Raw genomic sequence first — 144,179 nt, forward strand, 5'->3', positions numbered from 1 at the left:
ACAAGCCATTTGTTTTATTATAAGCCATAACTGCATTACTAATAGAGGAGGAATGTCTACTACCTAGTGTTGCCAGGTCCCCTCGCCCCTGTGGTGGGGGGATTTAGAGGTCATTCCAAGGATGGACAGGGATGTAATGCGATGTTCCTGACATGATAACATCACCCAAAAATGACATCATCACATTAGGGATGTTGCATGAGGGTGCTCTGGTGTTTAGATGAAACTCTGTGTTTCTTTCACCCTCAAAATCATAGAGTTTGCCCAAATACCAGAGAGTCCCCACATGATGTCCCCAAAGTGATATCACTTCCAGGTGATGTCACGGTGCAAAACTTCCCTGTTTAGGGGAGGGATTTCCCCACTGGCCAGGTGGTCTGTGGCAGGGAGGAAATCACAAAACCTAGGGATCCCACACTAGAGCCTGAGGGCATCCCTATTACTTCCTATTATAAATACCACAGGAGGGACTGCATAATTTGTTACTGGGTTTTGTCTGACACTTGGAAAAGGGATCAAAAAATCTTTAAGGGTAGGATCAATCAAGTTATGCATTTGATTGGATTCAGCAAGGTAGAGGTGATAGACTGGAGGAAGAGACAATTGGCAAGTAGCAGAAGATCAGAGTGAGAGTAATACTTACCTTTAGTTCCCATCTTATTATGCATCCCGTTTGGGCAGAGGCACTAGAGGGGGAAAGGGTGAGATTACGCTGACAGACTGTAGGCACCAACCAAAACAAGCTCTCTACTGGGTCCACTCCACCTGTTTAGATGGAGTGTTTGTCTTGGCCTATCTTTGGTTGGACTCCATTTTGTTTAGCAGAAGTAGAAGAAGAAGAAGAAGAAGAAGATATTGGATTTATATCCCGCCCTCCACTCCGAAGAGTCTCAGAGCGGCTCACAATCTCCTTTACCTTCCTCCCCCACAACAAACACCCTGTGAGGTGGGTGGGGCTGGAGAGGGCTCTCCCAGCAGCTGCCTTTTCAAGGACAACCTCTGCCAGAGCTATGGCTGACCCAAGGCCATTCCAGCAGGTGCAAGTGGAGGAGTGGGGAATCAAACCCAGTTTTCCCAGATAAGAGTCCACACACTTAACCACTACACCAAACTGGCTCTCCACTCTCTCTTTATTTGCACTAGGGTACTACATTTTATCAGGCAGCGCCTCTCAGTAACAATTCCCCCCTTTGCAGTCATGCTTTTCCATGGATATGTTGACCACACATTCTTGATGCCGGGTGGCACTGCCATTGGGGAACTGCACATTCCATGGAAAAGTCACAGACAGCAGATAACGAGACAGCAAAAGTATCAGAGATATGAGGGTCATCTAGAAAAATGGGGTGCCAGTTCTTTGCGAGCTCGTCTCTTCCTTGGACCTAAATCCAAAAATACCAAATTAAAATGGAGGGCTGCGGGACACTTTCCTTTTCTGGATGTGCGCTAATAAGAGGGAATATTTGAATAAGGATGGTGACTCAAACTGACTTCTGCATAAGTACAATGGGACAGGGCATGACTGTATACAAGAAGTAAGGGGGGTGCTTATTAAATCAGTCTACCAGAAGGATCAAAATCATCATCATCATCATCATCATCATCATCATCATCATCATCATCATCATCATCATCATCATTATTATATAAATTATTATTATTATTATAAATTATTATTATTATTATTCGTGCAAAATGTGTACATATTATATATGAAGGCTAAATACATGATGAGTCTGGCAGGCAGTCTGCCTTTGACCCAAGTTACAAAAATAACACTTGACTATCTAATCTATTTTTCTATCTATACCCTCAGTTCTTCATTCTTTACACACTCCTTCATGTCTGCTGGCACAACGACATCTTTCTCTTTTCATAACACATTGTCTTTGCACTGGGGTGAGGGGCTCAGTCCCCGGGATTTGGAACGGTTGCCCTGGTGACTAATCGCTCTCTCCTTAAAGAATATTAGGGCCTCATGACCAGTATGGGGAGCGAGCATGAGTGGATTCCTGGGTTCCTGGGAGAACGATCGCGACCCTTCATAAAGGCACTTGGAAACATAAAGCAGCTCATCTTCAGAGAAAGCATAGCTTTCTAGGGGAAACCCAGTTTTTACAACTGCAGGGCTTGTCAGCAAAGCTGGGCTGCATTTCTTCCCAAACAGCATGGAGTCTTGCTCAGCAACAATACACAGACATGGGAGAAAACTCTGATATGGTGAAAGACCCCTAATATGCTAAAATGGACTAGAGCATGATGGATACATTGTTAGAAGAGCACAAGAAAATTATCCCTAGCTTATTCGTTGAAAGACACAACTCCTAAACCCAATTTTACAAGGTTCCCTCGGTCCCACAAACTTCTTCTGGTGCTGGTGCAACATACCCATATTTATTATAAACAAAAAGGGACTTCATGCTGTAAGGCTGAGTCTCAACGATGCAAACCTGAATGCTTTCACTCCCCCCCCCCTGTCGATTGGAGTCTGTGTGGGTCTCTTTTCGACAGGGTCTCCCCAAATCCATTCAGACTGAATCCTAACCAGTAACAGGTCAGGGAAGGTCTGCTCCTCCCCACTTTTGTCCCCAGGGGACCCTGAGATCGGGGTCTCCTCCTTTCAAATTTGTAAAAGAAAAATGTGCTTTGTGCAGTCCCTTTCACTTAATGTCGGGAGGGGGTGGAGGTTCCTTGTATAGCCGAGCCTCCTGACCTTACTCCCATAATCCCTCAGCATCTTCCCTTATCTCTTCGGAGCATGCTCCATCTTTTACAGGGGCTGTGCATATGTAAAACTGTTGTCTAAAAGCATTATGGGGAATACGTTCCAGGCATATTCTGGTGGTGATTCTTATTACCAGGTACTGTTACAATATACATATATCGAATATGCGAAGGTGTGCTGTTTCAGTATTGATTGGTAGCAACATTAGGCAGACTTACATTAGCATGTTATTATGAAAGTAGGTCCCTGCAAGGTAGGCTCTGAGTGTTAGCGATGTTTCAATATCTGGGGCCATGGCCTCTAGTGAGTGTATCCTGACCCAGGCTCGCTCGACAGGAAAGCAGGAGTGCCTGTCGAACCGGTGACCTTTTCTGTGTGTGGCCATGCAAATGAACAGTCTAAGTTTTCCACATAGATCGCTTGAAGGTCAGAGATGACAGCCTCTATAATGTGGAGTCACTACAATATGGAAACTGCACTGGGTCGATCTCAATGACCTTAATTTTTACCAAAGACTCAATCTTCAGGTTGGGATCCCAACCACCCAATATAGTAAATAAAAGATTTTGAACATAAAACAAAAAGGTGGGGGGAATGAAACTGGTGGGCTATCCCTCCCACAGTATCATTTCCTCGTTTGCAGCAGTTTCAGTGGTGGGGAGTATGAGAGGCTTTTAATGACTTTGATTTGCTTACGAACTCAGCATACCATGGCTATAAATGCTCCCACTACCACAATTTGAAAGATTAAGATTATAACAATAGGATGCAGCATAACATTAAGAATGCCCCCGGCCGTAGGGCTCCATCCAAGAAATACCTCGCACCAAGAAAGTTTTGCATCAGAAATGATGTAGGCAGAGATTTTAGCTATTCAGGCTCCATTACGCAAAACAGTGAGTGCGGCATCTTCCCCCGCTTTTTTGACCTTTTGTAATGCTTGACTCAAGAGGGGGTGAATGAGCAGGCTGCGAATGAGCTCTAAACCAAAACCAAGGGAGATGGGAGAAATAGACTGATATAATGCAGGGGACAAAGACATTTTCTGCTTTGTCCATATTGGGGTGGAAAAATTAAAGTCGCAACCATATAGTGGAAATATTGCAAAAACGATTGATCTTGGGAAGCATGGGTTGCCCATAAAGAGAATTTATAATAGCATAATTTCAACTCATCCTCAGGCACATGCATGTTTGTCCCACATACACCAAAGCTGACTGGGACTCATTCATGGAGTCATACTGGCACTGTCCTGAAACCCTTTTTTCCGTGTTTAAGCATGGGTGGTGTTCCTCGAATGCATCATCACATATAAATCCTAACTTTTCCTTATGTCTGCAACCTTGGACATTAACGGTTTTCCAACCAGAAGGGGTATCTCTAGCCCATCTGTTACTATCCCGGGCATAGAGTACTGTATCTGAGTTCATTTGAAGACCAAGAGGGACAACCGGATATGTGATAAAAACGTTGCTGTCATCCACAGTAGTAATTAACAGAGTTAACTGCTGCAGAGCCCTATCAAAAACAGTTTTCTCTAGGGACCACCAGTTTTCTAATTGCATTTCTTTTTTGGTCATGTGCACCTTGAGGAGGTGCCAAATTTCTTGAGGGATATGACTGTCCATGATTTGTCTAATTACACCTATGGCATTCGCTGAGTCAAGGGCTTGTGCTTGTGAAAGTCTCCTTCCATTATTTGCTCCCAAGTAATTAACATTGAAATGATAGCATGTTGTATGCCAGCCAAAGAATGCATAGACTGTGTGACAGGCTCTCCTAACTTGGATGTGTCTGCGGCAGATCATGACAATTTATTAGACAATACTTCCAGATTGGCTGCATCTAGGACTGCCATACTTGCTCCAATGGGTGCTACCCAGTCTGCAAACCTCCATTTTGATTTTTTGGGTTTTGTTTTGAACTGTAACATATCCATCCATTTTTCCATGCCTATCTCACCAGGCCCAATATAGAGAGTGCATTGCTCAAGACGGAGCAAGTTATCTAGTCCTTTTAGGTCAATTTTGACTTCTTTGGCTGACATTTGTGGTCTAATTAAGACCATCTCCTGCCAATTATGTTTCAAAACATGGGACCCTACCACTGGGTACTGGAGAGTTCTGAGGGATCCCACCTCATCTATTAATGGATTGAAGATTAAGGTGGCCAGGTCATTTAGTTCTAAGGAATAATTTCCTTCAACATGGATGGTATCAATAATGAGAGTGCCAAGCATAATAAACCTTAGATCTCTTGTCGCATTGCTGAATTCTGTGCTGCTTAAATTAATGATCCAATCAAGGGGTCCTTGTATTGACATCGCTTTACTTTCCACAACCCAATTTAGCGGGTTCCATTCTACAGAGGCAAATGGGTGCTTTTACCCATTTGGGTATGTCAGTGTAATAGGAAATTCAGTAGTATGGGGGAGGAAATGGTCTGTTCCAATTGACACAATGATTTTTAGCAGGTCGCTGATGTTCCAAACAGCGGCAGACACAATGGCTATCGAACAAGGTTTTTTCTCTCCCCACACCGCAGGCCGTTTATTCTTTTTAAGTTCAGGTATAGGGCATGTTCTGCTCCTACAATCATCAGGCCATAAGGAGAAGGCGGCTCCTTTGATTCCATTTGAAAGTTGACGCCTTTCCTTACCAAGCTATCATCCATTGTGCAATTCTGCTGTTAGTGACCTGCCCATTCTGAATTTTTCCAGACAGAATATACTTCAATGGGGTTTGGGTGGTCTGCACTATAACCTTTGCTCCTCCGATAATGAAAGCGGGGAGGTCTGGAAACAACTCTCAATCTTTACTCTACACCTTTCCGACTTGCACGTCAGCTCGGGTACTGGGAAGGGGGGGGGAAGAATCCGGGGGATCAGTCTAGCAACAATCTAGCCTTGTATCAAACTAAAATCACACCGTTCCGACTTGCGCACCAGCTCAGGTGTGTGCAATACTATTTATAAACAATAATCAGAGAGCTTGGAAGGTTTTTCGGCTGGGAGGGGTACCAGTCTCCACAGTCCAGAGAAAAATGTCTAACCCTAACAACACCAAAAAGAGGGTGAGCTGCTCACTCTGGTCTCTTGCCTCTGTGGAAGCGACCCTAGGAGGACTTAATGCTATACTTCTTGCAAGATTTCCCTTTTTCTCTTTTCCTTTTAAAACCGTGGGTAGGAGAAGGGGCTATAGTGCTTCTTTTACAGTCTTTTATATATGCCTGTGTTGGTGCATGTTTTCCTAGCCACAGAGCCTAGCCTGTTTTCACCCACAAAATTGCGGGGTTTAGAAGACCTCGGGGGTGGCCAGGGACTTGGGGATCTTTAGCCACTTGCCTTCGAACTATACTCACGAATTGGGGCAGACCACAATTCTTGTGGAATAATCAGGGCGTCTTGCTAAAGATCCTTGCAAGAGGTGAAAGGTGAAGCCAACCCACAAGACAGATTTGCTCAACTAGAGCCACTCACTCATACACATTCACACTGTTTTAATATCACTCCTTAATATCACTCCAAATTCTGGAGCTATTCTGCTGGAAACCTTTCCTCTACATTCTGAGCGCTGGAAGACATGTGTGCACTCATGTAATCCAGACATTCAGGAACTGCCTGCGTTTGACACCAATTTGTTACAGGCAATGATTTAAGTCTCTTACTTTGATGGGGAAATTAGCTAAGAGACTTGGCAGAGCGAATTAGGAGTGAAGATCTTTTCTTTCAATGATACGGAGTTCGGGTTTTCAGCCAAGAATAGTCCAAGCAATTGTATCTTTTATAGTGTTTACTTAGAATATGTAGCAAAAAGATTTTACACACACATATCTTTGTACAAGCAAAACAAGAGCCTAAGAAAATAGAGGTTATCAATAGAGGAGTTCAAGAATTGTTGAAGTGTGTAATATTCACCTGATCCAGAAGAGGAGACATCCGTCCAATGGAAAAATACACAGAGAGGAACGCAAACGACCAGCGTAGCGCGTCCTATAGACCCAATTACAGGAGTAATGGGTGCTACAGACTGCCAATGGTGCCCAACAGAATGCACACCAAAGTGGGTTTTTGACCCACTTTATATAGGGGTTCGATGGATGGGGGTCGGTAGTTATCAAAGGGGCTTTGATGTTCCATTGATGGCTATCTTGAATCGCTATGTTGGGAAACTTCTCACATTTTGCTAGGAAGATAAGCTTAGAGGGACTACATAATTTGTTACCGGGTTTTGTCTGACACTCAGAAAAGGGATCAAAAAATCTTTAAGGGTAGGATCAATCAAGTTATGCATTTGATTGGATTCAGCAAGGTAGAGGTGATAGACTGGAAGAAGAGACAATTGGCAAGTAGCAGAAGATCAGAGTGAGAGTAATACTTACCCTCAGTTCCCATGTTATTATGCATCCCGTTTGGGTGGAGGTGCTAGAGGGGGAAAGGGAGACAGACTGTAGGCACCAACCAAAACAAGCTCTCTACTGGGACCACTTCACCTGTTTAGATGGAGTGTTTGTCTTGGCCTGTCTTTGGTTGAACTCTATTTTGTTTAGCAGAAGTAGGAGACCCTCTCTCGTGGGCATTCGATGAAATTGCTGAGCAGACGGGTTAAAACGGATAAAAGGAAGCACTTCTTCACCCAAAGGGTGATTAACATGTGGAATTCACTGCCACAGGAGGTGGTGGCGGCCACAAGTATAGCCACCTTCAAGAGGGGTTTAGATAAAAATATGGAGCACAGGTCCATCAGTGGCTATTAGCCACAGTGTGTGTGTATATATAAAATTTTTTGCCACTGTGTGACACAGAGTGTTGGACTGGATGGGCCGCTGGCCTGATCCAACATGGCTTCTCTTATGTTCTTATGTTCTCCTTTATTTGCACTGGGGTACTCCATTTTATCAAGCAGCATCTCTCAGTAACACCAAGACGGACAAACAAATTATACATCATGTTTATTGATCTGAAGAATGCTTTTGATTCAATCAATAGGGCTCTGTTATGGACCAAATTAAGTAACTTGGGCATGGACCCTCATCTGTTGTTCCTTTTGAGTACACTTCACACTGACACATTTTGTCAGGTGAAATACTCTGCAAGTGGTGACCTAACCAACAACATTTCAGTGCTGAGGGGAGTAAAGCAAGGTAGCTTGCTAGCTCCACATGTTTTCAATTTGCTTTTAACAGATTTGGCCCAATATTTAAATTCCATAAAATGCAATCCTCCCAAACTTGGAAGCTGAGCTACCCCTTTACTCTTATATGCTGACGATACTGCCATTCTCTCGTGTTCAAAAGTGGGCCTGCAACGATATGCCTTTCACAATTACTGTAAAAGCAACTCTCTTCTATTAACTGCTCCAAATCAAAAGTAATTGTCTTCTCAAAAAGTTGGCGCCCTCAGAAATGGTTTATTGGCAACCAATCTATTGAATAAACTCAAAACTATAAATATCTATGGATTACCTTTAATTATAGACTCAGCTGGATACTGCATCGTAATAGGACTACTAACCTTGCCAAATGCTCCACTTCCCATATTAAGCATTTTTACTTTACGATGGATTATCAGTTTGTTTTGGCTGTACTCAAAGTCTTTCAAACATTAGCTCAAATTCTTTATGGCATCCCCATTTGGATTTTAGCATTCAACAGGATAGTAGAAAATGTTCAAGCCTACTTTTTAAGGCAGATCTTAGGTGTCCCAACATGTGTGTCTTATTTTGTTCTCTCTTCTGAATTAGGTCAGTCATTGATTGAATCAAAGGCTTGGATGGCAACATTCAAATTCTGGCTCAAGGTTCATTTTAGGGCAGAGCCTAACAGTATAATTTCCTACTTGCTAAGGGACTCTTATACTTCAGTCTGGTCAGTGGCCCTTTTGTCCAAACTTAACCAATTAGGGTTGGTGGTTGATGATCTGTCTACTTCTGTTGAATCATATATTTTCAGTTGTATTAAGAAAAAAATTACTTGATTCAGAGAAATTTAAATTATGCCCAGCTAATCCTAATGTCTGCTCTCCAGCTACCTTAAGTTTGGACATCTGTTGCGGTAAGATGCCCAGATATTTAACTGATTTAATGATCCCTACAAATTGTAGGACTTTTATGTTGGTCAGATTTAATGCATTCCCTTCCAAGGCTTTGCAGGGGAGATATCTCCAAACCATTTTTCATGAAAAACTCTGTTCCTGCAGTGCAAACTCCCGATGCAATTTTTAACTTATTGAATAATTGTCATCTATATGAGAAACTCCATCAGGAATTGTTCAGCAGATTCTCCCCGTCTACAATCAGAACTATTTGTCTTTCTGTCGAGATAAGGTTAGTCTGACATGACTTGTTCTTAAGAAACCCATGATGGTTCATAGTGATCACAACTGTCCTTTCTAAATATTCGAGGAATGACTGACTGATGATTTGTTGTAAGCTTTTCCAGGTATAGACATCAAGCTGACAGGTTGGTAGTTACTCAGATCCTCCTCTTTTTTTTTTCTTGACGATGGAGACAACATTTGCCTGCCTCCAACCATCTGGCACTTCACCTGTTCTCTAAGAATATTCAGAAATAATGGACGGAGGCCCAGAAATTATGTCTGCAAACTCTGTCAGTACTCTTGGAGGCAGTTCATCTGGCCCCAAGGACTTAGTTTCATTTTTAAAAAACTAGGTGTTTCTGTACTATCCTTATGCTGATTCTAGGCTGCAACTCCCTTCCCTCATTATATGTTCTGGTTTTGCCATGTTGAGCACCATTCCCCTCACAAGAGAAGACTGAGAAAGACCCTCCTTCCATTTCCTAAATGAGTATTTTTATTTCTCAAATTTTTAGAGATCTGTTTATGAAGCCACCTTGGCTTCTTTAGGGTCCTCCCATTTTTCCTTCTCATAGGAATCATTTGTGATTGTACCGATAATATTTTACTTTTAAGAAACTCCCACCCCTCTTGAACTCCCTTCTCCTTAAGTATTTCTGACCATGGGATTTTACTCAGCATAACTTAAGTTTGTCAAAATTTGCTTTCCTGAAGTCCAACCTATATGTTCTGTCAGCAATAGCAAGAACAAATTGGTACCACTACCATTTCCATTTATTATAATGAGGTAATGTAAGGGTTAATCTTGTATATATCAGGGTATGGGAGCAGGGTTAAAAACCAGCCTGTTCGCACCAGAAGGCTATGTTTAGTCTTTTCTCCAAATGCTTTTGTAACCTTGACCCAGGATAGAAATATAAAAAAGTATGTATCATGAGAACTTGTGTGGCTACACACATGCTAATGTTTACAATCTTGGGATTGTGAAGTTTACAGTTTTAACAATCTTGGAAGTAGCAGGAGGTGGCAGGTTTCAAGTCAGATTTTTGTGGCATTTGCTGCTACCGTGTTAGAATAGTGGTTCGATTTAGTTGTATTTCTACAACTATATTGTAGATTAACTATTCCTTGCTACTCTTAGATTACTCACTTAACTATTATTTTTTTGTTGATGCTTGCAATGATGATTCTTATTTTTAATAAATGTAAATGTAGGGTGTTCTTTTGATGAAGTTTTTGTTGTTGTTTCTGTCAGTAGTTATTTCAAACAGCTGTGAGGGCTGGCAATCGTTTTTCAAATAACTATGGTTAAACTCTCACTGCTGCCTGAATTCATCCTTTGATTCAGTTCTCCTGTCTGACATTCTGACAACATCATCATATTTTTCTCCATTATCCATCAGCCTTAGAAGAACAACAACATGACCACACAGTGCTATTCAGTTTGTTCATGGCTATGGCTGTTCTCAGTTTGAAGAGCATTTTGTCACACATTAGCAATGTCTGAAGGAGGATAATATCCTTATACTTTGAATTACTGAGAATGGAGAATTGTTCTATTTAGCCCTATTATTGGGAAGGGGACTGAATATTAATAAAATATGGTTGTGGGAATTGTATATGAGATTCAACTTTATAAATGTTATATACATCCCAAATTCCATGAAGAATTCATTAGCAAGTCCCTCTTCCCATCAAATAAAAAGCTCTCCTGCAGAAGCTTGGGAACTGCATAAGGAGAGCACCTGCAGAGAAACACAAATGTTATCCTGCTCCTAGTCATCTTGAAATGTTCACCCATTACCATCAGTCGTTAGAACAAACCAAACTAAACAAAATCTAACACTATACAATCAATCATGCCGAGCAATACAGTTAAAGATGACATCGCCACAGTATATACAGCTATGCACTTGTTAAGAAGACAACAACCTACTTTTAAGAAAGCAAACTAATTGTACTAAGTAAAGCTAGAGTCCTACTTGATGTAAACAGCCCATCAGAGTAGGTAATGTATTTTTCAGTTGTTCTAAGTAGAGTAATGCATTATGTAGCCCTCAGTTTTTTCATATACTGATAATGTAGTTCAAAATGCTGACATAATCAAGCACTAACATGGAATCAGCACTTGCAAAATAAAATAAAATAGGGCTAAGAAGAGAGGCTTTTTGTTTTTCTTTAAAGGTATTGTTTCTAGACAATCTGAAAACTCTGGCAGACATAGCAGGTTTGGTTGGAAGTAACATACCTAACATTTCACATGCTGTTATGCACTTGCAGTATCGAAATATCAGTCTTATAATGTCAGTATAATACCATGATTTGCAGGACTGTACTGGTGCAATGGCCACTCTACCACAACACAGCAATGCTCAGGACTGCTTCAAAAAGATTTCTTTCACAGAAGCAACATGATTGTTGAGGAAAATGTTGCTCTTCATGGACAATGATTATATGTTTCTGTATTTTGCTGCATGTTTTCCCTTCTAGAGTTTCATTATTGTCCTACATGACAATGTGTATAAGCTGCATGCATCTTTCTACAGGAAAATACTATCTGCTCAGGAAACTCATCACATTTGAAGCAATCAATTTGAAGCAGTCAACATGTACAAGCTAATTTGGGGCAAGTGGGAAGAGATACATCAGAGCATTTTTAAGTACTATAATAATAAAGGTGCTTGCACTGGTACACCAGAAACTTTTGTGTACATGCTTGGGATTCTTGGGATCCTGACTTTGGGATGCAAGGAACAAATGTATATGTAGTCTCCCTGATGCATGCCGCTTGAGCACTAAGGAAGAGTGCAGGACTTGTACCTAGAAGATCATGTCCATGGACATGAACTATGCAGTTCACTGTTTCTCACATCCTAGATGCTGTCTATACACTGGAATGAGCTATGCAAGTAAGAGTCAGAGGTTGTTTTGTAGAAAAATAGGTGGTGGAGCTTATTGGCATAACTCATTAGCACATGCTGCCTCCCCCCACCAGCCAAAAGCAAGCTGATGCAAGAAAGGAGAGCCCCGGGTTAGCGAGGCCTTCTTGGGCTGGCTAGGGCTCTCCTTGGCTGCCCCCCCCATCAAAAGGCCAGCAAGCCACCTGCTGCCAAAAATCACATAAGAAGAGCAGAAAGGGTGATGTGAGCTTCTCCAGGGGTTAATGGGATGCTGGGTGTGTGGCAAAGCTCCTAGTGGCTGGCTGGCTGGCTGCCTGTTCTCCTAATCCAGGGATTGTTATGCAGCTGCACCTACTATTCAGTTGACAAGGTAGGTGGGGAGGAAGAGGAGTACCATCAGAAAGGTTCAGGAGCTGGGCTCCTGTGAGCTCCTGGTGAATTCAAGGCCTGATAAGTGTAATCCAATAGGAGGACAAACTCACCAGTTAGGGAAACAATTACTTTAATCATGATGCTGAATAGTGGATGCACAGCTACAGCGGGCCATTTACAGCTTCCATTTTCCATGTGACCTTTCACTGGGTTTCACATATCATAGAATACAGGGAGAATCAGTGGCTTCCCTTCCTGTTCCTTGTGCTTCCCTATATCATGAGAAAGGATCAGAAGTTCTAATTATTCAGGGGTGGCCAACGGTAGCTCTCCAGATGTTTTTTGCCTACAATTCCCACCAGCCCCAGCCAGCATGGCCAATGGCTGGGGCTGATGGGAGTTGTAGGCAAAAAACATCTGGAGAGCTACCATTGGCCACCCCTGTTATATATGATAAAGAGAAATATAGGTACTTACATTTCTGTTCCCATTCCTGTTATAAGATTCAAAGCAACTCTGAATCACAGCATAGCCCTCAGCATCCATCTGAATCTTTCACAAGTGAGCACATTTGTTCACACCATTCACCATAAAATGTTGACAAGTTTTATCCCTGAGACCACTTCATGTCAGCTATTTAGTATCTGAAATTTCTTTCAATTTTTAAAATTCAGTTTCAGTTCATAAGGGATAAAATCCTGACTCCACTGAATCACAAAAATTTTGCCAGATAACATTCCTCATTCAACTATATTTTTTGAAGATATTAGTTTTGTCTTATTATTGGAATACAAAAAACAAACACACACCTAAATGAAGAATTTCAGGGTTGATGACACTGTGCTACATTAACTAGCAATGGTTGCTAACAGTTGAAATATAAGCAGGGCAGATTTATTTGTGGTTATTTAAAATACTTTTTGTCACTTTCTCCCTTAGCCTTGTTAACATTAAATATGTAATATCTCTTTAGGCTGCTTTGTGGCCATGGTGATTTTTTTTCTAAAAGAACTGTACTCACAAAACTGACTTTCCCTGACTTTTCAGTCAATGCACAGTATTGCCAACTTTATTAACAAATTCAAATTCCAAAACAATTTCAGTTCAAGAAAGCCGTCAAAAATTGTTCTTGAGTGTGACACAGAAATATATCTACAAAGACACACATTTTCAGTAATGAATTTGGACTGTGTGTGGGGGACACATTATTTATGTACATGTATCCATTTTATATAAAAACTTATTAGAAGATTAGTAAGAACATTAAGATAGAAGAGCTCTTTAAGAAGCTTTCTAGCCTTGGTTGAAAATTCCATAGTGGTAATATAATGATGAAGTCTTATTGGATTCTTTGTGTTGTATATATGAAACACTTTTCTTCTTCATCCTATCAGTAGCTGCCAGTGTTGTTTGGTCAGACTACAGTGACCAAATATGTTTTTAGAAAGTTTATTATGAGTTTTAGGATTGTGAGCACAAGCCATCAGGTACTCTACTAGGGAAAGCCACAGTGAAATTAATGGGAATTGTACTGGAGTAGCTGTATTGGAATGCATAAGACTTGCACAGACCCAATCAGTATTTTATGTGCAGATCTCATTTTCTTCAATGAGGATAGCTTGGTGTGCCTCTCCCTTTGCTTTTGAGGAAGTTTTGCAGCTGAAGAAGTCTATGTGTCCCGCGCTTTCAAAAGGACTGCTGAATCACTGCTTTGACATTATGGAAACAAATAAGATTAATAAACCCAAGTGAGACAATGGCAAAGGATATCCAAAACACTCTATGGAGCCATGAAAGTATGACAGTTCTTGAGGAGTTCCCATCCCTAAGTAATAAAAGGAATGCAGTTATTCCTGTTAATAAATAGGTGGCCCCTGGTCACCATGAGTTGGATCCAGCCAGCATTTCTGCTTGTTACAAAGGAAGGATGGGTCCTCTTTGACCACCCAAAGTAGGCTATACTGAGAATCATGTAGCCTATATGTATAAAAGTCAAGCAGGCTGAAAATGTAGTATGAAGGGAAAAGATTTGGTGAAAAAGCTGACTGGTACAATCCAGTATCTGCCTGAAATTTTAAATACACACAATAAAGGGATGAATTTTTGTTCTAATTCTCTCACCTCCCATTTCATTAAAAAGCTGAGTTGCATGTTCATACTACATTTCCACCTTACACTGCAGGGTGAGTCCATATATTTATTTTGGACAGAAACCTGTAATTAAAATCCAAATTATATTTTAACAACTAAAACATCAGGCTTTATTTACAGTTCCCAATGTGTTATACCCTAAAATAATTATAACTGACCTGTGTTGACCAGGATCATGAAATTACTTTAGACCTGCAGCTTAAGCTGTTGCTGCTGAAAACACAGCAGCTCCTCAATCTGGTTCATGATTCTGCTTGCTGAGGAAAGCCAGTCAGAGCACAGAGATATATTGTTGGAGGGAGTGTACCCAACTCAGTACAGTCTTGTGGATTCTGGCTATATTTACATGCCAATAAAGGTATTGACTGACTGACAATATTTACATGTCATTTCACATATTTATCCCTCAGAAGCTTATTTTTTTTTAAATATCTTAGCCTTCTAAATATGGTTCAGGAAAGCAAAAAAATTAAATGCTTTATTTTTTTTTTGCTTTGGAGGTGGGAAAAAAATCAAACAACTTAACAGTTGAAAAATCCAGTCTACTGGCTTTAAAAACATCCCTATTTTTTATTATGTTACAAGATTTTGACACATATATTTGTTGTAAGAAAGATGCAAAAGCAACATATTCACCAATGGTATTTGTTTTGAATGTGATGGAAATTGTTTTTTAAAAATATGCCGTAAATGCTGCCTTTACCAGCCTGCAGGGCTACATATTCTTTCTCCATTTTAGGAATATTTCTTTATAAACTTAGTAATTATTCCTATACTCTGCACTTTTTTTGAAAGAGATCTGAATGGCGTACATAAAGTAGATAGTTTCTCACATTGATCATTATTCAAATACAATCCTGGTTTAGATTCAGCAACAGAACTATGTCACACACCTTAGATTATTCTTTCTACTAGCATTAAAAAATGTATGATGAGCAGCTCTCTAGAAGTAGATTATGCAGGCTGGGATCAGGAGAACTCCAGGCTTGTACCTGGAGGCTCACAGTTATTTCATTGGCAAAAATATCACAACTCATCCTGCTTTCAATGCTATGCAGACACCCCCACGATTCATGGGAGAATGGCAGCGCAAGGATTTGGGAGTCTTGAAACAACCCTCACCACAGATTTCCAGTTCCATTTCATATCTACAGCAACAGTAGTACAGGCCTGTTAAGTCTATGAAGTTAAAATGTAAACATTGAAATCTAGTAGAAGCTTGTACTCACATTTTTCTGTAGAATTGCTAGCAAATACAAGGCAGGATGATTCCTGATGTATCCAACATTGTGAAGGAAGGCCTGATTCAAGGTTTTTTTGGGGTTTTTTTAAATAAAAAATTATTTAGTTATGATGTCAAGGAGCTGGTTTTCTCACATTGGTTTTGAGTAGTGAACTAATTGAGTTGAGCCGCCTTTTATTTACCATGTCAGGAAACAAATCTAATTTCAATGGGTTTTGATTGGATGGTAAATGTCATAAATTACCAAATGAGGACACATTCAAATGAAATATTCAGCAAGTGATATGGCATCATTAAGTCACATAGTAGTAACTTTACCACAAGTATATCTCATCCTATTAAGCAGGAGAATGAGAAAATATGGGTCTCCCTCAAGTCATGTAATTGTACACTATTTTCTTGGATAGGCCATTCACTATTCAAAGCCCAACTCAATCATTTCCCCTGCTTTGAATTAACTGTTATATTGTTCATATTAAGTGATGTGTGGATAAGGGAAGACTAAAGCATGAAATGAATGGATGTATACATATGCCTATTACATATAGTTATTATATGCAGAGAGATGGAAAAAATGCATTAGCAAAAACAGATAACATTGTAGCAATGTAACTATATTTCTTCCAAAAAGTTGCATGCAAAATGTGAGCAACATCTCAGTAAATCAAAACACTTTAATAGTCTATAAAAAAGAAAAGGTAATTTTTTTTTCTCCACAGGACTAGAAACAACCCTAATTTATAGCATGTACCCCAATTTAGAGAGGATATAAAAATAAAGCAAAAACAGTTCCAAGATGGGCATTCCAATTTTTGCCTTAAAAGCAGCAACAGGTTGACAGATTTCTTCAAATGAAATATTCTTCACATACTTCATTACTAAAATAGCCCATTTTTCAAAAAAAATGAACAAGGCATAGAGGTGACCAAAACTCTCATTACCTAAAGCTAAAGAAGATTTCACGGTGGTATTTTCTTAAATTTATGGACATTTTCTGTGCTTTTTCTGTGATTCATATATAATATACATTGTTAAAAGGATCCCAATAAATCCTTGTAGATATATGACGAGTTTAGAAATATGCATTAAAAGTATTTAGAAGGAATATTGTTAAGACTTTGGAAACTATGTAGCTACATAGTACAACATTTGAAACTTATCTATACACAGTTCCCATTCATATTAATGGGAATATAATGGAGAATGACTGATGGGATAAACTCCAGAGGGACTGTTGGTCTCATCTAGCAAAAAAAATTGCAGCCAAGGATCATTTGATACACATGAACCTACAAGTGCAAATGGAAGCATATACAGAGCTCTCCCATTCACTGAAGTAAATGGGGAAGCCTGCATGCACAAAAGCTCCATGTGTGCATCACTGTACATATGGGGCTCTGGATCAATGTAACAGTCTTTTTATTTCTTTTTTAAAAAGAGCCACTTTTTCCACCCTAACACTGAGTCTTTTTTTTCTTTTACCCTGTGAACAGTATGAGCCAGGATGCAAATTGATTGTCCTTGGATGTGATCCAAAACCTTTCTGAAAGATTATGTTTTTCCCTTGTTCAAAGGGCTGTTGTATCTAAGCACCTTCATCTGAAACAGTTGCTGTTATCACAAGCAGAATTTTATGGTTTCTTTTGAACACTTGACAAGTAGTCATCAGAAAAAAGACGCCAGAGCAAGAACAAACCCCCCCACACACACCTTATCACTTTTCCCCCAATGGTACTTATAGTCAGAGAACATGAAAGTAAAGTTCAACTTTACTTTGCCAGATTTTGAGTTTTAGAATAATTTATTATTTTCTAATAAAAATACCCTTTCTGAGATTTGTCAAGTCACGAAATTACTACAAAAATAACACAGGAGAGACCAAACTGATTACCAGTGAAGTTGGTACAGTCTAGTCCTAACTTCAAATTGCTTTTTTTTTTTTTTTTGTAAGAGACAAATTCAAATTAATGGCTTGGTGACATGTATGTCTTTGAGAATGGTCTATTTCAAAAACTACTGCAAGCCAGCATGAAGAAATATATTTGCACAAAATGTAAAAGGACGATGAATGTTAGCTATCAGTTATGGGTGAGGAGGGAAAATGTTGCCTTAAAATAGTTATCTCTGCTTACATTATATCTTACATTGCAAAATGTACAGACACCCAGTGTACTTTTCAACAACATATACATGTGAGTTTATAGCGCCTTTATAAAAAGTTTTTTGATTCCAAATTAAAAGCCATAGAAATAGAATTAAAATAATGGAGGTTGATATATATACTTTTGATAGTACATAGTCAGTGCTCATTTTCATAATTATTGACAGCTGTATCTTTGGCATTGAAAATTCAGTACAACTTTCAGGAAAAAAAAAAAACTGTTGCTGCTTACAGCTTTTTTTTTTTTTTTAACAAGGACAAACAGGATTGACCAAAGTACAAAAGTGGGGAAGTATTATTAAAGATTTATTTTATTGTTTAGGCAAGGATAATTTAAGGACCCTGAATTACCTTCTCACTTTAGTGTATGGTGAGGACTGTATGAATTCATTTAAAAATCAACTAAATGGTACCACGTTTCCCGGAAAATTATATGTAATATAATATATATATTTTATATTTATTTAGAAGCTTTGAAATAGTACAGTAAACACTTTGCAACACGGTGTATAAACTACATAATGTCTTTGATATTTTGTGGGTCTTTAGATTAACAACATTTTCATGACCCACAGGTGAAAAGAACATGGTTCACAATTTCTTTTGTAAAGTTGGAATAGTTTGGGGGACACTTGATCACACAAAAATAATATAAAACAGTCAAGTTTAAAACAGTGATATTGCATTTATAATGCATGTTTCCTTTTTTTAAAATCTGTACGATTGGCTTCTTGTGGCGAATATAAACATCTAAAGGGCTCAGTGACATTTTAGAGAGAGAAAGAGAGAGAAAGAGAGAGCTATATAGTGCTGTAAACAGGCACACACTGATCAGAGAGGCAAAAATCAGTTGCCTCTTGAAGTTTCTACAGTTCCATACATTTCAACTCATTTCTCAGGCCTGCTGAGAGCAGTTAGGTCCTATTGTTGGCCATGATGTTTCCAACAGCACAGTAATTCTTCAGTTAACACAGAATTGGATGGCCAAGATAATGAAGTTGAAAAGTTGATGCTTTTGTTGGTCGACTTTTGTGCAAATCATGCTGCTTCAGGTAAGTCCCGTAGAATTGACTAGCATATCCTTTTCCGTGCTGTTGGGGAAAAGAAAGAAACTTCAGGTATTATCTGAGACAATAGTAAAAAAACATTAAATATGGAATCTGATTCCATATAGCCTCAAAATTATTGCTATATATTAAGTGATTAAATAATTTTTACTCTAACAATTGTTAGCCTCAATACAGTTTTTTGTTATAAAAATTGTATTTTTTGTTATAAAATTGTAGTTTTCTGGAAAATTAATATATATATTTTAGAAAAAATATGGAATTTGATATACTGTCGGTACTCTATGTTAAATCAAAGAAACAGTAAAAATTGTGCTACAGTTCTTCATTTTTATATACCAATGGTAATGAAAGATTCTGCACAATTCATTCAAAGGAAGCCATTTAAAAATCTGATTTATTTCAGCTGGAGAGAATTAAGCACATGCTTAATACTCCCCAGTGAAATCAATTGGAGATGTATGTCCCTCTGATTTTAGTAGCAGTTATCCCTAAATAAATGTAAGGATTGCAGCTTGTAGTGACTGGAGTCTGTCCAATTGTTCCTACAGTTACCAGAGTCAAGTATTGCAATGACTTTAAAAACAACCACCACCTCCTCCATATATATTTTCTTTGTCCACTCTAGTGATCTAGAGTAGAACTGAACTACTATCTTTCAGCCTGGCTAAGCTTAGAAATCAAGGGTGATCGACATAGTAATATTTCCCTGCAACAACTCAGTTCTTCAAGTGATTCTCTTCACCCTGTCCAGCTATTCATTGCTGGAATTGACTATTCCATTGTTGATGATGAAATTTCCTATGTAATGTGAATATAGTCTATTCAGCAACCCTTACCATAGAATCAGCTTGTCTATAAGAATGGGCTAATAGAGAGACTTTGATTATAGGAAATACTTAAAGCCCCTACCCCATGTCATTTTCCCAACTAGATTATAAACCCAGTCCTCCACTGGCTGCTTTTATTTAAAAAGAAACATGATCCCAATAAGATGACTGAATACCTGCCATCTTATTTCATTTGACCAATATCCTAACATAAAACTAACAAAACACTCTATACCTTCAATAATGCATTAATTCCATTTAATACCTATTTTTTTATCTTATGCCATTACTCTCAAAATATGATAGAAAATTCCTTTTCATCTACCACAGAATCATCATCTACCAGAGAGGGAAATCATAATTCTTGTTCCATTTCGCTAATGAACATCATGTGAGAAACTGTTGGGAGCTGGGAATTCCTCTCACAGTAGAACAATGGCAAGCCTGTCTCCCAACCAGACCTAAAACTGCAATGTGTGCCTTCCAACCATTCCCTGAGACCACTGGGTGGCAATAAATGTAAATATTTTATACAAATAAACTGTTACCATTAGAATCTAATCTGAGCAGTATTTAAAAACAAACAAACAAACTAGGACAGAATTACATGACACAACAAAAAGTATATCAGAAGTTAGGATGATATTTAGTATAAGGGTTTTTTTTTTAAATAAAGTTAAAAGGGATATAATTCTTCCTTGCATACATCTTTCAAGAGAATTATTGTAAGATCATCTACCACTCCTGGCACTTAGCATATACTAATTCAGGGCAGAGTCACATTTTCACTTTCTATACTGTATACACATTATACTTTCACTTTCATAAGGACTAATGATTATTACTGTTTATTATTTTTATGATTTTAACATGTTTTACTTTGAGAAGTACACAAATTGTCTAAACAAACAATTTGATAGCTTGCAGCTGAATGTGAGATGCACCCTGCAGTCTTTTTAAAGTGAAGAGGCATTATACAAAAAAGGTGTACTGAGGCTGTGATCTGGGAAGCTTATTTAGTATGACCAAGTTCATAAGAAAAAAGCATTTGATCACCTTAGATAAATTATGAGGCTATGGAAGTTTTAAAAAAAAATCCTTAATTTTATTGCATTTTGAGCTAATGAATTATGATTAAAATTTGCTTCTAAGGAGATTGACATCATTATTGTATGTAAGCTGATGTTTTATTTGGGGTCCGGAACAGTGCTACTATTTTTACACTGATTTTTACACATATGCAGATTAGTTGTAAAATCTCAAGTTCCTAAATTGTAGAAAACTACATTGGCTATGATCCAAAGAACTGTAAAAATAGTTATATGAGTCCCAAAGTGATTTACAGTGCTCTCCTAGCAGACTTATACTCTTGAAAGTCCACTGAAGTCAACTACAATGCTCATCTGGATGACCTTTGGTCACTTTTCCTTAGCATAGCCTTCTTCACAGAAGGATAAAAATGGAGGAGGGGAGAAAGCTACAGATAACATCCTCAGTTGATCAGAAGAAGAGCAGGATAAAAAACTATAGAAAGACAAACACCCCACCCCACACAAGTCTGTTGTCCTCATAGTAAACTGCTTTTGAAATTGAGAAAGGTTGGTTCAGCTCTTCTAAGGGGGGAAAAAAACCCTCAAGAATTCCATGATGTTAGTATGGGCATCTTGCAGGAATCTAAGCAGCTCTTCTTCTTTCAGCATTATTCATCAAACTGCTAGAACAGAAAAAACAGTCCCTTTTTCAAAAAAAGTGCTGATACTCACATATAAGGTTGTGTTGCTTTCCAACCATTCCCCCTTCAGGACTTGGGAGCCCCCAATCCCAAGATGCAAGTATTCAGTAGTATTGGTGAGTACTGAGCACCCCGCCCCCCCAAGTCCTGAGAAAAATAATATATATGTTTTCCAAAAAGAAACATCTTTTCACTTTTTGTTTCAATATTATCTAAATTTAAATATAGTTTAGCTTTTGTTATGGTTTTACTTAATCATAATGCATTAAAAACTTCTTGAAGTACTTTTTTTTGCATTTTTTCTCTTAAAAGTTTTGATATCAAAGTAGCAAAAACCATATGGATAAACAGTGTTGAAGAGATTTTGTGAGAGGGAATTGCTGAGATCAAAGTAAAATTAGGTTTTCTCTCTGCTGAGTTTAGTCATGTAAATCACAGCAAAGATATAAAAAAACCCTTAAGATAATTTCCCACAAGAAATAACAGAATATGATTTTAAATATCTAAAAAGTGGTATTTTAAAAGTAACTTAATTTACTAAAATAAATAAATAATACAAACATGGTATTTTCTGTTTGGAAAACCACCTCTAAAGTATTGATAAAATCAAGCAAATCTGTTTCAGCAGTATCATCACAGAGTTCTACAAACCTCTGGAGGGACACCTTCAATTAAAAATCTATTAGAATATACATTAGATTTCTGATTTGATTGAATCAGTTTTCCAAGGAGAGCAATTCCTGAATTTGCTTTAGCCTATTTTAACCTGTTTAACGTATATAGAAGTTAATTTATAGAAAATAGTAATTCCCAACAAGTAATTCCACAGTTGTCAAATCTGGGTTGGGAAATTCATAAAGACTTGGGGGTGGAACTTGGGAAGGGTGGCTATGGTGAGGGAGGGACCTTTGCTTGTTATAATACTCTTGACTCCATCCTCCACAGCAGCCATTAGCTCAAGGAGAACTGATATTGGTGACTTGGTGATCAGCGGCAGTTCTGGCAGATCTCCACTAGGTATGGGCATGAACCTCATCAGGAACCTAAATCCATCATGAAAATTGCTTGGTTTGTGGTTGGTGAGCCAAGGGTCATGTGATTGCACCTGCAACAAACTTCCCATGAACTATGGTTTTTACAGAGGTTCATGCAGTTCGTGCCAGTGGCTCATGCAGCAGACATGCTGGCACCAATCAATTAATCATCAAAGTAACAGGGGGTGGACTTCTGCAGCCCTAATGGTCCTCCAAACACTATGGGACCTGGCAGCATGGAGGAAAGCATGAAAGAGCCTGGGTTGGGGGTGGAAGGAGATGAAGGAGAGGCTGAGGGGGGGGGTGCACTCTGGCAGTTTTAACATGCAGGAGAGGAGGTGGAGATCCGAAGCTTGGGGGGGGGGGGAGAAAGGGGAAAGTGATCTCCTTTTTGATCTCCTTGGTGGAAACTTTAGGAAACTGGCCTGTGGGACACTCAGAGGGAGGCTGACAGATGAAGCTTGGCCAAAAAGGGGGCTCCCAAGAGGCCCAGAAGTCAAGGGTTGCAGGGTCAAAAAGAAAAGAGGGCAATCTCCTTTTGATAGAAGTGGCAGGAATTCCAGGAAACCAGCCCATGGGACAATTAGAGGGAGGCCAGACCAAAAGGAGGACCCCAGAAGGCCTGGAAGCTGAGGATTGGGGGTTCAGAAGAAAAGGGGAGGTGATCTCCCTTGGATGCATTCAACAGGAATTCTGGGAAACTGGCCCACGGGACAGTCACATACAGGCTAGCAGATGAGGCCAGGTCAAAAAGGGAGACCCCAGGAAGGCTGGGAATTGAGGATTGCAGAGTCAGAAGGGAAAAAATGGGGTAATCTTCCTTTGGTTGGAGAATTGGGCAAGTTTGGCAGCTCTGGCCTGCAGGTGGAGCATTCTACTGCATCACAAATGTCATAAAACAAACTGGTTTGAGATCCCACAACCACAAACCGTGATAAGCCTCCATTTTCCCAGTTCATGTCCATCTCTAACCTGCAGACTCCACCTGGTGGTTGGCAAATGAAATTGCCAGAGAAACCTGTTTCCCTGGTGAAAATTGCTGTTTTGGAGGGTGGATTCTATGGATATACCCTGTTGAGGTCCCTCCCCTCCCCAGACTCCATCCCATATCTCCAGAAGTTTCACAACCAGAGATGGTAACTATACTGGCAACCTTAACAGTCTCGTGAAATGCTGCCACAAACATTTATGAAAGTGATAGTGTACAACAGTGTAATATCACTGGTATTGGAAAAATACATGGATATGAATCAACTAAGATATTTAGCAAGGAAGTATTGATGAAACATCTGCTATGCAGAATTCCTTGCTCATACTAACAGAGGCAATGGAAGCCTTTAGAAAGATCAACTGAAGGAGGGACAGACTGCAAGTTGGGATTGGAAGCACAGAGTTTGTTTGTACCCCACCTTTCATTCCAATGGGAACTCAAAGCAGCTTGCATTGTTCTCCCCTTCATCATTTTACCTCCTCAACAGCTCTGTGAAATAGGTTAGACTGAGAAAGTGTGACTGACCCAGGGTTAGGCTTCCCAATCCCCAGGTCCCAGCGGGGGATCCCCCGGTTTTACAGGCTTCCTCCCTCCCCCAGCCAGCTGGCCGGCGGGGGAAGCCCCACGCCCACAGCCATTATGCACCTCCATGAACGATTCCCATAGGGAATGATGGGGAATTGATCTGCGGGTTATTGGGGGCTCTGGGGGGGCTGTTTTTTGAGGTAGAGGTGCCAAATTTTCAATATAGCATCTAGTGCCTCTCCCCAAAATACCTCCCAAGTTTCAAAAGCCCCAAAAAGCCCCAAAAGAGCCCCAAAAGAAGGTGCCCCTATCCTTCATTATTTTCTATGGAAGGAAGGCATTTTAAAAGGTGTGCTGTCCCTTTAAATATGATGGCCAGAACTCCCTTGGAGTTCAATTATGCTTGTCACACCCTTGCTCCTGGCTCCACCCCCAAAGTCTCCTGGCTCCACCCCCAAAGTCCCCAGATATTTCTTGAATTGGACTTGGCAACCCTACCCAGGGTCATCCAGTGAGCTTCCAAGGCACAATCGGGATCCAAACCTGGTTCTCCCAGACATTATTCCAGCTCTTTTAACCACATCACCACATTTTTTAAACTGAACCCAGGGAAGCTTTCTTTCTCAAAGGTAACATTTAGGCTGCAATTCTAAGGTTGCAATTCTAAATAATGCACTTTCAATCCACTTTCCAACTGAATTTACTGTATGAACTGGCAAAATCCAGTTGGAAAGTAGATTGAAAGTGATTTATTTAGTCTGTGTGATTGCAGCCTCTGTGTGCTTTCCTGAGTGTAAGCTCCACTGAAAAAAATAGAACTTACTTCTGAATAGAACTGTTTAGAACTGCAGTCTTATAGCCCAATCTTAAACAGAATTTCACCATTCTAGAATCATTGAGGTCAATATGTTTAGAAGGGTGTAATTCTGTTAGTGTATTTATCATGTCCTCATGTTTATGGAAAGTAAAATAAATGGTCAAATGTCAAATGTATAAAAGTTGAACAGCAGTAAGTCCTCACTAAGAAAACACATACCTTTTTCATGCACTCATATATAACAATATGCAAGGCCTTATAATAGTGCATAATACTTTCCTGTGTATGAATTGGTTAACAGATCGCACCCAAAGGGTGCTTAACTGATTGGGCATTTTCGCACTCACCTTCAAGTGGTGCGACCACCCTCCTCACGCCGGCGGATCTGCAGGGATTTCGCACCAGAAGCGCCGGCGCACCCAAAAGAGCCGGCGACTTCCGTCGCGAAACCAGCTCAAACGTTTTCCTGCTTCTTGGCGGTTTCCGTTTGAGCTGGTTTCGCGACGGAAGTCGCCGGCTCTTTTGGGTGCGCCGGCGCTTCTGGTGCGAAATCCCTGCAGATCCGCCGGCGTGAGGAGGGTGGTCGCACCACTTGAAGGTGAGTGCGAAAACGCCCATTGTATAACTGGTTGACAGATCGCACCTAAAGGGTGCTTGTGAATGGTTCCACATCCTCTTGGAGAGGAGTGACAAGTGGAGTGCCTCAAGGATCTGTCCTGGGACCTGTTTTGTTCAACATCTTTATAAATGATTTGGATGAAGGAATAGTGAGAATGCTTAATAAATTTGCCAATGATACTAAATTGGGAGGGGATACAGGATGACCTTGACAGGCTGGAAAACTGGGATAAAACCAATAAAATGAATTTTAATAGGGATAAATATAAAGTTCTGCAATTTGATAGGAAAGATCCCATGCATAGTTATAGGATGGGAGAGACTTGTCTTAGCAGTAGTATGTGCAAAAAGGATCTAGGGGTCTTAGCGGATCATATGCTGAACATGAGTCAACAGCGTGATGCAGTGGCTAAAAAGGCAAATGCAATTTTGGGCTGTATCAACAGAAGTATAGTGTCCAGATCATGTGATGTGATGGCATCGCTTTACTCTGCTCTGGTAAGACCTCACCTGGAATATACTGTGTTCAGTTTTGGACACCACATTTGAAGAAGGATATAGACAAGCTGGAACGGGTCCAGAGGAGGGTGACGAAGATGGTGAGGGGTCTGGAGACCAAGTCCTATGAGGAAAGGGTGAAGGAGCTGGGGATGTTTAGCCTGGAGAAGAGGCGGCTGAGAGATGATATGATCACCATCTTCAAGTACTTGAAGGGCTGTCATATAGAGGATGGTGTGGAATTGTTTTCTGTGGCCCCGAAAGGTAAGACCAGAACCAGTGGGTTGAAATTAAATCAAAAGAGTTTCTGGCTCAACCTTAGGAAGAACTTTCTGACTGTTAGAGCGATTCCTCAATGGAACAGGTAGTGGGCTCTCCTTCCTTGGAGGTATTTAAACAGAGGCTAGATGGCCATCTGACAGTGATGAAGATCCTGTGAATTTGGGGTAGGTATTTGTGGGTTTCCTGCATTGTGCATGGGGTTGGACTAGATAACCCTGGAGGTCCCTTCCAATTCTATGATTCTATGAATTCTGAATAGTGGATGAGTATCTTTAATATAACATGTAATGCTGGATTCTAATACATCCTTGTTGAGTTCATTCTCATTAAGTTACTGCATGTATACTCAGACAATGATACTATACACAGACTGAGCCCGCTTGTGGGATAGGGTGGAGTATAAATAAAAATAAATAAATAGAGAACTATTTTGTCAGCAGGAGCAACAAACTAGTAAAACAGTTTGATTCCATGAAAGACAAACGACATTGAGCAGAAATATTCACATCAGTTAAACTGAAAGACTGGGATTTAAGTTGGGCTGCCAACTCCACATTGGGAAATTCCTGGAGATTTGGGGATGGGGCCTGCAGATGATGGAATTTTGGTAAAGGAAGGAGCTCAGGGGGGATATGATTCCATAGAGTCCATGACCCCAACTGCCATTTTCTTCAGGTGAACAGATCTAGGTGGTCTGGAGACCAGTTGTAATCCTGGGAGAATTCCAGGCCTCACCTGGAGGTTAGCAATCAAAACAATGGACTGCAGTATGGAGAATCCAAATCAAAAATACAGTACTTTCAAGCACAACAACACAAGAATAATTTAGTGATAGCCAGTCATACACAACAAAACACTAATTCCAAATAGACATTCTTAATTATGGATACACAGATTCCAGAAATGAATTCCAAATATATAAACAAATATATGGACAATGGTGGGTGAATCCAAAGTGTACTGTTTCAAATCTTTATCAAGTTCAAGATAAATGGATAAATATATAATCCTGTTTGTTAAAGAGAGAGAAGCTAAGGTTGGCAACACTAGATTTGTCAGTTTAGTTCCATGGGACTATAACTGTTCTAAATTCAAGAAATTCATCTTGACTGATCTTAATCATAGTAGTATCTATTCAGGTCTACCCTGCTCATCACAACAATCACAGTAAACACCTCATCTTTTGCAGATACTGGGGATTCATGGAGAAGAGTGTCTGAGAATTAAAGATGGTGGTTTCTCAAACAGTAGGTCAAGGCTCCAAATTAGGTTGTGACTCTGTCACAAATTGGTCATAGGGAAGAGGAGCAGGAAGATCTGGGACAGGATGTTCTTGGATGCTCAATGCCAAATTTGGGTTGCCCCTGCATAATATGTGTGATAAGTCCATAAGAAACACTACTAATGATAAACATAAAAACTAAAATATAAACTTGCCCAGGTTTAACTGAAGTGAAACTCTTTACATTTCTTTCTCCTTCTTGATGAGGAAGTGATGTCATTTGCAAGTTGCCCCAAAATTCAGTAAGTTTAAAAGTGGAAACTGTATACACTAAGTTTGTAAGTGAGAGTTCCACTTCAAAAATCAGATAATCATTGGTTTCAACTGCTGTGAATGAAGTTCTGATCCCTGCAACAGAATCCTTTCCCCAGACATGGTTTCCTGGTGGTTTTCATATAGGGGAAGATGTTACTCAGGCATCTTATTAAATTGCATAAATTAATCTATGATAAATGTTATGCCATAGTTCTGCAAATGTAACTATTAAATAAACTCTTTTTTACAAGTTTAGCCTGTAATGGAATTATGTTGTTGTTGTTCAGTCGCACAGTCCAGCTCAACTCTTTGTGACCCCATGGACAAAGTCACACTAGGCCCTCCTGTCTTCCACCATTCTCCAAAGTCTGCTCAAATTCATGCTTGTTACATATACTGAATGGGTAAAATAATCTGTTTTTGGAAGACTACTAACAGCTTCCTTATACAATGAGTATTTCTAAAATCACCTACCAAAAATTCAACTATGCCATTTTGAAACTTGTACAGTTTCCGTACCAAGAAAGGTAGCCAATCTCCTGCTGAATTAGTTCATTTCCACAAAGTGTAAGAGAAAACTTTTTAAAATCCTGAGAAAGAATATGACGGGGTTCTAAAGTGGGGTCAGCACTATTCTTCCCCTCACTTTTCTGCTGGAACACAAATGTGCCTACACAGAAATCTGTATTATTATCCTTGCTTTACAGTTGGGGAAATAGAGTCAGAGAGGTTATACTGAAAGAAGGATGATAATGTGCTTAAGATAGAAACTATAGAGACAATATGTCTGAGATATATTTCTGGTTTTGCCTTGACAGGGATGGCAGTGGTGGTGGTGGGGGGGGGAGGAAATAATCACTAAACCTCTCTGTCGATGATTCCCCTATCTGTAAAATGAGAATAATAATGCTTACCTATCTCACAGGGGATCTGCAGGTCTTAAATCACTATCCTTTTATAATCCATTCTGAGATCCACAAATGGCAAGGCCTAGAGAGGTGAAAAGCATCATTGTCATTGCAAGAGTTCATGTAATAACAAAAAACTATAGGGTTTATGCTCATATTCTTAGCCATCTACTATGTACTAAGGGTCTTTTCTAGCTTTCTCCTCAGGGTTAGCTGAAATCACACCAAGAGGATGAGTTTGGTGCATTTTTATTATTTTAAGATTAATCATTTGCAGAGCTAAGCAAAATTGCTACTCTATTTGCATAACATTTTTCCCTATAATAAAGGCATAGGGGAGGAAAGGATCATCAATCAGTGAAAAGGCAGAAACTCAAAAAGGTACTTTAAGATATGCTACGTTATCTCAATTTACCACATTCCTTCAAAGGGCAATACAGACAGATCTTAACATCATGAATTATGCAACTTTATCTAAAGCAATATTTAGTTAAAGTGTTACATGGGGGTTGCCAACCTTCAGGTGGATTCAACAAAATACAAAGGACATGGTGTTGGCATGAAACAATAATAAAGAATAACGAAACACCATGATAACCAAGTTGGGATATAGTATACACCTGCCAAGTTTTATTACATTGTTTGTTATACAAATCTCATAATAAATATAAATCTGTGACTACATTCTTTAAGAAGACTCTCATACAGTCTTTCGAGAAATATAAATCAAGGTCAATACAGCAGAACGATCCAATGGTGAGTTAATTCAGCTGCCATTTCCAAAATTATTCTTCAAGAACCTGGCACTAATATGGAGTTGGGTGATATAATCTACAAGGTTCTCAATAGAACTATATCTGATAAGCAAAAAGCTGGGAGTTCGCTACTGTTACATATAGCAACTCTGGAACTTCATCCCTTATCAGTGAAACGCAGCGATATTATTTCTATCTAGGACCATATGTGTCCTTAATCAATCTTGTAATGCATTTCCAACTCCTAGAATCTCAGTAGATTTTAGTCTACAAAGCACAGTGCTCTTCTAGAAGTATACAAGAGAGGTGGTCCCGAAGGTACATGGGTCCCACACCATTAAGGGCCTTAAAGGTTGGCACCAAAACCTTGAACTGGATCTGGTTCTCCACCAGAAGCCAATGAGTTCATATAGAAAAGGCTGAATATGTGCTGTGCACTGGATCCCTGTGAGAACCTGTGGCACTGCATTCTGCACAGTTAGAATTTCCAGGTCAGCTTCAAAGGTAGGTTCATGTGGAGCATGTTACAGTAATTCAGCCTGGAGGTGACCATTGCATGGATTACAGTGGCTACCTGACTGACTTGGCATATTTGGAAAAATACCAGCCTGGCAACATTCACAACCTGGGCTCACACTTTTGACAGTTGGAGCTGGTCTCAATAGTGCACTATCAAGAGTCGGGAGATGACATCCCGGACCTTAATCTTCTTGACCCAGCCACAGAACCTTCATCTTGGAATCATTCAGTCTCAGCCAACTCTGTTTTAACCAGGCCTCAGATTCAGTGGGAGCTCACAGGAGCACAGCTCCTGAACCTTTCTGAGAGTTCCACCTCCTCCTTCTGAGAGTTCCACCTCCTTGTCCATTGAATAGTATGTGCAGCTGCATAACAATCCCTGGATGAGCTCCACCACCTATTTTTCTACAAAATGACCACAGGTTTTAACCATTCCACCATGGCTTTTATTCCATGGTGAGAGCCAATTTGGTGTAATGATTAAGTGTGTGGACTCTTATCTGGGAGAACCGGGTTTGATTCCCACTCCTCCACTTGCAGATGCTGGAATGGTCTTGGGTTAGCCATAGCTCTCCTGGGAGTTGTCCTTGAAAGGGCAGTTGCTGTGAGAGCCCTCTCAGCCCCACCCACCTCACAGGGTGTCTGTTGTGGGGGGAGAAGACATAGGAGATTGTAAGCCGCTCTGAGTCTCTGATTCAGGGAGAAGGGCGGGGTATAAACCTGCAATTCTTCTTCTTCTTCTTCTTCTTCTTCTTCTTCTTCTTCTTCTTCTTCTTCTTCTTCTTCTTCTTCTTCTTCTTCTTCTTCTTCTTCCCTCAGCCAAATTAGCCAGGATGGTATCAGGACAGCCACCGATAAACAGATAGAGGTGGGTAGTATACATCTCATAGAATTTCAAACACACCCTATAAGATGCTTGTTTGTTTGTTTAATCAGATTTATATCCTGCCCTCCCCTGATGGGCTCAGGGCAGCTAACAACAAATAAAAGCAACATAAAATATTTAAAAACATAATATACAATAAAATAATTTCCATACATTTTATAGAGTAGCTTGGGGGTGCTACTGGAGCCTGCCTTGTCAATGGAAGCCCAGACAGCAGCCACTGTTAAATTCGCCTTTTTTCATCTTAGGCAGGTGAAGCAGTTGGTTCCCTTCCTGGATCGCGGCGACCTGGCAACAGAGATCCACGAGGTTGGACTACTGTAATGCCCTCTACATGGGGCTGCCCCTGTGCCAAACCCGGAAACTACAGCTAGTGCAGAACGCAATGGCCAGGCTGCTATTGGGGCTCCTTAGGCGGGAGCACATACAGCTGGGGCTGTGGGAACTGCACTGGCTGCCAATAGTGTACTGGATTCATTACAAGGTGCTGGTTATTACCGTTAAAGCCCTATATGACCGAGGACCTGATACCTTAGGGACCATCTCTCCCCATATATTCCCCAGAGAGTATTACGATCTGGCTCTCAAAACCTACTGGTAATCCCTGGGCCAAAGGAGGCCAAACTGAAAGTCACCAGAAAAAGGGCCTTCTCAATTGCAGCTCCCCACTGGTGGAACCAATTACCAGAAGAGGTGCAGGCCTTGCGGAACCGCAGGGCATGCAAGACGACCCTCTTCCAGATGGCTTTTACTTAATGTGGAATCTACTGTAGAAGAATACCGCCGCCATGGAGAAAACTGAAAGATGCGTAACATCAAGATTTTAGCAGCAAAATGAAGTTAGATGGTTTTAATGTTTATGGTTTTATATGTATGATTTATATTATGTATATATGATTTATGATGCTTGTTTTAATTCCTGATGTGTTTTATACTATGTTATGCTATGTGAGCCACCCTGAGCCTGCCTCGGCTGGAAGGGCGAGATACAAATTTAGGAGAGAGCTGCCACTCTACACCATTAAAGAGTACCATGATCACCATTTATATTTATGTTAAATTATATCATAGTGATACAGCACCAAAAATGCAATGGAATGTTTTAATGTTTAAGTGTTTTAAATAATTTTAAATTGTAGTTTTATTGGTTAAATTGTAAAAATGTATGTTGTTAGCCACCCTGAGTCCGCTTGCGGAGAGGGCGGGATAGAAATTTAAAGTAATAAATAAATAATAAATATTATTTATTATTATTATTGTCATTAAAAGTCCAAGATGCACGTTGATGTTCTGGTTGTTCTAATGTTTCTGGTTTCAATTAGGTTAGTTCAGTGAGATTGTCAGTGCTGTGGAATGATGTTCTTGCAGCTTTGTCATGAATTCATCACCAGACTTGCTCTAGCCATCTCAACTCGTTTCATATCTCTGAATTCTGATGTCTACCATTTAGGCCTATAATTTAGGCTGGGAATAGAGAGACTGACCGTTTTCGCACTCAGCTTACCATGCGGTCACGTTCCTGTTCTCTCTGCAGTGTCTGTCGGATTTCCCATTATCTGCGCCGAAGTTACAGGAAGTGCCATGGCTTTTGCGCAGCAAATGTAAACTGGGTTTTAGCGGTTTACGTTTGCTACGCAAAAGCCATGGCACTTCCTGTAACTTCGGCACAGATAATGGGAAATCCGACGGACGCTGTGGAGAGAACAGGAATGTGACTCTGTGGTAAGCTGTGTGCGAAAACGGTCGATGTCAGGAAGTAATTTCATCAGTGGCTGCAGAGAGCTGGGAATTTCAGTCCCCTATCAAGTAATCCAATGAACCACCAGGGGGCACTGGATCCTGCAGAGCATCCTGGAAACAAGTTGGATCCATTAGACTCCACAAGCGAGCATAAATCAGCTCATGACAGGAAGGTCAAAGTGATTTGACCACAGCACAACGTTTTTAGCAATCAGATCCATATACAATCCCCATGTCAAAGATCAAATTCAGTGTGTGGGACCTGAAAAAACTTGGGAGAGGTTTAGTGCTGCCACAGAATACACCTGGTTCCAAGCCTGTGAGGAGGTAGGAGCAGCAGCATGGATGGTAGGAGCAGCAAAACTATCAACCTCAGGAAATGCAGAACCCAGCCAGCTACCACCTCTAGCAGGCTCAGCAGGCTGTTCGCTGGTGTGATAAGCCAAATTCTCCTCAGTGACCTACACCAGGCCCAAACAGTCAATACTGGTGATCTTTGGAATGAGGAGTGTCCTGAAGAGCAACCTCTCTCAGATGAGTGTCCCCCTGCCCTTCAGTTTGTAACTGATGAAAGACTGAGAGCCCTGGAGTTCTTTCAAGACAATTCTCTCACCCTCCCTAGTCCAGGTCTTGGTCATGTAAGCCAGGTCTGTGTCCTGCACTGCAATGTAACTCTGCAATGTTGGTGGTCTTATCCACGTCAACGGAGGGGTTAACTTCCTAGCCTGCCTATTGATGTATTTTGGGATGGAATGAAGGTTGGAAGGAGACTGAGTATAACTATATCTCTGTCTCCTTCCATACCAAGACCTCCTCCCACTACATCTCTCTCTACTCCCAATTACTGAGATCCCCAGCCTGGAACTGGCACTCCTGATGTCAAACAAAGCCATCCAATTTATCTCTCTTTCACCCTTGAAACAGATGTACTTCCTGAACCTCTATGTAAAAACCCCATTTCATTACAATTAACTTCTCCCAGAGGGAAAAAAAATGAGCCCAAACTAATATCAATAAATATCTAATCTAACTTAAACTATTCAATTCCTCTATCCCCATCTCAACTACTAACAAATCCCGAATTCCAGCCAAAGTATCACCCTGAGGATTATAACATTAATATATATAACATCAATAATAATATTTTCAGGAGGAATAGATTTTAAAAATTACTCTTTTATTCATCACAGAGAACAGATGTTGGGTTCAGGGTCTCCACCCTATGTCAGACATGAATTGCTGAATATCCTCACTTTGCACATGTATGATGCCTGATTCAGATTGTAACAGGGGTGCAAACCAAACCTGAAACTGAGGAGAAACTCAAGTCATCTGTGACTATGTTACAAAGGATACACAATGGAGACCCTGGATCCAACCTATGTCCTCTGTAATGTGTAAAGAAGCCTCAGAATGTAACAGATTTCAATAAAAGTCATAAATGAAGCTCAGTACATATTTCTAATTTTTCCTCTCTCTCTGAATTCTTTTGTAGATATGTGTAACTCCTACAAATATCAGTAACATATATAATATGGTGTTTCCAAAACATAAAAGAAGAAAAATAATGAAAGCCATCATAAATAAAAGGAAACCCCCCACTTTCCTATTTCAATGATGGTATATAATGATATGCTGGATATTTTACCGAAACACATAAATACTGAAAGTAACAATCTACATACATTTATTATAAATTGATATATTTTTATGCTGATTCAGAGATGTTGTGACCTTAAAGCTGATGGGAACGCCTTCATGTACTGCAATGCCAAGGTCAGCCCAAAACTTATGCTGATATTGACAGCAACGCTTCAGTGGATAAATATACACTATGTATATTCCATGTATACCCTAGAACAGGGGTTGCCAATGGTAGCTCTCCAGATGTTTTTCCCTAGCCAGCCTGGCCAATGGCTGGGGCTGATGGGAGTTGTAGGCAAAAACATCTGGAGAACTACCATTGACCACCCCTGACCTAGAACACCTCTAGAGCTTTGGATCTGAGATTTTAAAATCTTAACCCTTATTACACTTTATACGAATATTATTATACAATATTTATATATGTTATAGACCTTCATTTTCCCCATGGGGAATTACTTGGGTTTTTTGTATGTGCACATTTCAGTGTTGCACAGACTATTATAAACCATTGCCATGTTGATCCCAGAAAAAAGAAAATACAAAGAGGTACCAGATACTTTCGTTAAATGGACTTTGTTGCATGAAGAGAAGCTTTCTTTCAGTCTCACACATCATGGGAAGGGAGTATGTGCATGTACCATGAACTTGTACTGCTGAATTCTACATGTCATAATGTTCGTTCTAAGGTGTGGAGTCTTGTGAGCAAACATTCTGCTTTATGAGCTACTAGCATTAAAGCTGTGCATGAACCATCTGGCTACAGCATAAATTAGTTTGCTCTGAGCCTTGCTGAGCTATGACAAAAATGTGTGAGCCAGAGGCTAAAAAAGTATAGGCTAGCTCACACTAACTCAGCTTAGAGGGAACACTGGTCATAGTACCAGAAGCATATGGGTGGGCAATTCCCTAGGCTCTCCCAGTTTCATTACTATCTGGTAAGAAAGGACCACAAAAATCCTTCTGACTGCGTAGTTTCAGTTGCATACAGCAGCTGTATGGGCTCACGCCAGAGATAAGTAGTTTCCATGTTGTGTGAAGATACATCTTATCCCAAGTACGGCTAACGTGAGAGTGATCTACTTAAGATAAAGAGATGAGAGATGTAGCAGTTACATTGCAATTGTATGCATTGCTATTCCCACTGAAATAAGTGAGCTTAGGGAAGAATAATTTTGCATAGGACTGAACCATTAGTCATTCCTGTATAAATCTGACAATTCTGTAAAGGGATATTTCTATGAACCCCCAAGGACCTCTGTACAATGCTAGCATACGGAAAGTCTGCAACCATCTCCTCAAGCAAAGGCCTGATATTTGTCTGGAGTCACCCTCCAAAATCTAGCAGAGAGAGAGAGAGAGCTCTAATAAGCAGGGAACCCCAAAAAACTTGTGGGATGTGTCTCATTTTCCCCTCCCATATTATTTCCCCTTCCCTTTCCCTGAAAGGTTTAATAACCTCCCACCTATTTCTGCTTTGCTCCCATCCAGCAGCCAACCTACCCATCCTCTGTGTCAGCTTTTCGTTTTTCTACAGCCTCTAACCTCTACCAAAAAAAACAAGGTGCATGCATTGCCAGATAGTGGGATCATACGCAGTTGGGAACATGCAAAGAGCTCCAGGGACACCTCACTTTCTCCTGCATCACCCTCCCCTCACTATTTCCTCTTTCCCTCTAACTGGCAAGCCTCATACCATCTCTCTCCTTTCCCCACTTTCTTCTCTCCATCCCACCGACAAACAACCAACCTAGGGTTACCAGGTCAAACTCAGGAAATACCTGGGGACTTTGGAGCCTGGAGACTTTCTCATTTCCTAAAATAAATAAATAAATAAAAATACAGCCATGCAGTTCCCTTGAAGACTGTCTTAATTTTCTAATTCTTTTCTTTGCCTACAAAGGGTTCCCAACAGCTGCACTTCTACTAAATGAAAGTATAATTTGTCATACTCCTACAGGTTCCTTGTCAGACTTTGGTAGCATTTCCAAACATGGGGACACACACACACAGAGCAGCAAAAATAAACATAGTTTGCAAACCCACACTTCTGTGATTTCACTGGGGCAACGGTATAAATTGCTTACTTACAGATGTTGCTAAATGTAACAATCTGCTTTAGACTAACATAACAAAATGAAAGTAAGAAAACAATCTAGGGGGTAGAATTTTCCTCCATCCCATAATCAGATTCTAGTTAATTCTTTACTATCTATTTTACTATACACACAACTTCTGAAAAAAATGCAAAACAAACAGAGGGACTGTGCTCTCTTCCTCACTCGCACACTTCACCCACTCACCACGGCTTGTGCCTGCTTATCTGGCCCCATGAAGCTTTCATCCTGCTGGGATTTAAAGGCACACACATATTCTCAAACAGAGTTTGCAAGCTTCTTCTAAAATGTCCTGCTGAGTTTTAAAGGCACATACTGGCTGTTGAAGTGGGGGGCTGGGGTTTCCCTCTATTGGCCAAGTGGCTGGTGGCAGAAAGGAGCCAGCATAATCAGAGAATCCCCCACCCAAACCTGGGGACTGGCAAGCCTAAACCTGTTATCCATTTCCCTCTTTTAGCTATATTTATTTATCTCATTTATAGCCTGCCTTTCTGCACAAAGGAGACCCTAAGCAGCATACATATTCTTCTCTTATCCATTTTATCCTCACAAAAACCCTGTGAGGCGGGTTAGACTGAGAATGTGTGACTGATCTGAGATCACCACAGATCCTAGTATGAAATTCTAACCACTGTACAAGATTGACTTTTGTGGAATGGCTGCTACTTGCTAGTAGCAAACAGCCAGTCCTGGATAAATCATGAAATCATGCAACATCAAGCCACCCACAGTTGCTATCTGGCCTGGCCCCAATAAATCTTCGTTCAAAGGCCAAAACAACTCTGGAAAAGGCTCTTCACATCACACACATATTCTACTGACAGAAACCAAGGCTTCTACGCTGACGATTGCCTAACTCAGCCACTGAGGGCATACATGTCTTAAAAGTGAAGGTGCAGCTTCTTATTGTTTTTGAGGATTTTAATCCCATGGTGTATTCTTCATTATTGTTGTTGTTGTTGATGTTATTATTATATTTTCAGATTTTGCTGCAAATCTGGAGCTTTTCTCAGGTTTGTAGAAAGATTTAACTGCTCATGACCCCAACTCAGATTTAAGTATCCACAGATTTGACCAAACTGAGAATTAACTATATTGATAAAAAAGAAAGCTGAATATATGCAAAAAGTTAGAGGAAAACTAAGCTTGTGAGGGTTCTTGTTCTCAGGTGCGAGAGAAGGATATTCAACTATGAATATAGGTTCAAGTGTTTCTAAAGTCCTGAGTACATTGAAATCATAGAGATTTTGTAGCTCTTATACAGAGGCAATAGGAAGGAGACCACTGCATGGCTCTAGCATGATTCATTATGCAGCATTAACTACTAGCTATATCAAGAAGCCAAAGCACTAAGCAAGCCTTCTGCTAATACCTTTTTCTTCCATACTAACCTATGTTGATTTACTAAAAGATATCCTTTAAATTACATTATAATTACACTGCAGTCCTATGTTTCATCCCAACTAAATCGGGAGATTCACTATAGGGAAAAAGTTGTTTTCTAATGCCATTCAATAATCTAAAGGAAAGCATCATTGGGAAAAGCTTTTGTAGGAGAAGAAAAGACATTCCTTGGATCTTGAGGATGAAAATAACATAGAAATTCAGAGAAAGGAAGACAATCATACATCACACAAAGTCCATCCCCAATCTCAGTTTATAGGACTTTAGAGTTATAAACCACAAACTAAAGTTATTTCTTCAAATTGAAAGTGCACATCACATAAAAACTTTCAAAAACTCAGAAGAATATAATTGCATACATAAAATAGTGCTTTCAAAACAGGAACAATGAAAAATAATGAAAGTCATCATAAATGGAACCACCCAGTTTTCTATTTAAATGCTATTATATAGTGATATGCTGGATATTTTAAAACAAATAGATAAAAACTGAAAACATCACATCTGTGTACATTTATTATAAACTTCTATACATTTACCCTGATTCTGATAACATTGTGACCTCAATTTTTACCACTATTTCTTCCCTGTTTTTAGAGAACTAATGATCATTATATTTCCTCTATTTTGATGCATATCTGTGGAGATTTCCTTGAGACTGAATAGGAAAAAAACCCCTGGTCTAGAGGATACACATATGAAAGTCTGGCTCTAGCATGATTCATTATGCAGCATTAACTTCTAGCTATATCAAGAAGCCAAAGCACTAAGCAAGCCTTCTGCTAATACCTTTTTCTTCCATACTAACCTATGTTGATTTACTAAAAGATATCCTTTAAATTACATTATAATTACAATTAATTGCAATCAAGTCTAAGTCCATTATTTTCCCCTTTGCCATTTCAGCATGATATCCAGATCTATATGCCCCTGATCTCCCCAAAACCTATTAGGAACTATTCTCAATACTAAAGAGCCCTTCAAATGCAGCTGGGACCAGCTAATCGCAGCATCAAGAGACAGACAGAAGCAGACTTTTATCAGCTGAGCTTATTAGGAACAGTGAATCAACTGAAAGGCTGGACCAAATTTTCATCCATGAGAATTGAGAAGAGGGGAAAGCAAGGTCCAGCAACTGACATGATTTCTCCCAATGGCTTACTTTTTCTATATGCACTGTGATGATGACATATAACTGACAAAATCACAAGGTAAAATCAGAGTGAAGATGGTAAATATTCTTGTCATTCAGAACAGGTCTGACAGTGCCAAGTAGTCAATCAAATTTGTCTGCATAATCACATCACACCTGATAAAGGCAAAGCTTTCCATATTCACACAGAAAGCCGCACTTACTGTGCCCACAACCACTGAGGTGGGGGAGCTGGCATCTGTAATCTATTCAACTTTACGAGGACATTTTACTGTACTGTATAGTACTATAGCCAAAATCCAACAATAGCTGAAAGATTCTGTTGCTTTATTTAATATGAATGAGGCAATGCGGGTGTACAAAGAAAGGCAAAAGAAGTGACAATCACAGTGTAACTTTTGGCATTAAAATCTTTAATCTATTCAGCTGTATAAAGGGACAAGGGAAAAGAAAAATATAATTTCTTTTCTTGTTCAGAGACACAACATTGTGACAAGCAGAACAAATATAGCAAAATGACACATAGTCTCATATGCTCTCTGGCCAAGATCCAAATATCTATTTCTGCATGGAAGGACCAGCTTCCTCACAGAGTAGCTCTCTTCCTTGAGAAAATCACTTGCACTCTTGTGAAGAAAACTGGGCCATACCAATCATCCCTTCCATATTTGGCTATACAAGCCCTTGCACAAGCTGATGTACAATTTAGCTAGTTGTACAAATAACTCATTTTAGTTCTTGCCCGTATTTGCATGCACAACTGCATGTTGTATTTATCCTTCAACTCACCATTTGCTTATTGTGTTTCTGCCTGATACACCATTCCTAAAGGCACAAGAGTCCTGCTGGGAAAAAAAATACAGATGGCAATGTTGTAGATTATGGAAGACGGTTGAGCATCCGAGAAATTATTTGTTCATATTAAGATGAATTCTTCAAAATATTTGTCCAGTTCCTTATGAAGGCTCCCCCCTCCCATGAAGATTTCTCTTTTTAAAAATTCTAATAGAAAACAATTTTCAGTGGGAAAGCTGAAAATTTTAGATAGCAGTGAAAAAATTCCATTATTTTTTTTCATTGGAATGGGCTAGATGGTTTTTAAAACATGGTTTTACTCTCTGAAAATGTGTAGTATGCATCTTTTATGTAATACAATCAACAACTTAATTAATAATGTGATGTGGAGTCACTACTGAGATCTCACATGGGGATCCCATCACTGGGTTTTCAAGGGAAGAGATGAGTGGAAGTGGTTTGTCATTGCCTTCCTCTACACAGCAATCCATCTTCCTTGGTAGTTCTCCATCCAAGTACTAACCATGGCCAATGTTGCTTAGCTTCCCTTGGCCTAAGCTGGTATTCAGGCTAACAATAACTTAGATAATGATAATTTCTATTACAAAAGACCACACAATAATTAGGAAAAGCAAAATTTTCTATTTTTAAAGACATTCTGCCCAACATTTCAGATGGAATTTGGAGGAACACTGGGGGTAACAGCCTCTTCTGGAACACACTTTTCAGTGTCATTAATGGGGGTGTATTATTATGGCAGTGCTTAGCCCCTGAAAAGGCTGGCTGGAGAATATTGGCGATTGTTATTATAGGACAATTATGTTTTTCTAATGGACCATTAAGCAGCAGAATATGCACAATCTTTGCTTTTATATCAGGAAGGCTTTTGCAAAGTAAATAAATGCAACAGGCAGCAGGCAAAGAGCCTTCAGCAATATGCAGTAGTGGGGGAAGCTCTCTGGCTGTGATCCTTGATGTAAGAATAGAGATGTCAAGTACACCATAGCATTCCTATTTTTATCTCTGAAAATGCTGGAGGTGATATAGTGGAAAAGAGAACCTGAGCTAGACCAGGATTGCTTTCTCACAGAAGCTTTGCTCCAGTTTGAAATTGAAGCTGAATTTTTATTTTTATTTTTTTAGTATCCAGATTGCATCATCCTCAATCATCTACTTTTCTGGTTTTTCTGTTTTGATCCATTCTTCCTCGAATTTGGTTTGAAATAATCATTGTCAAACATTGAAGGGTGTTTGCACACTGCATTGATAGGAAAGTGTGAGCCAGGCTCTGTCTAATCTTTTAAGGTTCCACCCCAGTCACCACTATTTGCCTTGCCTTAGCCCCTTATGGTCACACCATAGCCTCCTGAACTCAATGGGGCAGAGTGGATTCACTATAACAATTTGCCAGATCTACTAATCTCTCTGAATTCCAAGCTTTCATTAAAAAAAAAAAAAAGTAAAGCCCTAGCCCTTTTCAGTATGAAGATATCCAGCTGGAACAAAAATGACTAAAAAACCTGAATAAAGGCTTCCATAGATACTGCTGAAGGAAAAATCAGGGGAAAGTGGTGACTGAGGGAGGAACTCCTGTATGGATGCTTCATTCCCAGCATGAATGCATTCACATGGCAGTAACAAGGTAACACAAAATTCTCATAATGTGGGTGAAAGCCTGCATGGAACTAATTTATCTGCTTAAAATGACACTTAAAACCACACCCTGTTATTTTGTATTAAATCTGCACAAATCACACCACAATTCTGTGTCCTCAGTTATCGATACAGTTTGGAATGCTTCCTTCTCTTTCATCTGTTAGCATGCACTGAGTGTAGAAATATCCTCTGACTACTACAGAACTCAACTTTCCTTATTAATCACTGATGAACAACGTCTGAGTCCAGTGGTAACTTTAAAACCAACAGTTTTTTATTCAAGAAAAAAGCTTTCATGAATAAAACTTGGATAATGCTGGTCTTAAAGGTGCCACTGGACTCAAACTTTGTTTTACTGCTTCAGAGCAACATGAACATGAACTACCCACTTGAATTTAACCACTTCTGTTAAGTGAAAGTGCCTTAAAGAGACACCTTAGAGACAGAGTCCTGTAAGTGATCAGTCTTTACATATATTTCTGGGGCATGAGTTGAAAGGGAGGGCCTGTCTGAAGGATGTTACGCACATTCAACTGAGACTTGGCTATGTGGCAAGGGAAATTGCTCCCAAGTCGGATGAAGAGTCGGACACAAGGTATTGGTATAACTAAGGGCCACTTAATTAAGTATAATAATAAACGGTAAGGCCACAAGAACTGTGGCCTGGTCAGGGCTAGGGGTCTCAACAGACCACTCCCCTGCCATTAGCAGGTGAGAGACCCAGTCCCCCAGCCAGAGCTGTGTGGCACAGCTCTCACCAGCTGGCCCAGCAAGGAGGCAAGCCCCAGAGGGCCTGACCACCAGACGCACATCTCAATGGAAGGCACCCTCTAGTCAAGTCTCCAGGACAGTCTGCATTCTCACACCCCAGGTCATCAAACCCTAAGGTTGATCCTGTCAGACCGCTAACTCCCCAAAAGGGGGATGTTTTCTGGTCCTCCCCTAGCCACATAGAACCATAAACCCATTAACAACCTGCCAAACTAAAGTGACCAACCTATTTAACAACACCTCCCTATAGCCAAATCCACAATCCACTGACCTGCTATGTAGGGTAGGCGAAAAAACACCCCAGCAAACTGCCAATCAGCTGGGGAGCAAAAAATTCCCACCCGGCCCCCCAAACCATGAGGCGACCAACACTTGCCTACATAACAAACAGGGCGGGAGGGAGGGCCGATCTCAGCCTGGAGACTGAGGTAGGGGGCAGATGGTGCTGCTATCACAGAAAGCCCCACCCCTTCAAAAGCATGCCCAAATGGGCTGCAAAAGTCCTTCCCTTCCTCCCAGGGAGACAAAGACATTCCAGCAGCCTAGCAGCGTGTTGCTGGCTGCTAGAAATGAATAAGGCAGCAGTGTCCAGTGGTTGCATATGGGAAAAGGTCACACTCCATCCATATCGCAGTCTATGTACAAAAGGGTGATCTAGTAAACAGCGATCAATCTACATTTGCTTACATGTTGGAGGCACCAAGCATTAAAGAAGACCTCAGTTACTGCAGAAGAAAGGAGGAGGAAGAAGAAGGAAAAGGAAGAGGAGGAAGAAAAAGAAGAAAGAAGAAGGAGGAAAAGTAGTAGTTATCTTTCATGTGAAAGTCATGTTATGAAACATGTTATTTTACCTCTGGCCATCTAGGACTCAATGCATTTCCCCTCTAAATAGTTTTACATATTATTTCAATATACGGAGAAAGACTAGATTGTGTTATTGTGTCTGCTGTTGATTGCATCATGTTGATTTGCAGATGTGAATGCCTATAGCAGTCAGCACATGGGTAGTATCTCCTTCATTTGGTTGGGACTCTAACCTTTCCAGATAGCCAACATGTGAAGAGTCTCTCCCCACAACATCTGTATGGTTTACAAGCACAGATTCTATGCTGACTTTCATCTCAGCTCATATAGGTCAGAAGCATGATCCTGTTGGCTCTCCCCACCATACTGAAATAACATCTGAATGGGTGCAGTCACACGTCACATTAAAAGCGGGTGTGTAGTGCTCAAATTTGAACCGCTGAATATTGATTCGATGCAGGGTCGTTCAGACAAACATCCAAGAATGCTACTCATTCTGTTGTTGAGCGATCAGACATCCAATACTATCACGCTCTTTTCTTGGAGCATGCATGATCAGATGGTGATTTCTGGGATGGGGGGGGGGGGGTCCCATTGAACATGCACCCAACTGTTTGGAGGTGGGAAATCAAACATTGCTTCAGAGGCAGGGGGGAAGGGGGAAAGTTTCCAGAATTAATGTTGCTGATTCAAACCAAGGAACTGCCAGGAATTACTTTCCTAGAAATTGGCAGTGACAATGATATCTGGAAATCCTCCACATTGAAAAAAAAGATTTGTTTCCTATTCTGAATAGTGGGATAACGTCCCCCCCCCCCCCTCCGATCCTGTGTTAATTGGAGAAGCAGAAGCGTCACCTCAGATTCCCGGATGGTCTGGCAATGCGCATGCTGTAAGCCGCCCTGAGACACTTAGGTGAGAAGGGCGGGGTATAAATCCTAATATAAATAAATAAATAAATAAATGTCTGCTGAGGCTTTTTTTTTTTAAAAAAAGTAGGAGGGGCAGTAACATTCCAAGGGGCAGTATCGCGCGTGAGCTGTCCAAACAGGAAAAGCCAATCTTGTGCTGCTTTTTTGAAAAAGGGCCGGACTTTCTGCGCTGTCAAATTAATGCGGCACTGATCCACAGCAAGTCGGAATGACCCTGGATGACGCTCTATTGCCAGATGTGGATGTGTGGATGAACATATTTAATCCATCAGTGAGACAGAACTGTGTCGCCACTAATGGTACGTCTGAACGCACCCAATAATACCTTTAAAAGCCTCGTGTCTCTAAGCACTGAAAGGAATAAACTAGCCTTGCATTAAAAGGATGTACTTACTGTTCTATCTATAGAGGGTTTGCTCTCCTGGATAATCCATTTGTTAGCCAACATGGCACTTGTTCTGCTCTGTTTGCTACCCCACTTTAGAGACAGCACATCTTCCAAAGTAGCTGAGTACAAAAAGTATCTGCTTGCTCACGTCTAAGGGCAGCACCTCTCCTTAACTTTTGCAAAACTTGTTCTAAAGTAGAGAGGTACAGAAGGCTCTCTCCCACAAAGACTTCAAACCTAGTCTAAATTTGACCCTGTGTTTGAATTCTAATAGGGCTGTGTTTGTTCTTGCAGTATCCAAGTTTCACATGCAGTTTCTTTAAAAAGCTGACAATGCTCAGCCTGGCATGTACAATTTATTCAGAAGCTGTGTAAAATCAAAAGAGAGTGTGAGCATTAGGTCTCTTCAGGCTGTGAATAAAATAATGAATGCAATAATTGCTGTGTTCTCCCTTTGCAGACAAGCACCCTGCTTTTATCTAAATAAATGCAAAGGATCATTAAATCCATTTCACAATACTGAGAGTTTTGCCCATAGGTAGGGGTCAAAAAAGAAGAAGATGAACTGGAGCATCCAAGAGCTAACTTGCTCACAGCAGGAATAAAATAACCAAATGTGCCAGGGTTTTTTCCCCCCCTAGGGTGCTGCATATAAGTGCATGTGTAATATCACTATTCAAATCAAGTCAAATCCATTCTAGTGACACTGTCTCAGAGGCAACCAGGGATGAATATGGCTCTGATGGACATGGCACTAACCATTCACTGCTTTCAATTCACTCAGAATGACTTTGATGCTGATGCTGCTACCTCTACCATCAAAAGGGGACAGATGGCTCATCTAAATGCAAATAGGTCACTTTTTCTGTCAGAGCATACTTCTGAGTACTGGACCTACGATCAAGTGAATTTGCTTAAAAGGTTTATGAACCAAATTCTGCAAATACACACACATACACACACAGAGCTTTTTAACACTGAGTTTGATGACGTGTCAGGCAATATAATTATGCTTGTTTGAAAAAGGCCTGTGTAAGAAAAATGAAGGAGATTAGACTTTTAAAAAAATTTAGTCATTTTTAGTGGTTCTGAATATATCCAAGGTACACCATCTGCAAGAAAGAGAGATATACTCTGGTTTCTCCAGATTGCACAGAGATATCAGGTCAAAGTAGATAAGAATGAAATTATGGATGGTCATTTCAGGGGTTTGAAACCTCAACAGGAGGAGCTAACTCTTTACTCTTTTCAGTGGTGGTTTCAGTGCTATTAACATGGGCTGGGGATGAGCAACCTCATTATCAAACTCTGTCAAATTCTCTGACACTGTTCAACCACCAACCTCAGAGCAAAAAACAACTTACTTTTTTAAAAATGCTGAGAAGACCCAGTCATAGCTCCCCTAATATATTGTGTGGTCAGACTACTAGGCAAGAAAGCATTTTTAATATTCATCAGAACATTACACAATGTTCATCTTCTCAAAGTAACATAAAACGTTTGGATTAGTTCAAACATTTTCTATGGCCAGAAACAAGAAATGTTCCTAAATGCTAATGATCAGGAATCTTCAGAAACGTAAATAACAATCAAATGTAGACAAGTAAATATTCCGTATAATGCCCACATTTCATACTGCAATAAATGCACAATTTATAAGTAATTATTTGTACAATGGTAATACTGCATATAAGTAATGAAATGTTGCCTTTGATGCTTGGTTGTCCTGTAACAACTATTCTATAAGTTCAAATAATGTAATTGTTTATCCAAGTATTTATTTTCAATGCTTGGGAGTAATAAGTACTCAATTTTACACCTATTGGGACTGTGTTGTTTTAAAGCTATATTAACAGTTGTAACAGAAATACAACTCATAAGACTGAACTAGCTGATAAAAAATAAAATTATTAATGAATATTTCCCCCTAGAAATGTGATTGTGGTTAAGTAATGCATAATGCAGTGTTTATATAATGCGATAAAAGCATAGCCTTCTTCTTGCTAGATCTTCTGCACACTTTATCCCTGCCTGAAATCCCTAGGGTAAACCCACCTTACTCATGGCATATTATCTCCTTCAGTACATCTCTCCTGTCTACTCACCTCTTACAATCCCAGTTATGCAATTTCACCTCCTTGCACAGTTTCTAAATGCTTCCCTCGATTCCTCTATATCTGCTCTTTTCATTCCACTTCATCTCCAGTGGAAATAACTGGGCCTGACCTTAGTTAGGCACTTGCAAGCTCAGCCTTCCCTTCTGGAGATCCTAGTGGTGCAACCCATACTTTCAGTTAATACTCAGGCTCACAGTTTATAATTGCATGGACAAAACTGCTCATTCTACTGGCTACCCATGACCCCTTAACTTGAAAAATACTAGTACTGGGTTGAATCCATTCTATCACCCTGTTTCCATACATTAAGATGGGGAAAATAAGGGAAGGCCGACAAATTCAGAAATAAACAAAGATGGAAAGCATTCCTGGACCTATAACTCTTTAGCAAAGAGATATCTTCTATAAACATATGCTATGTTGAAACTTTCTGCCCATGCAAAGTTAGCCTGTCAAAAAGATAGATACCCTTTGGTCAGAAACACTAATTTTTTAGATGCTGGGAGCTTCATTTTATGCACTGAAACATACCTCTATCTCTATTTTATAAAGGTCACAATTTTTTTTCTGATATGAAGTCCAGCTATTAGCCAATTGCTCTAAAGTACAAAGGCTACATCATGCCAGACTGCATCCATATGTTTATTTAACATCACAGTATGGTTATCAGTCTATTCCGCTCATCTTTACTATAGTGAAGATGGTCAGATATTGAACCAATATGTATTCATCATACTGCTGCCTCAGCCATGCTTCCTTAACCATTCCCCCCGCCCCCAAATTTCTTTACGCTCTTAGGTCTTTTATTTTTATGTTCAGAAGCAAAGCAATTATATTTGTTTTGAAGTACTATCCTATCAAATTTCAGCCCGTCCTTCCAATTTATCAAGATTACAGAGTACTTAATTGCATTCTGCGAAAGATTTGCAATCCTCTCAAAGCCTGTATTGTTTAAATATGTGATTAGCATACTCTTCACTGCAATGGCAAGTCACTGATGAGTCATATTATGCCTGAAATAGGCCACTTTGTTATCCTCTTCATCACTGACACTAGGCCATCATAACAACAATTAGTGTGCTTTGTCTGTGAGCTGCATTTTTGAGACCTTGTTTTATTTAACAAGAAAGGGACTCTAGTACCATGACTTAGTTCAATAAGGCCAACTTGATGTTATTGGATATTTGCACATTCCACACAGGTCTAATCAGGCCTTAGATTCAGTGGGAGCTCACAGGAGCACAGCTCCTGAACCTTTCTGAGAGTTCCACCTCCTCCTTCTGAGAGTTCCACTTCCTTGTCCATTGAATAGTATGTGCAGCTGCATAACAATCCCTGGATGAGCTCCACCACCTATTTTTCTACAAAACAACCCCTGGGTCTAACTAAACTAAATATTTATCATCAGTTGAGTTGAAGGACAAAAAAAGGGAAGGGGAGGGCAGGCTATGCTAAGCAGGGCTGCCAATCTCCAGATGGGGCCTGGAGATCTGGAATCATAACTGATCTCCAGACCAGAGATCAGTTCCCCTGGAGAAAATAGCTGCTTTGGATAGTGGCCTGCTGAACTCTCTCCCCTCCCCAAGCACCACCTTTCACAGGGTCTTCCCTCAAAATCTTCAGGAGTTTCCTAATTCAGAGTTAACAATCCTATGCAAAATGGAACAATTAGACTCTTTTTATTATAGTGAAAAATGAAGGGGAAAAGGGTATGGAAGATAAACCTAAAATGTCTACAACAGACTTCCTTCAGATGTCTCTTGTAGTAGCACATTTTGTACTAAATCAAGAAATGATAATCAAAAATCCTTGATAAATCACATGCAAATGGAAGCCAGATATTTCCGTGTGCCTCATTTGCAGTTGCACAAAGATGAACTCTATAAAATTCAATGACTATATGAAATGGGTGATTCCAAGAAATACATGAGACAAAGAATGCATCATCTGAAAGGCTGGTTGCTTGAAGCAAGCTAAAAAATGATACCCTGGTTAATGACATGTCAAACCCTGATCTAGGAAACATGCCTGGCTGATTGTCATAAAGCTACGATAAAATGTTCTCAATTTTTTAAACAGAAGACCTCTTGTGGTTTTTGCAAAAGGTGGTATTGGTTCATTTATAAAAGATGGAAACACTACTAACAGAGATGTGTGATCTTAATAATGGTAAAGGTTTCCTTTTTTTCAGCTACCAAAAGTTTTCTCTCTTATGTAAAAAAATAATATCACCATATAAGACTGACATTGAACTATCCCCTTTTAAAGTTTGATTTTGGGAACTTTCATTTAGGGATGCCAGGACCCCTCATCACTTCAGCAGGGGGATTTAAGGGGTGTTGCGCAGCACATGATGTGCTGATGTTACCCAGAAGTGATATCATTGTGTCAGCAATGTTGAGGATGATGCTCGGGTTTTTGGATGAAACTATGGTAAATTCACCCTCAAACCATAGGGTTTTGTCCAAAAACTAGAGCATTTGCAACAAGATGATGTCATCACATCAGGGATGTCTGCCAGCCAGGTGGTCTGTGGTGAGGAGAAGCCCTCAAAATCAGGGGATCCCCCACTTGCACCTGGGGACTAGCAACCCTACTTTCATTAGAATTTTCACCTCTGTATTATCCAGGATTATTTTTAATTGTCATCACATGGACAACTGATTATCATTGTAAAGCAATGGTTACCAAAGGGAGTGATACCACCCCAAGGAGAGGTAGAATTACTTAGAAGGCACTAAGAGGGCAGCAGTGAGAGCTGGAGGTGGGCTCCTTCAGCTGAGTTCTTGACTTATTTACAATTGAGCAGGCCAGAGTGAAACATTTTACTTGCTTCAACTTTACTTGTTTCATTGCTTCATCTTTACTTGTTTCATTGCTCTCTTATCACTTACAAAGTTATTTCCTTTGATCACATTTGTTTGTATTTACAATACCAAGTTGTCCTAAGATTACTGGTAATAGCTATTGATTTTCTTTCCTAATTACCATGCATCTGTGGTAGGTGAAGGTTTGTGCATGTTTGGTAAGTATTCATATATAAATGTAGAGCATAATTTTTCTTTACTCTTCTGCTTTTCTTAGTAAGAATGTGTAAAAATATTATTTATACAATATGCTTTGCTGTATATTCATGCTCTAACTACAAGGCTAGCTCAGAGCATATATATATTTTTGTGTGCATAAATGTCACACACTCCTGCCTGTTAAGTTTTTCTCGGAATCCATAGCAATAAAAAGCAAATGTAACTTTTCCCCCTTTTTTGAACTGACTATGGAGATTAGTAATGTATGGCTGTGAGAGCTGGATAATAAGGAAGGCTGAGCACAAAAGAATAGACGCTTTTGAGCTGTGGTGCTGGAGAAGAATCTTGAGAGTCCCTTGGACTGCAAGAAGATCAAATCAGTCAGTCCTAAGGGAAATCAACCCTGACTGTTCCCTGGAAGGTCAGATGCTGAAGCTGAAGCTCAAATACCTTGGCCACCAAATGAGAAAGGAGCACTCATGGAGAATGCCCTGATTCTGGGAAAGACAGAAGGCAAAAGAAGAAGGAAATGGCAAAAGATGAGATGGCTGGACAGCATTACTGATGTAACAAACACAAATTTGAGCAGACCAAAGAATGGTAGAAGACAGGAGGGCCTGGTGTGACTTTGTCCATGGGGTCTCAGAGTCGGACTCGACTGTGCAACTGAACAACAAATGGAGATTTCAAATTTACTATACATTTACCATATACATATATTATCATGCATTCCTTAGTACCTGATTTTGTTTGTAGAAATGCATGTTTGTTTGTTTCAAAACAGCCTTTGTTGAATCTGAGATCTCCAACATTTTAATGAATATAACTAAAATTTACTGATAATTAATCTGCCTGAGAAGAGAAAGCAGGGAAGCAAGATTATGATCTGCAAGTATTTTGTGACCACTGGCTATGCTGCATGAAAATTTGACTGTGCAATCTGAGGATCTTCTTTCAATAGAAATTCCAGATTGGGTAGGAAATCCATTTTCAGATACTGAGGAAGCTGGGTAATAGAGGAAGAACTAAATGAGCTACAAAATGACAATAAACTGAAGCCAAAATTTAAGAAATTGTACCCAGAGTTTTGATTACAGAGGAACATTTCTGCATGCTACTCTGTGCAGTGGACAGTGGTTCAGGAACAACTCATTTCATTTTCAGCATTATGGAACGTGATTGTACTATGGTCATACAATTACTCCCCAAGCAAAGGAACTGACTCCAGATTACTAATGATGGTTTTTTAAGACTCCTGCTTAATTGACTTTAGGAACTGGTACCACTTCATCATGTCCACCCATCACATTAAGAATTCACTGAAAAGTGAAGTATTTAATCAATGTGGTATTTAAGATTCTTGCTAAATGACTATCAGACTTTGAAAAGTTGGTATTACTGGACTGAGTTCATCAATATTGTTGAATAAATTAAACTAAAATGTTTTAATTTGATTTTGAATAACTATGCAATTAATTGCTAGTGTTTTTAATTTTACTGTTATTATCTTCCTTAGTGGTTTGTGGTATTATGAACATAGGTTAGGGTGTGCTGGCAGCAGTAGATGGGAAAAGGTGGAAACCACCATTGTAAAGATATATATTTTCATTGTGTAGTATGAGTATTACTAAATTAAACTTTTTTTTTGGGGGGGGGGTATATTTTGGAAACACAGTGACAAACCTGATAAGGGTGTTAATCAAAAAGCCTCTGCCCTGGAGGTGAGATTCTGTAGATTCCAAGTGGTATATCTGAACAGCTGTCTTATGTTAGTGTGTCAGAAATGCAACTGTGCATGCCAAAAAAAAAGAATTTATATTTATGTTATTTTCCTCATTAAAATATACTCAAATATTCAAATTCTGCTACCAACGTATCTGAGAGGATATGTGCCTCAGCATCCCAAAAATATAACAGCAGCCTTTCCATAATGGGAAGTATAGGTGTCAGCTGAAAATATGATTTTTCAGCATTTATTTTCCCCTTGCCTTGACTCCTAGCAAAACAGGAGCCCTTATCCATCCTCAACAGCAGCACCACCAAACTGTTTCAGATAGCAGTGTTTAACTGCACCAGTTCCTTTTTTTTCTGGCAGGTGGCAGGTGCTCTGCCCTGAAGAAATGGGCAATTACCTTCCTTTCACTAGACAGAACACAGCCAGGACAACAAACTGCTCGATCTAAAACAGCTACATGTAGCTGCTGCTGCTATGACAGTAGAGGAGAGCAAATGTTGATAGGAAGAGCTTGACCCATCACCAAATACAACAGCAGGTAGAGTGGAGCTTTATTATGAGTTTTCTCATTAAGAAGTTACATGTGAATCACCTCCTTTCTTTTGTATAATTTACTAGCTGGAAAACTGTGCTTCGCTGTGGTATTTACCTTTAATCCATTTAAAATACTGAATTCTGAGTGATCTCCAGCCCTCACCTGGGGATTGGCAACAATGGTTCCCCAGGAGAAATCGGCTGGTTTGGAGGGTGGAGTCTATGACATTGTACCAGTCTGAGGTCCTATCCCTCCTCAAACCCCACCTTTTCCAGGTTCCATCCCTCAAATCTCCAAGAATTTCCCAACCTGGATTTGGCAACCCTATCTCTTTCCCAGTCAACCATCAACCTATTTGATCTGACTCTATGACTTCAGCTTTCCATCTCCTCCCCACGTCCTGCAGCCTGTACCAAGGAAAAAGACAGTCTTTCCCTGCAGTGAGGACCAAAGCAGATTACACCATTACTCCTCTACCCCTTTTAATCTGCACAAGAATCCTGTGAGATAGGTTAAACTGAAAGTTGTTACTGGTCTGAAATCACAGTGTGGAGCAAAGTAGGAGGGAAGTGCCCTCAGCAGTAATTTTCTCCAGGAGATTTGATCTATGCCATCTGGAGAGCAGTTCCCACCTGGAGAGTGACAACAATGGTTCCCCAGGAGGAAGTGGCTGGTTTGAAGTGTGTAGTCTACACCATTGTACTTGTCTGAGGTACCACCTCTCCTCAAACCCCACCCTGAAACTCCAGGATCTACCCCTGAAATCTCGAGGAATTTCCCAACCAGGAGTTGGCAACCCTATCTCCTTCCCAGCAGCAGTAGCAGGAGTATTATGACACAAGTCCAGGGGTTTCGGCTGGGCACTGAGACAGTGAGGACACCTGTTCAACTGATTGCAGTCTATGTTAACTGATTTTCTCTTCAGAACACAGAGCTCTGCAGCTGATCTATCCAAGAGAGGAGGGTGGAAGCAAGCAGCAGCCTACCAGGCACACAGCACAGCATTAACCCTTAGGGAAAACACATTTTACCCCTTTTGACCCCTTAGGGATTGAATTTTTAAAAATCCCTTCAAAGTGTGCACACTTATGTCATGGAAGGAATGCACTCCCTCAATTTTGGGCTTCTAGGTCTAGGGGTTTGGGCTCAGCATTGATAAGTCAGTACACTTGCTTTGCAAGGCTTGTTCAATTGCATAGGAACTACAGAGCAAAACCTCTGTTTTCTCCATTGGCTGAGTCTCCTCCCTTGAGGAGGAAGGAGGGAGGGAGAGCTTGCTTTATTTATTTATTTATTTTCATATTTATATCCCGCCCTCCCCGCCGAAGCAGGCTCAGGGTGGCTGCATAGCAGAGCTACTGAGGCAAGCCTCTCTTCCTTCTATTGGTTGAGGCTCCTCAACCCCTGGGGAAGGAAGGAAAAAGGCAGAGCTTTCTTTGCCCAGCTCTCTTTGCCCAGCTTTCTTTGCCCAGCTTTCTTTGCCCAGCTCTCTCCATGGCAGAAATACAAAGAAAGCACCATATGACCAACAAGTGCTAATGTTTCAAGCAGGGGTCATTTTGTAGAAAAATAGGTGGTGGAGCTCATCCAGGGATTGTTATGCAGCTGCACCTACTATTCAATGGACAAGGTGGGAAGGAGGAGGTGGAACTCTCAGAAAGGTTCAGGAGCTGGGCTCCTATGAGCTCCAGCTGAATCTGAGACCTGGTTTCAAGCATGTTTTAAGTTTTTTAAAAAATCTTTAATTTGTGTTTGTGTCCTTTTATAAAGTTTATATCTCTGCTACCTAATCTTAAATAGGTGCATACATTGCCTGGTCTAACATGGCCCAGCCTGACAAGGTCTCATTTATGTCAGACTTGGCCCTCATAACAAATGAGCTCAGCACTCATGTTCTATATTGTCTCATTACACTGGCTGGAAACAAGAGGGACACACTAGAATTGGGACCATGCAGTAATTAATCAAAATATATTTAGATACAAAAGGTTCTGTGCATTTCTATTCCAGCAGATGAAGAAGAAGAAGCTATAATCCCCAGTTTTATGCCCTTGCTCTGTATTTTTCAGTTTCAGCTTCTCATTGCTTCCCCTTTCTCAGTGCTACATACTGAAGTGTGTGTGGGTGTCTGGAATATAATATTTTAATGCAGGCATTATCATGTTGCTATTACTTTGTGAAGGGTTGGCAAATCTGGGTTGTGAAATTCTAGCTAGTAGAATATAATGCCACAGAGTCCTCCCTCGGAGAAGCCATTTTCTCCAGGAAAACTGATCTCTGATAGAGGTTGTAATTCCAGGAGATTTTCAGGCCCACCTAGAGGTTGGCAATCCTAAATATTTGACAGAAATGTGACTGCAGGGCTGCACATGAAATTCATCTCAAACTAGCTCTGATATCACCACATTTAAGGTAAACACTTATTTCAACAGTGTATAAGATGTCTCATCACTTTGTCAAAAACCCTTGATGGGTGCATCTAGTAGCCTTAGCCCAATTAGGCACATGTCTTCAAGCCAGGGTAGAAACTAGCAGCTCACTAGATGGAAAAGAAGCAGAAGTGGGGTTTTCTTCCTTTTATACTCAGGTTACCCTAGTGTGGAGACAGAATGGAATGGCGTGTATTTAAGGCACATGTGCCCTTAAAACACACAGAAACAGCCAACTTAAACACTGAACCATGATTAGGTGTCACAAGAATGTCCCTAGAAGATTTGTGTGGCTTATTCACAGAACCTTTCAGCTTCTTATCTTCTCATCTTACATACTATGAGCAAATTAATGACTCCTTAGTTTGCAAGAAATCAGTTAACTGTCACACATAAATTAGCAACTTACAGTTTGTGCTAAAATAAGGACTGCAGACTGGGAACAAATTGCGGTTTGCACAGCAAGAACAAACCACACTTACCATTTCTATATTGGGACAGCTATGTTGAAAACCTGGAAGAAATTAAGTAGCTCATCCACCTCAAGTGCGTGAGGAAGCAGAATGTATAAGAAATAATGTATTTATTTATTCGATTTATATCCCGCCCTCCCCACCGAGGCGAGCTCAGGGTGGCTAATGTAAGTTTTTAGCTTTCATTAGCGCCTACTATACATTGCATTGCATTTTCACTTACCTCCTGTTCAGATCATGGACTTAATTTTCCCAGTTTTCTTACATTTGTTTTTAAAAATTACACTTATAGTAAAATAAGTGGTCTGAAGCAGCAGAACAGAATTTGAGCCCAGTGGCACCTTTAAGACTAACTTTCATTCAAAGTATAAGCTTTTGTGCACAAGCACACTTCTTCAGATACAGTGAATCAGTGTGCTTTTACATGAAAGGTTATACCTTGAATAAAACTTTGTTGGTCTTAAAGATGACACTGGACTCAAGCTTTGTTCTTCTTATAGTACAACAGTAAGATGAAGGTTATGCTCACATGGGAATTGACATTTTTCATTTTGTATTCACTTTTTTTGTGTGTCTCAAAAGACTTTTTGTTAATACTGTTTTCCTTCTCAACAGCATGGAATAGCATGATTTAACCATACAATACAAAATTAGTATGACTTTTGGGGGACTAAGATACTGAGTTGCTCGACCATTTTCTTTGGTTCCAAGAAACTCAGTTGTAAAAAATCAAGTAGGAAAGTATGTATTTGAATATAGAACAACCGGGCTTTTTTTTTTTTTAGCAGAAACATAGTTCCAGCTAGCTTGGTGTCAGGGAGTGTGGCCTAATATTCAAATGAGTTCCTGCTGCACTTAAAAAAAACTCTGAGAACAACCAAATAATTGAATGTGAGAAACAGAAGTTGCCAGGAATTCCCGTGTCAGAATTCATGTGTAGTCATATTTGATCTTTTCCCTTCTCCCAGTAGTCTGTGTTACTTTGCATACACAGTAACTGATTCACTTAAAGTGGGGGATTAAGAGATCTCATTGAATTTTCTGCTGCTCATCTGGTTTCTTCTTATGTGTAAGAAGGCACTTAAAATGAAGTCTTCTTGAGTCAAAACTGATGTTTTGGAACCAGTGAACTTAGGATATTATTGATCAAGCAAAAGAAAAAAAAAATTAGTTAAAATAGAATACTAAGAAAAAATATTGTTGAAACATAAATGACAAAAGGATATTTACATTTCTCTTCAATGTGCAGATCCAGAAATGAAGCATTGGAAAGTGCAATTTGTAACTATATAAGTGTTCTAATGAGGAAGTAAATTCCATTCCCCAAAAAGATGTTCCTCGCAGACAACAAATATTTGGCATTCAGACAGAAAATTAATAACTTGAATACCTAAATGCATTGTTAAATGCACACTTTATTAACATATACCAAGTCCTTCCCAAATAGCTAACTGCTCTGTATCCTCTATTTGTTGAAGTACCTTGAGTAAATGCTATTTTTCTCCTAAGCTTGTTTTAGTAATATCCTGAAATATGTCAATGTTGCAGTGTTGTCTTTCCATAAATTATAAAACTAAAATCCTTACAACATAGTGGTATGGTAGGCTGACACTGAAGTAAAATCCAAACTGTTCTTACCCAAACTCTTTTATGCCATGCCGTTAGCACCGAGTTGTTAGCATCTGCAACATTTCTTTGAGGAAGTGAGTGGCTGCCTTTCTTTGGTGGAACAACATTACATTTGTTTTGTTCAAAGTTTTAGAAAGAGATGTATAGCTTTTACAGATTAAAGATACTATGTAAATATAAATCAGTAGCACTCTATCATTAACCTCCTTTACTAAAGGAAGCAAACAAATTATTTCTAGTGACTTTACAATAGATTTGGGCAATTCCTGTACCAACTGCTTTTTTTTCCCTTTAAGATGATGTTAAACAAAAAAAAGTGGGACTATTTTCCTTCATGTTCTTCTTGGTTCAGAGTCAAACTAAGATGAGAATTTTGGTCCACGTATGATTAATCTATGATAAAAATGATGATGCTCATATTATCAGCTTTACTATGGTTAGCAATTTATTGATTTATTGTTCTGCCAGTTGTGCTCTCTATTGTTTGAAACATAGTAGTTGATGCTGTTGATGAATGTAAGTAATCTCCTAAAATGAAGGTTAATGATGTTTCAGTAATTTTCATTTTCTAAACACTTAATCATTTCAAGAAGCACTGGGTTGGCTCTCTTGTCTAAGAGCAAATAAAAGGTAAATGTATTCCCCTGTGCAAGCACCGAGTTATTACTGACCCATAGGGTGACATCACATCATGACATTTTCTTGGCAGACTTTTTGTTATGGGGTGGTTTGCCATTGCCTTCCCTCAGTCATCTACATTTTACCGCCAGCAACCTGGGTACATTTGACCGACCTCAGAAGGATGAATGGCTGAGTGAATCCTGAGTTAGCTATTTGATCCTTGCTTCCACAGGGATCAAACTCAGGTTGTAAACAGAGCTTGGACTGCAGTACTGCAGCTTACCACTCTGCACTCTGAAGCAAATACCCCCCCCCCACCAAAGAGCCCTAGCTTTCAAAGGAAGAGGTAAATGGAAAAGCAAATTTTAACGTATGAATAAATAGCAACCAGCTTCTGCAATAACTCACTGCCTGCCATTAAAATACAAAACAAATATATCAATTTGTCATTTCATCCAGATGGAAAAATTATAGCCCCCTTTTTCTGGTATAACACAGATTTATAACATTCACACCAGCCTATTATGCGCAGGTGTTTTCCCTCATTTTCACCAGGCATGTCCATCAGATTTTCTTTGTCATTCTGCATTGATTTTCTTCCCTTCAGTGCTCAGTTCACTTCCTGTCACTGTTTCCATGGGTGTTCTGAGAGTGCTTATGTGCTGATTTTCTCCTTGTTTTACTTCCAAGTCAAAGATAATTTAAAAATGTACAGATGCCCTTGGATTCCTCCCCCATCTTTTTGCCACCTCTCAAAGGTCATTTTCCAGTCCACATCAAGGTCATTCCACCCACTCTGCACCTTCTGCCACCCTTCCCCTTCATTGATGTACAAGTTCTTTTGATTTTGGATTTTTTTTCAAGCTGCATGAGTCTATCACTACTCTCAGATCATTTAATAAAAAAAATAATTAAAATGACGAGGGGAAGTTAAAAAGTTTAGTTACCTGCTGGTACTGACTTGAAAAGAAGACTGAAGAGGAGGCAACAACAAAAAAAAGATTTTCAGAAAATTAAAAATGGAGTGGTAATAAATAAACCAACATGAGACATTGACTTGGAAGCAAAGCTTTAATGTACCCTCTTCTAAGTGGTGCTGATGACAGTTGGCTGTAAACTGTAAGGCTAGGAGGCCATGAGTTGGAAGAATTTGGACACCCATTACTTCAAATAAAAGCCCAGCAGAACAGCTCCATCTTACAGTCCCTGCGGAATTGTAATAGATCCTGCATAAACCTGATCTAAGTTGGGAAATTATTCCACCAGACTGGAGCTGGGGCAGAATAGCCCCTGGCCCTGGTTGAGGCTAGTCAGACATCTTCAGGCCAGCGACAACCAGGAGATGTTAATCAACTGAGCTCAAGGCTTTCCAGGGCACATATTGAGAGAGAGGTCTCTGAGATATGCAGCTCCCTAGCCTCATAGTACTTTGGAAGTCAGCACTAAAACCACAAACTGGATCTGGTACTCTATAGGCAGTCAGTGCAATTGGCAGAGCACTGGCTGTGTGCAAGCCCGCACAGGTGTTGCTGTCAGCACATGTGCCACCACATTCTGCACCAGCTGCAGTTTCAGGGTCAAGTTCAAGGGCAGCTCCACATAGAGTGAGTTACAATAATGCAGTCTGAAAAGTGACCATTGCACAAATCATTGTAGCTAAGTTCTGGGAAGTGAGATTGACCACTAGTTGCTTGACCAGCCAATGGTGATAAACAGCTGACATACCAACAGCAGCAACCTGGGCCTCCATGAAAAGGGAGGAATCCAGGATGATCCTTAGCACTGGCTCCAAAAGTGTCCTTTCAAGGGTTGGGAGCCAGATTGGCAACTGTATTATAAAGCTTCCGTGCTGACCTGGCTGAGAGATTGGGTATTACTGCAAGACAGAAGACAGTTGTCTCTGGAGGGACATGAACTTAACCAGGGCTGGCATGAGTATTTGTGGTATCAAAGACTAGAAGGACATTCTTGCTTTATAAACCACTGGCTATGGAAATCTATCATACATGGTTATGGTTAAAACCGAAAATTTATAAAAGAATTCCAAGATGGGTGTCTCCTGTTGAAGCATTTACACCACCAAATCTTATAAAACCAAATCAATGCTACATGAGGAAATACTGGAACAAGATAATCAACTGAAAACCAAGGATGAGTTGGTGGCTTAGAATGCAAATGATTCCAGATATGCTAAAGATAAGACAATAAGGTTCAATATTGATCAATACCCATTTGATAAAATCTTCCTGGGTCCTCAAGAAAAATAAATATATAAATCTCAAATAAATAAATAAGAAAAACTGATCTTGAAAATATACTTTTACCTATTACAAATGAAGATGCAAAATGAGACTGTGAAAGACTGTATGGTACAATAGGCTAAGAATATAGGGCGTAGTATTATGTAAGATTAATGGGAGACCTTATGGATATCTAATATCAAATTAACCAAATCAGTATCTTTTAAGGAAAATCTGTATAAGATGTTTATAGATGGAATGTAACTCCCCCAAAACTTTCTAAAATGTACCCTAATATGCCCAACAAATGTTGGAAATGTACAAAACAGGCTGGGTCATTTTATCATATGTGGTGGACCTGTGAGATGGTGAAAGACTACTGGAAGATGTTGCATGAACTATTGCAGAAAATGCTGGTGCAGATTCAATTTAAACCAGAACTGTTTTTACTGAATATGTACCCTAGTGACTATACAAAAAAGACAAGACATTTAACGGCACATATTAATACAGCAGCTAGGATTTTGTTTGCTCAGAAATGGAAGCTTCAGGAACTACCTACAAAACAGGAGCTGATCAGGAAAATATTGGAAGCAGCACAGATGGACTACTTATCTTTATTGCTTGCTGGGAAATCCAAGGAAGAAGCAAGAAAATACTGGGAAAAGTTATATGTATGGTTAGACACTTAAAATGTTCTGGTGTAAACTTTTGTTAATATTCTTCAATTTATATGATTGAAATACGAGCTGAATTGACAACTTAAGTGGAGACTTACAATATAATTTCATATGATTTATTGTGATGAGAGGTTAAACATGTAATAACATGATGAAATTTTCTTTTATCTGAATGATATTGTGACATGCAGAATGTATTCTATTTTTCCTGATAGATGTATTATCACTTTTCTATTCCCATTTTCCTTTTTCCCTTTTCTTCTTGAAAATAAAAATTTCAAAACTAAAAAAACAAAAACAGCTTTCCAGTCCTGGATTCCTACAACCCAGGTATAGTACCACTGTCTTAATTGGATTAAGTTTCAGTCAGCTCTGTTTAAGCCATCCTGCCACACCTTGTAGTGCTTGGCTAATATCTCGGGGGTGGAGTCTGGCTGGCCATCCATCAACAGATAAAGCCCAGCCCAACTGAGCAAGGGGTTTCATGTGGGTGTTAAACAACATTGGAGAGAGGACTGCCCCCTACAGCACACCACATTTGAGTGAGCATCACTGGTACAATTCCTCCCCAAGTACCACCCTCTGTCCTTGACTGTGTCAGGAACAAGGTCCTGACAAGTTGTTATACACTGTATATTCATTCTGAGTGATAGAAACTGTATTTTGGATTACTGCAGTATTATTGCCATTGCTTATTAGGCATCAATATTTTTTTTCCAGATTTTCATTTATATTTTTAATATATTCATTGTTATGTATAATCCATATATCCACATGTAACCCTATGTAATCACAAGGCCATGTATAACCATTATATTTTACTGGATCCTTTTATAGACTAAAGTATATAATAACATTGATCTAATGGTAGTACAATAGAGTGTAAGAAACGGAGACCTCCAAAAATGAAAGCACCTATGTGAAAGCATGTCTCCAATGCGTCTACCTTGTAAGAATGGCCTTGGAGGGGAAACATCAAAGTCTGCAAATGCAATTTGAAATAATTGTTGACGGGAGCAGAAGAATTTCTGGCCATTAAGTTTTATCTATATAGGACTGCTAAGTTTCGGTTTATATCAGTTCTGGCAAGTCTTGCCCAAATACTACAAGTCTGAGATATGAATTTCCTCTGCTGATGCACTCTGAATAAACTTTTTTCTGCTTTGCATGAGAAGTCTACTCAAGTGTTACCTGAGTAAAACCTTGTGGACTGTATAAGAAGAATAATGTTAAAGAACACTGGAGAAAGGACTGCCCCCTGAAGCACACCACATTTGAGTGGGTGTCACTGGGACAATTCCTCCCCAAGCACTACCTTCTGTCCACAACTGTATAGGAAGGAGGAAAGCCACTGCAAGGCAGACCCCTAGATCCCAGTGTTGACAAGATGGTGGCTCAAACAATCATAATCAACCATGTTGAATGCTGCTATTAGATCCAAAAAGCAAAAGCAGCACTGACCTGCCTTGAACTAGATGTCTCCTGAGGTCATCCGTGAAGGTGACCAGCACAGTCTCTGTCCCATGGCCAGGGTGAAAGCCAGACTGGAATGGATCCAGGGTAGCAGCATTACTTAAGAAACTCTGGAGCTGATCCACCACTGCTCTCCCAACCATCTTGCCCAGGAATGGTTTGAAACTAGGTGATAATTAGCAAGGACCACAGGATCCAATGAAGGTTTCTTCAAGAATGCATACACCAATGACTCCTTTAAACAAACCAAGAAAGTCCCTGATGATAGGAACAGATCAATAATATCTCCCAGGGTACCCCAAACACTCTCCTGGTAGGCCTTGACCAGCCAGGAGGGGCATGGATCAAAGAGGCAAGTGATGGGCTTCACAGCTGCTGGGATCTTGTCAACTTCTTCCTGGGAGAGCTGACTGAAGTGGTCCAAAATTGGACTTGAAGACAGACAAGAGGCTTCCAGTTCCATTATTATATCAATTGTGGCTGGAAGGTCCTAGTGGAATGACAAAAAAAAGCTCTGCGAAAAAGCTCACAAATGCCTCACAGCCTATAGCCAATTCCCCTTCTTTTATTTTGCCCAAAGGCACTGTGGTTAAGGATTGAGTTGTTCTAAATAATTGGGCCGGGCAAGAGCTAGCAGATGCAATGGGGGCTGCATAGACAGTTTTCTTGGTGTCCTTTGCTGCCATCTCATGTTTTCATAAACATCCTATAAGATGTTCTTGAGACTTTGTTGCAAGCATGCCGCCACACTCACATGGTTTTCTTTTTGTGATTCTCTAATCACAAAGAGAAAACCACAAAAATTTGCAAGAAAGGGCAGTAAATTAGTGTTATTATCAGTGTTCCTGCTAAAGTGTGCTAGCGCACAAATTTTTAAGCTGTAGTGCACAAATGGTTGCCTCATTGCAGGGTGACAAAATTTGCACATTGTGAAGCGCACTCTTATTCCCAGAAGTGCTGGCCACAATATACCAGAACTGCAAGCTGACTGTGAGAACTGCAACCAAATGCAAGGAATGGATTAGATGCCACACTAGAGTGCCACATCCATAGGAGTGAAAGTAAAGTTTTGCCAGACATCAACTTTGATCTCTCCCCACCCTGCTCATTCTATACTGGATGCCAGTGTGAACGGTCTCCTGACTTTGAGGAGTAGTTTTTCAGAGGGGTAACTGGCTGCTAAAGGAAAGCAGGATAGAGCTGCTTAAAAAGCCCAGCTCATACATAGAACCTTTGAATACAAAACATTCTTATTTTATAACCTTCTTTATAACTTTTCATCACCTGAAAGCAATGTATTTTAAATATATTATTACACTTGTGCTAATTAGGACCTGAACATTGTATTGCAGTACCACCACCCATGGAAATACAATAATCGAACTGTAGAGTTGGAAGGGACTTCCAGGGTCATCTAGCCCAACTCCTGCACAAAATGTTCAGAAGACTGTTCCAGTGATATGATAAATCTCATCAGTAATACTTTGCTGTCCTTTCTTGAAGGCCCAACAATCTCACAAATTAAGTAGTAATTATATACATATTCCCCTCTCTTTTTCATTTTTCTTAGGTAACCATTAAGGCATCTAGTTTACATAGAATCACGGCGCTGGAAGGAATCATACAGGCCATCTAGTCCAACCTCCTGCTCCATGCAGTATCGGCCTAATGCATCCCTGACATGATTCATGGTTTATTTAGTCTGTTGATCTCATTGACTCAAATTCCTCAGCCCCAGAGCTCCAACACAAGGAAGGTAATAATTCCTCTTTTAAAAACCACACCAGTCTAATATTCAAAGGACCCAAGTTATCCAGCATTCAACTGAAGTCACTTGATTCTTCGCCTATGTGTGCTTAATGATGAGCAGCTCTGAAAATGTATCAGAGCTAAAAGAAGATATATGGGAAAAGAGGCTATTTAACCCTTTTTTCCATCCTATATATCTACGCAATTCCCACCTCCAGCTGCTTTTCCATTCATAAGGGAAAGAAAAACAACAATTTGGAACTTCATCTGGAAGTTCAAGATCAATCATCAATAGATAAATGGTGCTTTGACACCGTGCTAAAGACAACTCCTCTACACAGTCTTACTTTGTTTAAACAATCAAACAAAAAATGGAAGAATCATATCTTCCTAGATAGTCCTAGTCACTTTTGTCCAACACTTCCTTCTAGAGGTACCCTCCTTTCAAGATGTGTACTTGGGCTCTTAGCACCAACAACATTCTCTGCAGCAACCAGGCTCTGTCGGAAGAGGAGTGCAAGATAACCTTTTCTGGGTAGATTCCAAACCAGACCAAGGTGATCTTTGTTGAGGGGCCATTACTCCAATTTAGCATCTTTTGCTTTTTGCTATTCTGGTTATTGTTTTATTGTGAGAGTTATTTTTATTTTCTTATTGTTTTATTGTTTTCAGAGCTACTTCATGCATAGTAGAACCACTATATAAATTATTTTAAAAAAAATTTTACTCAGATGTTTTGCAATTCCTATTTCAATTACTGCTTCTCTCTTATTAGTAGCACCTGTCTAAATTGCCAGGTACATTATATTCAAATCATTATTCTAACATTTTCTAAATTTAATTTATTTAGAACATGAAACTTAGAAAACTGAAACTATTTTTGTTAAAAATAAGTCAATGTCTCCCTTAGCATCTTTTGCTAACTGTTGGATGAATACCATCTGGTATAATCAATTTATTTTTATTTAACGTGTTAGTTTGTTCCCGCACTTTGTCACTTAATCTCTCATAGATATGGCCCCTTAATTATTACCTGACAAGAACTGATAATATGCATGCATCTGTCATATTAGCTACTTTGGAATTTACTTCATCCCATGAGTTGAACCCTGGTAAACCAGATCATTTTAAAGCAGTTTTCCTAACCCTTTGAAATACTCCTAAAATGGTGCCTTGACTGTTCATGGTTCTTTTTTCTGCTGCTGACTACTGACACAAAGAAATTAGACTACCTTCTATTATGTCACTTTCATTTGCCTACCTTAGAATCCCCCTACTCATTCTATTTTGTAAAACTACTGATATATTTGGCGTCCCACTGTATGCATCTTGCAGTTTCACTATAAAGAATGTTGCCTGTTCTTTTAAAATTGTGCTTATGCGTATGTTCTATGGCTAACTGATTAATTCTACAGTTAAAAGGGTGTGTAGTGGGACCTTGCCCTCCTCTTGCAATTTGTTCCAAAGGCTTGATTTTGCTACTGAAGGGGCCCAAAGAAATAAGCACTTTTGAAAGCACAACAATACACTTGTGCATATTATGGCATTATTAGCAGACTTCGTCTCAATCGCCTGTAGCCTTGCTGTAAATACGAAGGGACACATTTGCCACCCTTGGGGAAAGAAAGGAAGTTTGACAGCCCAATGGGCTTGTGCTTGGGGGCGGGGCTGGCTGCAGCAGCAGTGCGCCTTCCCCGCTTTTGCCAGTCTGTCTGGTGATCGGTCCTCCCTCCCACCCTGATTGGTATGTAGGCATTTGCTGGTTGCCTCTTATTAGGGGGGTCAGGTAGGAATTTTTTGATCCCCAGCTGATTGGCGGGACTGCTGGGGTGTTTTTTCACCTACACTACATAGCATGTCAGTGGATTGGGAATTTGGCTGTAGGAAGGTGCTGTTAAATAGGTTGGTCACTTTGGTTGTGGCAGGTTTCTGTGGTTAATGAGCTTATGCAGCCAGGGGAGGACCAGAAAGTATCCCCCTTTTGTGAGGTTAGGGGTCTGTCAGGATCAACCTTTGGGTTTCCCGGCCTGGGGTGGGAGAATGCAGACCGTCCTTTAGGGCTTATCTGGAAGGTTCCTTTCATTGAGTTGCCCAGCTTGTGGTTGGACCTTCCTGGTTTGTTGCCTTTTGCTGAGCTGGCCTGGTGTGAGCTGTGGTGTACAGCTCTAGCCAGGGGCTGGGTTGCTCACCCGTTAAATGGCAGGGGAGGTGTCTGTTGAGACCCTTGGCCCTGACCAAGCCACAAGTTCTGTTTAGCCCTTGCCATTTATTAATAAATTAAATAAAGTGGCCCTTAGTTTAATCCAATTATTGCATCTGACTCTTTATTTCAACCTGGGGGGACAAATTCCCTTAAGTTGCACTGTAAGTTGCTTTTGACACTTGCCCCTGTACATTTCAGAAGTGCCTCCAATTCACAGCTGGGGAAAGGCTATTAAATAGGGTCAAATTTTTCAGTTCAAATGCAGATGTTCTCATGTAGTTCTAATCCTCTGGAGGTGGGTCAATGTGAGTTCCAGATGGCTTCGCTCTGGTTTTGTTTTGTATTTTTTTGATGGGGGGGACGGAATTCTAAGCTTTGAGTTTTGCAAATTAAGTATTTGTAATATGGAACACATACATTTTTCATTTTTTAAAAGATCAATAACATAGCTTCAATAAAAGGTATCTTTTATTTCTGGAGGCAAATAAGCCTCCCTGTTCTACCCCAGTGTCCTAACTTATAGGTGTGATAGCAGAATGCTTACTCTGCATATTACACCCCTCAGGGTTTTCTCAATCAGCTTTTTGTCTAATTCCCTTTCTAGAGCTCAATATTTTCTTAATGGTTTTTGGTACAATCTGCCCCTGGAGAATGTTAAACTTAATTATGCTGTGGTCACTATTACTTAGCAGCTCTGCTATAGTTACCTCTTGAATAAACTCTACTGCTTTCCTTTGAATTGAACTGAGAATAAGGCTCTTCCCTTGTAGTGTTCAAAGAATACATTATTCACTGGGAAATATTTTATCATCTCTATAGAAAACCATGCTTATAAGCAACTGCTTTCTTCCCTCTCCCAAAGAAATTTTAGTATAATCTTAGTTTTAAAAAACTAAAAAAAAAATTCATTATAGGTAAATAAAAGTCAGTCACGTAATTTCACATTTAATACAGATTTAGTCTTGAATATCAAATAGAATGCAAAAACCAGCAAGGTGGCATCCCACCCCCAAATTCATTTACAGTATAGGACTTCTAATATAGGAGTAGTTGCAAAAGATCACAGCTCACACGAAAATATATAATGAAGCTGACTAGCAATGCAGCCATGTTAAAATGACAAATTAGCAGGAAATAGGTTTGTTTTCTAACTAAAAGCTGCTCATAGATTCAAACAACACAAATCAGACACCAGTTTGCCATCAAAAAAGTGATGACTGGGTTTAGCCACCAGTAAAGAAATGTTACTTATACTGAATGGGGGTGGTAAAAGTTATCATCCTAAACAGACACTGAACAAAGAAATATATAGCCAAAATGTAGCTATAGAATAAAAGGATGAATTCATGAAACTAGATGGATTATGAAGAAAGGTAAAACAAACAAAAAAGCAATCCTCCTCTACAGACAAATTCAAAGGCAACATATACAAATTATGTGCTTTACATAAGTAACTGATTATACAGTTTACAAATCTGGTATTAGAAACATATGCTTGTTCAGTCAGTTAAGAGGTAAAATTGGCATAAAGATTGAATGCCTGACATGAAGACTGAATTCCTGGTGGGCAACTGCCAAGACAAAACTGAGGAAAAAAAGACAATGAAGTGCTCCAGTATTCAATGTGCATTTCAGAACTCTCCTGGACTCCTGTAGCGACATCACTGTCATACCACTGTCTTCAGTCAGGTTTCCTTTTTCTCTAAGAAGGATTCCTGCAGCATTTGCAGCCATTTCACTTACTGAATCAAAGGGGTTTTTTTTTTCTGATGCAACACCACTTCCCTCAGTTCCAGTCACATAGACTATGAGAAATATCAGAAGCACTTCTAATCAATGGAAGACTTTACAGCCTTGTAATAAAACATAAATGTGATGGAAATTGTTATATTTCGTATCTTAGGCAAAAAAAAAAAATGACTTCAATTGGCACAGGATCTGAAATTAATAATGAAGTAGCTATCCTAAGCCTACACACTATCCTCTGTGTCACCAAATATCATACTGATAACTATCAGAAGAATTCAGAGAGCGCAAGAGCAGAACAATTAAAGTTCTTCCCTTGAAAGATGGTCAAGAAAACAAAAGCTAGTAGAAATGACAGTGAACCATGACTCAGAAGATGAGCTCCAAATTTTCAATGGGAACAAAGCAGCTGTGATACAAAACTGTTTGATGCTGTAGACATCTCAGTAAGGCAGTACTACAAATACCTAAAAAGATGAAGAAATACTTGTCTTCCTAGTTATTTACTTCAAAATAATCCACTAGGGTATCAGTTCCAAAAAACTGAGTATTTTTTCTACAAATCCATCTTCAACATGATCCTAGAAGTTACAAACTTAAAATGCCATAGGCATTTTTGAAAAACAAAAAAGAGGGGGAGACCCAACATTTCTCTCTTCAGCGATTCTCAATCCAAAGGGATTCAAGGATTGTTGTTGTTTTTTTCCTTTCCTACTGCCTTGGATTCCCTGTTCTATTCCTAACACATGGGAGAATGGAGATTTATTTCCACAAAGGAAACACTGTCTAGCAGCCTTTTGAACAGTACTTACTCAAATACGGTGGTTTGTAAGGCGCTCGTGTATTAGACAGCAGTCCATCCAGTTCCTTCCTCTCCAGAGTGCTGTGAAGGGCCTTCTCTTTGCCAAAGGTGGAGAAGGACCTCTCTGCCCCAGGCTGGGCTTCTGGTGTTTCAAACACTTCAGTGTCTGGAACAGAGTCCATACCAGGAACATGAAGATTGCTGCGATAATCCGCAGCCTGGCGTCCATCAGAAGGGACAAAAGAGGGCATCCAACAGCGATCTGAGTGGCCCAGTGCTTTACATTCTTCCGTGCAATTAGAGAAGAGATCCATGCCTACATGCAGGAAAGAGAAGAAAAAAACTGCAGATATAATCTTCAGCATCATGACCAGGTGCTGATCGAGGCAGTTAAAAAAAAGATTTCTGTCCATCACCTTCATCTTATCAATAAAGAATGTGATCAATTTAGCCTTTAAAAAGTCAAAAAAGAAAAGAAGTGCTCGAATGCCCACAGTTGGCAAAACAGTCATAAAAAGACAATATTTTTTTTTTCCTTGTGAAGTTATTCCATCGAGCTTATTGGGGAGTAAGTCCCACTCCATTAGAAAGTGTTGGAAGCAACCTGTTGCCCAGAATCAGTAGGGAAGGTACACGTGACAAGAAAGTAGTGACAAAATAGGGGGGATGGGTCTTACTAAGGTTCTGTTCATTTAGATTTCACCAGTGAAAAATAAATGTAGAATGTTTCTGAAAATATCAAAAGGCTATAAATTAAGCATCCTACTTTAGAGGAAAGAGCTTGACTCGGAAGAACTAGCCTTCTCACCATTTCTTCCAATATACATTTTTGTAGGCTTCTTCCTCAACAGTCCCATACACCACCATAAAACTAGAAAAAAAAGCTTTGACTGAAATTACACTAATTACTAGCACTAAGAGAAACTGTTGTCTGATGTGACACAGATCCAGATACTATTGGCAAACACATTAATGCTTACTCTATACCAACAAAGAGTGGTCCATGCCAACACAGAACTGTTTGCTTACAAATCCTATAAAGCCATTACAATTCTGAATGACAAGCAGAGTTTCTACTGATGAACTTCAGATGGCATTTCAATAGACTGACTGAATTTTAAGTCATCAGACCAGGTTTCTTGGAAAACTGTGATGCCTGAAATCATTTAGAATGGAATGAAATAACTAAGATTAACTCATGTATTAAGTCTCTGATGGTTAAAAATTACTCCTTAATATCTTATTTGGGAAAGTTAAGTATTTTAGATATACTTAACATTTATGTAACCTGAACAAAATCACTTGATGATTTGGCCTTATAATGAGTGCATTAAATAATCACTCTATGAGCATACTACCAGTACCAAAATGCTACAGCTCACTGACGTAACCTTCAAGATGTTTTTCAGTACCAACAATAACCAGGACACCACTGGCTGTTCATTACTGTAAACCACAAATCATCAGTTCCCAAAATCATGAACCAAGACTCACTGGCAAGGCATGATGGCAGATTACAAAATGACTGAGAGGATCTGATTCAAAGGACATGAGGAAGTTGCTGAAAATGTTGTAAATTGCATGATTCTTCAGCATCAGAATTCAAAAATGGTAGATGGTTCTCAGAAAGGAATCTGGGGAGGAATGCCTGCTTGTTGATAAAAAGATATGCAAGTCATGGCCATAAAAGAAATCATTAGCTATCTCCCCCAAGCACAGATAAGAGCTTAAAATTCTGCAATGGCTTTGAATTTTTATTTGGGACATATAAGTAAGAAACAATGTGCCAGTAAATATTCTGCAAACAAGAAATTCCACTAATTTAACAAGTATTTAAGAAAGGGAAAAAAAACGCAAGGGACTTTGTCTCAGATTAATATTGCTTTATAATGGCAATTTTATTTTAAATTAAGCTATGTGTATTACAAAATCTAGCTTTGTTTGTAACCTACTGATAATTGGTATACATAAGTCTGGAAGTAAATTACTAATCAGTGAGCTGTTGAGGAATGCAAACCTGAACAGCGGCAGGGATTACAGATTAAACAGCATGTGAGACATACAAAGGGTTTCAATGAAGTAATAGGCTAGCTTGCTTTCTTTGCTGGTAAAGAAAGCAGCAGAAAGGATAAAAGGTATACCAATGCATTGGAAACATTTCTCTAGCACTGTGCTTTTGTATTAAATAATTTTACTAGCTGATTACCAGGTATTATAGCACCAAAATCAGTTTTAAAATATATATTTTAACATTTAGAATTTATAAAAACCAGCAAATGTAAATAAATAATACCCATAATTTTTAGAAGGAATGCAATTCACAATAATTGTATCTGTTAAACATTAACTTGAGTTAAAAGGCTAGATTGCTAAATATATATATATATATATATATATATATATATATATATATATATATATATATATATATATATATATATATATATATTTTTTTTAAAAATATTCAACAACCAAGCCCTCTGTTCTTTCCCCTTCCCCAGTTTAGCTTTCTGGTATAGATACTCTGCTGTTTACAATCTCATATAAGGTTCTCAGCCACAAACTCGCTGCAGCTTTCTATGACTTCTGCCTGCCAAATGCAGAAACCAAGCAAGTAACGTTATATAACAGTGTGATATAAAACATGGAAACAGTACTGCAGTGACTGGAAATTAGAGTCATGATCTAGCACTCTAAGTACAACTGGTTTCATGAGCCTGCGCTTAACTCCTTCTCACTGAAATCAACGGGGCTTCCAACTATGATATTCTGGCTGGGTTGTGTGCTATTTTTAAATATAATATTAGGTGGGAGTATTTTATACATTGTAGTTTTGTTGAAATCTCTGAAATCATAGAAATACAAAAATATAGATGATATTATATTGGTATAAAATACTAGATGGGCACATTTGCATTGGAAATAGATGCTCAGGACTGGTGGTGGATGTATGGAGATGCAGGGCCAGCCCCAGACTGTCTTGCACCCTAGGCAAGGCTAACTTCTAGCACCCCCTTGCAATGATAATGTCACCAAGTCACATGGGGGCACCCAATTTGGCACCCCCAGAAGGCTGGCACCCTAAGCAATTGCCTAGTTTGCTTAGTGGCAGGGCCAGCCCTGTGGAAATGGTGTGAAATATTTCTATTGTGTGAGCAGCTGTTCAGCATCAATTTTCTGCAGGGAAAATGATAATGCTAAGAGATTCCTCCACAGTAAAGTGTACTAATCACTGAAATCCTGATATGGAAAACTAACATACAAAATGCTCCTTTAAAATAGTTTTCATTACATGAACAGCAACTATTATTATAGATTCTGACCATCATGCAATTGTATTTTACAATACGATACACTTAAATGAAAACTGAATTGGTTTGGAAATTACACCAGCACATATGCAGGCTTTAATTCTGATTCTCCTTTTTATTAAAACATTGTACAATAGGCTGACATTTTACCAAATGATTTCTAACAGGTGTTTTTTATGGGATCATAATGACCTAGAATTGGAGCAAGAGACACCAACTGGTGTTACAGTCATTTACTAAACTGAGGAAAGGTGGATGGCTAAGTGACTGGTAGCTTAATTTACTGTGAATTTTTGCAGAGTGAAGTTAAATGTACACCTAATGTCTCTCTTGGCACAATACAGTGCTCATTTTGGTCACTCTTAGAATGCCACATAATAGACTTCAGAACTTAGAAAGAAACATTTTTCCTTCCTTTTTGTTGTCATTTCTCTATTTGCTTTCTGTAGGGATCAATTTAAAACCAACTTTCTGAAACAAATAAGTTCAATTATCAAGCTCATTTCAAGACATGTCTAGGATTATAACTGATCTTCAAGTGACAGAAATCAGTTCCCCTGGGGAAAATGGCTGCTTTGGCAGGTGGATTCTATGGCATTATGCTCCACTGAAATAGGGTTAGCAATCTCCAGTTGGGGACAGGAGATCCCCTGGTTTAGAAACCCTGCCCCTGCTTCATAGCTATTAGAAAGTGTGCGGGGGGGGGGATGTCCCCGGGGCATTCCTTGCTGCAGTAGGAATTCCTCTCCAAAAGGCAAGAAGCAGGAAATAAACATGACATGCCTACATAACCAGGAAGTAACACAGGCACATCAGTAATGTAAGGGGTGATATTCTGGTTTGGGAACTCTATGGTAGAATTACCTTCAGTCAATCGAGTTTTGCCCAAAAAACCAGAGCATTTCTCCCCCATATCACCAAAATGCTTATATAACTTCCTGGTGATATAAGCAAGTTATATTTATTCCCTGCTTCTCCCTCCTTGCTTGCAATTATGCCCCATCCCCCGCCCACTGATCCAACTGACCAGGCACACTTGCATTGAAGTCCCACCCCTCCTCAAACTTCTCAACTCCTCAAACTTTTTGAGCAGGAACACACAGGAATGCAGTTCCGGCTGGCTTGGTATCAAGGGGTGTGGCCTAATATGGAAATGAGTTCTTGCTGAGCTTTTTCTACAAAAAAGCCCTGCATATCCTGTACCATCCTGAAGGTTCAAGATGGCTACTAAATGCTCCCACTGCCACAAAAACAACCAAAACAAAACGCACCAATTTTTGGTATGTGGCATTTGAGGAATTAAAATAGTTAACAGATACCTTTGTATTTTCTAATACAGTAACACTCATTCAGGATCCATATGTAGTTCTTTGACATGACATCTGTGCCTCTGACCACTCTTCCTCAATTTGAAACCTTATGTTCGAGGCAAATGAGCAGTACCATTGTTCTAGTGAAACTTGTGACAATTAGGTGATTCCCACCTTAAAATGCTGAAAGGACTGGAGGATGAGTAAGATGCAAGCCTCCCTGTGTTGTCAGCCTTGTGCCAGGGATGGAAGGGCCCACCCTCTTCAACATCACCTTTCTCTGCAGCCTCCACATTCTTATCCCAGCAGCTGGGCTGCAATTGGGATGAGAACATGTTGCCCACATTGAAGAGAGAGTAAACCAGCACACAGGCAGCCATCCAGGAAAAGAGCAAGTTGGCCACAGTGGTAATTTTACTCCTCTTCCCCATAGCCACCTTGCGCTCAAACAAGTACCTTGGCAATCTTGCTGTCTCAACTGAGTAACTGTACCTCAAGCTTCAGAAAGGGTGAAAAGGGAGAGAAGTCTTTTCCTTCAATACAGATATTCAAGTGCTAGCTAATGTTCAAAAATGGCAGGAAGAAACAATCCTACACACTCAGATGTACTCTGGTATTATTAACATCTTTATCTTATTATTGTATGTGTTTGGTGGGGTGATGCACTTCTGCTTAACCTTGCACCCTGGAGCGAGTACACCTGTTCTAAAGCAAAACAAATGTCCAGTGATTGATGTCATCACTAACATACTTGTTCAGTTGATTTAAAACAAGCAGAATTTGTACCCGCTATTCAGTAAACCATCTAACTGTACTATTAGTATTTTGCCAATAAGAACTGAGGGGGAGGCTGCCTGTACTTTACTCCTCCATAAACAAAGAGCCATATTTTTGATTTATAGTTTAAAGAAATGTTCAGTCACTCAAACACTTCCATCTCCATTCTGTCATAAATCTCACTTGATGTGCAGTCTTTTCGGGCTAGCCAATCCATTATCACTGCCAATCTACAGTGAGGAAAAACATCTTAAACTATAATTGAATTTGAAAAAAAAATTGTAAAAGCCTCAATTACAGTGTTAAGCTGGTTCTTTAAAAGCGAATACAAGCTATGAATGTTCAATGGCTTTGCTGAAAGGATTTTAGAAACTAATATAGAGAACTCCTCAATAATGTTCATCACTATATCTAATAAAGTTCTTTTAAAATCTTATCAGGCAACCATGTTTCTCAGATTTTCTGTCTAGATCCCAAAACTTCCCCCTAATCACATCATTCACTATAATTAAGGAAGTCATGAAAATCATTCTTTTAACGATAGCCCTACCAGAACAAAAGGTATTAGTTATAGCACCAAAGGCATTATATGGGGGGGCGGGGAGAGAGAGACAGTTGCAACAGCTACATAATACATATTAATACATGTATTTTCTTCAAAATTTAACATGGATTTTGGTTGCAATCCTGTTTTGGGTTAGGTAGCTTAATTCCCATGGAGTTCTAAGGGAAATAAAAATCTTAAAAACATACTGGACTACAGTCATGGGAGTTACCATGAAATCACTAATTTTGCTCTGCAATGTTATGCATTTTTTAGATTTGTTTCTTCTTGATTAAATTAAGGAGAAAAAACTACACACACAAAGCCTCCAGAGGTTTTGAATAATCTTCAAAGTACCATCCTTTAATTATCCAATTAAAAATTGCAACTGTAAAGTAAGGTATTAATATCTGCCAGATTTCTTCCCCCCATCTACTTTCATCAAAATGCTGTATGTTTTATTAATAAAGTTGCCTGCCATTTCTTCAGTTGTAAAGATAGTCTTCACAAGTTTGCTTTCAGTGATCTATATGCTCCCTACCCCACTTCCCATGGGCTTTACAACACATAACATCATAGTTGAATCTGGACTAGTAAATTGCATTATTAATCATAGCAACCATAGTGAAAGACACCAAAATAAAATTCTTGGCCACTGTCAAAGAACTGCCTTAAACCCTTTTCCCTCATGTTCAATCCTATTTTCCTCCAAGACTAGCTAAATGCCAAAATCATCTTCAAAGCAGGACTGAACTATAACACTACAAAAGTGGAGAGAAGAAAAATAGCATTCTGTGCCCCACTGGGAATTTTGTCTTTTCATTGGTCAGTCTCCACATAGGAACTCAAGTGTAATTCTCTTTCTACTTTTATCACCAAGGCCTACTGGCTCTTTTAATGGCCACTAAAAACGATTTCCCAAACCACTTCACAACAAAATCCTGTGTACACTTTCAAAATCTTAATGGTTATCTTTTAGGGGTGGCAGAAAGTGTTGTCTAGTCACAGCTGACTTATGGTGACTCCATAGGGTTTTTAAGGCAAGAAACATTCAGTGGTGGTTTGTGAATAATTACCTCTGCATCATGACCCTGGTATTACTTGGAGGTCTCCCATCCAAATACTAGCCAGGGTTGACCCTGCTTGACTTATGACAAAATCAGGCTTTCCAGGTCATGGCAACTTTTTAGTAGCCAGTCTCTTATAATTATGGGAGACTACGGTTGCAAACCTCCAGGTAGGGCCTGGAGATCTCCTGAAATTACAAATTATCTTTAGATCAAGGGTGTTAAGCATGCAGCACAGAGGCCGAATCAGGCCCCCAGGGGGCTCCCATCAGGCCTGCAAGGAGCTTACTGTCATCTGCTTCCTTCTCCCTCTCTTGCTTCCTTCTGCATCACCTGCTTTGCCAGGCTTGATCAATTACACAGGAGCTACAGAGCAGAGCCTCTATTTTCTCCATTGACTAGGGCTCCTCTCTTGGGGAAGAATGGGGTGAAAGAGAGCTTATTTTGTCGGGCTCCCTCAATCCCAAAACAGAGCTACTGAGCCAAGCCTCTCTTCCTTCTATTGGCTGAGGCTCCTTCCCCTCCTCACCCCCTGGGGAGGGAGGGAAAGAGCCAGAACTTCCTTTGTCCAGTTCCCTTGATCGCAGGGAGAAATACAAAGCACCTTTAAGGCCAACAAAGTTTTATTCAAGGTTTTTTGCTGAGAGAGAGAGAATTAGTTTTATTGGCTCATTATGCTAGTCCTTTCTTGGGTGCAATGGTTTGCCTCTCCCCTTCATTATATCCATGCCTTCACGATCCAGACTTTCTCAGTAGGAAAGCATTTGAACTATTCAAATGAGAAATAACAAACCAGTGAGGTGGATTAGGCTGAGTGTGCATGTTTGTCTGTGTCCTTTATAAAGTTTATACCTGGCATTACCCTTTGTGACACACATGGCCCAACCCAACAAGGTCACATTTATGTCCAGCCCTCATAACAAGTGAGTTTGACATCCCTGAAAGTTGATAAGAGGCCAGTTCCCCTGGAGTAAATGACTGCTCTGAAAGATAGACTATGGCCTTATACTGCACTGAGATCCCTTCCCTTCACAAACCCTTCCCTTACCAGGCTGTACCCCCAAATCCCCAGGAATTTCAAAATGGATTTGGGAACCCTAAGGGGTCCTGACTCCCCAAGCAGTTATATACTAGAAAACAATGCCTTAAACAATATGATAGTCCAACACAGTAATCTGTATTTACCAGTACAATCATTAACTTTTGTCATCCATCAAACTCTAGGCACTTTTAATTGCTAAATAATCTAGAATTAGAGTTCAGAAGACCATTCTTCCAATTCATAATTTAGTTTTCCAAAGGCAGCTTTTTCATATATTAATCTTGTGAGCAACTAGAGGGAGTGAGGTGATGGCTTCAGTCCAACTCCTGGCAACCAGGTGTTTGTATCGCATAGCACAGAACACAAACAAACAGTGATACTTTGCAGCTATGCTGGAAATCACCAAAGAGAAGCCTAAAGCTTAATTAATCATGGGGGTACTGAGGAGAGTCTTAGATATCACACCTTGCAAAATTTATCCAATATGCTATTGTGCATATGGGAAAAAAAATGGTTCTAAAAAGCGCTATGAAACACATACACACACACCTAAAATGCACATATTATTTTCCTATTTTTAGTTGGTTGTAATTTATTTAAATTGGAATATGTGTCCTACAATAAATACTTCAGTGAATCGCAACAAGTGATGCTCACATAAAAGTCCAAGTACAGTCATCAATAAACAGCTCTACTCCAATGCATCTCAGTAGTATGAGTGAACACATCTAGTTAACATGGTAAATACATCTAGTGAACACAGTAAACACATATTCCATTTTGCCTCTGCAAAAAAAATTCATTCACAATGATCATGATAAATCCTCAGCAATAATTTATCAAAACTGGGTATTGTAGTCATTAATTTAAGTCACCGTTTCACATCAAAATGCTAATCCTAACTAGATTATAAAACTATTCTCAATTTATTTTTAGAAGCCTGTAGTTCAGATGAACAGGCAGACCTGCAAATCAAAGATTTCAAAACCACTAGATCTAATCAGCTTACATGGAAGTATTCAGCTCCTTTGATTTGGTGTTCAAACCATACAGCAATAGATGAAAACAAATGTATGCCTCCAGACCTTGTTACCTATTTAGCTAAGTAAAACAGCTTCTATAAAAGGCCAGAGATAAAAACTGGTGCCTATCATCAGGCATCACAAAAGCTCTAATTCTAGGTAAGCCTTTAAAAACAACAACAATAATAAACTAAGAATAGTAACACTACTAGATGCTTCTAAAATAAAATGGCTTTTTGCTCGATGTGCATCACAATTTTATTTCCACACTTTGCCTTTCCATTCCAGCTCCTTATGCAGATGTTTATTCTTTCCTCTCCTATTTGGTTATTATGGTTCATTATGTTGAGAGAATAAACTGATTGAAATGTTCATGGAGATGAGTACTGCAGTAAAATGTGTTTTTAAAAAAGCCCTGAGACAACTAAAAAGAAAAACAGACGAGGAGATAAGGCAATGGAGGATTTTTATAACCCCTCAACTGCTGATTGTGACTTCAGTGTTGGAGGCTGAGGAGAAAGTGGGAAGTAAAAAGCACAGATTTGGGCAGGTCACAACAAATCATATGCCAAGTATAGGGCACAACCCCCAAGGAGGCTCTGTGCTTCTCTGTAAACTTCTGGCAAGAGCTGGTTTGTTGTCAGGTTCCCAGACATAAAAGAGAGACTGTTCACTGCACATGAAACCCTACAAAAAGCAGAGAGCTTAGAAGCTCTTGGCTCCCCTCAAGGCTCATTAGGTCTGCATATTAATGACTTGCAGTAATATAAAGCAACCCCTGAACGGACTTTTCCCCTATGTACCCAGGCTTCCTTCAGCAACACATTGGAAGAGCAAAGGGCTGGAACAACCAACTAATGCTCCTAGTCATTACTGGTGTTGATGAGTAGGGTTGAAAACAGAGGGAAAGCATCTGCCTCCATGGAGTGATACTTTCTATATTCTTTCAGGATTGTTTTAAAGTCTGGGGAAGCTGAAGAAGGAAAAAAGGTAACTTACAACTAATAGTGGATTTCAAGACCCTTGGTACCTACGATCTAGTGAACTGACACTTGTGAAGCTGCAAGAAACATTCCATCCATGTAAACATCAGAGTCAAAACTTATTCCAAACAGTAGCAGCAGCAATACAAGAGTAGAAATTTTCATTTTCCTCCTTCAGCATATAAAGAACAAAATCACATCCTACACAATGATTAAACAAATGATTGCACATTGCCTTATTGTTAGTTTAAACATAAGAAGTCACCAAAAGAACCACAATTCTGCAAACACATTACACATTTCCATTGTTCTATGATACTACTGATCTCAAAACAAACAAGAAAACTCCACAAAAAGCCACCAACCAACTGTCACTCAATCTCATCTTTCTTTCATTCACCCCCTTTACATCACTTTTCTAAGCCTTGCAAAGAACTTGGGTATCGTTCCAACAGCTTTTTAAAAAAAATATTTTGTTGCCTACAACCAAACTTATTAGTTATTTTGTCTCTCTTCCACGACAACATGTAAGAAGTATCAATGAAGCATACTTAACATAATGAAAGTTTGGTAAGCTGTTTTTTTTTTTTGCTTTTTGTTTAAATCTTTCTTTGCATATTATGAATGGGATCGTTTTAAGGCCATTCAGTCATGCAGGCGCATACAATGCTAAACACTCTATATCACATTACTTCTGGCTTATTATTTATTTATCTATCTGTAATTGCCCTTACTGTCTCTCTTATTAAAAGATCAAATATTTAGATTCCCCCCCTTATCAGACTTACCAGAGGATTGACCTCGATTAGTGGCGTCATGATCGCTGTCTCCTTGCTCACTGTCTCCATGACCACTGTCCTTAGAGCTTACAATGTCTGCTTCCTGGAATGCAGAACTAGAAATGTTAAAAAAAGAATCTTAATATTTGAACACCCAGGAATAAGAAAACTCATAAAACATTCTTCTGCCATCCCATGGTCACATGTGGTCCTGCACTCAGCCAAACCTCCCGCTCAGAGCACTACTTCTCTCCATCACAAACAAAACTTGTAGTTTCAGGCATTAACAATCCAACTGGAACAGACAGTGGCCATTATTACACCGCCTGCATTACACACTGTTGTTATAAATAATTTGGTTGAATTTGCTTAAACTGGGAAGCTAAATTTGCACACAGAGAAGTCAATATTATCTGCCAATTCTCACAAAGGGACTCATAAGTATTTGAAGCACGTTTCAGACAAGCACAAAATTAGATTTGGCTCTTTTCCCCCCCAGGTAATTTCAGAGAGACCCACCACAGCCATAATTCAAAGATGCTCATTCAGTGCCAATTTATTTTGCTTAATGATTCTGTCTGAACAAATTCATTTTTACATTCTTCAGCTATTATTCTACATCTGCAGTAAACATATTCCCACAGCCCTAGCCATACCTGCTGAAATATATCTCAGGTTGTGTAAAAATCGGGGCTATAATTTAGGTAATCAGGAATGAGGAGGTCCTACCTGTTTACCCGCCGTGGTCTATCAACTAGATAACTGAGCTCTGCACGCTGGTGTTTATTCTAGAAAAATAATTAGGAAAAAAATGAACTCCCAGCATGGTTTGCTGGCAACCAATTTATGTATCTGCAACAATGGAATATGAGTATTCAGAGTTAGGCCACTCAACACCTATAGAAAACATTACTAGTGTGTTTCATATACTCTTCCTCTTTACTTGCACAGAAAGTGCCAGCAGGATTGGCACTCAGGTTGCTCAACAGAGATTAAGACCAGATTTGAATTCCTAGCCCATACTGAACAACAATTTATACCATGGACAAAAGGTATAAAAGGAGTTACCATTGAGTCTGAATAATGGACCCACAATCTGAACACCAACATGTATTTCAATGGAACATATTTAAAGAGGACGTATAATAAAATCTACAGCGCTAACAAGAAAATACAATACACCCAGTGTTTTAAACCTTACAAATGTTAACATTAAAGAAGTCTCCACAGATTTTGTTACATCTCAAACTATTCTTTTTTTTCTCCCAGCAACAGAGTGTACACTCAATTTAATGCCCAGGAGACCAAAATTTAGAGAAGAACATTAAGTCTAGATTATATTCTTTATGCACTAAAACATGCATAAAGGGGGGCAGAGTGTAAAGCTCCAACAGAAGCTTTCACAAACACTCTTTTAAAATGCTCTTTTGATCAAAACATGTTTCAATATAGAGGTAACTCTGCCAGAGTCATGAAAAGTTAATTAATAAAGTCTTAATTCTGGAATTAATTAAAACTTCCACCTGGTAGTACATCAACCCCGCAAGGGAATTATTTCACAGCCTTAATCATAAAAGAAAGCTTCCTAGATGTGACTACAATGGGAAAAAAAAACATTTAACTATAGAGATTATCATGGGAGAACATTCAAATCCTGAAATGAACAGCACTCAGAAGGTTCTCAGATGCATTAATGGGTTTGACCCCATGAGAAAACAAATAATGGTACCAAATATAGGGCTATGTTGTTCTGTATACGGAAACAGAACTTGCTAAGCTAGCTTCATTTAAATTCATACAGTGTGGATGTTTGGTTGCAATAATATCAGACCTAGTCTCTGGTGTACAAATGCTTCTGTCTTCAAAAGATGGGGGGGGCGGGGGAGTAGGAAAAACCAAAAGTACCTCAGAAAATAACAGTGCTGTCAAACTACCCAGCAGCACCAAAATTCTGAAATGGAGCCAGGGACATCATGCTGCATCCTGCGCAAATTAGAAAACTAAAGAGAAAGGGGGAGGTCAGATTTTACAGAGGAAGGAGGCAAAGTGCACTGCAGGCTGAGGGGTGGCACTGGGTGCGAGAAGAGTCATGCTAGGATGGAAGAGTCAGGGCACAAGTCCCATAATTCAGCTACTAGTTGCAACAGCTTCTGCAGCAGCAGTAGAAGTGATAGCAGCAGAAGTGACAAGCAGAAGTAGCTTGCAATCCAGCCAAAGCAGCGAGAGAGAGTTATAATCCGATGGCCATAAAAACATTTAGGTTACAGATTTATAAGCATCTGCACAGAAAGATCACAAGAAAACCGGTCTGCCATCTCATAACGGTAACACAGAAAGTAACACTAATGACAACATGCGATGGCATAGAGGCTGCAACCCACCCACCCCCCGCCCCCCCAAAAGTTCACTTGCTGGGGAGAGTCCCCTGGAAATCATCAGGATCGACTTTCGCCAGGATCTTGAGGGGGCGGAGCAGCCCCTTCGTCGTTAGCCTGCTTACCTCGCTGGACAGTATGCTGCCGTTGGAGATGATGTCGGGCTGCTGGTCGGTGTAGCCGGTGACGATGGCCCCGCAGGGGTTGTGCTCGGCGTCGGTGCTGCGGGACGGGCTGCAGGGCTTGAGGAACATCAGGTCGGTCTTGGCCGACTCGGGCGTGAGGCAGACCTGGTAGCAGTAGTTCTGGTTGTGGTGATTGGAGCCGAAGCTGGCCGACTCCTCGACGGGCACCTGGGCCGGGTTGCTGGGCACGTTGGAGCTCTGGACCAGCATGATGTCGGACTTGCTGAGCTTCTTCTTGCGGGCCCGCGCCTGGCGGCTGCAGCAGGGGCAGCAGCAGCAGCAGCTCAGGCAGCAGTCGCTGGCCAGGCACGTGTAGATGTTGAGCTTCTTCTCCTTCTGGCAGCGCACGGCCAGCACGATCATGGCCAGCAGGAAGATGAAGGAGACCGAGCCCAGCGCGATGATGAGGATGAGCGTCAGGTCCAGGGACGTCTCGCCGTGGCCGCCGCCGCCCCCCGAGCGGCTGGGCCGGTGCTCGCCGCCCGGCCCTCCCGCCCCGCCGGGGCCCAGCCCCGCGCCGCCGCCCGCCCCTCCGCCGCCGCCCGCGCCCGCCCCCTGCCGCTCGACGGCGCTGTCCACCAGGAGCACGTGGAGGGCGGCGGTGGAGGAGAGCGGCGGCTGGCCGTGGTCGCGCACTTCTATGACTAGCTCGAAGGGGCGCTGCGGGTCGCGCCTGGCCGGCACTTTGCGCGCTGTGCGCAGCTCGCCGGTCCGCCAGTCCATGCGGAAGAGGCTGGCCTCGTTGCCCCGCACGATGCTGTAGGTCAGGCGCGCGTTCTCGCCGTCGTCCGCGTCCACGGCCGCCACGCGGGTCACCAGGTAGCCGGGCTCGGCGCCGCGGGGCAGCACCTCCCGGGCCGGCGTGCCGTTGCGCCCGGGCAGCGGGCTGACTATGGCGGGCGCGTTGTCGTTCTGGTCGACCACCACGATGTTGACGGTGGCGTTGCCGGCCAGCGCCTCCTCCTCGCCGCCGTTGGCCTCCTCGCCGCCTCCTCCTCCTCCTCCTCCGGCGGCGGCGGCGGCGTCGCGGGCTTCCACCTGGAAGCTGAACTCCTTGAGCTGCTCGTAGTCGAAGGAGCGCAGGGCGTAGAGGAAGCCGTTCTCGGAGTTGATGGAGACGTAGGTGAAGACCGACATGCCCTGGATCTGGCTCTCCAGGATGGAGTAGGCCAGCTGCGCGTTGGCGCCCTGGTCGCGGTCGCTGGCGCTGACCGCGTAGATGTAGGCTCCGGGCACGTTGTTCTCGCTCACGTACACCTGGTAGACGGGCTGCGAGAAGCTGGGCGCGTTGTCGTTCACGTCGCTGACGCGCACCTGGATGGACTTGCTGGTGCTCAGCGGCGGCTCGCCCAGGTCCCGCGCCACCACCGTCAGCGTGTAGGCGTCGCCGCCGGGCTGCTCGCGGTCCAGGGGCCCCTCGGTGACGATGGTGTAGTAGTTCTTGAAGGAGCTCTTGAGGCGGAAAGGCGCGTCGCCCTGCAGCAGCTCGCAGTGCACTTGCCCATTGTCCTCAGAGTCGCGGTCTGAGACGCTGAAGAGAGCCACTACGGTGCCGGGCGCCGCCGCCTCGCTCACGGCCTCCTTGACGGTGGAGAAGCTGATCTCGGGCGCGTTGTCGTTGGCGTCGAGCACCCGCACCAAGACCTTGCAGTGGGCGGGCACGGCGTTGGGCCCCAGGTCCTTGGCTTGCACGTACACCTGGTAGACGCTGCTCTCCTCGTAGTCCAGTTCGCCGTTGACCTCCAGGCGGCCGGTCCGCGGCGAGATGCCGAAGAGTTCCCGGGCGCGGGCCGAGATGTGGCTGCTGAACGAGTAGATGATCTCGCCATTCTGGCCCTCGTCCGGGTCGCTGGCGTTGAGCTGCAGCACCAGCGTGCCGGGCGGCGAGTTCTCCGGCAGGGAGACGGTGTAGACGGGCTGTTCAAAGGCGGGCACGTTGTCGTTGGAGTCCAGCACCCGGATGGTGAGCAGGGCTGTGCCGGTCCGCTGCTGAGGCTGCCCGCCGTCGACGGCGGTCAGCACGTAGCGGTGCACCGCCTGCTGCTCACGGTCCAGGGGCTTGGAGAGCACCAGCTCAGCGAAGCGGTTGCCGTCGGGCTGCGTCTGCACGTCCAGCGAGAAGTAGCTGTTGGGGGTGATCTCGTAGGTGCGCAGCGAGTTGGTGCCCACGTCCGGGTCGAAGGCGCTTTCCAGCGGGAAGCGGGTGCCCGGCGTGGCGCTCTCGGAAATCTCCACCGTCAGGTCGGGCTCGGGGAAGGCGGGAGGGTTGTCGTTGATGTCGAGCACGTCGATCTCCACGCGGAAGAGCTCCAGCGGGTTTTCCAGGAAGACTTCCAGGTGCAGCTGGCACGACGGGTTTTGCTTGCAGATTTGCTCGCGGTCGATCTTCTCGTTCACGTACAGCACTCCGGTCTCCAGGTTGAGGTCCAGGTAAGGGCTCCGCGAATTGGGCACTGTCTGGAAGCGGCGAGCCGAAAGTTTTGTAATGTCCAAGCCCAGATCCTCGGCGATATTCCCCACGAAAGTGCCATGCTCCTGCTCTTCTTGCACGGTGTAGTGAAGCTGCGCCAGGGCTCCCTCCACCATCCAGATTAAGGCAAAGAGGACTAGCACGACCATCTCCAAACGGGGGGAGAGATTCCCCCCCTCCCCGACTCGCCGCTTCCTCCTTCTCCAAAAAAGCCCCCTCCTCCTCCGAGAACCGCCGTGTCTGTGAGCCGAGGGAGGGGGTGGAGGGCAGAGATTGATGGGGGCTTTAAAAAGGATTTATGGTCACTCCTTTCCCTTCATTTTCTCCTTTCTCCCCCATCGCTTTGCTTTGGGAAAACAAGATCAATAAATTGCCACTTTAAAAAAAGAAAGCCAATCGCCCGCGATGGGTCTGGGAAGCCGCCGGGCAGAGCTTCCACCTCATTGGTGATCTTCGCCAGAAATGACCACCGCGAGGCAATCGGCAGCTGGCTACACAGACCCGGGAGCCCGCTTGAATTTATTCCCCGAGTCCTGGCACTGCACCGCGGCAGCCGGAGAGGCGGCGGAGGCAGCAACAGCAAATCCCCGGGAACGGGTACCTTTCAAGATTGTCCTCGGTTTGGCTTTCTGAGCATAGCAGGAGGGGGGGAGGCTGCAGGAGGAACCGATGGGCATGCCCTCTTCAGATGAAGGAAGACAAATCATGAGAGACCAGGGAGAACGCTTAAAAATGTCAAAAGGTACATATTACGATCAGCCAAAAAAAGATGCCACAGGAAAAAGGCAGAGGGCAGCCCCAAACTTTGCTTCCCTGGTTTTCTCTGGGGTTTGTCTGAGATTTTCTTAAATCTCCCTCGCCATTTCTTCCTTTGCCCTGAGCGCCCCCATTCTTTCTCTGAGTAATGAGTCCGGATCAGTGCTCTTCTCCCCTCGCGCTATTGCCTGCCTCGCTCTCTCTTGCTTTCAAGCGCATTCACTTTCTAGACGCTGCCGCCGCTGCTTCTCGCTTTCCTCTCTCCTCCCGTCCCGGCTTCAGCTCCTCTGATCTCTGCTGGCAGTTTCTGAGCTCCGAGCGCTCGGCTTTTCTGTTTTTGCGCAGCGACCTGCTCCTGCCAACCAATCGCCTGTTCGCTCCAGCCTCAGGGCGGCAGCCCATTGGTTCTGCCGCACGTCTTGCAGACTGCGTCACGGAGAGAGAGAAGGCGGGGGGGGGGCGAGTGAGCCTGGGAGAACCCGGTGCTGTAGTCTCAGGGCGAGTGTGTGCGTGCGTGTGTCTATGGCAAAGAGAATAACCCTGCCACTCCCGACGCGCTTGCTGGGAAATCTCTGCCTTGGAAAGTTACTATTCCCCGGTTGCAGTTACTGAGCAAGGAGATCACCTCGTCATCAATGCAAAACCGTGACGCTAATAAACAAGCTGCTCCGTGGAGACGGAATTTCCACCTGCAACTGGCTTTCCCTTTCGTCTTTTGCCTATTTCTATACCTGTTTGTTTTTCTTTTCAGAAAACCTCATCAGCAAGGGAAACTTGAGACAAGAGTTTCCCTTATTCATTCTCCCCGAAGTTCAATTTTCCTTTCTCCTATACCAGCGGGCTTTAAACACACGCATAATGGAGACAGTCCACTTTTCCACCAAGTGCCTGGAGCTCTAGGGGTCTCAGTGGTCATAAACACTTGGCTGCACTTACCAGTGACTCCTTAATCAATTTCACTAAAGGAGCATCTGGGCAAACGAGGCGGACAAAGATTTGAGGGGGGGGGGGGTGCGCTTGGATGGCGGCCAGTGATTTTGCAAGCAGCCTGCTGCTAGCGTTTTGAAAACGACTGAGAGCTGGCTGCGGAGAACTTAAGCTGTTTGTGGATGCCCTCGGTGAAGCCCCCCCCCCCGTTTACTCAGAAGGCTCAGTCTAAGGGGGCCTGCCTGCTGCGAGTAGAAAGACCTCTGGACATGCCCAGGAAGGGGGTTGCTAGCCAAGTGGCTACGTGATGCGTAGACCACCAGGGATACAAGCAATAGAATGTTTACTATTGGCTCACCCGCCGGAATACGGTGACTTCAGGCTCTCCTTTCCCCAGAGGAGCTGTGGTGCTTCTAGCAACCAAACAGCAGCGCGTTCTCGGGCATTGATCCTGCCCTTCCTTCTCTGAGCAGCAGACCGGAGGGGGCGATGCTTTCGCCCCGCTTGGCGCTCGAAGGAACAGGAGTGCCCCGGTCATCGTATCAAGCACACACGCCCGCCTTCCTCTCCTCCCCTCTCGAGCGACTCCCTCGCAGAATGTCAGATCTAAGCATTTCGAAAAGTGGCTTCGTAGAAAGAAAGCCCTCCGCCCGTCGGCATAAGATGGAGTTGAAGAGGAGGCAGAACAAGAGAGGCGGCGGGGACTGAGGGGGGGGGGGGGGGGGCACCTTAAGGACTGAAAGCCGAGCAGCCCGTCATTTTAGTGGCTCGGCTCAAGAGCGAGGGGTTGGAGGATCCTGGGCGCTATTTGGTTGTCACCCGAATGTAGGTATTCCGGAGAAGCGGGGGCGCGCACTCACGCACACTTCTCGCTGAAACCGATGCGGCTACTGAGAATGGCAACGACAAGAATAAACCGTGCGATAAAGTGGATGACTACAGGCTTGGTCGGGAGTAAATGGCTTGTAAATGGCAGCCCTGGCGGGCGGTCGCCTGACGCTGGCCAGACCTCTCGCTGTGTAAATACACATGGAGGGGGGGGGGGAGGATTGAGAGGTCCGACGAGTAGAGGTCCCAGTAAAGCCGGCGGCTCGATCAAACCGGTTGACCCCCACCAAGTAAGCCGGAGAAGGATCCCAGCCGTTTAGAAATGAAAGCTCCCTACATGTCGCTTCTGCGTGTTGCGTTCTGGGGTTTTCATAAATGCGCTTGTGAAATAGCTTGCCTTGGAGGGTGGTTTGTTGATCCCCAACCCCTTAAGCCTTGTTATGAAGCCCATTCAATCTCCAAAGAGACGGGGGGGGGGGCGCTGAGAGAGCTGGTGTTTTTTGGTGTAAGTGTCATCTGGATTTCCGGAGGGGAGATTTACAGAGCAATTGCAAGACTAAAGATTTGGAGCAGATCCCTAAACCAGTTTTTTGTTTTTGTTTTTTTAAAAATGCATGATTCCCCTTTAGCATCGCTTCCTCTACTCCGCCGGCTGTGAAAAGAAAACCGGCTCCCCTTTGGATTCGCCTGTGGTTTGCAAAGCATGCCCCCTCCCCCCGTTGGCTCCGTGCTGCCAGCCTCTGATCTCTGAGCACCCTTTCCCGTCTATGTCCTCCTCCGAGCGGTCTGCGCTCTTCTAGGTCCTGCCTCCGAGCGGTTCAACCGCCGGGCTGCCAGCAAAAAGAGAAAAGCGCGGGGGGGGGGGGAGGCGGGGGCGCTGGTAGAAATGGCTGGTTCTTGCAAGCTGCAGTAAATTCACGGCCGGGCAGGCAGAGCGAGCCCCAGCAAAAGCCGCGGCAGCGTCACGCGAGCGCTGGTGGCAGACTCGGGGAGAGGAGGGAAAGGGGACCTGTGGCTCTCGTGATGGGCAGTTCTCCCTCACCTTACCAGCCCATCGGATCGCGCAACTCCTCCTGCCGTTTGTTTCTCTGTGTATGTGGGTGTTAAAATGTGGGCAATACAGAAACAAGAGCCCTCCCTTTTCACAGCTTGGCCGAGGTGGGAGGGTGGGAACTTAACGCTTTTCCTCGGTTTTATTGATATTCCTCCAAGATGTAACATGAAGGGCTGAACAGACTGCCTATTTGAGAATCCCATTTTTGGAAGGGAACTTTTAATCGAAAGTGGTCAAGTTTTCACGGTAATTGGGGGCGCTTAGAAGAAAGGGGAGCGGTGCCGGCAAGGACCGACGGGGCCGATAGTCGGGGGAGGGAACGCCCACCTGCCGAGCCAGCCGGGAGCGAGAGGCGTCTGGCGTGGCGGCCCCATAGCTCTGCGAGGCCGGCTGAGGCTGCGCTGTCCTATCATTTTCAGCATTGTCTGCCCTTCTTTTGGGGCTGGAGTGCCCCTAGCAGGTGGAGAGGAGGCCGCCCAGGGCCTGGGTGGCCCCCAGTGGGGGATGCCCCTCTGGGCCATTGGTTCTCCGGGCTCGTTCTCGGTGGCCTTAATGGCCAATCTGCCCCTGCCGGCAGTAAATATTCCACCGCAACCTCACTTAAATGTTAAATCGTTCTCCAGCCGAAGACAGCGAGCCGAGAGCGCTCGGCTTTCGCAAATGTGAGCCGCAGGCTCCTCCTAGCGACCAGAACGTGTCTTGGCAGGAGACGTGCGGCTTCGCAAAATGCGTAGAGTGCGTGCGCGCGCACTGCAGAGCGGGCTGCCGGAGTTGCTGTCGAAGCCCTCCGGTTCGCCACGGGAAAGCTTGGCTGCGCTCGGACGGCTCGGCCATGCTCCGAGATGGCGGCGGCGCCCTTGTGAAGGAGCCGTTTGCAGCAGCAGCAGCACCCTTGGTGCATTCCTCGACGCGCCCGCGAGAAACGAGCCAAGCTGAAAATGCCCCAAGAAAGGCTCCGCCTGTGGCTCCGTTGGGCGGGCTGGGTTCCATGGCGTCGTAAAATTAATCAACTTCATGAGCGAGAAAGCTTCAGGCTGCCCTATTCCGCAGAGCTCCGCTTGTTTCTCCGTGGCTGGGTTCCCTTTTCCTTCCCCCATGCTTCTGCAGAGGCGGGGGTCCCGCTCCGCGGTTGCCTTGTCGCCTTCCACAAGCCGCCGTTTGTACGAGGAAGGGAACGGCGTAAACAAATGGCCGGAGGGGCCGCTGCGTTCGCCAGGAAGTGCATCGCGGTGGCAGCTGGCGTTACAGCAAAGAGCGGCCTCGGCTTCAGAAGGCGGAGGGAGCAGCAGCGCCTGTTGGTTGCCCCCATCCGTCGCTGCGCCGCAGGAGGGTAGCCCGACAAAGGCCATCTCTGCTTCTCAGGCACCAAAGGTGTGACTTTATTGGGGCAGGAAGAAAGGTGCCAGCATCATGCAGCTCCCAACCACTTTGGGCTGCCGTTTGCTTACAGAAAGCAGGAGTCAAGTCGCACCTTTAAAACCAGCTAAGTTTTATTCAGAATGTAAGCTTTAGTGCGCTAAAAACACACTTTGTTCAACTGCTTCAGACCAACAGGGCTGCCCACTTTGATCTGTTTGCTTACACAGATACTTGGCCTCTGGCTTTCAGTCCCCCCCCCCCCATCGCTTACCAATTCCCTCCCCCTTTACTAACTTTTCAGACAGTAAAATAAATCGGGAGAGAGCAAGTGGGCTTTTTGTCTTCCCTACCCTTGGGGATGGGGAAGGGGGTGGTGTTTTGTTAGCATCTGGATAAATGACTGGTTGTTGTGATTTAACAGGACTTGAAAGCAATCTGTTTCTAAATCCTCTTAATATTGTGGCATGCTTGAAGCTTGGCAAGAGGCATTTCCCCCCTCAAGTAATTGAGGAAAAATGGGAAATCCAGATGGGCTAATAAAAAGGCATCCTCAAAAGTAAAAAGATGGCCCAGCTAAGATAATTAACCAATAAACAATGAGCAACAGGAGACAAGAGGAACAAAAGCATCTCTTAGGGAAATCTATGTAGGTGGCAAAATTAAGGAACATTATACTCATCAAAGTAGAAAGCGGTTTGGCTGATGATCCATCTATCCTAGTAATCAGAATGGAGTATCAGACAACAACACAAAGAATTCAAAAAGACTCCCCTCTTATAATCATACTTGGAGACTTTTGTAGACAGAAGGATGTACAAAGGCTCACACTAGCTTTTGCTAGTCCTTAGAAATTAAATCTAAAAGCAAATACGTGTAGCCTGGTAAAGAATTCTGGGGAATTTGAAAGCTTTCTCCCTACCCTGTATTTTTTAGTGGTTCTTAATAGTACTGCCATAGTGCAGTTTTTAGATATTTCCCATGGTCCATTGGAGTTGCTGGAAAATGTTTGCTTTGGAGGATGCTCAATGTACAATGTAAACCTGCACAGAGTTAACATCCTGCTAAGCCCATTGCTCTGTCAGCCATCCAGGAGTCCTAAATCTGAGCCTGTGAATTCCCCTGCAAATGACAGGACTTTGCTGATGAGAAAGAGTTCTCACTCACCTCTGGGCAACAATTTATGCAGTTTGGCTTCTGTTCACTATTTATGTAATGCACCACCTGTGGTTAACATCCCAGTTTGTCTTCTGGAGGACTACTTTAAAAAAAGTTATTTCATCTGCCTCAGCAAGGACTTGTGTGTTCCATGCAGCTTGAGGTGGATCATAATTACTGTGTTCATATACATATTCATAGGGAAAGCAGCCACTGTCTCCTCTGGTGTAACCTGGCCTCACATCTTCATTGCACCTGGTGTGGTCTAATCTAATTAATCAAGGAGAATGCTTCCTGTTCTCCCTGTAAATACTATAACAGTCTGCACAATTACAGTGGAATCCTAAACATAGTTACATCCTTCAAAGCCCATTGACTTCAACAGAAAGAAGAGGGTAACTTTGCTTAGGGTTGCATAGTTTATCAACATTTTTCCTGCTTTTAACATAAATTAATGTTTGGTATGGGAAAAAGTTTTGGTGCTCAGAAATGTGCTTACATTGTTCAGGTTGGCCCTGATTAAGTTGTTTTGCATTTCCCCCTCCCCCCGTGGATCAATGTGGCTCTCAGCAATTTCAGTCTGCTGAAGTTGAGCATAACTGTGAGCTCATTGCTGACATGGTGGTCTAGAAAGAGGGATTTGGCCCAGATGGGTTTGTTGACCTTTTCCCTCTGTCTGTACTTGCACTTATATTGAAGAAGAAACACAGGAGGCTTCAGTGCAAGTGTACCTTTTGTTTGGGACAGTCTATGCTGTCTCATATATGCATGTTGTTGACTCAAGCATAAAGTGGCAAATAGTCTGCATCAGTAGGCCTCTATTTCACTTAGTTTGATGTAGTGGTTAAGTGTGCATACTCTTATCTGGGAGAACCTGGTTTGATTCCCTACTCCTCCACTTGCAGCTGCTGGAATGGCATTGGGTCAGCCATAGCTCTTGCAGGAGTTGTCCTTGAAAGTTGTGTGAGGGGGTAGAAAGGTAAAGAATATTGTGACCCCTCTGAGACTCTGAGATTCAGAGTATAGAGCAGGATACAAATCCCATTCCTCCCCCTCTTCCTCCTGCTCCTCCTCCTGTTGTTCACATCATTCCACATTAACTTAGATATAATGCTTTTCAAGTGAGACATGGTTACAGATCATCTTGTTGAATAATGAAGCAATCAGCTGTCACATATGAACCAGCACCATCAGCTGACTGAGACCATGAACTGCGGAACAGGTTAGATGCATGCATGCTGAAAACATCCACATGAGTTATTGCATGATGTGAGGATAAAATTATGGGGAATATGGCACTTTTTGACTTCTGAATTTGATGTCGCCTGTTACAGGCTCAACACCTGGCTTTGAAATCTTTACATAAGAACATAAGAGAAGCCATGTTGGATCAGGCCAATGGCCCATCTAGTCCAACACTCTGTGTCACACAGTGACCAAAAAACAAAACAAAAACAAAGTGCCATCAGGAGTTTCACAAGTGGGTCTAGAAGCCCTTCTGCTTTGCCCCCCCCCCCAAAGCACCAAGAATACACAGCATCACTGCCCCAGACAGTTCCAATAATATACTGTGGCTAATAGCCACTGATGGACATCTGCTCCATATTTTTATCCAATACCCTCTTGAAGCTGGCTATACCTGTAGCCGCCATCACTTCCTGTGGCAGTGAATTCCACATGTTAATCACCCTTTGGGTGAAGAAGTACTTCCTTGTATCCATTTTAACCCGACTGCTCAGCAATTTCATTGAATGCCCACGAGTTCTTGTATTGTGAGAAAGGGAGAAAAGTACTTCTTTCTCTACTTTCTCCATCCTATGCATAATCTTATAAACCTCTATCATGTCACCCCGCAGTTGACATTTCTCCAAGCTAAAGAGTCCCAAGTGTTTTAACCTTTCTTTATAGAATCTGTCTGGGATTCTGATCCCTGTTTTGGCACACAGCCAGATGTGTGGGAAGCCATTTTTATGAAGGATATACTAACATTCCCTGCAGTGGCCCACTGGACTGCCACATGGAAATGTGGAGATCAGCTGAAACTATGTTTAGGGGCCTTGTGGCCTCTAGGGGCAGTCTCTACTGGACCTGGAAAAAAACACTTCAGTATTGCACTCGTTTGAGGAGCGCAGCAGCCTTGTCTCTCCAAACTTCTCAACAGATTGTTAATTCAGTGCCAGCATTATTGCGGTACCTCCCTACACACATTTGTTTGTTAAGAATATAGCAACTAAATAGCTATGGCAGGGAGGTGATGATTTTTAAAAGTTGTTGCTAAAAATGCTACAAGGCCCAAAAGGTCCATGTTTTTCATAGACATTTGAGAAACTGTATCCTGCTTCTTGTGCATTTTTGTAGAAAGAGTGTTGATTCTTTATGTGATAGTATAAACAGGACCCACATTTTGCAGAAGGGAAATGGAGTTAAAAACCATGGATGAAAAATGCCACAGGGTATTTCTCATATTCAACAGGACTCACTGTGCAAACCTAAGCAGAGTTACATCCTTCTAAGACAGGCCTCTTGTGAAATAGCCTGTGTTTGTTTATTATTGTGTTTATTTTCCTGCAGTGACATAGAAGACAACTCCCAATTGATTGCTGCTAATATGCCTAAGTAAGGCATTGTGATACAAGAACTCTGTTAACCACTGAGGGCACCCTCTTTATCTCTTCTCTCTATTTGCCCAAGCTCCCCAAGGGCACTTCATTCTCATATAGTCTCAGTTGTCAGACAGGGCTGGGCAGTATTTTGTTAAACTCTAAACAGTGAATTAAAAGCACTGATGATCTGAAGCAGCCCCCTAATGCAAAATGACAAATTGCACTTAGGCAATACATGAACAAGAAAATGATTTATGGATTTTCACGATGGTCTGAGCAAATGAAGAAAATATGAATTATACATCCTAATGCACACTATATCATTTTCTAATAATACTGTTGCAGCCGTGATGCCATACATGGCTCTCTTCAAAAGGATATATTGATTAATAAGAAGGCTAAGCTTAGTTTCACACCAGATGTGCTTCCCTCCTCCCTTCTTTAAAAAAATGTCGACACCAAATGAGGTTTTCTATTTTATTTATTCCTTCATTTTTGAAGCAAGTGACGAAAATCGACCCCATTGCCACAGTTCCTGTCAGCTCTTCCATATGTCATCGTTTTAGGCAGCAATTACTTCGGCAAATGAAGACTAATCTTTTCCGAAGCTGTATTGTGCTCCATGCTGCCACTTAGAAATGCAAATAAACGTTTTCAGGCTAGTAAATCCACCTTTCAGATTGAAATAAAAAATTAGCAACAGATTCCTTCCTCTGTAAAGTGCCTTATTCTTGATCATCATTTGTCTTCTTTTTCCCCAGAAAATGTTTTCTTCACCCCTAAATCACACATGAATTTGGGTTTGGGTCAGGAAAAGATACTTTTAGCACCACATTTATATACAACGGATTTCTTCTGAAAGAATGTAAGAGGGGCCATAGAAGATCACACCTGTGCCCCTGCATCTTGTCTCACACAGTGGCCAAACAGCTCCCCTGGAGAGTCTACAAATTGCATCTGAAAGACCAAGGTATTCTCTGTTATTGCCTCCTATCACTGGTAATAGAAGGATATCTGACTCTGGCCATGGAGGTTCCCTTTAACCATTTTGGCTAATAGACATTGAGACCTGTCCTCCATTAATCAGCCTAATCATTTTAAAGCCCTTTATAGCTATCACTACCTCCACTGGCAGTGAATTCTACAACTTAGTTGTTTGAATGAAGTTCTTCCTTGTCTCTATCCTGAATCTTTTGCATTTGAATTTCATTAGGTAACCATGACTTGTTGTATTATGGAAAGGGAGGGGGAAAATCTATTTACTTTTACCACCCCATGTGTAGCTTTATAAACCTCTACACCTCTCCTTAATATTCTTTTCATATGCAATATGAAACATGCAACAGCTAATAACATTCTTGTTTGTATGTCTACCAACACTTCTTTCTGACTATCTCAATTTTATGTTGGATGTCCCTCCTCCATAAACTCATAGTGATTATTCTCTTGCACCCATACATGGAAAAGGCAGGAAAGGATGAGGAACAACACATAAACTTAGATGAAATGAAGGCCAAAATGTTGTTCCTTTGTGGCTTTTGCATTAACTGGCGCAGGAACAGTTGAACACATGAGCCATATCCTACCTCCTGGTCTACTTTCTAGGAATCCCAGAGACAAAAACTGGCTCAGATGGATGGTATCAGTGCATATTTGTCTTGCTGCCCCCAGCAACAATTTTTTTTTCCGTCAAGCTACAGCTGACTTATGATGACCTCATAAGGTTTTCAAGGCAAGAGATAGTCAAAGATGGTTTGACTACATATACTACTGACTACATTTAACAAGAATGTCTCCTATCCAAATACTGACCAGGGCCAACCCTTCTTAGATTGGGCTATCCAGATCAGGGCACTGGCAACTTTGGAGTATGGCTAATTCATCCATTGTAAGCTAGCATCACTAATAGTTCTTGCCCCCTGGATCCTTATAGAAACCCTCCTTTATGGTGTAGCAAAAAAGACCATTCTTTCTTGGCTACCTCCCTGAATCCAACTGCCAACCAATTTGTAACAAGGCTAAAGAGTATATGATAAAGTACCCTGAATGGTCTTGTGTTCCCTCTTCCTGAGTCAAGTGTTTCTTATGATGAAGGCAACACTTCTGCTGATCTGAAAGCCAGTGTTTCTGCTGAGCAAAATTCCGTCCTGGAACTGTTAACTGGCAACTGCACAGCAGCCCATATCAAAGGTGATGCTGATCGACAGCAAGCCTTTGTTTAAGGGTGACAGGGTGGCCTCCGCTGAAGGTCCAAAAAGAAAGCAAGTCTAAGGGTCAGGCCCCTGACAGGGTAGTGGCAGATCTGAGGGAATCCTGCCTCCTCCAGCACAACATAGCCTATACCTAGCCATAGCTTAGTTGGGATGAGTCAGTGGGAGGAGGGGTTGGCAAACATAATCAACCAAAGCCTGAATGTTCTTCTCATTCTTGGCTTTACCATTCTGGTTGCAATAGTATTTCCACTGGAAGTAGGCATCTCTGCTTATGATCAGAAAAGAACAATCTGTCACTTGTACACACATGAAGCACGAATGAAGCAGCCTTATACTGAATCGGACTGTTGGTCTTTCAAGGTCAGTACAGTCTACTCAGATTGGCAGTAGCTCTCCAGGATCTCAGGTAAAGGTCCAAAGCTTTACTTGATTTCTCTTGATTGGAGATGAACAGATTTTCCCAGTTCCATTCCTTTATTGTTCTTTGAATTTGCTGTGTTGTATCTTCCATTTACTCCTATTTCCTCTTTTGCCTAGGAATATTTGTAAAAGTTATCCTGAAAAAGAGGGTATGCTCTTTGTCACAACAGTAATTGTGCCATCCCAAGCAAAGTTACACTCTTCTAATTTCTTTGAAGCCAGAGGGTGCTTATAATGGTATGACCAGTCCCTTTAGTTAACATTTATTCCTTTTCTTGCCTTCTGGACAAACATGGTAGCATGGTCCTGATCCAAACTGTACACCACACATATGGGAGTCAAAGAGAACCTGCAACTTATGACTGACTCTTACACAGAATGGAGACCCCAAACCCAACCGGAAAACTCTGTATTATGTGAATTTATAAGTATGTGAAGGATAATGCAGTCTTCTGTACCCTAAAGTCTTTTTTTTAGAGGACCAGGTATACCCTTGCTATTACTGAGATCATATTAATACAAAAAGGTATGAAGATCTTGAATCATCAGATTTGCTAAATAGTGTATTGTTTTAATGTTTTAACTGTTCAATCTCAAAAATGTTTAATTCCCTGATTGTATTATTTATTATAATGTGATGTTACCCACTGTGAGCCCCATGTTAGAGGGAGAGAACAGTATATAAATCTAATAAATAAATAAACTATTAGAGAAAAAACAAGTTTAATTCATCCTTCCAAGCAAAATAATTCTTTGAAAGTCTGATTAATGTTCATGTGGAACCTGCTCTTTTGACTGATTCAAAATAAAGCCAATAATCCAATTTGTTTGCATTTTTGTGTGTGTGTGTGTGCAAACTGGATTTGAATCTTTTTATAGTAAGAAAATGGTTGTGGGAGCTGGTTATACAGTGTTACTGTTGAATTCAAATACAACTCTCTTAAAAGCAGGGCTTATAATAAACTGTCTTCCTGCCATGGGAAAATCTAATTTGTATTCAATAATCTATATTGTAATCCCACTTAAGACAAGGCAATAGTAATTTTTATTAGTATTAGTTAAAGGGCTGAAATCCCAGCATTCCTATGAGACAAACAGATTGAAGCTTTACCAAATCTCTTTAAATAGATTTTGTTTAAATGGGAGGGGGGGGGGGCAGATAGGATTCTACACCTGTGCATCCTTTGCAAGATGGATATGTCACTGAAGATTTCTTCTGAAGAAGTGAGATTTATGGCAATTTAGAACAAATTATGTTCAGGTGGTAGACTACCTGTGTGGGTATGTCTAAGCGTATTTTATTTAGGGTTGCTACTTTTTCTGGTGAGATATCTGTCTTTGTTTTAGCAGAGTAGACAAATCCAGCAGGATAAAAATATATTGTTTGTAGGCACGTGATGGAGAAAGCTTTATCTGTTGAATTTATGCCCACTAGGCAGGAGTAAGCTGACTTCAGTCTTGCATGGATGGTTATTTTTTCTGTAACTCTCACAGTCCAGCAGAGTTTCATATTTAAAAAGCAAGAATCTCTTAACAGTTGAGGCATAACCAAATTGTATGATTCTGAGTCTGCTTAAGAACATTGTCGGTATTTTGCTGGATGACATTAAGGTCTACCTAGTCCAGCATTCTCTGCATGAATCCCAGCAACCAGCAGTTTAGGAATTCACTGAAAATTGCCTAGTGGTCAATCTGCTTTCTACTTAAAGCTACAGGAATCCTGCTAGGGGAAAAAAGGTAGAAGATTACTAATATTTCAGATCTGACGATGAGCATCACTTGTACATATTGTAATGTCTCCAAAGGGTCCATTTGCATGATTACTTTATGAGGCTATTTCTCAATCTTGGGCAATTTATGAGTTCTCTGAGATTTAGCTTGGTCACAGAAAATTAGGTTCCTTGAACCCATTCTGAGCCATTTGCCATGAGCAGAATCTTTCATTGCAAACCTGTTGATATCCTTTTCTCTTCCATTTCAGGATGAAGACCTCTACTTAATTTCACTAATTATTTCTGGAAGTGGCATTCACTCTCAATTTAATGTAGCACTGATGGGGGGTGGGGGTGGAGAGTTATCATGTTTTCAGGCAGAAGTCTGGGGTTTTTTGCAAGTTAAATTTCCTCTCCACATAGCAGCCATTTTCCCTGACTTTGTTCCTACAATAGCCATTTCCCTTCCCCACCACCAAGGAGACTTTTGGTTTTAAATTGTCAGTTAAATGTTGTTATAATATTATAACAGTCCAGCATTGACTGTTATAATATTTTTGCCATGGGTATGAAGCCCAGCAGCTTTATACCCATGGCAAAAATCCCACGGGGAAATGGTTCAAGCCTAGTGGGAATCAGTTTGTATAATGGGACAGTATATCCACATTCCTGCCTCATCCCATATCTTTCCATCTGTATGCCACAAGCTGGTTAGTAATAATTGTAACACCATTTTCCAGTCAAGAAGTAATTACCATTTAATTCAATAATTTAATTCAGTTATTCAATTTCCAAGGTGCTACGTAACAGCAAGGTTTCAAGACACATTCTTATTGAACAGTCTTCAATAGCACATGTGATATCAGTTACACCGGGAAAAAATCTGTGATAGGTTTAGTTTCTCTATTAAAATTGCATGTGGTCTTCTAACAGTTCTAAGAGAAATCTCAAGGGTGTCATTCCTCAGCTTAATTTTAATTATCTAGGCTTACAAAACGAACAAACAAACACCCTGGTCCTGTTTGGAGAGGATTAATAACAGTTCTTAGTGCAGGAAAGATTACCAGAATCAATGATGTGATTAGGATTGTAAATAAGAACAACAAGCTGTTGCCATATTTTTTTTAAGTTGCCTTCTTGTCTAAAGGCAAGATCTGTGCTTTGCTGATGAGGCCTTAAGCTGAAAGCTTTATTTCAGACATAGGATATTTAACAAGATATGCTCTAAAGGTCCTTTTTTCAGGTTAGTTGTGTGGGATGGGGAACATAAATTGCCCTGATGCCACTTCTGAAGATTCTTTTCTGTGAAGCTCCCTAATCCTTTAGAGAGACTTCTTTAAAATTTCATGCAATACAGCTGCTGGGGCAGTGACCCAAAATAGGAAGATTGATTAGCATGACTGTTATGTATTTGCTGTGTTATGTATTTGCTATGTTCACTTTTAGTAAGCCATTATATATTTGCTGTGGTAGTGGGTCTGAGCTTGAAGCATGCTTCCATTACTCTCCAGGATTCTGATGCCTGCATTCCAATTGGCCATTCTCTTAGAACCAGCCAATCAGGACATGAGGCATTTCTTCCAGGAAATGCAAGTGAAGGATCCTGGAGAGACCAATAGGAGGGATTGCCTCTGACTAAAGGGGACATGTTTAACTCAGCCAAACTGTATATAATGAGTGAAGTGCCTAAGCTGTTGAATAATTAATACCCCTATAATAATGAATAAAAGCAGACTTCTGCCTTTAAAATTAAGATGTCTGATGCAACCCTTTGTTAGAGGCCACACAGCCCAAGTGGGTGCGAATTCAAGGTTGTAAATTAGATTAGATACAGTGACCTCATTGAGGCCTCTGGATGTGTATTAGATAACAAAGAGGCCTCAGAGAAGCTTCTTGCTGAAGCTGATAATGCATGGAGACAGGAGGTATGGAAAAGTACTAGAAAGGGATACAAGGGGGTGGAGAATGTTGAGTCAGATAAGCCAGCGCCTGTATGAATAAAAACTGGCTGAATGGGGGATGATTTTAACTTAGTCATTTCGGGGCTTATGGCCGACTAAGTTCTGCTTATGGTGCCAGAAGTAAAATTCATTTCATACCAGCAATGTGTGCAGACCTCGTTATTTCTCTGCTAAACTATTTGTGACCGTTTCTTCTTACAATAAAGTGTTCTTGGTTGATTCAGAGCTGGCTGAATTCACTTTATTTCATTGACATTCTTAATTCCTTTCACTCAAGGCTTTTTTTGGTGGAAAAAGCCCAGCAGGAACTCATTTACATATTAGGCCACACCCAAATTCCACCATTGTTTCACACAGGGTTTTTTGTAGAAAAAGCCCAGCAGGACTCATTTGCATATTAGGCCACACCACTAACACCAAGCCAGCCGAAACGGTGTTCCTGCTCAAAAGCCTTGTTTCCACTCATGCCCCTTTTCTGCTGTAAACCACTTGAGCTATATTTGTTCCTGCTTGGGGAAATTTACAGGAACCTTTAAATTTTCTGCAGTGGGGCTGACAAATCTGCCCATCAGCTGTAATGGGTACCTTTTGTTTTGGTTGTTCAAAGAATGGCAGTTGATGAGACCCAAAAGAAAACTAAGATTATGTGCACATTCATTTCTGTGATTCCTCAAAGTTTTCATAGCTTTCAGCTGCCGTACTATTGATCTATATATGGAATGGGGACATTAATGTGTCATCCAAGAACAGCTTCCTTTATTGGTAAAATGGATGCTTGGCTTGTGGGTTTATGATTGCTTGCCCTGCCAGTATGGTTATGTGAGATTTTGCAAGTTCTTTCTCATCACAACTTGGCCTATGCAGAGTTTATTGTGTACCTGCAGTAATTTATTTTAATTTAAGAAAAACAGCTTATGAATATTCTAAATCATAAACTCCCCCCCCCCCCAGATATAGCATTGGGGAGTAGGGTTTCAAATTACAGGGGAAGTTCTTGGAGATTTAGGGTGAACCCTGAGGAAAAAGGGTTTGGGGAGGCGATACCACTAATTGGGGTATAATATCATAGAGCCCATTCTGCAAAGCAGTCATTTTCTCTAGACAAAACTGATCTCTGTTGTCTAGAAACCAGTTGTAATTCCAAGAGATCTTTAGGCTCAACCTTAAGGTTGGCAACCCTGTTGTGGAGTCAGGTGGTGCTTGGCTCATGAGATATAGAATCATAGAGTTGGAAGGAACCTCCAGGGTCATCTTGTCCAATCCCCTGTGCAATGCAGGAAATTCACAAATACCTCCCCTCACATACCCAGTAACACCTGTTCCGTGCCTAGAAGATGGCAAAAAACCAAAAATCTCCAAGATCCCTGGCCAAACTGGCCTGGAGGAAAACTGCTGCTTGACTCCAAAGTGCCAAACATTCCCTGTGGCAAACAAAGTGGCAAACATTCCCTGGGCATTAGGGTTGTCAAGTCCAATTCAAGAAATATCTGCGGACTTTGGGGTTGAGACAGGAGACATTGGGGTGGAGACAGGAGCATGGGTGTTACAAGCATAATTGAATTCCAAGGGAGTTCTGGCCATCACATTTAAAGGGACAGCACACCTTTTTAAATACCTTCCTTCCATAGGAAATAATGAAGGATAGGGGGCACCTTCCTTGGGGGTTCATAGAATTGGAACCCCTGGTCCAATCATTTTGAAACTTGGGGGGGGGGTATTTTGGAGAGAGGCACTAGATGCTATATTGAAAATATGGTATCTCTACTTCAAAAAACAGCCCCCCAGAGCCCCCAATACCCATGGATTAATTCCCCATTATTCCCTTTGGGAATCATTCTCCATAGGGAATAATTGCCCAGTAGACATTTCCCATCCCCCCTGCCACTTTCTGATGAACCTAAAGTGGGGGGGAGGGCCTCCAAACCTGGGGATTGGCAACCCTCTCTCTCTCTCACACACACACACACACACACTTGCTGGGTCTGGTTCCTCCACAACGACATCTGAAAAGAACAGGGGCTACGCTGCTCTCTCTCTCTCTCTCTCTCACACACACACACACTTAGTTGCTCTGAAACGAAAGTAAAACAAACTGAGGGACTGTGTTGCTGACCCTTCCCATGAAGTACTTCCTGCTCAACTTTAAAGGCACACACACATCTTGAAAGGGACCTGTTTGCAGGTTTCCAAACCTGCCCAAGATCTAGAGCTGCATGGTGGCTGTGGGGGCAGGGCTTCCCCGCCAGCCAGCTGACTGGGGGTGGGAGGGAAGCCTGTAAAGCCGGGGGATCCCCGCTGGGACCTGGGGATTGGGAAGCCTACTGGGCATATAAGAATGGGCCAGGAGAACTAAGCATTGATGCAACCTTCCTGACCTCCTCATGATCTGCCTAAATTCACAGAATCAGCATTGCTGTCAGATGGGCATCTAGCCTCTTTTTTAAAAACCTCCAAAGAAGGCTTTATATGTCCTTGACCATCCTGTGACCCAATCAGAAAAGCCTGCTAGGTCCAAATAACTTTGAGTGATTTCGGCTTCTGCTGGTCTTACTATCTTCCTCCAGATCATGACAGTGTAGAAAGCAAAGAAATGTTCAATTCATATGGCAACCTGATTAGTAAGGAATGAAACTGGGTTAATAACTAGGGTTGTGAAATTCCAGATGGTGGCAGGAGATCTTCCACTGTTACAACTGATCTCCAGGCAACAGAGATCAGTTCACCTGGAGAAAATGGCTGCTTTGGAAGGTGGTCTCTGTGACATTATAGCCCACTGAAGTCCCTCCTCTCCCCAGACTTCCCATCCTCAGGCTCTACTCCCCAAATCTCCAGGTATTTATCAAACTGGAACTGGTAGTCCTGTTAATCACAAGTATATCTGGAGGATAATGTAGGCGTATGTGTATGATTGCATGCACATGCATTCTTGCCTGTATGCTTGTGGGGTGGGCAGGCATGCAAGAATATTCTAGGATGTGTGCATCAATGTAAATAAGAATGACAGAATGGGGTTATATCTTTGGTATGCCGAATGACAGTTTTACAATTCCTGATGACAAGGTGACAAAGCTTTCCCCAAGTGAAACTTTCACATTGTTCGAGTGCCTCACTTGAATGTGACATATATAGGAACGTCAATGTTTGTCTTCTGGTGAGTACGCAGATTCACAAACACTTAAGAAACCATGGTTAAATGCTTCAATTAAAATCTTTCCTCTCATTCTCTGTACATAGGTAAAACGAGTACAAACAGTCATATTGAAGTGTCACCCCCAAACAATCTCTCTTTTGGTAATAATTTTGCTTCATCATGTGCTTTCTTAATATAGATGACTTTACATTGAGAGGAAAAGGAAGGTACAAGGAGGAAATATGTTTACACACACACACAGGGTATATATATGTAAAAATCAGGTAACTACAAACATCTTCACATCATACTTGAACCTATGCAATCTCAATACATGTTATAGCTTGTTTCTTAGTACCAAATAAAGTTGATAATATGCCAGACCTGGCTCCTGTCTTAGCAAGGGTGTGGCAAAGGAAAGGAAAGGCAGCATACAGAGCAGGTTTCTCTTTGATTCTCAGCTCAGTGAACTGATCTGCTCAGTAAGCCAATCTTTGGACTGGGATCCTCACATTTTGTGAGGCGCTTCCCTGAGAAGTGTTTAGATTGGGCTAAATGAAGAATGCTAATTGTGACCAATGATGTAATTAGAGGAAGATGAGTGGCAGGGCTGCTTCCTGCAGGAAGAGAGTGCAGAGCTCCAGTTACCTCAGTCAGCAGCAGTTCATACTGCTCTGTACTCAGCTAGACCATCTGCCTCTGTGAGTTAATGGAGGATACAGAATAAGTTCCTGTATTCCCAGGCACCAAGCTCCTGTGACATCAAAACTACCGTTGCTCCTGCAGTATCATGATACTCTATCCAGGCCAATGATATAATTAATTGCAACCATGCAACCATGCCAAACACTGAAGATCAGTCAGTAGCCCAGTGCCTGCATGGAGCAGCCCTTGTATCTCTGTTGTTGCCTATTTAGGCTTGCTGATAGGGGTGTCTATTTCTGCCTCCTTCAGTGACCCACCCCCTCCTATTGCTGTTTCACCTGTCTGATCTGAGGTGACCTGTGGCATAACTTGGGTGAACCAGAAGTGGAAACAGATGATTTTACAATGGTAGTGATCAGAAAGGCATTTGTTTTAAGACATGTTGCAAAAGGCAGGGATGTGAAAATATTATTTCCTATAATGTTGATTTACTTTCTGTTTCATGACTACAACATAGGAATTTAAAATAATATTGATTTAAAGGGCTGAGTGTTACAAGTGATCAGGGTTTCTTTTTGTAGCAGGCACCTATTTGCATATTAGGTCACATAACCCTGATGTAGCCAATCCTCCAAGAGCTTACAGAGCTCTTAGTACAGAGCCTACTGTAAGCTCCAGGAAGATTGGCTACATCAGGGGTGTATGGCCTAATATGCAAAGGATTCCAGCTACAAAAAAAGTTCTGCAAGTGAGGGCCCACAAGAAAATTGTGAGAGTGACAATTCCATTCCCCCCACCTTTGCTTCCTCCCCCCTTTGCCTACTTCTTTCACACTCTTTCTCCCTGCTGCTACCACCTGTTTCACTCTCCCTTTCTCTCTCCATGCTTGTCACTTACTCTCTCTTTCTGCCACCACATCCCATCATTCTCTCTCTCTGCCCACACATCACTTTCCAGTCTCCTGCCTACTTCCCTGTCCCTGCACAGCAGCTACAGTGGCAGCAGCACTCCCAGCCGGCCTCCTACTTCCTCCTCCACCACCACTACCAATGGTGGCAGCAACTCTCCAGGAATCACAGTGGATCTTCCAACAACAGAGATCAGTTCTCCTTATGGTTGCCAGATGCAGGTTGTAGAGTTGCCGATCCCCTGGTTTGGAGGCCTTCCCCCCACTTCAGGGTCGTCAGAAAGTGGGGGGACGAGAGGGAAATGTCTGCTGGGAACTCTGTTATTCCCTATGGAGATTTATTCCCATAGAAAATAACAGAGAATTGATCCATGGGTATCTGGGGCTCTGGGGGGGGCTGTTTTTTGGGTTAGAGGCACCAAATTTTCAGTATAGCATCTAGTGCCTCTCCCCAAAATACCCCCCAAGTTTAAAAAAGATTGGACCAGGGGGTCCAATTCTATGAGCCTCAAAAGAAGGTGCCTCATTCTTCATTATTTCCTATGGAAGGAAAGAATTGAAAAGGTGTGCCGTCCCTTTAAATGTGATGGCCAGAACTCCCTTTGGAATTCAATTATGCTTGTCACAGCCTTGATCTTGGCTCCACCCCCAAAGTCTCCTGGCTCCACTCCCAAAGTCCCCAGATTTTTCTTGAATTGGACTTGGCAACCCTAGCAGGTTGGGAAATTCCTGAAGATTCCAGGCTTATGGCCCCCAGTCTCCAGGTGGCACTTGGAAATATCCCAGAATTACAACTGAACTCCAGAGAACAGATCTGTCTCCCTGGAGAAAATGCCTGCTTTGGAGAGTGGACTCTATTACATTATGTTTGGCCGAGGCCTGTTCATTCCCAAAACCCTGCCCTTTTCAGACTCTTTTCCAAAATCACTAGGAATTTTCCAACCTGGAGTTAGCAATCCTCAGCCAGGCCTTGCCCCAATGACTTCTCCATCAAAGCCCCAAAAGGCTGAAAAGGGTTCTGCCCCTCCATCTGCCTTTTAACTTACAGAAACTGAAGCCCAGAATACTGTGGTTGCCTAGCAACATCCATGAAGGGAATCCATTAAGTAAAGCTACAGGCATTCCTTTTATCATTTTCAGATTTTTTTAAACTACCCAATGTGTGCAAAGTTTTTTAACTTCACATTTTTTTTTCCTGCAAAACTAGGGCTCTTTTCAGGTTAGTAGAAAGATCTGTCCTGCCTGTTCACAGCTTCAGTCACTGGTAGGGTTGCCAATCCCCAGGTGGGGGCAGGAGATCTCCCGGTTTGGAGACCCTCCCCCCACTTCAGGGTCATCAGAAAGCAGGGGGAGGGGAGGGAAATGTCTGCTGGGAACTCTATTATTCCCTATGGAGATTTATTCCCACAGAAAATCATGGAAAATTGATCCACGGGTATCTGGGGCTCTGGGGGGGCTATTTTTTGGGGTAGGGGCACCAAATTTTCAGTATAGCATCTAGTGCCTCTCCCCAAAATCCCCCCAAGTTTCCAAAAGATTGGACCAGGGGGTTCAATTCTTTGAGCCCCAAAAGAAAGGGACAGTGGGAGGGACAGTGGCTCATTGGTAGAGCATCTGCTTGGGAAGCAGAAGGTCCCAGGTTCAATCCCCAGCATCTCCAAAAAAGGGTCCAGGCAAATAGGTGTGAAAAACCTCAGCTTGAGACCCTGGAGAGCAGCTGCCAGTCTGAGAAGACAATGCTGACTTTGATGGACCAAGGGTCTGATTCAGTATAAGGCAGCTTCATATGTTCATATGCTTCATATGCTTCATATGTTCAAAGTGCCCCTATCCTTCATTATTTCCTATGGAAGGAAGGAATTGAAAAGATGTGCTGTCCCTTTAAATGTGATGGCCAGAACTCCCTTTGGAGTTCAATTATGCTTGTCACAGCCTTGATCTTGGCTCCACCCCTAATGTCTCCTGGCTCCACCCCCAAAGTCTCCTGGCTCCACCCCCAGAGTCCCCAGATATTTCTTGAATTGGACTTGGCAACCCTAGTCACTGGATTTAATTATCCAAAGATATTCCAACTTTGCTATTTTAATATAAGATAGAAACAAGGATGCCCCTTCTCATTCGCCTCTTTTCCTTAATATCACATTTCCCACCCCCCATTTCCTTTTCCACCTCCAAAGATTTTTTAAGGTTGTAATGGAATGGATAAATTGCTGGCAGTTGGCTGGTTTTAAAATGGCTGCTGTTTGTAGTTTTAGATTTTAAAATGTCCTCCTCCTTTGACCTACAAGGTCCAGCAGCCCTTGGGCCTAAAAAAGTGTGGGGAAAAGGAGAACTTCCCCAAGGGGCGGGGCAACCTCTATTTATACTCCTATCAAACCAAGAAGCAGGCAGTCTTTGTTCTACTGAAGAGTGGGAGAGACTTCCGTGGAAGGGCTGTGCAGGGTGGCCAGGCCACAGAGGTGGAAAACCCTGCAAGTTAGAATTGGAACCTCAAGGCATTCAGTTGCAACCAGTCTAGGGTAGACTGGAGGTTTCCCTGCCCTTTCTAGAGGGAGAGAGGGGTGAAGGAGAGCTGTAGGCCTGGTGGAGAAGAGCCCCTGTCCTGCACTGCAACCTCTGAGGGAGAGAGGTAGTTAGGAAAGTGTGTAGGGGTAGAGGACTACATTTTTCTTCTGTTTTATTTGTGCCCTGTTGGTCCCCACTCCCCTGTATAAGTTTTCCCTTATAGTGTTCCTTACCCAATCAATATATGTGTTCCCTATTTATAGTGTAAATAGTTTGAATAAATACTTATAGGCCTTATTCACACAGTGAGTCCGTGTAAAACTGAACTGGTTCTGTTCTGAATATCTTTGTTCCAGATATTATTGTTGTAATGTACTCAGTGACGAGACGGGTTGAAGGCAACATGCTTTATTCAGTGGTACATTACAAGAGAGGGAGCACGCGGGCCGGGTCCCGCTTATATACATTCCCTGGAACTGCCCCCCCCCAGTCTGACCAGTCCAATCCTGGCCAGTTAAACTTCCCGCCACAGATCTTGATGGGAAGGGCATCTAGCGAGCTACATCCGGGGACCCGTGGGTTTCCCTTGGTTGCCTCTGTAGCGATCGCCATGCAGTACACTGGCTTATGTTTCAAGACATAACACTCCTCCCCCCCTAGTTCAGGACACATAGTCTTGCAAGTAAGCGGGGGCCTTGTGTTCCCTGTTCGACCTCCTTGGAGTTACTTGTGGAGTAGGAGAGGTCACCAGGGTTGCCGGGGCCACGGCTGCTGCGGCGGATGGGGCGGCGGTTTCCCTGTGTGGGGGTAACGCCTGCCTAAGGCTGTCCGCCACCTGTTGCCCTTCTGATGCCCCTGCTCCTGGGGGTTCGCCCCCGCTCCGGTGCTGCTCTTCCACCCAATAGGTCGGAGCGGTCGGCAGGGGCGGGTTAGTTCTCAGTGTGGGTGCAGCTGTTGGTTCATCCTCATTCCGTACTACAGCTGGCTCCTCCAGCAAGGTGCGGTGGCGCATCTGATCTATATACCTCCGCAGGATTTGGCCCCCCTCTGTTGAGACGTCGTAATGGTGGGACTTGGTCACGTGCAGAACCCAGGCCACTACCCACTCGGGGCTGTTTGCATAGTTCCTCGCATATACCGGATCTCCTGAAAAGAACCCCCTAGCTGCTTCCCTGCTACGGATGTCGGTGGCCTGGTCCGGATGCAACCAGTCTAACCTTGTGATCAGCTTCCTCCCCATTAACAACTCGGCTGGGCTCACCCCTGTGGACTGGGTTGGGGGTGATTCTATTGTCAAATAAGAAGGCGGCCAGGCGGTGGTCCCAGTCCCCCTGTACTATGCGTCCCAGGGCCTCTTTTGTGGTGCATACCATCTGCTCCGCTTGGCCGTTAGTGGCCGGATGGAAGGGGGTGGACTGTATATGTTTTATTAGGTATCTCTGCAAGAACTCCCTGAATTCCCAAGAGGTGAACGCGGTCCCATTATCCGAGACGATGGTGTCAGGAATCCCATGTGTGCAAAGGACCCTGCGCAATGCTCGGACCGCCACTGCCGTTGAGGTGAAGGCTAAGGGGATAACTTCCAACCACTTGGTGTAAGTGTTCACTAGAATGAAGAATGTTTGGCCCTGAAATGGCCCCGCAAAGTCAATATGTAACCTAGACCACGGCCTCCTATGGGCTTCCCAGTGGTGGACCAGGGCACTGGGCGGTTCGGGCCGGGACTCCTGGCAGGCTTGGCACCTGCGAATTCACCTCTCGATCTCTTCGTCCATCCCCGGCCACCATACATAACTGCGTGCTAGGGCCTTCATCCGTACAATCCCTGGATGAGTTTGCGTGTAGGGCCTCCAGCACTTGTTTCCGCAATGGGGGTGGGGGGAACCACCACCCTGCTTCCCCAGAGAAGACACCCCTTGTGAATGGACAGTTCTTCCCTGCGTGTTGTGAATGCCCTGAATTCTTCGGCCTGTTTTCCCTTGGGCCATCCCCTCCCCACCCAGTCGAGAACCCACACGAGTATTATGTCCTGCCTTGTGGCCTTCGCTACCTCGGCGGCATGGAGGGGTCTCTCCGGTAGCATTTCAATGAGCATCACATGGTGGGCTGGGGCCGGGGCCGGGTCCATGGAGGGCAGTAGCAGGCGACTGAGGGCGTCCGTGTGACCCATCGCCTTGCCCGGGCGGTGGACCAGGGCATACGAATAAGCGTTCAGGAACTGATTCCACCGCAGGACGCGCTGTGACAGAATCTGTGGCATCTAGCGGTCTGGGGCGAGGAGTCCCAGGAGCAGCTTGTGGTCCGTGGCGATCATAAAATGTCTACCGTACCGGTAGTCATTAAATTTATGCACCCCCGCCACGATTGCCAAGGCCTCCTTATCAATCTGGGCATAGTTGCGCTCTGCAAGGGTCAGGGTCCTGGAGTAGTAGGCTATCAGGACCTCCCTCCCATCCGGGAGTTGGTAACCCAGGACGGCACCCACCCCGTACGGTGACGCATCACACACTAAGACCACCAGCAGGGCTTCATCAAAATGGTGGAGCATGTTATTGGATATGAGGAGCTCCTTGACTGCCTGAAAAGTGGCTGCCTGCTTCTTTCCCCAGACCCATGGGGCGTTTTTATCTAAGAGCCTGTGGAGGAGTTCTGTTTTGGCCGCTTTGTGGGGCAAAAATGAATGATAAAAATTTAATAACCCCAAAAAACTTTGTAACTCTGCCTTGCATGTAGGGGCTGGGGCATCCACTATGGATTTGGTTTTGTCGGTTGTCGGGTGGATCTCTGCAGCGTCCACTGCAAATCCCAAGAACTCCACCCTCGGCACCCCGAGGGAACACTTTTCCCGCTTGACTTTCAGTCTGGCCGCCTGGAATCTGCAGAGTACCTCTCACAGACGGTTGCTGAAGTCCTCCGTGTCTGGTGCGGCGATCAGAATGTCATAAAAAAATGGTTGCACCCCGGGAATCCCTTTGAGGAGAGAATCCATCAGGCCCTGAAAGACCCCCAGAGCCACACTCACCCCAAATTGCAACCGCCGCACCCTAAAAGCTCCCCTGTGGGTCACTATGGTCTGGGCTTCCGCTGTCTCGGCATCCACTGGGAGCTGCTGGTACGCCTGGGCCAAGTCCAGCTTCCCAAAAATTTTTGACCCTGCTATTGCTGCCAAAATGTGACTGACTACGGGGACGGGGTAGGGGTTATGTTGTAGTGCCTTGTTTATGGTGCACTTGTAATCGGCGCATATGCGCACGTCCCCATTTGGCTTCACCGGGGTAACTATCGGGGTTTCCCATGTGGTGTAGGAAACCAGTTCTAGCACTCCCTGGGCTGTGAGGCAGTCAAGCTCTGTTTCAATTTTGGGCTTCAGAGCGAACGGAACCCCCCTGGCCTTTAGCAGGATTGGCTGCATGTGGGGGTCGAGGGGTAAGGATATGGAAAGACCCTTTTAGAACCCTAGGGCCCCATCAGAAATTCCCAGCACACATACTCGAACCCCTGCGTCCCCAGCTGCTGCACCCCCACAATCTGAATTCCCAACAGTCGAAACCAGGCCAGGCCCAACAGTGTGGTGAGCTGGTGTTTGACCACAAGTATATCCAGTTTCCCCCTAAAGCTCTTAAACTCCACCCTCACCGTGGCCCATCCCAGGATCTGTACGGGGTTCTTTTGGAAGTCCCATAGTATGAAACCAGCTGGTCGCAGCCTGGGCCAGCCACATGGGCACAGTTTTCTTAGGGACTCCTCCGAAATTATGGAGATGGAAGAGCTCGAGTCCAGTTCCATCAGGCAGGGGCTGCCCTCGATCCTGATCGATACCTTGACCTTGTTGGAGGTATTGCTGGGCAAGTTAATTACCTGCAGGCTGGTCGAGGCGGTCAAGTAGTCCTCAGTCGAGTCTTGGTTGGTGGAGTGGCATCTGTGGGCGGCCTTGGCCCGGCAAGCCCGTGCAATATGGCCCATTTTCCCACAGTTCCTGCAGTCCACGTTGCGACAGGGGCAGTCCCGACGCTCGTGCGGGTCCCTGCAGCTTGCGCACTTGGTGGTGGTTGGTTTCTCCATCGCTCGTGGCCGCTGGGTCGCTCTCAGTCCCATCCCTGGTTGGCGGCATAGCTGGTGTGTTTCCTCCTCTTCTGGGTGGCTCGGCGCCATCTCCACCTGGTGGACGGCTTCTGCCCGTGGGTTGTGGAAAGCTTTAGTGGCTCTCTTGAACGCGGTGGCCTCATTGAAGGCGCCCTGGAGGGTGAGCTCTTCCTTTGCGAAGAGCTTTTGCTGTAGTCTTTCGTCCCTCAGGCCCCAGGCAAAACGGTCCCTCAGGGCCTCCTCTAGCTTGTCGAAGCTACAGGTTCCCGCATTTTGGCGGAGAGCGGCCAGGTATTCGGCTGCCGTCTCTCCCGCCTCTTGGTCCCTCTTGTGGAAGAGGAATCGGCAGGCTATGATTGAGGGCTGGGGCAAGAAGTGCCCAGTAAGGAGTCGGACTATCTCCTCGTACGTCTTCTCCGTGATCCTTGCGGGGGCCGAGAGACCCTTGGTGATCTCGAATGTGGCCTCACTGCAGACGCTCAGGAGCACGTCTCTCTTACAGCTGTCGTCTGTTAACATGTTTGCTCGAAGGTAGCAATTGACCCGCTCCGTGTAGGTCTCCCACCTCTCCGGTTTAGCGGGGTTGAATTCTTCGAGACGACCCGTTATGCAGTTATGCGCATATCGGTAAGTAGTAAAAAAAATGGCAGCCTTAAACTGGGTGTCTGGGGCTCCTTTTGCTCTGGGATAGCCTTCAGACATCCAGAAGTTGATTAATCTCGCAGCAGAACTATCCAGATGGAGAAAACTATGAGGTGAAACTGGACAACTCAAAAAACACCGCAAAGAAGCAGGTAACAAAATAATCCGGTTCAGAGAAGGATTGGGAGGGGGTGACAACGATTGAGTACCGGGAGGCAGATGTTGCTGTCTGATCAGCCACTTTTAATTCGGCAGGAAACAACAGTGACAACTGATTAAACTGAACAGGCCCATAGTTTCTTTTGGAATTACTAGTGGAGTTGTGCTCTGACCACCTAGTTTCCCCCGCTCTGCACATTACCAAGAAGGAAAAGGGAATCCTGGGAAGAGAGAGGAGAGGCCTGATTTTTGGGTTGCCAACTCTCCAGGGCCATCCCAAAGATTGGAGATTTCACCTCCAAACAAGGAGATCTAGCCAAAGGGGTCTCACTGTCCTTCTAAGACGGCAGTGACAAATTCAGTGAGTGGTGGCAGCAAACTGAGGAAAGGTTACACCCACCAGGAGGTGGGGGGGGGGGGCAGCAGCAGGACTTGCAAGCCGCAGACAGCCACATGGTTGCAAGGACTGTGGGCAGGTGCATGTTCCACCACAAAGGTTGCCAGGTCTGACTCAAAAAATATCTGGGGATTTTGGGGGTAGAGACAGGAGCAAGGGAGTGGCAAGCACGATTGAACTTCAATGAAAGTTCTGGCCATCCCTTTTAAAGGGACCACACACCTTTTAAATGCCTTCCCTCCATTTGGAAATAATGAAGGATGGGGTATCTCCTTTTTGGGTTTCATAGCATTGGCCCCATGGTTCAGTGTTTTTGAAACTGGGGGTATTTTGAAGAGAGCCACCAGATGCTATGCTGAAAATTTGATGCCTCTACCTCAAAAAACAAATCCCCCCGAGTCCCAAATACCCATGGATCAATTCTTCATTATACCCTATGGGAACCAGTCTCCTAGGGTATAATGGAGTACCGAGTAGATATTCCCCCCCCCCACACACACACACTTTCTGATAGCCCTGAAGTGGGGGAAGCCTCCAAACCAGGGGATACCCTACTGGTGTTTGGTGCCAGATAGATTCTTAACAGTATATTTTTTACTGGAATATTTAAAGTGTCATATTTCAACCCCCTGAGAAAACTGCTGGGCAACCTTGCCCCAAACTCTCAGAAATCCTCATACATTACACTCTGCTTTCCTAAAAAAATGAACAAATCCCCTACTGATAATTTTAATTTTGGAAGTGGGTAAAAACACGCACAAAGACACAGGTAGTCACAGAACAAACAAGATAAATGTGAACATTGCATCAGATTATTACAGTACAGGTATTTCAAGCAGAAAAGGACAATAGAATAAACTACTTGGCTGCTGTTGTGGAGTTATGACTGACAAGAGTCAGATAGGGCTCTTATCATTACTAATCTTGCCTGGTGGTGAGAGAGAGCAAACAAGTTCTGGTAACCTGACATGAATGTTGCATATTGTTTTGTCTTTTTAAGCGTGTTTGTTCAACAACCTAATCAGGTGCTCCAGTGCAAGAGAAATTGTCCTACAGGACTTTATAATTTTGAAACTGGAAAGAAAAAGATCATGATTTCATATTTCAAACCCTTTTCCAGTCCATGTACCTGAACAAACTACTAGGCTTCATTGTAAAGTAAATGTTTAAAATAAATCTCTGAACAGTTTCCAAGGAGCAGGGGAAATATATAATTAAAAAAATAAAATAAAAAGCAGGCATTATGGGTTCTGTTCTTTTCCCAAGGAATATATCCAGAATTGTTTTCAGATAGCTTTAACAGAATTGTTTCCCTTCATTCACTATTATTGGTGGTGGAGTTAATGTGACTGCTGTAGAGTGGATCCAAATCAATAGAAAACTTCCATTCACATCAATGCACTTTTGATCAGCCTCTCATTCTTCTGCAAACTGCTGAGGGTAACTGAACTAGGCTTCCCTGATGCTGACTATGCAGGGTGTTTGTTCTTGTTAAATGGAAGAAGGTGGAGACTTATTTAACAGATTGTCTCTTCGGAAGTTTTCTTTTTCTTCATTGTTATTCTTTTCCCCTTGCAGTTGTTTATATAAAGAGGATATAAAATGAAGTTCAAGTAAATTCTGTAAAAAATAAAATATGCTTCTTTGTTAAGGTACCTAAGCCTGAGGCTGAAGTGTGGACAGTTTTGATTTTTTTTTAAAATGAAAGATAATATGTTATGGTTTGTACTGTAATAAACATTCATTTTTCTTCTGTGAATGGGAAGTTAGAAGAGAGTGGATGGAAGACCACAAGCCAATAATACACTGGGATTGATCTTCTCTTCACATATGGGTCACGTGTTAAGAAGCCATCTGACTATTAGCATCCAACAGTTTCTCTTTTAAACTTCAGGAATTGCTAGTCTCTGCAAGCTGTTTTCTAATAGTTGAGCAATTAAGAGCACATGTTGTGCTATTGATTGGGTGCACTGGCATTAAGCTGGAAGTATGGGAAGAGTCCCCCTTTAGTAACCTTTTCCCTGGAGGTTCTTTAGTTTGAAGCCTGGAAGTAGGTCAAATAGACTTCACAGAGAGTGTCAGTAATTAGCAGACCCCTTCTGCAGTATGGACCACCACTGTCAGGTGGAGGACCAGTACAGGTTTAGTTTCTCAGCTTCAAGATGTACTATTCTGTACAGTTGGCAGCTTTCCACACATACATTTCTCACATAGTTCTATGATGACAGTCCAAGTTTCTCTGTCCTCATTGGATATGGCTGTGCAACCAGCTGTTTAAATAGTGAGCAAACCACAGTGCTGGTGTGGCACAGTGATAAAGAGTGGTGGACTCTAATCTGGCAAACTGGGTTTGATCCCCCACTCTGCTGGGTGACCTAGGGCCATTCACAATTTCTGTCAGAACTCTCAAACCCACCTACCTCACAAGGTGACTTGTGGGCAAAGGAAGAAAAGGTGATTGTAAGCCACTTTGAGACCTTTTAAGATAGAGAAAGTGGGGTATAATATCCAATTCTTCTTCTTCAACAATGTACACTTGTTTTAAGAATTGCTTTTTGGTGTTTTTGGATTAAGTGCTTGAGTGAGACAGCAGTGAGTTGAGGAAATCTGAGGTGTGGCTCTTGAGTGACTGTATGGTTGAAAACGATATGCTTACTCCATGAAAAAATTCGCTGTGAAGTTTGTGACACTTGATATTCCTGACTGGATTCTTAATTAGTTCTTGTTTGGTTGGGAGAAAGGGCTTTAATTGTTACTTTTGTTTTAGCAACTGGAAAGGGTTGCTAATTTGTAATCTCTTATTTTCTAGGATTGTAATTGTACAATTACTAAATGACAATCATGAAAAATAAAAGAGGGGGGTGGAAATAAGAACGAGCCCTTTGTCTGTAAAGAAGAAATCTGCAATTAAAGCTGCCTTCTCTCTAACAAACACATACAAGAACTGATTTGGGAATGTCAGCCTCTGTGTTTGATCAGGTAGTAATTAATTAAGCTGGGAAACAGAAGCGACAGAGAGGAAAGGAAGAACATTTAAAGGGACAGTAGCTAATGGAAGTCTCAGTAGTGCTTCATCAGTCTACATCTGTATGGCTACTACCGCAATTTCCTTTTAATTTGATACAGAAAAACTCAGAAAACACTGCAATATAATAGATTGACAACAATGTTGTCTATATTCCCCCCTACTCTCCCCCCCCCAAAAAAGGGAGAGTGATGAAATAACTTTAGATTGTTGCTAGTAAGGAAGCAACTCTGGTCCCAAGCCATCACCATTACTGATATCTGTACTGGATAGCACTGGAATGGGAACACTTGCAGTTCAACATTGGTATGTTATAATAAAAAAAGAAGAAAGGCAGACACATGAAAATGTTATGAAGAGAAAAGAAAAGAGCTTTGCTGATGTTCATTCACTATTGGGGTATCTACATAATTGCTACTATGCTTGCCTGTGTAAGAAAACAAAACACTTAGGTCTCTCAAAAATTAAAGTATGAAAAAGTTACATCACTCAATGCCATTAATGTCAACAAGCCTGAACCTGCTAGATATTTGTGTCAGACTTATTCCACACACTAATGTTATTGTTATGTTATGCTATGGTCAGGACTGGATCTACATTTTTTTGAGGGTGGGGGGAGGGACAAAATTAAAAAATGACATGCCCTTATGGGCCCTTATGGGCCCATTCTATCTTACGGGCCCATAGAATAGAATTGACTCCATGCCCAGTTTGGCGCCCCCCTCCAGTGGCACCCAGGGCAAGTGCCCCCTCTGCTGCCCCCTAGATCTGGTCCTGGCTATGATATGGGATGACCTGTGGTTACAACATTAAATTAATTCATTCACATACTATTTCAATTAGTGGCTAATTAGGAGGACAATCACATTTTCTTATGAGAATGTTGCAATTTTGAGTTCTAGGGAAATGTGATGTCCATGAAATGGAAGTGCAAACTAAAAAGAGATCAGTGGGCTGAGAACAGATGGGCATTCTGGGGTGGCTAGGAGGCGTCCCAAAGTGGGGTGGTGCAAGAAGAGCTATCCTGGAGCCTCACCATACTCACCCGCATGCTGCCAGCATCCTGTCCGTGAGGCGGCTTGGTGCCACTGCATGGGAAGGCGACCCAGAAGCCGGATTCCTTTGTTTTCCTGGGGGGGGGGGGAGCGCTGGTGCGTAAGAGCGCACCAGTGCTCTGATCGGTATCAATTTTTTAAAAATGGAACTGCTTAGGGCAGCTTAGCAGCTCCAGACTGCCAAGTCACCTCCCGTGCGCCCTTCCCCATCCAGACGGCAGTCCAGCAACTGACTGCTGGCTCAAATATTTGCTACCACTTTCACAGTGGTAGCTTTTTGAGCTGGGTGAAGCGGCTGAAAGGACGGACGTCTGGCAGATGTTTGTGTGTGGAGGGATTTTTTGGGTCGACTTGAGAGGCGTCTCTGAGTTGGCCCCAAAGTGCCGGTCTGTAATCAGCCGTGGATTTTTGCAACAGCTGAGAACATTGTGGATACTCTTAATTAGTTACTGAATGGAGAAGAATCTTATAGAAGGTGATTTTGATACAGTGAACATGATTCTACCATGAACTTTTGTAGAGAACTCCTAGAAAAGGTTCAATCTTCCTAGCATCAGTAGTAGAAAGTACATACCAAATCTTCATTTCCCTTCCTTATCATCTTTCTCCATAAGATTTCACATTAAATACAATATTATACATAATGAAACAATAAACCTATTAATAGGCTGTTGTGTCCTTCCTGTAGGCCAGGCTAACCAGAATAAAACAGATAGGACCAGAAGTAAGATTTATCACACTCCATGGGAATAACTACAGTTTCTGAGAGAATCCAATCCTCTACTTTTATCTTGCCATGGGACCATCAATCAGGACCTTTCTGTCTTTAATTGGAATATGTTTAGTCAGGGGTCATTTTGTAGAAAAATAGGTGGTGGAGCTCATCCAGGAAGTGTTATGCAGTTGCACATACTATTCAATGGACATGGAGGTGGAACTCTCAGAAAGGTTCAGGAGCTGTGCTCCTGTGAGCTCCCACTGAATCTGAGGCCTGTGTTTAGTACAAAAGATCAGATTTTTATTGGCACTCAAACTATAAAAAGAATTAATGTCTATGTTAGCGTCCCCACTAAGAATCCCTTCATCCAGCATAATCTGATTTAGACTGTGGAATCTCACAGCTAAATATTTGTTCAATTAATTAGTAAACTTTATCTCATCTCTGCCTAGAACTTTTGCTCTTTTTTATTTGGAAATATTTCCAATGTGCTGGTCCTTCTTATCATCAGTCTATGAGGTAGCATACTGGTAACTTCACTTCCCCTCTCATTTCTCTGTATTTGGAAAGGGAAAAAAAAATCTTTTGTTTCTATGGCAGAAAGCTAGTCAAATAATTGAGACCAGAAGCTGTCCACAAGTGTGCACATGCTTGAACTCTAGTGTGATCTGTCCTTGACATGTACCCTGGGGAGTGGTGTCTTGCTGTGTTCTTAATGCTTTTGCTTAGTAATGTTTGCTAGAACCCTGACAAATGTACTGTGACCTGCTCAGTAAAACATATGTCTTGCAAGCAGTAGGGGTACCCTAACACATATTTCTTTGCTGCCTTCCCCTTTGGACTACTGTTTTAGGCTGCGATCACACATCCATTATAATAAAACCCCTTTTGCCTTGGCAAATCCAAGCAACCTGATTAGTTGGGACTGGGTGGGACTACACAGCATCAACCTTTGGCCCATCAAACTACCAATCACGAGTACTTGAGTGCCATTGGTTGAGTCTGCTTCTCTCTCCTGCCTGAGTGGCTGCTGCCACCCAACAAAACTGGTTGTCAGTGAAAGGCAGCCAACCTTTGTTCTGGCAGTTACTGGCTCTCTCTACCTGCCTGTGGGCTGAGCTGCCAGTTCTCACAGTAAAATCCAATTGGAAAGTGGATTAAACTGCATTATTTCGCATGTGCGATCACAGCCATTTATTACTGACTGCTCAGATGATTGAAAACCCTGGTCAGGAACTGGACCTGCATGTGCAACCATCATGGATAGGTAGCTATTGCCTCAGCTTCATCCTCTTTGGCTTCTTTTTCCCTTTCCTGAGTCATACGGGGTGGGGGGGGTGTTGAGCAGGAATGCACAGGAACACAATTCTGACTGGCTTGGTGTCAGGAGGTGTGACCTAATATGCAAATGAGTTCCTGCTGGGCTTTTTAAAATAAACAGCTCTGGTGGTACACATTACACAGTTTTAAATATTTGTATCTTAACATGGGCATTTGGTGTTGAAGTATGTTGGTACAGTATTGTTGATATTATAATTACTATTAGAATTTTCAGAATTATACCATTCAAAAAACTTGTCTTTGGTTTCATTCTGTCCAAGATTTTCAGTGTTTCTTCCAGATTTGACTAAGGAGCTTTGTCTTTCTGTCAGTTATCCCTTTATAATCATCTGTGTGTATCATTGTCCAGATTGGATGTATTATTTTAAAATAGGCTTCCCAACCCTTCCGCCCTGGCGGGGGACCCCAGGATTTCCACCCTCTTCCCCCGCTCCCCCCAAAAAATGGAAGCGGGGGGAGAGGGGGGAAACGGAGCCGGAGAGCGGGCGAGGCCACTGCACCGCTGCCACCCCCTCCCCGCCCACCGCAGTTGCTCCTCCGAGATGGGCCCAGGCTGAGCCCATCTTGGAGGAGCAGCCAAGAGGCGGCAGCAGCACAGGGGAGGGTGAGGCAGGCCAGGAGCATGGCAAGCCGTGAATCCGGGCCCTTCTAGGACCCGGACTAGCAGCTCGCCACGCCCCTGGCCCGCCTCCACCCCCCCCTCCACTTCCACTCCAGAGGTGGAGCGGGCGAGGCCGCTGCTGCCGCCTCTTCTCTGCTCAGGCTGAGCCCATCTCGGAGGAGCAGCCACGGCGAGCGGAGAAGAGGTGGCAGTGGCGGGGTGGCTCGCCACACTCCCTGGCGCCGTTTCCTCCCCTCCCCCTAGCTCCACCCCAGTGTCTCCTGGCTCCACCCCCAAAGTCCCCAGATATTTTTGGGAGTTGGACTTGGACTTGGGAACCCTATTTTAAAATGGATATAAAACTTAAGCTAGTAGTTCACTTCCTTATGGTCAAACTATGCCAGTATTTATATATATATATATATATATATATATATATATATATATATATATATATATATATATATATATATATATATATATATATATATATGTTGTGTATATGCATATGTTGTGATGCCAAAAGGCCTAACTATCTGTTGTGATTCGCCCTAAACTTGCTTGTGGGGAGGGTGGAATATAAATACTTAGGCAAAACTGGAAAGCAGGCCACATTCAAATGGACATGTGTGGTTCCTGATCACAGGGTAACAAACTGACAACATATGTGTATGAGTGTTCAGTTTTGGGTTTAATGGGTTCATCTTAGAATGTTAAATAGTTCAGTTTTACTGAAGTATTTTAATATGCATAATGACTTTTATATTTGGTCAGAATGAAATTATGTAACCCAAATGATTATGCTCCGGAGACCATTCAGCACATAGAAATCAGTTCATTCCAATAATTTGTTAGAATTAATGAAGAAAATTGATTTTAAATGATTATTTTATAATGTCTAACTCAGCTTTCATAATTCAAGGAGAGCTTCTGCAGTGACATTTGATGATAGAACTAATATAAATCACTATGCATGATGACTTTGCATGTTCCTTTTCCATACCAGAATTACAGTCAAAATGTTGTGGGTCCTCCTCCACAAACTCAATTGGAAAATAAAAAAGGAACAAGAACATATGATTTGAAGCTGCATAGTTTCAGCACATTTCAGTAGAGCTTACACAAGACAACTTCCAACTGGCTTGTGTCTTTAACATCATTTTTTGTATGTATTCAAGGCAATATTTGATAGTGATTAGGATAGCAAATATTATCCTTTATGCAACTTTATCATTTCACTTTCCATAATTCTGACCTAAATGTGTAAAAGCAATTTTTACTTACAGTGATGGTGACAATGGTACTGATTTATCTGGAATATTAGAAAGTATGAAAAGAATTACTTAAACAGTACACACAATAAATAAGCAGAACGAATATTTGCAAATTTGTAAGATAGTCTTACTGTTTGTTACACATAAAACTGACAGAATACAGTTGGCCAGATAATTTAATCTAATCACATCCAAAATAGAAGATGCTACTTTTGTAATGTAACCTGGGGATTAAAACTAGGCATGTAGGTATGTGCAACTACCATTCCACTCACAAAACAGAGACAATTTAAGAATTATGCTACTCATGTCTTCTTCTGAGGGCCAATGTCCCTGAAAGTATACAGGATGCATTTGAAATTATATGACTTAAAAATATACATATGTTATATATTTCAGCAATTGTCCTTAGACGTTGGGACTTCTGATTTCACATAATGGAGTAGGGTTTCACTGTATCTCTTCCAGTCTTTCTAGAGCATTTTTTACACAGCAAGAATTTACTCATGAGTCCTTTCACCTGCTGCATTCTAAAGTTACACAGTTTGAGGAATGTTTTCTTTTTTATTAGTAGCCCTAAAAATCAGTGAATAGCAAGACTTCTATATTCAATGTAATGCTCACAGATATTCTCTGAGAACTTCTGGCAAGTCAGAATAGGGAACAGGGCCATAACCAGGATTTTTCATTTGGTGAGGCACATAGGCAGGATTTTCATTTGGTGGGACACATAGTCTCTCTATCCCAGGGATCATGGGCTGCCTGCCCACATCCCCTTCTGGTGTTGCCTTAGACTCTGACCCAGGGCTGGATCTGAGGGGGGGGGGAGCAGATGGAGTAGCTTGCCCCCAGCAGTGCCTGGGGGTGTGTGCCAAATAGGGCACTCCCTAGGGGGCAGGTGGGAGGAGCAAGTCAGCAGCCCAGCAGATTGGCTGTTTTCCCCACCAAGCTCTCTTGCAGAGAGGTGTCAAAAGCAGCCCGGTATCTCCCATCTGCCTCCCTCCTTATTTAAAGACCACTCAGCCAGCTGGCCGGAAGGATCTTTAAATAGGGAGGAAGGAAGATTGGTTCTTTTCACCCCTTTTCCCAAGGATGGAAAAGCAGCCCTGAGTTTTCCCCTCCCTTGGGGTGGGGGAGGCAGCACTCTAGTGCTGGTGCTGCCCCCCTAACACACCATTTTTAGTGGGGGTGCATTTTTTCTCTTGCCCCCCCTCAAAAATATGTAGATCCGGTCCTTCTCTGACCACCAACACCAAGAAAGTCCAGGGTCTCCAGAAAGAAGCAAGCCATAGCAATATCTGTTTTCTCCTCTTGCCTTGAAAACCTGCAAGGTCATCATAAGTTGACTGTGATTTGAGGAACCTTTCCACAATCACTAAGATTTTACTTGCCTATTTCCACCTCCGTCTTCCATTCTAGCATGGCCTCCCTCTTCTGATTTCTTAGGCTGCTTCTTCCTCTCCTTCAAGCCCTCCTCTTCCAAAACTCCCTCCTAAAGTCTCCCCATTCTCCAATGCATCACCAGGCTGAGTCATCCACCAAAGGCATATGGAGATGAGAGCAAGGACACCCCACAGCCCAGATGATGAGTACACATGCAGGGCCCAGCCCTTCCTCCCTCTCCCTCTCCTCTCTCTAAGTGGTGCGGCTGGGTGCTTTGCACATGTGTAAGGGCCCCACCATAGTTACGTATCTGATAGGGAATGAATTTAAAAAATGAATACAGTGTCTTCAGGACTTTGAATAGATAACATGCTACTGATTTTGCATGAGAAAAACAGGACCATGTGTCATGGTGTGTGTGTGTGTGATAGACATATACATTCCTGAATTTTATATTTGCATCTTGAAGCATTCCAAATGATCATACACAAACTTACATCTCCTGTATCATCAGATACCAGAGTGTTCCACAAATGCTCTCTGTTTGGTAAAATTCACTACAAGCTGATTTTGACAGGAATTTTAATCTTGGAATTCTTTTTGAACTGACCTAGGAAACCGAAATGAACACCATGCTCTCCTATTAAAAAATCCACAGAAGTGAACTGATAGTGCAGGATCAATTTTCAGTGGTGCTAGAGACAGACAAATTATAGAACAGAAAATTCTGTTTCAGTTGTCCTTAAGAAAATTTCATGGTTGTTTTCAATTTCTCTTTTGTAAAATTATGAAAGTCACTGAAAAAAACACTTTGCTACAGTTCTGTAAAGCATATTAATATTAACAATTGACAACTGAACAAAGTTGAAGTTATGACATACTTGAAACTCACTGCAACAAGTAGAGCAGTGAACATTACCCCAGGTATGCTAACCTCCTCTTATGACACAAATGTAGTTTATGAAGGAGAACATACAAGTTAATGGTAAGCACATTGAGGCAACATAGGAATTAAGAAATATTTTCCTAAACCAGTTTCTTATAGCTCACTCACCCAAGGTGAATGGGCAGCATCACTGAATTCTAACTGACTGCCTTGGGAAGGGTCCATGCTGCTTAACCGTTTTCATTTCAGTCAAAATGAAGAGACAGACACAATATATGAATTCAACAAGGGCCACTTTATTAACTATTTATAACTGCAAATGGTGAAAGGATACCTTGGAAGTGTGGAAAACCAAGTGTCGCGGAATTTTGGGTTGGGTCTCTTATGAAATGGGCAAACATCTTTGGGTTAGCTCTCCTTATTCTAACCATATTCTTTATGGTCTTAAACAAACTCTTTATGAAATTGGCTACAGGAACTATTTCTGAAAGTAGCTATGCTCTTATGAAATGAGCACTAAGCCCATCAAACACCTTAGAAGCCTCTATAACATATTTCTCTTTGACTGCAGTTATAGCATTTGGCCACCAGAGGTTTCAGTCTCTCAGCATCATGGAGCCTCTATAGAGGGCCAGATGGGGTAATTGGGTACCGTACAAGGTCAACCACTATGGCATAAACCCAGCAACTAGGAGTAGGGAACTGGTTGCCTGAGGTGTTCCCTGCCATTATTGTTTATTATTTACATCTGGCTGCAAACTTGGTGACATCAGAAGCACAACTGAATGACACAAGTAGCTGTGTGTATGAGGTAGGAGGTGTGAGGTCATAAAAGCCTACTTAAGCTGTGGATTTTTGGCTCACGCTGCTGAGATTCCCTCTGTGTCAGATTATGCTACACTAATTGGGACTTAGAATCTTGGACTGCTCTGCAGAGACAGTTTCTTCTGCTGAACAGCCTAAGAGAGAAAACAGCCTTTGCTGATTTAAATCATCTTCTGTTTGAGATCTCAAATGCAGAGAATATGCTCAGATTTAGAATCTAGAGCATAGCATCTACTAAGACATGGGACTTTGATTGTAAATGGACAAATGTAACGAATAGAGGAAGTCCCTGTTGGGGACTTTATTATATTGCTTTATTGTATTTTATGCTTTATGCTCTAATTGTGTAAACTGTTTTCTGTTCTGCCTTTCTGTTTATATATTTTAAGTCTTCTAAAGGAGTGTTCTTAAGTCTAAAGGAACTGTAAGAGCAACTGTACTACTGTAATCCCTGTTCTGTCTTTCTATCTGAAGCCTTCTGTTTAAAGAAGAAACTGAAATGTACTAATGGTATCTAAACTGTTTGCCTTCTGTCTAAACTTGGGAGTCTAATAAACTGTTTTTGCTTTGAGAAACCTGGAGTCAGAATAAAGTTTATCTATGAGGTCTTAAAACTTATTAGTATGTCTTAGCCTTCTGATAACTGCAGGTTGGTTTGATAACTGCAGGTCCTGATTTTGGTATTTTATATTGTTGGGGGTACAATAGACATCCCCCAGCAACAAGCAGGTGTCACCACATTGACAACCCAGCGTTAAGTTGGATATGTAAACTTTTACTTATATTTTAAAGTTCTTTTGAAAACTGATTTTGCACTTCTGTAATAGATAACACTTTCCTGAGAGGTTTCTTCATTGTCAGCATTCTTCTAACTGTCACTTTGACTGCCAGAGCCTGGTATGAAAACTAACTGTGTTAGTGATGATGGTGGAAGTCAAAATGTTAACTAAATAATTTTAAATCCATCTTTGTTCTGTCAACCAGTTTCTTACATATAATTTTTGTGATTGACTATATTATATCAGGATTCAGGCCCTATTTGAATGCAGCATGGCTTTGTTGTTTTTTTTGGGTTTTTTATATCTTCTATGCATATATTGATATAAATCTACACACACACATACACCCACAGAACCTACTGTGGCTGTTACATGATCATGAATAAGCAGCAAAACAGTCAATGCATTCGGAATCAAGTCAGCTACCTGTTAAGATGCATGTTTATGTTTTAAAATTAAAAACCTGAGCCTGGCCAGAGGCTGATCTGAACTGTGACAATTCACATTTATGGAAACAGAAAACTCTTTATTTGTCATAATACGTAAGGAAGGAATAAAAATATAGAGAGACTTATTTTCATCTCAGTAGGTTGGTTTCTTAGTACCGTGAGACTAAGCAGAATTTAACTGTATATCAGCAACCTTTCTGTTCAATCGAATCAGGTTTATTGATGTTAGTGGGGCAGGATCTTACTTGTGACACATAGCCTGAGTCCTTTGTTTCATTTGGCCATTCTGTGTGCAATCTCATTGTTATGGAATGAGCAGTAACCTGATCCATGAGAGGGAAGGAAGAAGAGCCCAAACAGTTTACGTAGCCCCAGTTCAACTCCTCCGTTCGAGTGGCCCTTACCACTGCATCAGGTCTACCTTTCCCCGCCTGATTAGACCCAACAATCTTTTAAAGGTAACTTTCTTACAAGACTCAACCAACGCATAATTATTAGGTAGTGCCGGATGTTTTGGGGTGGGTAACAAAGATTCAGAGACTAACTGGGCAGTAGTAAACAGGATTATACACTTCCAAATTCATTCTACTTTGCTGGGTTTGCACAACAAAGTCAAGATCTTACTGAAGAATTTTAAATATATTAAAATACATTAAAAAGTTGAGAAGCATACACAAAACAACCTAAGAACATCTGGGGTAGGAACATAACATTGGAAACTACACCCAGCTAAACTTAACTATTCTATATCCTAGTGAATTCTAAGACAAAACAATTCCTTTTATCTCAGCCTCAAGCTGTTTAATCTTTCAGATCAACTTCTTTCTCTTCTCGTAGCAGCCAGTTTTCCAGCAAAGATTTCTTCTTAGTTACTTTTCATGGTATTCTGACATCCTTCTTGCTCCTTAGTCTCTGGTTTCAGTTGTTTAGAGTGCAGATCTGGAACTCCCTCCCAAATTGACTAATCTATAAGACCATTCCCAAATTTCCATTCTCATTTTTCATCTAGCTGAACCCTTAAGATACCCCACCTTTGGTTCCTATTTGTTAGGTTGTCTGTATAAATATTCTGTCTGAAACAGAACAAACCTATTTCTCCCCTCAACAGGCAACCATTTTAAGAGAGGCAACAAATAATTGCTGTTTAGATCAGGAATAATTTGTCCATACAAACTTATTAAGATGGTCAGCACTGGGTTGGAAAATACCTGGATATTTAGGGGGTGGAAACTGAGGAAGGTGGAGCTTGGAGAGGGGAGTGACTTCAGTGGGGTACAATACCATACAGTCTATTCCTAACAGATCTCTGTCACCCAAGTTTGCCAGGTTCCCCCTGGCCACTGGTGGAAAGATAGAGGGAGTGTAGGGTTGCTAGCTCCAGTTGGGAAATACCTGGAGAAGTGAGAGTGTAGACTGGAGAGGGTGGGGACTTCCAAAGCATCCATTTTTTTCTCCAGTGGAACTAATTTCTGTAGTCTGGAGGTGAGCAACAGATTCCGGAGAATCCCCAGGTTCCATCTAGAGGCTGGCATCCCTACTGTCACCTGGAGATCAGCTGGAAGTTATGCAACTCTTGCTCTGCATCCTGTGAAAAGGCTGCTCTGATTGACTGCCTGTATGTGCCCATGACCCTGTAGCATACAAAAAGTTGTGTACTGCCTCTTTCAATGGCTAACCCATAAGGCCTTAATGGAACAGATTAAGAGTGTTTTTACATTCAGTTTGATCCAGAGTTTTAGAGTCTTCAAATCGCCTGCCAATTATTTTCCTTTTACATTTATGTGTTTCAATTTGGGGGGGTGGGGTGTCTCTGATCAGAGGGCAGCCGGAATACCAGTGCTTAATTAAATGTATACGATTGCTTGGAAATCGTGTCAACACTGCAAAAACAATACAAATTTAAATCACTAGATGAGGCAAGCAATGATATGTAAAAATTTCAAGTGCTGTCAGTTCTCATGCAAATTACTGCACCGCGGTGGCTTTTGGAGGAGTCTTTTAAAACACAGGAAAACTTTTACAATACAAGTTTGAAACACCCGTAGAGAAAAGACCAGACCAAAACTAGCCTCAAAAAAAAAGCTTTTGCGTTGTCGTCGAAACCCATCTCACTGAAACAAATGTAAATGCCTCGGGAAGCAACTATGTGAAACAGTTATGAGAACGTCATGTAATGTAAAAGGTGAGTTTGCAATGCGGAGATAAGAGGGTCGCAAACTGCCAGTGTAAAAACACCCAAAGTTTCAGTTCCCTGCTAGTAAGATGCAGGGCTTACAATAACTGTTCAGAATAAGGCTGGGACAGTGTTGGACCTAATGGATAAAAAACAGACTTTTAGTTATTGTATTTCTTTCTTTTTTCAAGCCAAGTTATCTGCCCTTTTGGTATTATTAATTAACTAGGAATAAGTCCTGTTGTGATGAGAAATTAAATGAGCTGCAAAACAGCATTTTTTCCCCCAGTGGAGCAGATTTCTGTCATGTGGAGAGCAGTAGTAATTTTGAGTGATCTCCAACCCTCACCTGGAGATTGGCAACAATGGTTCCTGAGGAGGAACTGGCTGGTTTGGAGGGTGGAGTCTATGACATTTCTACCTGTCTGAAGTCCCACTCATCCTCAACCCCCATCCTTTCCAGGGTCCAACCATCAAATTTCCAGGAATTTCCCAACCTGGAGTTGGCAACCCTATCTCTCTCTCTTTACTTCCCCCTATCCAGGAAAAAATAACTGCTTTGGAAGGTGGACACTATGGCATGCTATTCAGCTTAGGCCTCCCCCTTTACTGACAGAAGCAATCCTGGTTGCCTAGCAACAGTCTCTAGCTAGCAGCTTCCCCAGTGGCCCAATCATCTGTCTTGCGGAGAGGATGAGGGGAGGAGGGAGAAAAGGGAATGACAGAAAAGAGGTGGCAGCCATGGCCTCTGAGTAAATGTTTTTTGCTCCTAGTTGCATTGCAGCAGCAACAAACAGTTCCCTGGTTATTTTGGCAGTCTTCAGAGCTGCATGTGTTGGGAGGCTGTCTGTGTGGGACATTGAAGGGGCAGCAGAGGTCTGTTGCTGGCAGCAGTTGCAACACCTTTTGTGAGGCCGCAGTAGAGCGGCAGCTTTTTGTGAGGTTGGTTGACAGAGAGGACATAGAGAAGCATTGGAGATGTTTCCGTCTCTGAGATAAGACTGTTTTGGTGGTTTGTTCAACATTCCTGGGCATGCAGTAGACCAGGGCAGAGGAGTCAGCCAATGGGAGGCCAGATATGCTTATGGGTCAATGGTTTATGCAGTGCATGGAATGCAATCCTCAGCCAATTGGAGACCTGGATTTGGCCACCACCATAGGGCTTTTATTTATAAAGGATAAACCATTAAGATGAAGGAAATTGGGAACTTGCTATGTGGTACTTATAGTGGTATGCAGTAATTTATATCAAAAGGTGTGTATGAGTGTTTACTGTTCAGTGCTTTTATTGTACAATATAGTTTTAGTTTGAACTTCAGAGAAAAATGTTGAGGCTATAGATTGAACAGTTGAATGTGACTGTAAATGAACAGTTCAGTCATGGTAAGTTTCATCGTCATTCATGTTCATTTCAAAGTTCTCAGCAATCTAGGTTGTATTACATTTTCCCAAGTGTTATGCAAGATGAAAGCAAACAAAGTTAACTTTCCAACTTGTCATATTATATGAAAAATATTCTATTCAGAATACAGTCCAAGTAAGTTATCAGTGTACAAGTTCTGAAAGACAATAATTAATATTGTCACTAGTTACTATGTTCAGAAACTGTTAGAGGGGAAAATAGAAAGGAATGTGCAAAATAGCATTTCCTTTCAGACATCGCTTGATAGATGAGACTGTGGCTACATGGGACTGTATACATGCAGAGAGTCTGCATAAATATTTCTCCCCTGTTTTTGTGCAAATACATTTGTATCTCTGACAACAGAACCATAGTTATTCAGATTTCAGCATGCTGACCTGGTGCTGAGGGGGGGGGGAGGGGATAGCTCCTCTGCTTCTCTTTTAAAAGTTCAAAATGAGAATATATTTTTTTTAAAGAGAAAAATTAAATCAGGACATGTCACTTTACAACTGTGGTATGAAATGAACAGAGGCAAAGAACAGCTGCCGTTTCAGTCAAATAGTCCTTCAATAGTTCAATAGTCTTTTTGTGATATTATTTTGATTCTGCAGCACAGGAAGAGTTTAGAGGTCTATTGTAAAAGGCTCAACATTCTATTTATTAATTAGACTACTCAGAGGCTGCCTTGTTTCTCCAACAATGACTGCCCTTTATTCCAGGGGTGTAGCTAAGCCCTTAAGCTAATTTGATTTCCTGCTTCCACATACATTTAATAATACTTTACCTTTATTCTGGTATTACTCTAGATTGAATTTTCAATATTTACATATCCCTTTTATGTTACAACTTGTTTACACTTTGGGGAAGAAAAGGTTTATTATTGTAATAGTATTAAGTGTGTGACCAGGCAGTTTCAGATAGGTGCTCTCTAGAGCATCATTCAATAAGTACGTTGCTTATACTGTGTTTAATTCAGAATAGAAACATGGAAGGAATTTGAAGGGATTTACTGGAGTGCCTGAAGGGGAGTCAACCCTTCAACCAATGGGGGAGGAAATGGGAACATCTTACTATTAGCAGCTGCTCAAGATCTGGGTTCAATTGGTTCCCCTTTGCGAGTTTCTGTCCTGGGTGTGACCAGTGAGTTTAACAAGTGGCTATATAGTAACTTTCCCCTTGGTGACTGATTGTTGATCTACTAACAAACTTGAATATTTTGAGGATATATTTTCTTTCTCTACTGACAGTGGGACACTGGGTCTGTCCAGCAGACTGGCTTAGCTGCTTGCTTGGGTCAGCTAAGAGATGTTAGTCTGCCCCACTCCACTATTAATAGTACCAATATTGTGCATTCCCATGATGCACATCTGACCCTTTCCCTTCAAGGTTTTAGAAAGCTTGTCAAAACCACCTAATTTTTATTGGCATCTGGCTTAGAATTGTAGAGCTGGAAGGAACTTCCAGGGTCATCTAGTCCAACCCCCTGCACTCTGCAGGAAATCCACAAATACCTCCACCCCCCACATACACCCAGTGATCCCTGTTCTGTGCCCAGAAGATGACAGAAACCTTCCAGGATCCCTGGACTGACCTGGAGAAAAATTGATGCCAGACCCCAAAGTGGTGATCAACATTTCCCTGGACATGTAAGAATGTTCATAGGGTTTTTAAAAATTATTGAATAATGTTGTTGTTGTTTGTGATTCTATTGTATTTGACTGTCTGCTGCTGTCTTGCAGTAAGCTACCTGACTCATTTCTGAGGTCCCAATGTCTCAGAGTGGCACATGCAAGACAGCCCAGTTGCTTCCCAATCCATGCTCTAGCACTCCTCCTCCTCCTCTCTCCCCTGCCAGTCCCATCCTTTCATCCCTTTCTCAACCTTCGCTGCCATCCCCCTCCACTATTTTACCTCAGCCTTATAGTCCCACCCACTAGCCATTTCCTTTCTATTTCTTGACAGCTTTGACCACACACTCTTTGCCGCATGTACCTGCTCCTCATCCCCCACCAGCATCTTCCTGACTTCCCTTCCTGTCACCAGTTTCTAAGAGGCTAGATAATAGCCCTGGAAGGGCCATTTATGAGCCTCAGACCATATGTTTGACACCCCTGCTCTGTGGTAAGAATTATTGTTCAACTATTTCTATTAAAACATTTACTCTAAAGAAACTATCCCACTGTATCAAATTTTTAAAGATCTTAATCTACTAGTTAAAAACTGAAATTGATGCCTTCTGGACAAAGTGTCAAGATGAAAGTCATTTAGAATTTGTATTTCATGATAGTGTACAAGAGGCTTTCCATTCCACATATTATGCAAAATTGCATCCTTACTTCTCAACGTAATGAATGTAGCTAACATATCCCATTGTTACCCAAGTTTTTTTCACTATCTTCATGCCTAGTCTTAATGTTGTCTCTATTCCTACAGCCACTCTATGATCTATACCAAAATACTCTTTTAGTGTCTTCCAAAAACCCCACAAGATCTTTCTGTTTAATGTGTTTCAGTAGGACTCAACGTTTTAAATTATGCTTTTAACTTTCATTTTGGACCTTCTCCAGTTTAGCTTTGAGTGAGGCCTGTTAAGCAACCCAGTGCTTTAGCTCCAGTGTTTCTTTCTCCAAGCTCTGCTAAACAAATGTAATTCTATCCTCCAGCTGGGCTTGTTTTTTTTACAAGTTCCTTTGTTAACTGCATACAATCTTCTATTTTTGCCTCGAGTCCCTCCACCGTATTCAAAATTAAATTAAATCTTCCTTCTATCTTCCTATCACTTTCTTCTAGTTTGGATTCCAAACATTTTTCCCACTCAGTATTGCTGTGGCTTATACATTCTTCTAAGTCTTTAAATACTTTTTAAAAAAATCCTTCATAGATTCTAACAGTGAGAGCTGGCAGAACGTGACCCCTTCCTCTTCCTCCTCTTGAGTTCCCTTATTCATTTAAGATGACATATTTCTAAAATAAGTACTTAATTTTTGCTTTTTTGTTAAACATATATCTCATTAAGAATCATGGAATCATAGAGCTGGAAGGAACTTCCAGGGTCATCGAGTTCAACCCCCTGCACAATGCGGAAAATTCACAAATTTCAACCCACCACCACACCTGGCTAAACTCTTGGATACAATTGCTTCCTGACCCAAAAATGATTATCAGCATTTCCTTGGGCATATAAGAAAGAGAACTCAACACTGATGTGACCCTTTGTGCCCTCCCTCCCTCCCTAAGTTCACAGAATCAGCATTGCTGTTGGATGGTCATCTAGCCTCTGTTTAAAAACTTCCAAAGAAGGAAAGGTCACCACCTTCTGAGGAAGTCTGTTCTGCTGAGGAACTGCACTAAGTGTAAGGAGTTCTTCCTAATGTTTAGTTGAAACATCTTTATTTAATTTCAACCCATTGGTTCTGGTCCAATCTTCTGAGGCAACAGAAACAACTCTGCACCATCCTCTATATCAGGGGAGGCCAACAGTAGTTCTCCAGATGTTTTTTGCCTACAATTCCCATCAGCCCCAGCCGTTGGCCATGCTGGCTGGGGCTGATGGGAGTTGTAGGCAAAAAACATCTGGAGAGCTACCATTGGCCACCCCTGCTCTTCAAGCACTCTTCAAGTACTCAAAGACAGCCCTTCAAGTACTCAAAGATGGTGATTATATCACCTCTCAGTCATCTGCCCAGGCTAAACATACCCAACTTCTTCAGCCTTTCCTCATAGGACTTGGTCTCCAGACCCCTCACCATCTTTGTTGCTCTCCCCTGGACATGTTCTAGCTTGTCCACATCCTTCTTAAATTGTGGTGCCCAAAACTTGAACACAGTACTCTAAGTGAGGTCTAACAAGAGCTGAGTAAAGCAATACCATCACTTCACATGACCTGGACACTACACTTCTGTTGATACAGCCTAATTTCATATTTACTTTTTTTAGCTACCACATCACACTGCTGACTCATGCTCAGTGTATAGTCTAATAAAAATCCTGGATCCTTTTCACACATGCTACTGCCGAGACAAGTGTCTCCCATCCTATAATTATGCATTTTATTTTTCCTACCTAAATTCAGAACTTTACATTTATCCCTGTTAAAATCTATTTTATTTGCTTTAGCTCAGTTTTCCAGCCTGTCAAGATCATCCTGTATCCTGACTCTGTCTTCTACTGTATTTGTACCTCTCCCAGTTTAGTATCATCTGCATATTTAATAAGCATTCTCTCTATTTCTTCATCCAAATCATTTATAAAGGTATTAAACAAAACAGGTCCCAGGAGAGGTCCTTGAGACACTCCACTTGTCAGTTCTCTCCAAGAGGATGAGGAACCATTCACAAGCACGCTTTGTGTGCAATTTGTCAACCAGTTACAGATCCACCTAATAGTAATAGGGATCCAAATCACATTTTACCAATTTGCCAATAAGAATATTATGGCCAATAAGAATATTATGTGAAACTTTATCAAAAGCCTTACTGAAATCAAGATAGTAACTTTCTCGTAAAATCAAGGTAGTAACTTTCTCGTAAAAAAAGACAAGGTTAGTCTTACATGACTTCTTGTTGGGAAACCCATGCTGGCTCTTAGTGATTACAGCCATTCTTTAACCAAATTTGAAAATATCCTAGAAAAGAGAAGGGCAGGCCTCAGATTCAGTGGGAGCTCACAGGAGTGCAGCTCCTGAACCTTTCTGAGAGCTCCTCCTCCTCCTTCTGAGAGTTCCACCTCTTGTCCATTGAATAGTATGTGCAGCTGCATAACAATCCTTGGATGAGCTCCATCACCTATTTTTCTACAAAATGACCCCTGGAGAAGGGTGCATCCTAATAAATTGATCTGGGGAAAGCACTACAATTCAGTCACTGTTCTAAGAAGGGATCAAGTTCTTAATAGAACAAATTGCACACAGTCCAGTAATAACTCAGTTAAATGGACAGAAACCCAGAGGTTATATTATATCCATAGTAATGTATACTAAACATTAATAGGGGATAAATATAAAGTTCTGCATTTAGATAGGAAAAATCAGATGCATAATTATTGTAAGAAAAAGCCCCCTACTTTTCATACACATGGACATCGTGATCACCAGTATGGTTGCCAGGGTGCCTGGAGTTTTGACTCGCACACCTCTGCTCTAAGAAGTGGACTTTGCCCACGGTTTCTAAGGCTTATGTGGATACTATAAGCCTCAGCATTGCAGCAGTATTCTACATCTCTGGATGAGTGTTAGCCAGAACTACAGACGAGCTTCCATCCGCTCCTTGCGTGCACAATCTCGGCCGTTGCAGTGGAAGAAGCCATGCCGCCATGAACTGTACAGGCAAACAGTTTCCAGCCTGTTTCCATGAACCAAAGGCTAACACCACCAGAATCCATCTTGTTTTCCTGATTACATTATAGCAAAGTAAGAGACTCACGTATCCAACAGCTGCTTCAACTTCTTCATGAGGCAATCAAGCTTATCTTAGGCATTGATCCTGCCAGACTGCCTAAGCTTTTATCCAACGGAACCCAGGAAAAAGGATGGTGCCAGCAGAGGAGTAAAGAAGAGGAAGAACAGCTTCACTCAGAGCCATAGTTATTGTATAGATCGGGTGTCACCTTAGTTATCAATTTGGCTACCTATTGTCATTTATAGATAAGTTTGGATAGCTTGTTTAATCATCTCCACCCAATACCGTCACCCATGCCTTGCCCTAACTGTCATACTGGAGCCTCCCCCTGCCCATTGTTACCTGGAAACCCAATCAGGTAACCAGGGCCAGCTCCGCTCATTGGCTAGATATGGGCATCCAATCAGGTACCCAGAATAGACTGGCCACTGCCCACCACACAAGTCCAGACCCTATGGTCACTTTGGAGCCTCCCCTTTTCTGAGATAATGTACCATGTGGGTCATCATGTACCATCTGACCGCTTGTCATCCGCCCCTGAACCGTCTACCCCCTTAGGGGTCAAGGTAGACTTTATAACCTCTGACCCAACATTCTGCATTTGTGCATCTTACAGTACCCCAATCCTGCTGTTTAGATACGCCCCCGATACTTGATCAGTTGACAGTCCCTTCCCCCATCTCCCTCATTTGTCGCCATTGGAGCCTTCCTTGAAGACTACGCTTGGTAATTATCACCCTGTTTGTCCATACTTGTGTTACCTCTGTATATATCTCTCTATTTTTATTAGGTCTGTATGTATGTTATATGTATCCATTACCTTGTATGTGTGTTCTATAGTTTTCTGTAATAGAAACATAATTGTTTTACTTAATTAGTGTTCTCTGTAAATTTAGCAAGGATTTCTGGAAGTCGAATACATAGATTCTAGATCCTTTTGAGCCAAAATTGCCCACCTGTCAACTCCCCAACCTCTTTGGAGGGCATTTTGGCTTACATTATAGGATGGGGGACACTTGTCTTGGCAGTAGTAAGTGCAAAAAGGATCTAGGGTTCTTAGTAGACTGTGTATTGAACATGAGTCAGCAGTGTGATGTGGTAGCTAAAAAGTTGATAAACAATTTGGATGAAGGAATAGAGGAAATGCTTATTAAATTTGCAGACTATAAATTAAAAGTACCAAGGTGGCAATAAATCATAACCAAATAATCTTCAGTAATACACAGAGGTTATAAAGACTGCAGGGAAGAAGTAGTGGTTCTGCCCTTTTCCTCTCCTCCTCACAGAGGATGGCAGGGTTCTCTCAGAACTAATGAAGTCAGGACCCAGGTGCTCAGGGCTCAGGGGCAGCAGCCACCCCCTCCCTTCCTTCACAAGTTTTTGGCCACTATGAGACACAGAGTGTTAGACTAGCTAGGCCATTGGGTTGATCCAACACGGCTTCTCTTATGTTCTTATATTCTGAAGTCCAAATCTCACTGCCATGCTGTTATAGGCTACACTACTTCTGGTGTGTCCTGCTGAGAACCAGGGTTTACATACTAGTGGGAAAGTGCTAATTCCATTCTTTTCTCCTCCTCATAGAAGATTGTAGAACTCTTCCAGCACAGATGAAAACAGGAACCAGGTGCTCGGGGCTCTTTTGAGAGAGGTGGCAACCACCCCCTCCCTTCCTTTATGAGATTTGTTAATATTGGTTCTGGAATCCAGACTTTAGCAACCCCCAGGTTTGCAGAAAAATCTGAAATCTTTAAAAAACAACATTGAGGGGTTTTAAATCCCCCCCAATAAAAAGTGTTGTCTGTACATGCACAGATCTGGTGGGGATGGACATTGGGAAACATTTCAGGTCTGGCTGTGGTGGTAGACTGTGGGAGCCGCTCCAGGCCGGGCTGTGGCAGCAGCAGGTACTGGGAGCCACTCCAGACTTTGCCTTGGTGGTAGCTGCTCCAGACACTTCCATTGCTGCAGCAGGGCTGAGAGGTGGGTGGTGGGACCTGGAGCAAGGGGAAGAGGGATTTCTTGCAAGCCCCTCACTTCTTCCTCTTAACTGAAAACCTATTCTGAGCTTGTAAGTTCTTCCTTAGTAACTTTTAACCTACCTTTAGCAACAGTCACTTGCTTCACTGCTATCCCATTACAAAACCTCTATACATAAATGCGACAACAGTAATGTATTTTCTAGCATTATTATAAACAGCATTAGTTTTTCTTTGTGGACAACTCATTTCTCCATGATACATACATAAAATCAATTATGTAGGGGTTTTTTCCTACCCAGTTCCTACAGGTTTGACCAGTCAACAGTATCATAATTCATGAGTGAATAGAGAAATCAGAGAGTAATCTATTCATCAAGGTCACATTAATAATTAATATTCATTAAGATTAATTCATCAGGCACATTGATAGATACAGGATTAAAATGAACCAAATAGCTTAGTGGATGATCCTTATTTCAAGAGTTTTGATTGTTGCAGCAATGAAGAGCTCAGCTAGGAAGGTCTTGGTAGTATTTTATGACTTCGTATTTTGCACACTATTGTGTTAACAGGCAAATAGCTATGCTGTGCACTAGAAAGTGACATCCTGGCAAGACAGTACACCGAAACAAACTTTGAATTTGATTTTCAAATGTAATTGCTCAGTTTCTGTTTACTATTTGATCTCTGGAAGATGTTCATCATCTCTGTTGCTTAACTGTGCCATATGATTGAAACTGAATATCATTTTTGTATGTTCTGTGCAATTGATATAAAATGCAATATGCTGTTCATTTTCACTTTCATTGTCTAAGAAAATAAAGGAAACCCCTTAGCACCAATAATAATGTGCTGTCAAGAAAATCATTGTCTTTTGAAAAGAAAATGTTTAGAGTTTCTGTTACAGTAAGCCATTTCAGGCAGTTCAGGAAAACAAGCTTTGTAAGGCCATGTAGTCTATCAGGTAACCTTGTCGCAACTTGCCTGATAGGGTCACTTCACATTGCATGCCTGAATGAGCCCATTAGGCTTGGAGAGTCTATCGAGAATATATCTTTCATTTTTTTTTAAATGTACCAACTACTCGGCATAGAAAAGCATTGGACATCTTTGCTAATGCAGGAAATGTTCTGAAAAAGGACCTTTTAGAATCCGATTGACATATTGTGTTTGTGGAGGGGAAACTAATTTTTATGGATGTGAGAGAGAGAAAAAAACATTCAGCATTCCCTTTAAAAGCTAATATTAAATTTCTGAGTGTGCCGGCACAGCAGATACAACCTCATAGGGTTGCCAACTTCCAGGTGGGTCTTGGAGATCTCCTGGAATTACAAATGATTTTCCAGACTACAAAGAAAATTTCATGTATTGTGTACAATTGTCATACACTTTGATATGTAAAGTGTATATATTTATGAATACAATGGATACCATTTATATAGGAAATATATGCAATGTATAATGCTGAAAATGACATATATGAGTGATTCAGGGTGAGAAAATACAAAATTGAGATAAAGTTAAAATTCTTTGCCTTGATTTGCACATGGCAGAATGAAAACTGAAAGCATTTGGGGATTGAAACAACAAAGATGAGAAATTCCAATGTTTTTTATTCTACAGTGTCTGTTGCTACATATGAAACACAGATTTAGGGATTCTCTTTTCCAACAGGTTTGAAGCATTATTGTAATGATCCTGTTCAAAGAAAGAATTCCAGGTCCAACAATATCTTCTAGGTGACTGCATTAGATATTTTACAGGTCATTGTACTTTTATATAGAATAATTAACTCCACCCAGAGATAAATCTTCAACCACTAGTTTACAATTCTTATTCAATGATTCTCTGTCAATTCACCTCAATCTTTGATTTATCATTGGAAAGTATAAACAGAGTTTTAGCCAAAGTCAAAGATCAAACCTTTTGATCAAGGTTACCTTGAACAAAACCAAAGTCTAAAGATCTGTTTCCCCTCTCAAGGATACATATAAACTTAGAATAAGATTAGTTTACAGAAGTGTTTCTGGAGAGCAGAATTTATTGGAGCATCATATGGGAGGCACATATGGCTGGTGCTCTACCCTCAACAGACACTTGGCGAGGGATCAATGAGAATGGTCAAATTAAAGCAAAAGGCTCTATTTAGCTCTAAGGATATTTCCTGTGGATGTACCAATTCCCCAGGATTACCTGAGAGCATAAACAGCCTGACACCAGTGGTGGAGTCATATGGATCGGAGTGTGAAACCTAGACCCAATTCAATAGTAGAGGTGAAAGCAGAGACTAGCAGTTTATGAGGTTGGCTGGTCTACAGCAGGAGCTCAGTGCAAAAAGTGCTTTATTCAACAATAAGCAGATACAGGTGATCAAGGTTTTACATACTAGGTTTTACATACTATTGGTTTTACTACTACCACTGTTTGTTATATTCACAGCTTCGTAACTCACTACTGCGTCCCATTTTGGAGAAATCAGGAGGCTGTTCAGATGCCTTAAAAGTCTGTAGGCTTCTGAATGGTTACTCCCAGAAAGATATTGAAATAGTAGCCAAGTTCATTTTTCTGGCCACCATGATACACCAAAGGATTTTGTAGCCATAGTTTTAATAGATAATGATGTTTCTAAATTGTAACTGTACCTTTTGTATTTTATGGGTAATTTTTATTCTGTATAATTTGGTAATCCTTTTGTTCTGTATAACTGATTTCTTTTATGCCAATAAAGGCTGCTGCTGATGCTGATGATACAGGTGACTATATCATATTGTAAATGAATAGCTCCTTCAAATGAATCTTTTTAAAAAGTGGATTTAGCAGCTTATTTTTTATGTTACCTGATCTTCTCCCCCCCATTTGTTCTGCTGATTGTGTTGCTCCTTCAATTCTTTAGAGATCAATTATGTTTCTGGGTTTAGAACAGCTGCTAGATTATAAACTAGTTCATTCTAATAAGATTACAAAAACTTCTTATAAACAGGCTTTAAGCTGAGCACACTGGACATAAAAGGTCACTTGAATGCAGATTTGTTGAATTACATTTGAAACCATATGCTCCATTACAGTCAAGAAGCCATATTCAAATTCTGTTGAATACTTACAATGCAGAGATGCTTAAAAATCTTTTTAAATTAAATGTATTATCTCATATTCTTCTTGGTCAATGAGGAAGAATATAGTGAATGTAATGATCAACTCATTTTGCATATATTTACTCCTTTGCGATTAGGAAGGAATTCATGACTAGTAACCTCAATAACACCATGAGGAGGACCTTTCCCTCTTGTTCCCCTAACAAAGCATGACTTTTATGCTCAGCTCAAGCTTGCTTGTAAGAAGTAAGAATAGGGGCAATCCAATGCATGTAAGGGGTACTAGGTTTGTTTGCTTTTTTTCCAGTACTGCCATCAACTGAAGAAGGGAGAGTCATCTTAAATTCATGTACAAGTTGCTTTCAGGTAAATATTATCAGTGGATCAGATCATAAGATGTTATACAGAGAATGGCCCCTATGTGGTGGAACCAGCTACCGGAAGAGGTGAGGGCCCTGCGGGATCTTACTCAGTTCCGCAGGGCCTGTAAGACGACCCTCTTCCGGTTAGCCTACGCCTGACTGGATAAATGTAGCTTTCTAGATCTCTGTGATTACTGTATAGTTTTAATGCTAAAAATTTTTAAGGTTTTTAGGTTTTAAATGCTTGATTTTAAATGTAATTACGTTGTTCTGATTTTATTGTTTTATTGTTTGTTGTAAGCCGCCCTGAGCCACTCGTGGGAAGGGCGGGATATAAATCCTGGAATAAATAAAATAAATAAATAAATAAATTGATTTAGGGGTCCAAGCCCCCTGATCCAGATGGGGGATCTTCAATTTAGGGATGGCTTCTTTGCTGCTGGCCAGCTGGCCAACAGGGGAAAATCCCACCCCCAGATGAAGTTTTTCAGTCTACTTCTGGAAGTGGCTTGAAAACCCAGAGGTGCCACCTTCAGATCAGCCATTTGAGTGGCCCTTTTGTTTTCCCCTTTTTCAGAAACAGGGAAGTGGTCCAAAATGTAATTTGGGATGGAATGCCCCCCAAAGGCCCCTGCAAGCAAGGTAAGGGGACCTGGCAATCTTAAATTGACTGCATGGACTGACAAACATTGCATTTGTCTTTACTTGAATATTATGTCCCATGGATGGATATATTATACTGAGAGCCAGTTTGGTGGAATGGTTAAGTGTGTGGACTCTTATCTATGAGAACCAGTTTTGATTCCCCACTCCTCCACATGCAACTGTTGGCGTGACCTTGGGTCAATTATAACTCTCTCAGAGATGTTCTGCTCAAGAGCAGTTCTTGGAGAACTTTCTCAGCCCCACCTACCTCACAGGGTGTCTGTTGTGCTGAGAGGATGGGAAAGGAGATTGTAAGCCACCCTGAGACTCTTGGTGAAGGTTGGGATATATATAACCCTTGGTGAAGGTTGGGATATAAATCCAATCTCCTCCTCCTCCTCCTCTTATTCTTTTTGAATATACTTGAACACACCTTGATTTACCTCACTTCCACCTTGCCAGTCTGCAAGAAGCTGATCATTCAGCAAGCTGTTTGGATGCATCAGAGTATGTGTGGATGTGTCAGTTTGTAAGACTGGATTGTGATTGGATGGCTGTTTCACACCAGCCTCCTTCTTCCGCTTGTCTGTTGTGACCTCTATTTAGGTAAATAGGGGGGAAAAGGTTAAGATTTTTGAGCTAGGACTTGTTGCACTGTTGTGCCTTCAGTTTTTGTACATGTATCCAGCCAATTTGTTGTTTTAAACTCTTCTTGAATAGATGCCTCACCCTGTGCATGTGCAAAAAAGAAGTCAATACTTTGTATCCAATGCTGGTCATTTAAATATGTATCCAGTGTTGGTCATTGTGTCAGTGTTGTATCTTTGTGTGCATGTACAATGAAGTCAATGCATACATGTGCAGGTACCAACAGTAGTCAAAGTGTTCTATTTGATAATGGCTATTTAAAAGATGCAGAACTGTGCAAGTGAAAAAAGTAGATGAACTACAGATGATTTCATGGTTTTATAGACATCCATCAGTTAATGAATTGTATGACCATAATTCTGGAGGATGCTGCTCTTCTTTGGGAAATAAGGTGTTTTAATTTGTTTACCAGGCAAAAAAGTAGCTGCAATGACCAAATACATGTTGTATAAGTGCAAAGCTGCTTGGCCCAGTTCTTTGTTCATAGTAAATGTCTTAGGGAGCATTAGGATGAACCCATCATGGGCTTGCCTCACACGTAATCGAGGGAGTTTGAACAAGGTATAATTTGCCTGGTGAGCAAACTGGCCACAAAATTCTCTGCATGCCTAGTTTAAATACTACAGTAAAGACATATCAGTGGAAATGCTGTGTTTTTCTGTAAAATATGATTTTAGTTTTCAGAAACTGTTAAGGAATCTGTGCAATGTTAGCTATAAAAATATGCAAAGCTCCATAGTTAAAACTGAAGGCCCTGTTGAAAACACTAACAGCTATGACAATATAGCCTGGTTCAGTCCAAAGCCTCCATGAATCAACCTATGGGAAAGCATGGGGCTGCCAGTAGGCTTGTGACAGGATGGAGGTCAAGTGGAGATGCCACTTCCATATACAAAGCATTATTGCAGCAGAATGGAAACGGCATCTTTGAACTAGGTAGCACTGGGTAATCTAAGGGGAATTGCCAACTGTTGTCAACTCTAGTTTAATTTATAGGAACATAATCCACTGGAACATCTTCTCCAGAAGTCTTACTAAAATGAATGGGAACAGAGCTCTTGAACAAATCTAATTCCTCTCAGTGAGGCTTGCCCTGGGAGTACAAAAGCAGCATGGTGATGGATAATACCAATCTGTTGCTAGGTTCATAAGTATCTGTTGGCAACTAAACAAAATGATATTATCAGAAGATTTTGTTCAGGAAAAAACCAAGAAGGAGAAAGCCAAATTACTTTAGATCCCATTGATTTGTGAGCTGGAGCCAGACAGAATTACCACGCTAAAACAAAGTCCATATGCAAAGCATAATACAAATTTATGCACATTTCCCCCCCATGAGGGAATTTATTGTACTAAGTGTTTCCTGGTTAGTTGTTCAAAGGCCAAAACCACAATGAGGACCCTATTTAATACTGTGAATGTAAAAGCACTACAGATAGGAAATTGCTAGATGTTGCTTTCTAACTCCACTAAAGTCCATTATCTCACCTTTCAGGACTTTGAGCTGCTTCCAAAAGAACTTTGAAGGTGTATCAAAGGAAATGAGTGTGACAAATATATGATTAGATAGGGTCCTGAAATATTAAGCATTATAAAAAACCAGAAAATCTACAACAACTAAAGAATAAAATCTGCTGTGCTTATAATAGCATTTGTTATATTGCTCTTTGCAATATGGTAAACATTTACCATTTTTCATATATGTGCATATAAAATTATGGATAGTGTAATAAAGGAAACAGAAAAGTCAATGCACAAAGATTTTACGACAATTACTTTAATTGTTTGGCTTTCTATCACAGAAATGGAATCATGGGGAAATAATTGAAGTCAGAGGTTTGTAATTATATCCAAATGCTACAAACATGAGGCTGTACATCTCTTTTTCTCAAAATGTGTTTAAATGACCAACACCCATGAGAAAAATTTATGGCATAAATTAATATATATATATATATATGAGACAGAAATGCACTAAAGACTCTTAGAAAGCAGCAAACATGTACTATCTATGTGTGAGAGAGGATTAACAAAGAGACTCTGATGAAACCAATATTGTTGCAGAGTTCTGCTTGCAGTAACGTGTATTTGAACAATGAGGTCTCCCACTTTTTCCACCCAGTACAGCAGAATTCAAGTGGTGCCAGCTAGGCCAGCATAAGCATGAATTTTTGAAATGGGGAAAATCCATGGGATATAGTCATCCCGAGGTATAAACCCTGTAGGCAGGATAGGGAGGGATGGGTTGGGGGCGGGGGGAGTGTTGCATTGTACATCGAAAATGGCACAGAATCAAATAAGTTAGAAAGCATCAAGGGAATTAACTCCCCATGAGAAACAATATGGGTGGAAATACTGAGCTGAAAAATTTACTTAAAATTTGGGTTGTACCTGATCAAACCCTTGAGGCTGGTCTTAAGATGGAGAAGGAAATAAGGGAGGTGATTAAAGCAGATGATGTTATGATGCTGGGAGATTTCAGCTACCCTCACATTGACTGGGTAAATGTGTACCTGAAGTCATGCTGTAGAAATGAAATTCCTAGACATCTTAAATTGCTGTGCACTAGATAGTTTGGTCACAGAGCCAACCTTAGGGGTAGTGATCATGGTTCTAAGCAGGTTTTAGGACCAGATATTTGGAGCTTGTTGCATCAGCTGGAAACAGTGATCACAATGCTATTAAGCTCAGCATTCATGTTAATAGAAAGTTACCCCTAAAGCTCAAAATGGTAACATTTGATTTAAAAAGAGAGAACTTTTACAAGAATGAGAATAGATAAAGGGAAGCGTGAAGCTGAAAGGGAAGCACAAGTGGGCCAAATTCATAGAGGATGCTTGGAAGCTATTTAAAACCATACTAATTGGAGCCCTGATAGAGTGCATTCCACTGGTTAAGAAAGGCACAACCAAGTGTAAAAAAATGCTTGCATGGTTAACAATGCATGTCAAGGAAGCTATAAAATAAAGGGACTTATTTTAAAAAGTGGACATTCTGCCCCAATAAATTGAACAGAAAGAATCACAGGCTCTGGCAAAAGAAATGTATATATAACCAGTCAGAGAAGCAGTTGGGCCTTTGGATAACAAGACACAGAAGGATTGCTAAAGAAAGGTCAATAGATTGCAGAGAAGCTGAATTATTAGACTTCCGGGGAAGGAAAATGCCGAGCTGAGCTGTCTCTCATAACGGGAGCAGGCTGAAACTTTTGTTCGGGGTAGTAGAGGGCAAATTAATGCCTACTGCCTACTTTTCTCAGTGAGAGAAAGGTCCAAGACTTGCACAGAAACTTTGATAAGAGATTTACCTTGGCTGAAAAGAAGTCCTGGAGGGGACTTCTTTGAGGCTTTGAGGGGTCTCGTGGAGTTTGCATAGTCAACGTCTGCAAAAGTTCTCAGAGTCATTGATTTGACATAAGCTCGTCAGGATCCTAACCTTCTTGGACATTTCTAAACAACTAAAGCTTTGAAAGACCAGTGGAAACTTGGATAAGTGGAGAAAAAGGTACAGAAGTTTTCTTTTCATTCCGGAGCTATTTATAGCTTAAAGGGACAAATTAAAAGGTGGGGAAAATAAAAAATTGAAAGCTTGCAAGAAGAAGAAGGAAGGGTTGAAGTTTGGATTGTTTAAATATAAAGGACAGTGCTAAAAACTTCTAAAAAGTGAAAAGGAAATAATTGTTTAGTCTACTTGCGGTTTTGAAAAAAAAAAGCAACTGCGACACACTGGAACACATTGGAACAGACCTGCAGCACTTCTGAGCAAGACAGGAAGTACGTCAAGTATCGTGAGATCTCCATGAGAGTTGATGGTGACAGAGGCAGGAAGCAGTAAAGAAAAAAGCCTACTCTATACCATAGAGAAACATCGGCAGCCATTGCTGGGAGGTCAAATTTAAAACATCGTTTTTAAAAGAATTTGGGACTTTAAAAATTGACAGAATTAACTGGAAAAAGGGTAAGAAGACAGGAACTATCGGCTACATTATTTGTGGGCTCCTAGGGTGATTTTAAAAGGAATTTTTTTTTGAAAAAGGAGTAAAAAATCGCGGCCGCCATTTTGGAAATTTTAAAGACTTCTCTGATAAATATCTTGACTTTGGGGGCTCAGAAACCAGCGAAATTGGGCTTGCTGGAAAGGGCAAGTCCTACTCTATTGAACCTGACTGTCAGATTCCAAATCGGTGAGGTCAAAAATTTCGTCATTTTTTTTAAAGGGGAAAAAATCTTAAAAAATTTATATCTGAGCCTAGGAAGCTCAGAAGAAGATAGAATAAAGTTTAACTAAAAGAGTAAATTTAGATCTTTTGAATCTGGTAGTTAAACTTGTAATTTGTGAGACCAAAATTTTTGGTATTTTTTTATTATTATTCCTTCTATCCCTTTGTTTTTTGCCTAAATGTCTGAACCCAAGCAGACCCAACAAAGGGCTCTTTCATTAGAGAAAATGCAGGACCAATTGGATGCCATGGAGGCCAGAATAATTAAAGGAGTTAGGAAAATTTTAGATGAATCAAAGGAAGAAATTATTACAGAGATTAAAAAAGAAGTAGATGAGCTCAAAATAAAAAACTGAGGAAACAGCTAAGAAAGTGCAGGGGGTGGAAGAGAAAGTTAAAGTACATGACACCACCTTGTTGAAAATTCAAGAAAAAGTGACAATCCACGACTGCAAATTAATGGAAACTCAGATATGTCTGAGAGGAGTACCTGAAGCAGAGAATGGTGATTTGAAAGGATATATAATAAAAATAATTGCAGAATTTTTAGATGAAGACCCTGATGAGACCAAAAACATGTATGATTACATGTATAGAGTTAATTCACTTTTTGCCAAGAAAAACAATTTACCAAGAGATGTTGTTATAAGATATATGACAAAGGAAATGGTGGGAAGGATCATGAACAAAAACTTTGAAAAGTCACTGATAGTAGGAGGCAGTAACGTGAGAATCATGAAGGAGCTGCCAAGACAAGTGATAAACGACAGGAGAACATACAAAAAGTTGAAAGAAAAACTGAAAGACAATGGCACAAGGTACAGATGGATAATACCCGAAGGTCTGAGTTTTGAACTTCAGGGGAAGAGAG

General features: G+C 41.7%; 1 protein-coding gene across 17 annotated transcripts; it reads right to left on the minus strand.

The window, feature by feature from the left end:
• Nucleotides 1–17,433: 17,433 nt before the first annotated feature.
• PCDH10 (protocadherin 10) lies at nucleotides 17,434–84,310 on the minus strand. 17 transcript variants are annotated; one of them, XR_009555801.1, is made up of 7 exons: nucleotides 81,065–84,310; nucleotides 79,294–79,352; nucleotides 78,574–78,680; nucleotides 67,740–68,045; nucleotides 39,715–39,767; nucleotides 28,714–28,789; nucleotides 17,434–18,959 (listed from the first exon to the last, which is right to left on the minus strand). XR_009555801.1 is itself a non-coding variant. In XM_060246779.1 (6 exons), the coding sequence occupies exons 1-5, from the start codon at nucleotides 83,741–83,743 to the stop codon at nucleotides 28,755–28,757; spliced, it is 3,186 nt and encodes a 1,061-aa protein (XP_060102762.1). In that variant the 5' UTR covers nucleotides 83,744–84,310; the 3' UTR covers nucleotides 17,434–18,959; nucleotides 28,714–28,754. The 17 variants fall into 17 exon arrangements, 8 of the variants coding, with proteins under 8 accessions (XP_060102762.1, XP_060102765.1, XP_060102764.1 ...); XR_009555800.1 differs by having other exon boundaries at nucleotides 39,715–39,770; XR_009555803.1 differs by lacking the exon at nucleotides 67,740–68,045.
• Nucleotides 84,311–144,179: the final 59,869 nt, after the last annotated feature.

The sequence above is a fragment of the Heteronotia binoei genome, chromosome 9 (genome assembly GCF_032191835.1).
Source record: "Heteronotia binoei isolate CCM8104 ecotype False Entrance Well chromosome 9, APGP_CSIRO_Hbin_v1, whole genome shotgun sequence".
In the NCBI taxonomy this organism is placed as follows: Eukaryota; Metazoa; Chordata; class Lepidosauria; order Squamata; family Gekkonidae; genus Heteronotia; species Heteronotia binoei.

Bases quoted from the DNA above. Each gene is read 5' to 3' on its own strand.
- PCDH10 (XM_060246779.1), bottom strand. From the start codon at position 83,743: ATGGTCGTGCTAGTCCTCTTTGCCTTAATCTGGATGGTGGAGGGAGCC. The intron at 78,681-79,293 runs GTAGGACCTCCT...TAACATTTCTAG, and splicing joins AGACCACGGCGGGTAAACAG to TTCTGCATTCCAGGAAGCAG. The intron at 28,790-67,739 runs GTAAGTACTGTT...TCACCTCTCTAG, and splicing joins TTACAAACCACCGTATTTGA to GCCTTGCCATTTGTGGATCT.